This window comes from Ambystoma mexicanum, chromosome 14 (assembly GCF_040938575.1).
Source record: "Ambystoma mexicanum isolate Mex_15411 chromosome 14, UKY_AmexF1_1, whole genome shotgun sequence".
Classification (NCBI taxonomy): Eukaryota; Metazoa; Chordata; class Amphibia; order Caudata; family Ambystomatidae; genus Ambystoma; species Ambystoma mexicanum.
The window spans coordinates 394,450,202-394,594,380 of NC_090940.1; positions in this window are offsets into that span (position 1 = coordinate 394,450,202).

A 144,179-nucleotide genomic window follows, 5' to 3' on the forward strand; every position below is an offset into this window, starting at 1 on the left:
TAAGTTGTCCTTTACTGCAAAGTCCTTTCCCTGCAGATGCCAATTCTGTATGTCTGCTGGAGTTACAAGTTGCCTGGCTTTATCCTTAACTTCCTATATGGATTCTGTGGCGATTACACCCAGAATTCTTTGTTCGGGAATGATTGGTACAGGTTTAGGGTTGATCAAGTGTTCTTCCACTCCCATCCGAGAAAGGGCATCAGCTTTACCGTTCTTTGTACCAGGTCGATAGGTAATTATGAAGTCAAACTCGGCAAAGAATAATGCCCAACGGAGTTGTCTAGAGGATTGGGCTTTTGCAGTTTTCAAATATTGCAGGTTTCGGTGATCCGTAATCACAGTAACGGTGTGTCGGGCCCCCAGCAGATAATGCCGCCAAGCCTTAAAGGCAGACTTGATAGCCAGAAGTTCCTTGTCAGTAATCGTGTAATTGATTTCAGGAGGCGAGAATTTGCGGGACCAAAATGTCACGGGATGCAACTGATTGGTTACCGGGTCCTTTTGTGATAGAACTGCCCCCCATGGCAAGGCTTGAAGCATCAGTTTCCACGATGTAGGGGAGTTCGGGGCGAGGGTGTTTTAAGATTGGTGCAGAGATAAATTTAGTCTTCAAATCCTGGAAAGCTTGTTCTGCTTCGGTAGACCATTCAAAACGTTTGTTTTTCTTTAACAAGGCAGTGATGGGCTGGACTATTCGAGAGAATTCGGGGATAAACCTGTGGTAAAAGTTAGCGAAGCCTAACATGCTTTGCACACCTTTTACGGAGGATGGTGATGGCCATTTGAGAACTGCATCGACCTTCTTTGAATCCATACGCACTCCGCCAGGTGATAATATGAATCCCAAGAATTCAACTTCAGTCACGTTGAAAACACATTTTTCCAACTTAGCGAAAAGTTTGTGTTGACGCAATCTTTCGAGGACCATTTTCACGTGTTTCCGATGTTCAGATTCCGATGAAGAATAAACGAGGATGTCGTCAATGTAAACAACAACACACACATCTATGAGCTCTCTGAGGACATCGTTAATAAAATATTGAAAGGCGGCCGGGGCATTGCAAAGTCCGAAGGGCATGACCTGATATTCAAATAGCCCATACTTGGTGCAGAAGGCCGTCTTCCATTCATCGCCCTCTTTTACTCGTACCAAGTGGTAAGCTCCTCTAAGATCCAGCTTTGTATATATGCATGCTTTTCTGACTTGGTCCAGGAGTTCAGGGATCAAAGGTAACGGATATCTATTCTTAACGGTGATCTGGTTCAGGGTGCGATAATCTATACAAGTTCTAAGGTCTCCTTCCTTTTTTGGAACGAAGAACAAAGCTGAAGAAGCAGGGGACTTGGAAGGACGAATAAACCCATTTGCCAGGTATTGATCCAGGTATTGTCGAAGGTGAAGGCTCTCAGGCTCGGTGAGGGCATAAATTCTACTACAAGGAGGAATAGATCCAGGTATCAGGTCTATCTGGCAGTCATAAGACCTATGAGGAGGTAGAGAGTTAGCCTGATCCTTCCGGAAAACATCTTGGTATTCTAGGTATTCGGGAGGTAACTGGGGAGTCTCTGAAGAAATTGCTGCCAGTGCAACACCAGGTGGAGGGTGACAAGTAGAGACACATTCTGGAAACTGGACCGTTCTTGCTCGCCAATCGATCAGAGGATTGTGTTTCTCTAACCAAGGTATTCCTAGAATAATCTGAAACTGAGGGGCCTTGATCACATCGAACACGATCTTCTCATGGTGTCCATCTTGACTTACTAGCGTCACCTCTTGAGTGGTATGCGTTACTGGCCCGGAGGCTATCTCCGTACCATCCACCGTAGTAATGACGTCCTTTACAGCCTTGGGACAAAGAGTTAGATTCATCCTCAAAACCATTTCATGATCCACATAATTGCCGATGGCACCGCTGTCGACGTAAGCTTCAATTGCATGTAATCGATCCGGATTATCAGGGCTAATGAGGACCATAGGTATCACGAAATGCGAGGTCACGGAACTGGTTTTCACGCTCGGCAAGAGGACCTCTATTCTTGTCGGGCGAGGTCGTTTCCCTGCTCAGAGTTTGTAACTTTGGTAACTGCAGCTCCTACTGCCTTCTTGGCAGGTTTCACCGGACAGTCTCGAAGAAAGTGCCCTGAGTTTCCGCAATAGAGGCATAATTGCAACTGTTTTCTCCTTTCCCGCTCCTTTTGTGTTAGAGGACCTTTCAGACCCCCTATTTGCATGGGTTCCCCGGAGTCTACTCCTTTGGAAGGAGTTGGCGGTTTGGAAAATACTCGAGCATCAAACTTGGAACGATCGGCCTTCCTGTTCTGCAGTCTGTGATCTATTCGAACGACTAAGTCTATATAGTCCGAACAATCTTGTGGGGGATTCACTACTTGGGCTAACACATCTTTGAGCTCTCCACGTAGACCTCTATAAAACAGCGTAATCCTTTTGTCCTCAGGCCATTGAGTTTCCACTATCAGTCTGTTGAAAGACGCAATATAAGCCAAAAGGTCTTGATTACCTTGTCGCAACGAAAGAAGCTCATTGTCCAAGGCCTGCCCCTGTGAATGTCTTGCGAACAGTTTTTCCATACTAAGCTGAAAAGCTTGAAAATCATGGAGGACCGGATCATCTTGATTTACTAGAGGGATCGACCAGTCTGCCGCATTGCCACTAAGGTACGAAAGCACGAAAGCTACTTTAGCTTGATCAGTTGGAAAGGCTGCTGGCCGGCATAAGAAATGCAACCGGCACTGATTGATAAATACTGCAAACATCTTTGGGTCACCAGAAAATCGTTCGGGCGGAGCCAGAGGTACATTCCCAGGTAGGTTGATCTGCACTGGATTCATAGAGGATGTAGAAGGAAGATTTCCCCCAGATGCGGGTAACGGGGTCTGTCCGGCTTGTGACTGTAGCAATTGTCTAGCGAGATCATCTGTTCGCTCCTTGGAAATAATCAGTTCCCTGATTAGAGCGTTCGTTTCCTGACGGGCTGCATGCACTTCTGCCCTTAGTTCCCCAAGTAACTGGGCTAGCTGGTCGGTATCCGAGGTTTCCATAGCGCCTGGACGGGAGTTTTGTGGTAGGCTTTGCGTTCTGTAACGCTCACCTGATTCCCGTAGAGGCGCCGGTCTTGACTGGGCGTATACCGTATCTGCAAAGGTGATGTGTAACACACGGCTGGCTCTTTGGGCTGGACCTCTGTGCACTGTATGTCTGACTTGAAGGGTAAAATGTCTGCAGATAGAAAATATGGGATTAAGGAACTGGGTTATTGAATGTCTCTCTCTTCTTCCCTTTCTCTTCTCCTGTAGAACCCCAAAGGTTAACGCTCTCACCTTAGGTAAGTGAACGCCGTGCTCTCCATCTGCCTCGTGGCAGGGTGCTGTAACCAGTTTCTTCACTGGATAAGGGGAGCAGGCCTCTTGACTTCAGAGGACTGCTGTCCGTCGTTTACTCCACGAACGGTAAGTTTCGAGTAATTCTAATGTCTTTAAAGTCTTTAGTAATGATGTTTCTTGTTTTGCAGGGTTCCGGCGATGGCGGATGACGGGCTGAAGTGAGTTGAAGATGGAGCCCGTGTGATGAATAGAAGCGCCTGGAAGCACGTAAGTAAGCGCTTGTTGCCTGCTTCACGATGCGCTCTAACTGTCTTTTTATTTTGCAGGTACAAGTTCGGAGCGGCTGCAGGGTGCCGGAATACCCACTGGGTTAGATGTGGAAAGGAGTAATGGCACGTGAGTATTAAAGTTCCCCAATGTCTTTAAACGCACCTTGTTTTGTCTTTCAGATGCCGGAATGCAGTGTGAAGACCTCCGGAGCGCACGAAGAGTAGGTAAGCCTTTGTCTTTCAGATGCCGGAATGCAGCGCGAGGCGTTGGTGACAGCCGATGGACCAGGTAAGTGAAGAGCTGTCACTGAAGACCATAATGCTAACCTGTTCTTTCTTGTCTTTATAGGTGTTGCTGAAGACTGGATTCAGGATGGTAAGCCTTTTTCCTTAGGCCCAGGATCAGGTGCAGAAGACACGATGAGCGTTCTGCTGCAGAGGATGCAGAATAACGCAAAGCAAGATTCATCCATCGGGTGTGGTTTAAATAGCCTCCTGTAGTGCTTAGGTGTCTCCTTCCACAGCCACGCCTAGGTAAGAAAAGAGTTCCTGCTTTCCAGAAGAGTTCCCGTGTTCTGAATCTAGGGAGTGGCTCCTGCCCCACCCAACAGGAAAAGTAGTTCCAAACAGAAGAGGATCAGAGGCTCAACTGGCAGGCAAGTAAGCAGCATGGTCTGCTGCAGGTAAGTCCACCCAAGCATTATGAGCCCGGCGCTTCCAGCGCTGGGACTGGGCATATTTATGAGCCTGGTTCCACTGGCGCCAGGACTGGGTCCAAAAGGTCCCAATTGGGACTGGTTGGCACTCGGAACCTGGGTTATGGATCTGCTTCCAAGGGAGTTGGGAATACCCTGACCTTTTGGAAGCAGAGATCATGACAGTGGCAGGGAGAGGATCCTGTATCCATCAGGGAGAAGGGTGTCAAAAGCAATGACCTGGCTGGCACTGGACCACATGTCAGTGAGAGCGAGGACATTGAGATCAAAGGTTTCAAGAAGGAGGCAGATGTCGGAGGAATGTTTGACTGCAGATCGAGCATTCAGAGTGACTAAGTCTAGCCGGTCACTACCTTTGAAGGATTTCCAAGGAGGGGCACAAGGGGGTGGTACACCTGTTGGAGGTGGTGATGGAGGTGCAGAGAGAGAGGAAGTAGGAATAGCAGGAGAAGGTCGGAAGTTGATGAGGGCCAGCAGGCCCGGTCAAAGAGAAAGCGATTGGGTTGGAGACCCTGGCCCATGACAGTGCCATTATGATAGATGTTAATGATGAACCTAGAGCATGAGAAGTGCACCAAGAGTACTTTCCATCGAGTGCTGCCATTAATAGGTGAAGAGGAGAAAGGGAAGAGGAGAGAGATCAGAGGAGAGGTCCATATGTGTGGAGAAGGGATTGAAATAGTCTTTTACATGCTGAAAGTTTCCACGTTAGAGGGGTGATCGACGGATCACCAATTAGTGAGTTAACACAATGTAAACCGATTAATGTTCTACTTGAGAAATTCAGAGACAAGGCTTACTCGATTGAAACCTTGCAGGGGACTGTGATAAAACACACACATCAGGACAGAGATGAACTGCTAACACCTCAAACTATAAGGGCATATTCTTACATGGTTAATGTTTAATCTTTTTCATGAAAAAGTAATCATGCTTGACAAATCATTAACAAAAATTGGAAAATCTTGGAAAATGATTTAGTTGCTACTAAATTATTTCCACAACCGCCAATATTTTCTTATAGGAAACATACATATTTGAAACAAATTCTAATTGCCTATTTCTACAGAGTAAATGTGGCCAATACACCCCTCATCTGTAGGGCTGAGTCTAGTGGATGGTAGAGACCATTGCTTTCTGTCAAGGCCTGCATTGGCTAGTCCTAATTTGCTTTATGTAATGCAACATTTGTGTGTATCTAAGTAGATTTATCTTGTCCTTTCCAACTTGCTGAAAATGTTTATTCTGTCCGACCTTGTTCCCATTGTTTTTGAACTGAGACCCGAAGAGTATATTCTAAAAGGGAAAACACACTTCCAAAACCTCATTTGAGCCTAATTTTTAACACATACCTCCTATTTATAATCATTGCATGACATGAAATAACTCCAACAACATTGCACATGTGACCTATTATGCGTCTAACAATCCCCTACATAACAATGAACAGAACAAGTTATCCAAGGATGCTCTAAGTTGCCAACTTTTACTGATGCATAGCCAAAACGTGTTTCGCTTAGACTCTAATTACTCATATTATTAGAGTCTATTGAGCTTTTTCAAGGCTCAAGCACATTATGATTGTACCACATTTTTCTGGCATTGTTGTGGATGGAGGGGAGCACAGTTTCGAGACTTTAACTTTAAATAATCAATTTCTGGAAATATAATGAACGAGTGATAGTTCAGAAATGTGTTCATAATAATTGGGAACGTAGTTGCGTAGAATGTATTTGGTATATCTTGACCTACATTAACATTGGTTGAACTTGTGCATCTGAAACAGAGGAAATGTAGATATTGGTACCTATTAAAAATTGGTGCCTACACATGTAGTACGCTGCTATCTTTCCTTACAGAATACAACACAGGAATAGCTTGGTAACTCTAATATGGCATTGATATCAGATTGATGCCATGAACAGTGATCCTTGATTGTAAATAACTTTTTCGCTTTGGCCTTAAAGATCTGGCTACAACCACGTAGACCGAGAACGACGGACCTCACGCAACACTGCCCATTTTGGATCCATACCAAGTTTCCATGTTGTGAGAGTGCTATCTTGAAGGACAAGGCACCATAGACACATGATCCACTTTGGTTGCCATTAACAGTACAGCTTGGGCCGAGCTCTCAGACGTCTGTATTGCTGTTATTTGCTCCTACTGCGTGAAGCCATGCCCCCTCATTAGCCAACTCTCCATTTAACTGCTGGGCCGTGCGCATCCGCACGCGTGCATCCCGGAGTGCCCCTGAGTGCCTGATGATGCTGCCGGATGAACATACTGCTGCTTTGGACTTGTTGTGCTTAAAAGCTCCTAATAATTGCTTGTATTTGCTCCTACTATGTGAAGCCACATCCACTCATTAGCCAACTCTCCATTTAACTGCGGGGCTGCACGCATCCACACGAACACATCCCAGAGTACCCCTGAGTGCCTTTTTGCCTGAGGACACTGCCGGATCAACATACTGCTGCTTTGGACTTGTGCTTAAAAGCTCCTAATAATTGCTGTTATTTGCTCCTACTGCCTGAAGCCATGCTCCCCTCATTATCCAACTCTCCATTTAACTGCAGGGCCACGCGCATCTGTGCGTGCGCATCCTGGAGTGCCCCTGAGTGCCTGTTCACCTGAGGACGCTGCTGGATCAACATACTGCTGCTTTGGACTTGTTGTGCTTGTTGTGCTTAAAAGCTCCTAATAATTGCTTGTGTTTGCTCCTACTGCGTGAAGCCACACCCCCCTCATTAGCTAACTCTCCATATAACTGCGTGGCCGCACGCATCCACACGCACGCATCCCAGAGTACCCCCGAGTGCCTGTTCGCCTGAGGACGCTGCCGGATCAACGTACTGCTGCTTTGGAATTGTGCTTGTTGTGCTTAAAAGCTTCGAATAGTATGTGGATTCAGTACTTACTACTTGAGAAGTATCAATCTATATTGCCTTTACGTTCTCTGATATTTGTTTATCTTCTTTTACATGTAGATTGCTGTTATTTGCTCCTAATGCGTGAAGCCACACCCCACTCATTAGCCAACACGCCATTTCACTGAGGGGCCGCGCGCAACTGTGCCCGTGCATCCCGGCGTGCCCCTAAGTGCCTGTTCGCCTGTTCACTGGCTCACGGGGTGAAAGGGGTGAGGTCCTTTTTCTATAATCCTGAGTGGGGTGTCTTTTCATGCATAATTTGGTAAATAACAAAACTGAGCGTAACAGAGTTACACATCTGTTATATTTTGTGACTATGCAGCCCTATCTCTGAACTTGGAAGGAAAAATCTATGGAGACATGGATGTATGATGATATACTGTCTGCGCCCTTGGTGTTTACCCCGGTAAAGAATACCAGGAGACAGGCTCTCACACTCCCTTTCCCTCTTTCCCCACCCATGTCCACCGATTCTATGATGCCTGAGCTCGGGGGAGGCGACCAGTCGCCACTTCTTATAGGCTCTGGGAGCTCTCCTCCTGGGCCTGCCAGAGTTGAAAGTGTAAACATTGAAAGTGTGCAGCAGGCGGGGAGACTAGAGACCCGGGAGGACTTATACTTTCTGGATACTCTGCCTGCCTTTCTGACTGGGGAGGTCTCACTCTTGGTGCTGTCCCAGCACCCACTGGGATGGGGGGAGGAGCTGGACGATCCCATCCCGTCAGTGCAGGTGCCAGCTGGTGCTCCGGCTGAGGAAGTGGTGGCCGGGGGGGAGTGTGGGACCCAAGACCTCATACTGATAGAGCTTAGAGACCAGACTAAATGTTTAAGAGCTATCACCATGTGATTGATCGATTTCCAAAGTACTGAGGCGCAAAGATTGTGCATTTATTGTGTTACTGTATAAACACACACTGAGGTACTGCCTGTTGTTGACACAATGCAGGAGGGTCTTTTGGAAGCTTCCAATAAAGCAGCTGTAAAACTAGACTTTAAAAAAGCGGGGCTAGAAAAGGGTGAGGATCTTGGGGTCACTGGATCTCGGGATGATGTTGTGATGGCTGGGATGGATGTTCCTGCCTTTCCCAAAAACGCAGGAATTAAAGAAACTCACAAATTGGTTCCAGGGAAAGGGCCCAACAAGCCTGCTCTCAATTCTTGGTGGAACATGGTAAGGAAGGAGCTAGTGGATCGTCATGATTACGGATCTGGGCTGGATTTACTGGGCGAGGAAGAAGTCAGTGCTTGCCAGAAGGCTAGCATCGCCACTACAAACACCCTAACCGAAGCAATGAAACATAAATCGAAGAAAAAGAAGAAAGTCAAAATAGACTGAATGCAGGGACTGATATTCTTACCCTAAGGTGGGAAGGGGTACTTATCAAGTTTAGAAAATCAGGTAGGGGGGGGGGATTAGAGTTTCGCCAAATGATCTTAGTCAGGAACAAAGTCATAATGTTAAAAAAAAAACAACGACAGGGGAGAGATTATCATCATAAATGAAAAATATGTCCTGTCAGGAATTTCAAAACTTTCATCTGTGGCTCAACCACAGTCTCACTCATCCCTGGCATTAACCGATCTCCCAACCAGTGAAGTGAATGATAGTGTCTCCATAGCCAGGCCAGAACTGGAGTCAGGCAACCCTCTGGTTATTGAGCATTTGGATAGAGGATTACCTGTGAACAATCACTGGTTAGAATCAATGGTGAGAAATATTTTGACTCATATGTTGGGTCAACAGTCGATGTCTTCATTGCCCACTCCCTCACAGGGTCCTAGGGCAGCCTAACAGACCCACCAAGTAGAGGTGGGAAAGCACTGGAACCCATCCTGTGTTCAAACAATCCATGGTGATGCCGGAGTTCTACAGGAGTTGGGGCAAAGGGTGCAGCAGGGGCAGAAGGAATAGCCCATCTGGAAATGAGGGACTTGTTTGACCCAACCCATTTTAGTGGTATTAAGGCACTGAATAGGTCGGAGAACTCTGCTAAGATCCCTGAAGACAAGTGTAATGTTACAAACTTGCTGGCCACTGCCACGCTTAGGAGGGAAGGGAGGGCTCCCAAATCAATTTTTAACAGCAAACTAAACACAGTGCAATGGAGAGAAACCATGTTAACCAGACAATCCTAGTGTAATTCTGCACTATATGTTCGGCCATGGTGGCACAGCCTCATTAAACAGATGGAGGGTCCTAGCCCTGTTAAATGAAATCCCAAGCCTTAGACTACTTTCCACAGCATACATAAAACTGGTGTATTTCATCCATCCCGACTGATACGATCATGTCCACCTGGTTCTGTATTCCCGCTCAGTTTACGAAGCTTTGCTGTTAGAGGTAAACCAATTTAACAAACTGGGTTATGATATTCTAATTTTCAGGCCCGGGTTCTCTAATGTACATTGTAGTAGTTAATTTGAAAGATCTGAAAGGGGGAAACAGGATGCAGAGCTGATTCAGAGGAGTGGGAGGTCCCATTTTGATGAAGAACAAGATCTTAACTGGAGATGGTTGGTCATAAGTTTACGTGACTCCATCTCCCAACTGCAAGCACTAAAAACAAATCTTTAACCAGGATAAACAAGTGTTCTTTGCTGTCGTGGAATTCTAGAGGCTCTTGGCATCTACGTACATCCACTGAACTCTGCCATAGATTAACTCAGTATTCGATAATCTGCATCCAGGAAACATGGTTAACATGCCCTCTCTTTCTGGATGGCTTTGATGTCCGGAATTTATTTTTGCCTCTAAGGGTTTGAGAGGGCAGCCGTCAGGGGGTCTGTTAATCGCTATAAAGAATGGGGAGGACATAAAAATAAAAGAATCTATGCATGTATCTCAATCCGTATTTCTGTGTTGCTGGAGTTAAAATCCTGCTCTTCCGCCCCATCCGTTTTAATCACTGATATACATTGGAATCCCAAATTGAATCTCCGGGAAACAATAGCAAAATGAATTCCCTTATTACAGATTGGATGATTATCATTCCGGGGATGCAGATTGCCATAGGGGGTGATCTAAACGTCGAAATTATAAGGGAGGGGTTGAATGGGTTGGCAGCTGAGAAGGATTTGGGTCTCTTAACACCCTTAAGTAAAAAAAAAAAGAATCTTATAGTAGGGGGTCCTCTGGGGTGCAATAGAAAGAAATTGCAAGGACAGCTCTGGGCTGCCTTTTTTTAAAATTGGCATCTGTTCTTTGTTAACGCACTCTTGGGTGCCTCCAACGATCCTTCCACATGGACAGATGGTACAAAGACTTCCACGATTGATTGCAGCCTTTAATATAAGAAATACTTCACTCAGCGATTTGGAAGTAGATCTGTCTTTAAGATCGGGAAGTAAATCCAGGGGTGTATACAGTGCTTATCTTGAGGTGAATAATTCTAAATCTAGAAATGTGTGGCACAACGGAAATGTGCAAAAACTTAATGCGCTATTCATGTCCGATTTTGCTGTATCAATAATTGAAACTAAGCTGTCTTTGCATACTCATGCTCTGTTCTGTACCTATGTATATACCCTTATAAAAGAAATCAGTTAAGAGCTCTGGAACCAAAACGAAAAGCTTAAGACACAACCATGTCTTCGACAGTCTAGTCTAAGGGAGAAAAAAGTGTGCCATAAACAAGTGTAGCGTATATTGAAAACAGGTTACTCTTGGGAGGTTAAATTGGAGGGGCTTGGGTGGGAAAAACAAAAGTTAAAAAACAGACTCAAAGATCATCAGCCTGGAATGTATCAATCCGATAGCGAACATATGTTCGCCGCCTTAAAAGATGGTACCGCCAGGCAATTTTGGATCTTGGTAAATGCCATGGAATCTACTCAAATTGCGATTCAAACCACCCCTATCCCGCAGGAGGTCTGGGCAGGAAACTTTACCGCTCTCTATGTATCTAAGTTGCGGCTCACTGTAGGTCTGGATCCTTTAAAACATAATTTTTGGGAGTTTAAGTGCTTAATACCAGGCATTAAACTTAAAATTCAGAAAGCTAACTCCTCCAGAGCAGCTGGCCCCATGTTATCCTGAAAGGGAATCCCGATTTGTGGGTGAAGGCTCCCTACATATTATTTGCAGATATTATTCAAACCAGGTCCATTCCAGTTTCATGGCATATCTCATATGTGGTGCCCATTTATTAAAAAGGCGACAGGTCCTGTCCCACGAATTACCGCCCAATTGCGCTTTTAGATGCGGATTCAAAAATCTTTGCAGGGTTAGTACTAAAACATGTGGAGGATTGGTCCAAAAGGAATAACATTCTGGCGTATCAACAAATTGGGTTTAGAAAAGAAGTGGGTACGGAGGTGGGCGTTCTCCTGGTTATACTGTAAGAGTAGGCATGGAAGGCAAATGCCCCTCCCATTTACATGGCAGCTATGGATCTCTCACTGGTATTCGATTTGGTGGACAGAGTCATGCGTTGGTGGAAATTACGCAAATTAGGGATGCCAGGGGGTCTCCTTTCCATTCTAATTTACCTCCATGAGGGCTCCTCCTAAACAAAGAAGACCTATTATCCCATCTGATAGGTACGTTGAAAGGCCTCCGTCAAGGCTGTATTTTCAGACATCGCTTTTTAAACTCTACCTGTCGGACGTGGGCAAAATCTTGGATGGTGCATCTTTTGTGCTACCAAAAATCGAAGCGGTTAAATTATGCTGGTCCAGCTACACGGATGACTTCTTGCTCTTAGATCATACCCAAGAGGTAGCCAACGTTTGATTACTGCATTTTCTGAATATATTCAAATGGGCTAAAAATAAATGCAAAGAAAACGTAATAAATCAGGTATGTAGTTGCCCTTACAGCCTTGCAAAATGTCTGTCTTGGGCTGATACAGCTGTGTATAAAATAGCAGTGTCCTCACAGACAAAGACAATTTCCTGGAGAAAAAGGTTTGCATTTGAGTTAATTTGCATACCCACAATGCCTTGGCGTTGTGGCTCAGAGCTGGAGGTGAACTTCCAGCGATGGCTAGTAGGTGGCGTTGTGAAATGTGTGACTTGCCTCAAATGAACTTTCCATATATATATATATATAGCAACAAAAATTGTTGCTGGGGCTGAAATTGTCCAAGTGATGTTAAAGACACTAAAGTACATTTAGCTTGTAAAAAATACCAGGGCACTCGATGTGCGCTTTACAACACTCGTGATATCTATTTAAACACCAATGTGTTAATGAAAAAATGCAATGTTAGAAAAAGACATGGAAAAAAGAATACTAAAACCATCCAGAACACACTGATGTTAATGAGGGGTCAAACCAAGTAAACCTTAAGGCACAATTGTAAACAGTTAAGCATAATAGTCATTAAACACAGCCCAGATGTTCTCATATCTATGATGTTGATCTTTACCATGAAAAGTTGCTTTCTCTCTTTTAGAGAGCAGCGACAAACTCAGCAGCCAATCATCAACATAAAGGGCAGTATCACCAGAACTTTACGATGTGTCTTTTGGCAACCAATAATGCCCTGTATGCCCCAAAACATTTTCCACGGGAAGTAAACGCAATATACCAACAAGCGGGTCTCTTGGAAGGGATAGGCCTAAGACCACATAAATTCTCTGGAAAATGGCATCCCAAAACAATTGAATTTTGATACAATACCATAACATATGGAGGGTGGTGCCGGCATCACAACTGCAATTCCAGCAAACATCTCCACAGCATAGTTTGCACAACCGCATTTTGCACGAAGACCAGTACAAGTAGTGGTTAATCCACTGCTCCGTATATCGTAACTCACAATCATTCTTATATTTAACTGGTCCTGCACGTATGTGATTCCACTCAATGCCTGAAAACAAACAGCCCAAGTCAGAGGGCGCTAGAGAGCCAACCAAGATGGCCGCTTCCTGAGAGAGCTCCATAGGGCTCTAATGAATCCTGTAACATCGATCCTCCTGTGATGGTTGGAATGACCCATCCTACAGCTGTGCACATTCACGAAGCTTCACTGACCATTTTGAGATAAATCTCGACCCAGACGCCTGGCCACAGCCCGAGATACTCGCTCTCAGATCTGAGGCCTGCCGGCTGACGGATTGAGTGGTTGCGGCCCCTGCGTGTGTGCGGAGCGGCGGAGACGGGCACTTGGCAGGAGTCTCGGCGGCGGGACCAGGAGCAGCGCCGTGCAAGCAGGGTGGACGTGTGCGTACTGGCTACCGTGAGACGAGGTGGTCTCCGTCCCCCACGGCGGCCCGTCGCGAGGGCAGTGGAGCGACGAGTCGGTGTGCTGCCGCCCCTCGGCGCAGCTGGTATAGAAGGCCTGTGGCAAATACTGGCATACAAACTCCTCCAAAACAACTGCAGTTATAGTAGTGTGGCTGTGTAAGCAGCAGTGTGCCGTGCAGGCCCCACACTCGGTGCACAGACTCTCCACATCAAGCACCGAAGGCATCGTGCTAACATCCGGAAAGGTACGCGGTGCGGCTGCCATCTGGGTCCACCGGGCACTGCCATAAACCAAGACAGTCGCAACTTAGCCGGACTCCACGGACACTCTCCCCAAGCTACCATGGGGAAAGTAGACAAGAACCAGAAGAAACTGACTTTCCAAGCCAGTTCACAGGCCAAGCCCACGACCAGCAGCAGACACAACTCCCCGCCACCTGACACGATGTCAAACGAGGACCAGGGCCCACATTTGGTTATAAGGGAGATTCTGATGGACCTGAAGGCTGGTATCAGCGGCCTGGGATGCAAATTGGACACCCTATCGACGAAGGTAGACCAGCTTCAGCACAGGCTAGATAAACAAGCCGATCGACTCAACAATATCGAACAACGCGTGTCCGACCTGGACGATGGATCAGCGGCACTGACATCCCGTGTCTCTGCGCTCGAAACCCAGATAAAGGCGGTGTGCGCCAAGAATGAGGATTTGGAGGGCCGCTCCCGCAGGAACAACATCAGGATCATAGGGGTGAGGGAGCGACAAATCCCAGGTAAAATGGAAGACTTTGTGGAACAGATCTGCATAGCTCTCTTCGGTAGAGAAACGCTTTCTCAGCTTTTTGTGGTAGAAAGAGCGCACAGAATCCCGAACACTAGACCGGCACCCCGGCACGCACCCTAGACCAATCATTGCAAGACTTTTAAACTACAAGGATCGCAACGCCATGCTCAGGGCAGCCAGAGACAAGGGGAAACTTCAATACCGCGGCGACTCCATTCAAGTCTTCCCCGACTTCTCGCAGGCGGTGCAAACGCAGAGGAGATCCTTTACAGCAGTCAAGCGACGCCTACAGGACAATCAGATCCTTTATTCCATGCTATATCCAGCGAAACTGCATATCCAACATGAGGGGAAGGCCCAATTCTTCAATTCCCCCGAAGAAGCCAATGACTACCTGGACCGGACTGGCTGCAGACATGGCGGGAACAATCCGAGACCCCGTCGGGAAGAGCGAGCAAGAAGAGACCCTCCGTAATCTACAATCCCAGTAATTGGCGGTTGTGACCAGCACGCCTCCTTCTCCTATTCTCAATGTACATCACAGGAACGAAATCATGTCGCTATAGGAAGCCCGGTACCCTCTTGGCAGGCTACTAGTGCCCCTAGCGCGGCTATGCTTGCAACTCTGTTCTATATGGGGGGATTACTGTGGGCCAGTTGGGGTTGCCCACACAAGGGAGGGACTCGGGCCAGACGCGGCCGCTTTACTGACCCCGCTCTCATTCCGCAACGTTGATGATATATAACTTTGATAACCCGGAAGCCAAGCCCACTAGCCACTCCACTACCTCAAGGCACCATTATCACTTTCACGTCCTGACAGGCGAGAATTCACCCGGCCTTCGGAATGCCAGCCATAACATTTAGAATAGCCACCTGGAACATCCGTGGCGGCAACCAGCCGGCAAAGAACAGGAAAATCCTTCAGTGTCTCCGTAGGCATGAGGTTAACATCGCCATTCTCCAGGAAACCCATCTCCTGCCGAGACGACACTGAGCTGTACTGGGTGGAAGCAGACCTACGAGAACCTCTTAATGCCCCGATAACGACAGAAGAAATACTGGAAGCAATAAAATCCCTCCCGAGCTCCAAGGCACCGGGTCCGGACGGACTTACCGGAGAGTTTTACAAGGCCTACGCAACTTCCCTTGCCCCTCTCTTGCTACACGTATATGAAGAATCCATTGAAAGCGGATGCCTTCCCCCAACACTACGGGAAGCCAATATAATTCTTTTACATTAAGCCGGCAGACCCGCGACGAATGTGCATCCTATAGACCAATTTCTTTGATCAACCTGGACAATAAAATCCTGGCCAAAATTCTTGCTTCCAGGCTCCTCCCCCTTATGCCAGCACTAGTGATTGGAGACCAAGCCGGATTTATCCCAGGGCGCAGCACCACCTATGGCATCAGGCGTCTGTTTGGCGTCATGGAGGCCCTGAACCCATCACAACAGGCAATAGCGGTGCTTCTTGACGCCGAGAAGGCATTTGACTCTGTGGAATGGCCATTCATGCTAGCAACGCTTAGACAAATGGGTTTTGGCAACTTCTTTATTAAATTGGTGTCATTATTGTACAACAGCCCCCGATCCTATATTACACTAGGGAACACTAGATCCACATGCATTTCACTTGAACGCGGAACGAGGCAGGGATGCCCACTTTCAGCTATGATCTTTGCTCTCATTATGGAACCCCTGGCTTCCAGACTACGCGAATTCCAAATACACAGAGGCCTCAAATTAGGTCCCCACAAATTGATTGTCTCCCTCTATGCTGACGATGGTATATTATTTGTCATCAATCCCCAGGAGAACCTTAACCCAGTTATTCGGGAGCTATTAAGATTTGGGCAAATGTCGGGACTGAAAATCAATCACTCTAAATCTGTGATATTCCCCCTGACGCCTCACACGGTGCAATTCGCTGATGACCATGGCCCTCATTACGACCCTGGCGGAATTCGGAAAACGATGGCGGAAATGCAATACCGCCATCGAATAGCGCTCGGTGCGACTATGACCCGTCACCGCAAAGTACGAAGCCACTAGCGACACCGTAGTGAACGCCAACGCCAACTGCACCAAGCACGCGCGCACGCGCCATGCCAAACCGTAAACACCACCATGGCGCAAGGGTACGCCAATTCCGACCCTAGCGGACATGTACCTAACGCCATCAAGCATGGCGGAATGTACCATTCCGCCATGGTGAGAAGTACGGCATCGCGAATCAACCGTAAACGGCCCCACTGAGTGCCTGTACACCGCTCCCTGCCCACAAAGTACAACTCCCCGTAGGTGCAATGAAGCCACAATGCAACCAGTGAAATGTACAAGTCACCCATGCATGCCAACGAACAAAAAAACACAACAGGGGCCAATGGGAGCTGCAGGGCACAGATGGCACGAATACAGAAGCCATCCCAATGGACATGACCACAGTCCCCCACCAAGAAACGCACGCAAACACAGGCACCTGTGACCAGCAATATTCCGAAAATCACATCATTACACCAGTCCACCTGGCTGACCGGCATCTGTCACACAAAACCCAATCCCCCGCCCCCGAGCATGACAACATTCAAACAGTCATATTGGCAGCCCCCATCCCTGACCTCACGGGCTTCGTAGGCAAACGCGGCCAGTACAGTACCACGCAACTAAACTCCGAAGCTGGAACCCAATGCAGATCTCCTCACAATACATCGCTCCACAAATAGGCATATGCCACATCACTTGCAAAGAAGAACGCTACACGGGCCAAATCAGAATAGAAATTTAATGCACAACAAAATCACCAAGCCCATACAGCCATCAGGCCATGAACTCCAAAACACATTTCACCATTGTGGGCTGCATCCGCAAGAAATGACCAGCCACTACTTGCGTGACGCCCTGTTCCATCCTGGTACACAGAGCCACATTCACGTACGAAAAGGCAACATGGAAGCGCACAGAACCGCAGGGCCGGCCCAATGGGGAGGCACTAGTCCAGCTGAAAGGCCGAAATGTTGCTCCGAGCCACCAGTACTGCGTAAGGGCATGTGGCCCATTGGCGATCGTCCCATAAGATCGTAATGCTGCTCCACTGATTAACACGAAGCAGCAGGTGTCGGGAGTAAAACCCATCTGCAGGAGTGGCATACAGATGGCAGTGGCAAAAGGGGAGGAGATACCTGTCAACCAAAAGAAAAGAAAAAGAACAGAATGGCCATCAGAACTACATTCCAACAACTCACTTCAATGATCACACTAAATCCACAGCCAAATGCATGCTAGCCCACTCCAAAGGTCCATCACCACCCAAAAACCACTTGCGACTCATAACCATCTATATCGAGGTGTAAACACCATCACAAACAAGTGTACCTGTGCATGCGTCTGTCAAAACAGAATCCATCAGATGGGATTGGTAACGTGCATGGACACAAGTGTCTGAGGGCGCGTCGAGACAGGGAGGGCTCAACAAGGCCAGATAGACGATGGTCCCACTATGGCAGCCCTGCATCACATAGCGTAGGGGAGGCGGATAGATCCCAAGAAGCCCTGTACATGGCAAACTCTGTATCAAATCACCTGCCCATGCATCCATTCATCATTCCCTCATCCCGGGATTAAAACGCCTGAATATTTACTCACATAACATTAGAAATATCCATTGAGTCTGTGCGTTATGCAGCCTGCAAAATCCACAGTGCCCCAGCCCGTAATTCCAGTGTAGTGAAGTAACATGTATTTGGGAACGTCCGGCCTCATCGCCCACGTCGCTATTGCGCATCCCATACTATTCATATCAATCATTGCATCCTCGCCATGGCCCCTGTCCCAAGGACATTGAACAATAGTACGTTATATTAGCAGTCAGACCTGTGGGCATTTCCTCGCCGCCAGCTGAAAACCGAAAGCGCCGGCCTTCGAATTCCTCATTTGCAACATCACGTCGAAGAGGCATCTGTGGCCGTTTGAAATCACTAATTAATCCATCGAGTGCGGCTGTGTGTGAAAATGGCAACTGCCTTCACCCACAAATGGGACGCCCCGCCCGTCGTGCAACTCGGTACAGTGATGCATGAGGGCCCACCGTTACTCGAGTACTACGTTCCACTGACCCTTCAAAAGTCTGTTCGCGACTGCACAGATAGTATGTGAAACAATGGGGCCACAGCAGAATGAACATATCAACCAATGTTACACGGCCATCGGGTACAAATACATGATTGCAATAGCAAGATGCCATTCCCCGAATTGCAGCGTTGTGCGCGGGACGTGCTCGGCCAAAGGGGAGAGCAGTTTGCACAGGTGGAATGAATCTCCACAGGTGGAGGCCATACAGCCTGATAACACATAAATTGCACAGCCAGTCTCCTCCCACAACCACACCGAAATGCTACCGGCAGGACTCGCGATGTTGGCCCTGGGGGACATGATAGCACTGCAAGTACTCCAACTCCAAGAAGAAGACGAACACCAACTACAACCGGCCGCACGGAGGAGACGCAGGAGGAGGAGGAGGGCAAGGCAGGGCCAGCAAGGGCCGCCAGCACAGCCACTACCACCACGCAGACAGCCCGCAATCCCACGCCTCCGAGCACATCCGTTCAACCTCACTGATGAGCAGATCCACACCCTCTACCGTCTGGACCGGGACACCATAGCCGCCATTGTGCACATGACACAGGCTGACCTTGTCAGCATGATAGATAGCCCAACCGCCATCCCACCCCTACTGAAGGTGGTGTCTGTACTACACTTCCTGGCCACAGGCACCTACCAGCACACAGTCGGACAGTTGCATGGGATTTCTCAGCCACTGTTCTCACGGACACTATTGCAAGTGCTCGATGCCCTCCTGCAGCACGCAGACGACTACATCTCCCTACCATGCTCGGAGCAGGAAATTACCAACACAAAAGTGGGATTCCATGCACTTGGCGGCATACCGGGTTGCATTGGTGCCATCGACTGCACCCATGTGGAATTGGTCGTCCCACATGCCATGGAGGCCCAGTACCGCAACCGAAAACAATTTCATTCTCTGAATGTACAAATGGTGTGTGACTACAACAGGATCATTACACATTGTTGTGCCCGATTCCCTGGATCAACCCATGATTCTATGGTCTTGAGGAACTCTACAATACCACGCAACATGGAGCGACACGCAGGGAACAGATCCTGGCTACTCGGTGAGTCTCATTACATGCATGATAATGTGGGGTATGTGATTCGGCAATGACCTGGCAGGAAGGGGGGGGGGTGTGCGTACGTAGCAATGGCATTCCACATCATACGTTTATCGTCCACATACAGGTGATGCTGGATATCCACTGAAGAGATGGCTCCTCACACCAGTCCGGAACCCACGGGACCAGCATGAGGAGGACTACAACCATGCCCACTCACGTACCCGTGTAGTCATTGAACAGGCATTCGGCCTACTAAAGGGTCGTTTCCGCTGTCTCAGCAGGTCTGGCGGGGCACTCCTGTACCGCCATGAGAAGGTTGCAAAGATGGTGATGGCATGTGTCATGCTCCACAACATGTGCGTACGTAGAAATGTGCCCATGCCCCCTGACGCAGAACTGCAAGCACCTGATGATGGTCATGATGAGGGTGGGGATGTGGCAGCACCTCAAGGAGTCTGCGAGGCACCGGAGGGCCGTGACATTCGTCAGCATATCATTGATGTATGCTTCTAGCACTCACGCCTGGTGGCTGATACATGGACACGGGACTCGTGGCACTGTGTGTGTCTGGGACATGCACAATATGGACTGTACGCCTATGATGGCCTAGTACACAAAGATCAATGTCCACACATCTCATTGGTTGATCGTGCACTGTTTATGGCATATGTGATATCATGTAGTACACCCTATCGACCCGCCACCCAAGTGAGCCCAACACACCCCCTCCACCCTCCTACCCCCCCCGAACACCAGTGTCCAAAGATGCTCATTGTCAGTGGGCTGTCGCTATTGCAAGCCCCCTCTGCGGGTATCAGGGGCACCCCTGCCTGTGGAGCGCAGGTTCCTCCCAGATCTACCTTGGGGGCTGCCCTGGACGGAACTTGCAACGGATGATGTCTCTGCCTGCTCACGTCCATGCATGTCCCTAAGGGTTTGCGAGAGCTCAGTGAGCACACGGCGCACTGCGGCAAGTTCGGCACATACGTCTTTGGACATCGCATGCAGTTCCCCCCTCAGGCTCTCGGTGCTTCTCTCCATTTGGACTCTCAGGCTCTCGGTGCTACTCTCCATTTGTGCCCTTAGTGTCTCTGTACCTCTCTCCATTTCTGCCCTAAGTGTCTCAGTTGATGTTTCTATGTCTGCCTTAGTGCCCCCACATTCATCGGCATGGTCCTTGAGGAGCGTGGCCAGTTGCTGCTGTTGCACGATTAACTGGTCGAGGGACTGTTGCCTCTGCTGGGCCATGGCCATTTGCGGGGGTGTCACAGAGGGGCTGTTGTCCTCATGTTGCCTTGCCACAGGGCTTGTGGGGGATGGCCAGTCGTCGTCTTGTGGGTGCCCCTGCGTGGTATCCTCATGTTGTACGGGATGGGACAGACAGGGGGATTGGGACAGGTCATGGATGGATCTGACTTCGACATCCCCGTCTTCTGTGTCGGAGCATGCTGCCACCAATGGGGTGTCACCTATGGTGCTGCTGCCACCAGAGGCAGTGCCTTCTGTGGCATCCGTTGGGGGGACCTGTGGTGGTGGTGTTGTGGGCATGCTGGCTGCTGGGGTGCCTGTTGATGTTCCCTCCTCTGTGCTGCCACCTGATTTGTGCTGCTGCCGTGTCTTGATGCGTGCAGCTGAGGTGGAGGGTCTTTGGCCGTTGGTCTTGGCCCTCTTTGCAGGTGTGCTGGTAGGGGTGTCCTGATGCTCGTCGTTTGGATCGGACCCTGTGGTGGAGTAAAGGAGGCCGAGGGTTATTAATGGGTCTGTGGGTATTGGAATGGCATTGTATCACATGCATTGGGGTGGTACCTGAGGGTGATTTGGGTCGGGGCCTTGGAGGTGCTTTCATTTGTGTGTGGGGTGAGGGTGCAGTTGTTTGGCAGCCTGCAGTTAGGGTGTGCCTGCTGCACGTGTAGTGCGTGTTTTAGGGGTTTTTAATTATTTATGTATTTATTGTGGGTTTTAACGTGCGCTATCAGGCCGATGTGTGTGGACGTACTCCTGGACATGTGTTTCTGTTGCACTATGTGGACACATGGTACTTCACATGGATGGACTTTGTGGGTTTGGCATTGTTTAATTTGGCCCACCTACCTGAATCTTCGGATGTCTGCACTCCTTTCTCCATCCCTCCGACTCCCTCTATGCTCTCCATTCCGATGGTGGAGGCACAGATTTCTTCCCAGGGGGTCAACTTGATGGGTGATTCAGGACCTCCCCCGGTGGCTGTGGCAATGTTGCGGTTGGCAGAGAGTATGCTGCGGACGCGTATCCGCAGGTCGTCCCATCGCTTTCGGCATTGCTGTGGGTTGCGGGGTGCGGTCCCCACCGCACTTACCCGCTGTGCCACCAGAGCCCATATGGCCTTCTTGTTTGCAAGTGCCGTCCTGGTCATTTGCGTGGAGAAGACGACGGCAGCATTCTCCTGGAGGGTCTCTGTTAGCACGGTGAGTTCCTCACGGGAGAAGTGGACCTGCCGCTTGCGGTCGCACGCTTTCTTCGCTACTTTTCCCATTTTTCTTGGTTTCGCTAGGGTGGATGTCGGGTTGGGGTGTGTCTCAGGGTAGTGTTTTTAGTGGTTGTGTGGTTTTAGTGGTTTTATAGGTGTACGGCGGGATGTTTCCCGTTCCGGGCCCATGTTTTAACTTCCGTTTCCATATATTTCCGGTCACCGTACTTTCCGGTAGGCGCACACTGCGGTGTCCGCTGTGATGGGTGGCGGTATTGCACCTAGGGCGCCGTACGGCGGCGGTGTGGGCCGTTTTGGGGTCATTTCCGCCATCGCGGACTTTGCACTTCCGCCATGCCGTGGTGCTCGTGCCCGATGGGTCGGAATTGGCCGCACTTTGCTCCTTCGTGCAATGGCGGAAACGCTATTTACGCTGTGGCGGTCCGGTCAGTCACTTTCCGCCAGGGTCGTAATGAGGGCCCATGGCTTTAAATGGGAGAACTCAGGGTACGCTACTTATTTATATTTATGTCACGTAACCATCACGAGATATATAAAGACAACTTTGTCTCCACGCTCACCTCCATTCAGGAATGGGTGCACAGGTGGAAAACGCTCCCACTAACACTGTGGGGTAGGACCTCTCTTGCGAAGATGGTTATACTCCCCAAGCTTCTGTACTTGTTTACCAATATCCCGTTACTCCTCCCCAAATCCTTCCTCCTAAAAGTCAAGGCTGCAGTCCTGGAACTGCTATGGGCCGGTAAACCGGCACGCGTGGCTTACGACACCCTAGTTCTGCCGATGTCAAAAGGAGGCCTTGCACTCCCTGACATTGAGAAGTACTATTGTGCATCTCAGGCACAGTTTTTAAGCCACTGGTACACGATCCACTTTGTGCGTCCACATGTGCAGGTGGAACGTGCGCTGGCCTCTCCCGACCTGCTCAGTGCCGTTATCATTAGTCAAATCCCAGTTCCGTACAACACTCTAAATACAGTCCTCTCTACGTACGCAGTCTGGAAGAAAATGGCTGCCAAGTATGGGGTGACCGTGAGATACTCCCCTTTGCTACCGATCAGGTTCATCCCGGGTGTTCCGCTCACAAATGAAAAAGTATTTTTAATATGGGTCGACAAGCTTAATATTCACTCCTTCGGTGATGTCTTCCCGGGAGGCACCTTCCTAACGCCTCAGATGGCCAAAGAAAGGGGCGGAAGCACCTCACTAGATATCTTTCTTTATTCCAGACTGCGCTATACCCTGCAAAAAATACTGTCCTCTTTTCCTGCACAACCCCCTACATGGGATCTGCTGCACAAAACCATCCAGGCTGGGGGAGAGGGGAGGCTGGTCTCGACACTTTACAGGTCCCTGGTGGCAGACTCCGGGCCACCCAATGCCAGAACTCAACAAAGATGGGAATCAGACCTCCAGATGTCGATAGAGGCTGGGGACTGGTCCTACATTCTATATCAAACCCAGAAAGTCACGGTGAATACACGACATAAACTAATACACTTTAATTACGTGCACCAAACATATTACACCCCTGCCAAGAAACACCGACATCACCCTGAAGTATCGGCCCAATGTGAACGTTGTACAGCGGCGCATGCCGACTTTTTCCACCTGGCATGGGACTGCCCCGGAATCCAGCGGTTCTGGGCCTCAGTCCTGCAGATCGACGCCGATATTATTGGGGAACAAGTAGCTCCGCTACCGTTGGCGGCCCTCCTCGGCCTCACAAAATACTTACGTCCCGCATCCCGCAGACTGGCAGCTCTCCTCCTGGTGCTGGCCCGTAGGCGGATAGCTATGGCCTGGAGCCGGGGCCCCCTACCCAAAATTGAAGATTGGAAAAAAGACATTACCTATTGTCAGGATGTAGAGAGCGAATTTATAAGAACCGTACCACTGCATGCTCGACCCCCCGACATCTGGGGGCCGTATATTACATATCTGCTAAACAGTGCAGCTCCTTCCGCTACTGAGAGCTCCTGACTCCGAAATAGATCTGTGAGATTGAAAGACACTATATATTTGTGCCTTAATGGTGATTGACAATTAACCAGGAAAGTCCTGATGCTTGTTGTTGTGGTCATGAGTGGGGTGGGGCGGCTCCGCGGTCGAACCCGTGAGCGGGAAATGTTATGTTTTCTTTTCGCTTTATTCTATTCCTTTCCTTTCCCTGCCCTTTCTTCAATTCGTCCCTTTTCTCTTCTCTGTTTCGCCTTGCTACGTTAATGCACACTGATGGTGTGCTTGTGTTTTTTGTTGTTTTGAAAATTTCAAAAATAAAGTTTAAAAAAAAACAAAAAAAAACAGCCCAAGTCTACATTGCAATTATTTCGACCACAATGTGACGCCAGTGTAAATTCTTGAGTTGTAATAAGTTTGTATAATATGAAAGCTGATAGAGGCATGGTTTTAGATAAGTGCAGGATCACAGGTTTGGCATGCATGGTAGCATTCAATATTAGCAAAGAGATGCTTCAGTACATTATAATGACAAATCTCTCCTGCCTTTAGCTAATATTTAAAACTTAAGAATTCAAAATCAAGAATGTTCTGACCATCATAAACCTGCCCAATCCTCCAAAATGCTCTGGGCAGCAGGTGCAATCAACGCCACAGTCCTGCGATGTTCTCCTCTAAGCTTTCTTTAATACCTCACCAATCTTCAGGGAGGGAGATCTGATTCAGGTGTGCAAGGATGAATTCTTGTTGCAGCAAAGAATTCTGGTTCCTGTAGTTTGGAGCCAGCCAGAATCCAACTCTCCCCCATTGTTCAATGTTTTCCCTTAGTGGGGAGGGGGTAGTTACCACCAGTGTGGCAATCCAAAATCAGGCATAGGTAGCTAGGTAGCCCAAGTACAGTCCCTCTGGATCCTCAGATTACGATAACATGTGCAAAAGAGGGGTATCACGGCCGTCATTCTGGATCCCAGCTGCAATCAGCTCCACAGTCCAGCGATGTTCTCCTCCAAGCGTGCTTTCATGCCTCAGCAATCTTCAGGAGGCAGATTCAGGTGTGCAAGGTTGAATACGTCTGGTAAGTACAGTATATAAATATTGTTGAACGGACGTTACGGTTAAGTTGCAATAGCAAAAACCTATGAAATTCAATGGAAAAACGTTGTTACAGGGACGTTATGGTTACAGGTCACACCGAAAATCCCCCGAAATTCGAAAGTTATGGTAAGCTAAGCAACCATAACTCGTGCCACCAGTGTGCACTGCAAGGACTAACACCCATGACATCAAAGATGCCATCACACATCTCATTCATGACATCACTGATGTCCACTCCTTCAACCCGAAATTACCAGCAACGCCTCTTTGCGCACAACACCTGTGCAGATGTCGTACAAAGGTATCACCGACGATAAACACTGTGCGTCTCTCCATCTATACCACCCTCACAACACAGTATTGGGACGAAATGGTGCTGGCTCTTCCTGTCAACCACGCCGTAAACTCCTATTGGCCTATTTCCGACAATTCCATTTGCCTTTCCACCCTGCTCATAATGGCAGGATGTGCATGTGCGCTTTCACATCTACAATGAGGGCCACGGCCCAGTACAGCTCACACAATACTTCTTCCCATTGCACGCTCACTTTTTACAGCGGTCACATTTTCCAACACGCATGCAGCAATCACATACAAAACCTCTGCATTGCACACTGTCATTTCTATACACCACTCCATATTTACAGTTAAACAATCTCAGTACACGTTCTGTTTGATTGCAAAGCCCCTCCACCAGAAACTTCAGCTAAATAATGCATGATTGCAGGATCCACAAAGATCCTAAGACGCACCTAGGACACCTTTGGCCATGAACACACCATTGCAGCCCTTTGCGCACCCACCACAACACTATACAGCCAAGCAAGCAACCATGCGGGCACCTAACATTATGCACAAACATAACATACGCAGCGGCACTTCTACCCAACTCCCCCACGCCATAAAACACCCATTCACAAAAACATGTCCCACTTAGCAGAATCCACAAATATACCACAGCCTGCACCACCCCTACGCACTGCCATTCACGAAGTATTGTGTCACTGGCAACCTCTGCACACCAGCTTCACAAGATTGGGCCTACTTCAATAAATCTGCACACAGCAGAGTAACCAACCACATGTAAACTGCACTTCAACCATACCCACTTCTATACTCACATTACGTACACACTGCACCCTGTGGCCACACTACACAACTTCTCACTGCACCATCTCCTGCCGCACACCAAATACTGTAGCATTTTGAAACTATCACCGCAACCATGGAATGCACCTACACGCTTTGCAACTCACTTGTGGTGCTGTAGCACGCCGACAATGTGCTCCACACCCATTCTCCAAAGATCACCACATTGTGCCTCATGCACTGTCAAACCTGCATTGCTCCAGTGGGTATGCTCGTTCCACACATTCCCCACACCATAATGCAACCATGCATATCAGCATGTCACCAACTACCACTATATCCGTATGCACCACTGACACCACCACTCCTAACCAACCTCCATACCGCAATGGACATGCACAGTGTTACATGCAACAGTTACCATAATGTATAAACATTACACTGTCTCCGGCACCCCTACGCCCTTTCATTCACATATTATTGTCTTACCCACTTCCACTCAGAAAGTATTGTGTCACTGCCAACTTAACCACAAAATGTTTACAACATTGCCCATACTGCAAGCATTGTGCATACAGCACACTATCCAAGCACATATAAGCTGCCCTTCAACCATACCCTCTACCATACTGACAGTATGCAAACACTGCACCCAGTGCCCGCACTGCGTGACTTTTCATTGCAGCATCTCCAAACACAGCGCACCGCCATGGAGCTATGCAGCAACAAATTGCAACAGTTACCATAATGTACAAACAAAACACTCTCTCCTGCCTCCCTGTGCACTTTCAATCACATACTATTGTGCCACTGGCACCTACCCACATTCTGTTTGCAACACTCGCCTATAATGGCTGAAATGTGCTCCACAACCATTCCTTACATGTCACCACTCTCTAACTGTAAACAATGCATTACTGCCGTGGGTGTACTCAAAGCCTAGGCTCCTGAGTGCATGGCCTACGGCCTATTGCCTTCGGCCATGCACCCAATAGCCTATTCCTACCACAGACCCACCCCACCTTCATTCACCCATACATACCACCATGTGCCCAACCACTGCATTCCATCCGCAGTGCACAGCCACCTGCACTCCCACCTAACCTATGTCATGTGCTATTCAGTCCCCTCCTGCAATTGACCTGCCACCACTCACCACAAAAACAGGTTGCCACAAACAGCTTGCGGCAGAAGCTATGGGGCCGTTACGACAGCTGCCTCCAATCACCACACAAAGTACTCGCCTACATATGTAACATGAACTACTTCTCACTCCTCCACCCATTCCCTCCCTTATTGCAGACAACATATTCCGTACAGTACATTTTCCAGACCCTTCTGTCGCCACACTGTCCTCCGATACACCAGGTGTCTTTCCCAATATATGTTGACGCACACCATGCTTCCCTCCAGCCAACTACCGGCCCTGTCCAAACTTCTCCGACAGCACGCCTTACCGCAAGCCAATGACACTTCTGTCCGTGGAGCGAACAGGGAAATGGGTCTACGGAGCGGACCCAGATATCACTAATTTTTGGGACGTGCATTTCAGTTCGTTGCAACAAAAGTACTGGTCGGATTTCCACCAAACACACAAAAGCATGCTTTCTGACCCAAGCCCCGCTCCTGCTGCAAATTTTGTGAAAATCCATCCAGCCGTTTCGCCTGCAGCCGTGCTCAAAGTTTCCCCCCAGTTTTTGATGTCAGCGAACATTGGACGCGGACAGTGGTTGGCTGGAGGGACGCGTGCTGTGCTTCACATTGTTTTCAGAAATGCTGCCATGGTGTATCGGAGGATAGTGCGGCGCCGGAAGGGGTTGCAAAACATGGTTTGCAGGATCAGGTGGTTGACCGAGGGGAAGAAAAGTTTGGGGGAGTGAAAAGCGGAACATATGATATATTTGTTTAGGTCAAAGGGGACGGTGGTGTGCGAGTGGTGTCCGCAAGCACTGCAGCAATTTGCGGGTACCTCCTCAGGAGACTAAATTCTGTGGTGACTGCATGGACACTCCATTGGGAATGGGGACTGCATTGTAGATGATACAAAGATATTGACAATGTGTTGTGCTGTTGGCTAGGGGTTCCAGTGGTTATGTTGCCTTTGTCTGTTCCCATTGTGCTGTGTCGTTGGGTAGGGGTGCCGGTGGCTATGGTACGTTTGTCAATTATGGTACTTGGCCACATTTTCCCATGCATGCCTTCATTGCCTTGTAGTAGTTGTGGGCAAGGCCTAGGCTTTTGGTTTGGGAGCATGGGCGGAGGCCGTACGCTTCCGCATGTACCCAAGAGCCTAGGCCTTGGGCACAAGCCCCCCAACGCAATGCGTTCATTCATCAGAGCAGTGTGATACTGGTATGTGGATTGTACACATATGTATGCAGAGTGCATTCCCTTTTCCTTTGCTCATTTGGGTAAGTTATTATAACCATACGTTTCTCCATCCCACACACTTTTAAATATGGTACTCAGCTTTGCAGATTGTTTGTGGAGGCAATGTTAGACTTGTTACAGCAGCAGCAGTGAGACATGCAACCACCTGTGTTTGGAATGGTGTGGCCGTGAACACAGCCTTGCTTTAGGGAGTGCAGTAAGACACTGTGACATGAGATTTCTTGAGCATCACACTTTTGCAATATGGACCATTTACGCAGCTAATCCCATATACTTCATTGTCGGGTAGCTGCACAGGCGACTACCTTCTGTGGTGAGTGCAGGCAGACTCCATTGGGGATGGGGAGTGCATTGCAGATGATATGAGGATATTTGCATTTGACGTACCATGTTGTGTTGTGACTGCCAAGCCCCTACTGCCTTGTGTGCATGGCTAGGGCACTTGGGCATAACAGTCTGGCCACTGGTTGGAAGTAGGCTTCAAATTGTTGCCTTGTTTGGGTCTGTTTCTATACCCATATGTAACTCCAGTCCGTTGCGGTACGTGGCCACATGTTCCCATGCATGGCTCCATTGCCTTGTAGTGCTTGTGGGCAAGGCCTCGGCTCTTGGGTGCATGGGCGGGGGCTGTAGGCCTCCACATGTACCCAAGAGCCTAGGCCTTGGGCAAAACGCCCACAACCCAATGCGGCCATGCATGGGATCAGTCTGATACTGGTATGTGGATTGCACATATATGTATACAGAGTGCATTCCATTTTCCTTCACTCATTTGGGTACGTTATTATAACCATACATTGCTCCATCCCACACACTTTTAAATATGTAACTGTCCTAAGGTACTCACCTTTGCAGGTTTATTGTGGAGGACATGTTAGACTTGTTGCAGCAGCAGCAGTGAGATATGCCACTGTATGTGTTTGGAATGATGTGGCCGTGAACACAGCCTTGCTTCAGGGAGGGGAGTAAGACATAGCGACATGAAAGGTTTTTTTTACGATCACACTTTTGCGATATGGACCATTTACACAGCTACTCACATATACATTTCTTTGTCGGGTAGCTGCATAGGCTACTACTTTCTGTGGTGAGTGCAGGCAGACCCCATTGGGGATGGGGAGTGCATTGCAGATGATATGAGGATATTTGCATTCGGCGTACCATGTTGTGTTGTGACTGCCAGCCCCTACTGCCTTGTGTGCATGGCTAGGGCCCTTGGACCTATCAGTCTAGACACTGGTTGGAAGTAGGTTTCAAATTGTTGCTTTGTTTGGGTCCATTTCTATACCCAAACGTAACTGCAGTCAGTTAGGGTATGTGGCCACAGTTCCCATGCATGGCTCCATTGCCTTGTAGTGGGAGTGCCCAAGGACTAGGCTCTTGGGTGCATGGGCGGAGGCCATAGGCCTCTGCATGTAGCCAAGAGCCTAGGCTTTGGGCACAACCCCTGCAACGCAATGCGGCCATTCATGGGAGCAGTGTGATACTGGTATGTGGATTGTACACATGTATGCATATTGTATTCCCTTTTCCTTTGCTCATTTGGGTAGGTAATTATAACCATATGTTCCTCCAACCCACACAGTTTTAAATATGTTAGTGTCCTCAGATTGTTTGTGGAGGCAATGTTAGACTTGTTACAGCAGCAGCAGTAAGACATCCAGCCATTTGTGTTTGGAATGGTGTGGCCCTGAACACAGCCTTGCTTTAGGGAGTGAAGTAAGACATTGCGACATGAAAGGATTTCTTCAGCATCACACTTTTGCAATATGGACCATTTACGCAGCTACTCACATATACTTCATTGTCGGGTAGCTGCACAGACGACTACCTTCTTTGGTGAGTGCAGGCAGACTCCATTGGGGATGGGGAGTCCATTGCAGATGATATGATGATAATTGCATTTGGCGTACCATGTTGTGTTGTGACTGCCAAGCCCCTACTGCCTTATGTGCATGGCTACGGCCCTTGCACCTAACAGTCTGGGCCACTGGTTGGAAGCAGGTTTCAAATTGTTGCCTTGTTTGGATCTGTTTCTATACCCAGACGTAACTCCAGTCACTTGGGGTACGTGGCCACATGTTCCCAATCATGGCTCCATTGCCTTGTAGTGCTTGTGGGCAAGGCCTTGGCTCTTGGGTGCATAGGCGGAGGCCATAGGCCTCCGCATGTACCCAGGAGCCTAAGCCTTGGGCACAACACCCACAACGCAATGCGGCCATGCATGGGATCAGTGTGATAACTGGTATGTGGATTGCATATATATGTATACAGAGTGCATTCCTTTTTCCTTCGCTCATTTGAGTATGTTATTGTAACCATACGTTGCTCCATCCCACACACTTTTAAATATGTAACTGTCCTAAGGTACTCACCTTTGCAGATTTATTGTGGAGGACATGTTGCAGCAGCAGCAGTGAGATATGCTTCTGTTTGCGTTTGGAATGGTGTGGGCGTGAACACAGCCTTGCTTCAGGGAGTGCAGTAAGACATAGCGACATGAAAGGATTTTTTTACCATCACACTTTTGCAATATGGACCATTTACGCAGCTACTCACATATACTTCATTGTCGGGTAGCTGCACAGGGGACTACCTTCTTTGGTGAGTGCAGGCAGACTCCATTGGGGATGGGGAGTGCATTGCAGATGATATGAGGATATTTGCATTCGGCGTACCATGTTGTGTTGTGACTGAGACTCCCCTACTGCCTTGTGTGCATGGCTAGGGCCCTTGGACCTAACAGGCTGGCCACTGTTTGGAAGTAGGTTTCATATTGCTGCCTTGTTTGGGTCCTTTCCTTTACTCATATGTAAATGTAGTCCGTTACGGTATGTGGCCATATGTTCCCATGCATGGCTCCATTGCCTTGTAGTGGGTGTGCCCAAGGACTAGGCTCTTGGGTGCATGGGCGGAGGCTTGGGCACAACCCCCGCAACACAATGCGGCCATGCATGGGAGCGATGTGATACTGGTATGTGGATTGTACACATATGTATGCAGAGTGTATTCCCTTTTCCTTTGCTCATTTGGTTAAGTTATTATAACCATTTGTTCTTCCATCCCACACACCTTTACAGCTTTGCAGATTGTTTGTGGAGGCAATGTTAGACTTGTTACAGCAGCAGCGGTGAGACATGCAACCATTTGTGTTTGGAATGAAGCGGCCTTCAACACAGACTTGCTTTAGTAAGTGCAGTAAGACATTGCGATATGAAAGGAATTTTTTTACCATCACACTTTTGCGATATGGACCATTTACCCAGCTACTCACATATACTTCATTGGCGAGTAGCTGCACAGGCGACTATCTTCTCTGGTGAGTGCAGGCAGAGCCCATTGGGGATGTGGAGTGTAATGCAGCTGATATAAGGATATTTCTGTTCGGTGTACCATGTTGTGTTGTGAGTACAAAGCCTCTACTGCCTTGTGTGCATGACTAGGGCTCTTGCACCTAACAGTCTGCCCACTGTTTTGAACTAGGTTTCAGATTGTTGCCTTCTTTGTGTCCATTCCTATACTCATACATAACGCCAGCGTTTACTCTTGGAAATATGCATCTCTCCTGTAGATGGTCACTATTACAGAATGGTTGTGGATGACATTTTAGCCTTGGTACACCACCAGAGGTGGCGTGAAGTGCCTGGACTTGTATATGGTGTATATCATTGGACTTGTTGCCGGTCACGGACTGACATGCCACCATTTGTGTTTGGTATGGTATGCCCATGATCATACCCTTTGCTTTGAGAGTGAAGGAAGACATTGCAACATTACACGAGTTACTTAGCATCACACATTCGAAATATGGATAATATACAGACCGACCCACATACATATGCACCAGACAAAACCATCTATGTGGTTAAGTCTCGCCATATACAGGATGGCAGGCTATGCCACTGTTAGCTTTCTTTTGAGTCCTTTTTGAGATGGCCAATGAACGCGGTTGGCATTCATATTGTGTGCAATTGTTATGTGTGCATCGCCTGCATTACCTTACGTGTGGGCGCGACACACCATCACAACACTCACTTGCATAGCGGACATTAGTTGTGGACAGTCATTGCTCACGGTGTACACTCTGGGTACTTTGCTAACGTGCGTGCCCAGCGTAGCCCACTCTGTTATGTGAGCACCTAGGTCCGGAAACCAACAACATAAACAAAAGCAAAAGCAGAAATGCGCACATAGAGCGTACGGTTCCAGAACATTTCCATATCTTACAAATAACCCTGTGAATTGTTGCAAGTGCTTTATTTTGCTGCAGAATGTTCACAAGAATGTGTAAGGTGGCCTCAACCACCGCTCTTTTATTTTTCGAACAAATTCCAGTGTCCAATGCCGTTTGTGCACTTCTGTAATTCTTTTGTCATCTGGCAAAGTGGGAAAAGGATTACTTTATGGTCCTTGGTGGTCAGTGTGGAAAAACACATTTTCTTTGCAAGGTAGGAAAGGTACCAACTGTTGCCTCTGTGATGCCTTATAGCATAAAGGTGTGCAGGTTAGTTCTTAATGCCGGAACTGCAAATGGACATACAGGCCCATATTGGTCAGCCCAGATAACAACAACAGAAAAGACATTGCTTATGGTAATCTTGCAATGATTGGTCCACCACCCATCTGTTGGAATGTAGAAGGGGTAACATGCACAGTGAGGTGCAAGGTATCTGAGAAGAAACAGGAATAAGAAAACATGTAAGTAGCCGTTATTAGAGGCATCGTACAGCACAACAGTTTACAGGAAGGATGTCGTAAATGGGCTGTAGGTGGCTGCCTCATGGACCTACTGATCTACTGTGTGTTAATGAGTAGCGTTATATGTTCACTCACTGACTTGCTCTCTGCTTTGTATGGGTGATAATGTCTTTCTATGGCTCCACACATGCAAAATGTTTTTTAAACGTTGGCAACAGACCCTCCTTTCACGTGTTTCCTTTTTACAAAAAATGACAGTGCTAGCGAGACTCGTTAGACCCACGGCACAACCTCTCTGTGTGTGTCCAAAGAAACATAAAAAAAAAAAAAAAACTCATAGGGTTCTATTGCAGGAGAATGCTGGAGCAGTTTTGCTAAAAAATGCAACACTAAATTATCACCTGTCGATGTTTGTGTGCTGGTCCAGTGCTATGTGCACCTCTGGCTGTTATTACTTTCAATACAATGAGGGTCCGTAGAACTGGTAACTGTTTGAAAGGGCTTAGTACAGGCAATGTAGTAGACACGATTGAGTATAAGGTGTTCTGTTTCACTGCATGAGTTGCGTTCCCTTTCTGTCGTGTCCTTTATGTCTGGATTTTCAGGGGCTGGAGAAGCATGGCAACAAAGCGAACTACAATCATAGCTGCCATTTACGTAGAATGGTGGAGACATGGTACTGTAACGGCGCGTGACTACTGCCATTACAAACCCCTGTACAATGCACACAGAGAAAGTGTGTGGTAAAGTAACTTCATAATTATGCATACAGAACTACAGCCTAATACATTTTAATTCTAATACACATGTAATATAAAGTTGTACTTACATAACTTCGGCAAATTCCATTCTTGTATTGGGTGGACGACAAATTGCTGTGTATTGAATCGTTGCAGACTACCTTTAGGGCACATGGGCAGAGCAACTGCACTGTTAAGTTAACTTTCCTTTTTTTCTACAATTCCATACAATGGGCCTCATTCCGAGGTGGGCGCAAAGGGATTACCGGCACCGGTAAGGAGACCGGTGCCGGTAATCCCTTTGTGCCCTATTACGAGGTCCTTTTGTGGGTCCCGTCCTTAACGCCTGGTCTGACTAGGCGTTGAGGACGAGACCCGCAAAGGGACTTCAGAGCTAATAACGGTACTGCAAATTGCGGTACCATTATTAGCTACTTCCCCATTCCCATTGAGCCCTATGGGGGCTCAAATGGGAATGGGGAATGTTTTTTTCAATGGGGACTTACCGGTCCCGCAAAGGTCGGACTACACCGGTAAGTCTCTATTGAATGAGAACGGTGCCGGTACTGTTATTGGAGCAGTCATGGCGCAAATAGCGCCATGACTGCCTCCAATCTTGGAATGAGGCCCAATGTCTGCCCTTGAAGCTAATCATGCTTCCCACTCAAGGCTGTTTTACAATGAGCATTTGTCCTGTTGAAGGAGAGATATGTTAGGTTTCGCTTTCCGGAGACCATGACGGAAAAAGAAAGGCTCCAGGTGACAATGTGTTTTCGAATTTTACCATGTGTTTCTGAATGTTTGTAGGGTTGTTACAGTGAAGTTAGTATGATGTTTAAGGAGAGATGATGGTGCCAAACACACATGCTGCACTGATTGCACAGATGGCAACATACATTAAATGTGCATTTAAAGGCCCTAAGGAACATGTATATGTGCACTGTGTTACGAGGCAACGATGTAGGATGGTAGACTGTGTGTAGGATGGGTCAGCATACGTGGGTGGCTGGTCCATTGTATGCAATTTGGTGTCTTGCAGCATGAAGATGGTTGGGAGCTTTCGTTGATCAAAGAAAAGAAATTACTTCATCCCTCCTTCGAACACTCTAAGGTGGGTATGGTTTTCAAATGGTGTTTCTATTACACTTTAAGAAAGGGAATCAGAAGTTTGAAAGTTTAAGGAGTAACGCAGAGTGTCAAATATGACTGCCGAGCTATGTACCATGTGCTCCAGTTAAATCAGTGTTGTATACCTCCTTCTTTTGAAATGGTGTACATAACAATACAGATGACCTAATGCCCTAAACGGTGCCAGTGGCATGCGAGGAGGCAAATTTTGCAGCACATAGGACAGTCACGTAAGCCATATGGATGCATTGTTCAGTTTACATTGTTGTGATTGTGCAGATTATCGGGTAGGTTACTGTAGTGTAGTGCATTCAATGTGTCCACTTATTATAGGCTTAGGTGAACAGTGTATGTAGGAAAGAGGTTATCCATTGTGTGGAAGAAATGTCATGCAATGTGAACTGCACTGGCTAAGTGGTAGGTGGCTCTGTTATGTGTGGGTTTTGTGGTATGTGGCTAGATGTTTGTATGCATGGTTGTACTGTGCTGCAGTAGTTGTTGGCAGGGTCTACAATATTGAGTGCATGGCTGGAGCCCCTAAACTGTATGTGGTTTAGTGAAGCGTGTAGGGCATAGGCACAAGCCACGTAGTGTAATATAGGTGTACATTGTAAATTGTGGAATTGCTATGTGGATTGCAGAAATATATGTGCACACATTGCACTGTGGACATTACAGAGAAGTATGATACCAATAATTTCATATTTACTGTTTGGATTGTGGAGGGAATGTGCTGTTTTTTGTGTATGGGATGTGAAATGTTGTAGTAATGGTTGCTACATTATCTGTGGGAAAAGAGAACATAACATGTTAGAGCAGGTATTTCGTTACTTTGCAGTCCACTACATTGCATATATTTATTTACTTTGTGGACCCTCATAACTAGTACTTCATAAGTACTATGCTTTGAACAGGTGTACTGTGCAATATGTGCAGTTCCTGTGTTTATTTGCAAAATCATTGGGTCTGTGGGAAAACAAATCCATGCTGGATTAAAAAAAACCTTCCGAATTTCTTTGCTGCTATGGTGCACAATGAATTACAGGAACGTTTGCAGTGGTTATAGCAATTTTTAAGGTGTGCTCTTGAAGAAGGAGGAAATGCAATGGTTTACGATTTCTGGTCTATGCATGTTGGTAGTATGGGTGGCATTGTATAGCAGTTGGTGTTTTATAAATGTTTAACTACTTCCGTTTTGTAGCACTGTTTCTGTATGTGTTTGGTTGCTGCTGGTGTTTTGCAAGTATTGTGCCGTTGTACTGTGCTACTGCAGAATTGTGAGGGTAGTTTCGTACCTGTTGGCGTACTGTAAGTTTTCATACTTTGGAAGTGTTTGAGGATATGTTTGTCGCACAGTGGTTGTTGAAGGTTGAGTTGGATTATTTTAATGCTGCAAGTAGCACTGCATTATTCTGGTTGCAGTTAGATACCAGGCGGCGTATTCTAATTGTTTACAGTGTCCCATTCCTATAGGGTATGTTCACAAGCTACTGCATTCCTGTTGCTACTTTCACATCTGTGTACATTCTGAAGTGGTGGTATACCATTATGGGTTTACATAGTGATAGTTGCATATGTATTGCATTTGTATGAGTATTCTTAGATAGGTGGTGACTCATTTGCATACTTGCTGGTTTTAGAGGTTACTGAGAATATTGTTGAACCCTCATACTTAGTACTTTCACTTTTACATATCATGTGCCCCAAAAGGTATCCGGTCATTGCATCGACAACCAAAGCATCGACAGCCATTCCATCTAAAAAAAGCATCTAAATTAGATGCTTTTTTAGATGCTTTTTTTAGATGGTATGGCATTAGATGCTTTGGCTGTCAATGGAATGACTATAAACCAAAACAAGTGCCTTTTCAAACAAACCACGTGCCCTTCCATCAAAGTACTCATACACAGAAGTACCTGGTCCATTCACATTTTCGAATACAACAAGTGATAATTACTATGCAAATGTAACAATGAATGTTCTATTCCAAATACCAGCAATTGTTGAAAACATTTATTTAAATAGCGCAGACCAGTTGTGTTTACAAATGCTCGTCCTTCACAGAAATGCAGTAAGTAATCCTGACAACATTTACAGTGTCTCCGGAGTAAGGGAAGAATTGGACTACTGTGCTGGAATGGTGAAATTCACGTAAAACAGACAAAATGGGGGGCGCTGTTGAGCAGCCATCAAAATGGCTGCTTTGTTGCGGAGCTCCGTGCCCAGCAATCCTTCATCAAACTACATCGGCGGCTAATTATCGATTCCTGCAGTGGAAACGCCTGTCAGGTGCAGCACAGGTTTTGCACTACATCCACGTTCATTTTCAAACGCAATTGCCCTCCCGGAGCCAAGTTTCGGCGCCCTGACGTTTGGGCCTGGGGGGCTGCTCGGAGCCTGCCCCGAGCCACGCTCTATCCTGCTGTGTGGCCGCCAGCGGGGTGATGCACCGCCCCCTCTGCTACGGGCCCAGCTGCGGAGTCTCCTATATATCCATCCCTCTTCCCTCCTCCCACTGCCTGTGAGAACTCTGCAGCCCGCCGGGCTGCACCCCTGCTGTGCCGGAGGGCTTATCATACGTGCCCTGCCTGGCTGAACGGAGCGGAAGACATCTGCCTGGCGCCGGCACCCCCACCGCCGCCCGCGGACATCTGGCCTGTCCTGGCGCTGCGAGGGGCTGGCGGCTGGGGGCCGTGATCGGTCCGGGCCTCGTCTTGCCGGAGGCGCTGCGGCCGCTCCGCCTGCCCGGAAGCCCATCCTACGCCCCATCTGGACTGCTGGAGCTCGAGGTGAGGAGCTGGGGGGCCGCCATAATACAGCAACGCATATTCATCGTATACATAGCCCCCAGCTCCTGCGCCTGACGGCTGTTGCTTCATCTGGGCCTTTCATCCCCACCATACGCCGTGGGCCCCCTGGCTGGCTCTCCTGGGTTATCCTGCCACACAGCGCGGTCTGCGTCCTCTGCGAGGCCCCCCCAATACATACTAGGTGGATGGGTTCACTAGCGGACAGCAACCTTATTCCGGGAGAGGGGCTCCCCCCTGGCGCCGCTACAACCAAGGCTTGAGCTTTTGCCACCATTCATACTACAACACCATCGGCTGTAGGGGGGCTCTGATCCACACCTTACGCCCTGGCCCCCTGATGCGAAGTACCATTAGTGCTAATTGAGCGGTCCCCCCACCCTCACTGCTGGACCCTGGTGCCTGGGTCCGGCCCTACCCTCCTCTGGAGATCATCCTGTCCTGTACCCTCCTGCTGCTACACTTGGGGACAGGGGGACCTTGTGGTCTCCTTTCGATCCGGGGTGCTGAGCCCCCCCCTGGCCTTGTGGCCCGCCTGGCCCTCTGAATTAACTCCCACCTGAGGTTGTGCTGACACTTGTGATCGCCTGCATTGGGTCCAGTCCCTGCGCCATCTCATTCTGCTGGCCCCTGGACCCACCAGTCACTATTCCGAACTGCGCAAGCAGCGCCTTCCTGTACCTACACATAATACCATCCAACCCTGGGATGCCCAACAAGGTCTGCGGCGCAACCAAGGCGGGGACCATAGACAAGTTTACCAAGCCAGCACCTAGGGTGGAGCAGGGTGCCAGCTCTTCGAAAGACGCCGACATGGAGGCCCCACTCGACCCCCACAGCCAGACCTAACGGCAATGATGGAATCCATGGCAAAGAACTTCGCCTCCTTCCATGAGAAGTTGGACGATATAAAGGCAAATGTGGCCTCACTTAGATCTAAGTTGGACCAACATAGCACCAAGATTACTGAGGCTGAAACCAGAATCGGGGCAAACGAGGATAATGTGCTCACCCTCCAAAATACTGTGTCAATCTAGGTGCAGGACATGAAAAGTGTCAAGGCCAAGTGTGATGATCTCGAATCGTGATCACACAGAAACAATATCCGCATTGTGGGGGTTCCGGAGTCCACACTTAAGGGTCGCATGGAACTGGTGGTCGAAACCCTCCTCAAGGATCTCCTTGGCGACCCTCCGCTTTTACCATTCTTCACGATCGAGCGGGCGCATCGCTCTCTCGCTCCCCGCCCCAAGCCAGGGGACTTCCTCAGGCCCATAATAGCGAAAGTTCTCAGCTCTAGAGACAGAGACCATATACTGCGCCTTGCATGCGAGAAGAGCGAACTGAGAATGGACTCACAAATCATTCGAATTTTCCCGGATTTTTCCATGGGGGTCCAGGCTGAGCGCAGACAGTTCAACGGGATGAAGAAAATGCTTCGAGAAAGGAAGATCGAATATGCAATGTTATTTCCGTCACGTCTGAAATTCACCTTCCATAACAAGCTATACTTTTTCACGGACCCGGATGAAGCTGTTAAGTTCATTGAATCACAGATCCCACTGAACCCACCTGTAAATGACTTGATGGACAATGACTGAGGTCTTCTACATTTCCAATGTATTGATCAAGAGTACATCCCTCCTCACCTGCTACCATCTGTCACTATTTTTCCACTGGAATACAGTACATTGTAATACTGATGCCGCCATTAGAGGCAGCCTTGTGCCACACTACTTGCTAAATTGGGTACACGGCAGTGGCGACCCTTGATGCAATTGCAACACCAGTTTTTTTGTTTGGTTCTCAGGGTGGCCCCTGTTGGGCAAACGGGTTGGAGTGGCCAGGGCGGTCAGGGCGCTCTGACAACCCTGTCACAAGTGATGTACACCGAACATCGCCAAGTTAGGGCCGGCACGCAGTTGGTTGCTCCATGGGTGGGTACTATCACACTGCTAGTTTGTACAGGGCGGTGAGGGTGGGGGGGAGGCATTGTTGGGGAATGTTTTATTAAAATCAGCCGGAAGGAGACGACTGGTTTGGAAGAGGGGCGTGTTTACGCCGCTGTAGCACAGATGATGATAACTGGGGACAGATCCCTCTACTGGGATGTACATTAAATTAACAGCATGTCTATTAAGATGATGACTTGGAATGTCAGGGGGCTGGCCAGTTTCACAAAGTCCTGCAGAGTCACAGCATATGCACAAAGACATGGAGTCAAGGTACTCCTACTACAGGAGACACATGGGGCCTCATTACGAGGTGGGCGGTAAGGGATTACCGGCACCGGTAAGCGCACCGGTGCCGGTAATCCCTTACCGCCCTACTACGAGTTCCCTTTGCGGGTCCTCCCTTAACGCCTGGTTTTACCAGGCTTTAAGGACGGGACCCGCAAAGGGACTTTGGAGCTAATAACGGTACCTATGGGGGCTCAAATGGGAATGGGGAAGGGCCCTGGTGAATGGGGAATTACCGCCCACACCAACCTTGGAATGGGGCGGAAATAGCTCCATTCACCAGGACGGAGTCGGTAAGGATTTGGAGGCAGCCATGGCACTAATAGCGCCATGGTTACCTCCAACCTTGTAATGAGGCCCATGCTCTGAAACTCCTGTCATCAAACCTAGCACAATCCTGGGGCCCCAACAGATTCTATACCCAATACTCCACTCAAGCCAGAGGACTCAATCTGATCCACAAATCGGTAAAATTCACACTCCACACATCCCACATTGACACGGAGGGCAGATACATAATTCTCCACTGCACTCTGGCCAATGAGGAATGCTTGCTTGTAAATTCATAGGGCCCCAACACTGATTCTCCGGGTTTCATAGATGCAGTAACTGCCATCCTCACGAGATACGTCGAAGTCCCCATTATATGGGGGGGACATGAATCTTATACTTGACAATGTCCTTGACAGAACGACCACTACTCGCACAGTCATGTCTCGAGCCGCTAAACGGCTCCACACACACATGAAATCCCTAAATCTACATGATGTGATGGAGAACGCTTCACCCCCGAGGGAGGGATTACACTTTTTACTCAACAGTACATGATAGCTCTTCGAGAATAGATATGTTCCTGCTGTCGGGGTCCCAGGTGGGTAAAGTTACGGATGTCAAGATTCTTGCACGCATGCTCTCTGACTACTCCCCGGTGCTAATGCAGATCCAACTGGGAAATGCCCCGACCATCCATCCAGCCTGGCGCTTTAAATCGGATGCCCTATCTGACGTTGTCTTTAAGGCCGAGATCCTATCGGATATAAACACCTTTTTGAGAAGAACAATACATAAGACACACCCGAGGGGACCCGCTGGGAGGCATTTAAAATATACATTAGAGGGATGTGCATTTCAAGGGAGGAGGGGGTTCTCAAAGCTATAAGGCAGGCCTTAAACAACTCTGAAACTAAGCTTAAAACCCTAGAACAAGAATACACCTCCGAGCCTGCTCCGGCAACCCTGGCTAAGGGTTCTACGTTATTTCGTCGACCACTTTTTCATCGTGGGACTTTTCATCGGCGACCCTTTCATCGCCAACATTTTCTTAAACATTTTATTTATTTATGGGGGGGCTGCACCCCCCCTAACACCCTCCTTACTTAAATAATCATACCCCAACCCGCACAAATACCCCCCCTAAAAAAACATTTTTTTAAAAAATGTTGGCGATGAAAGGGTCGGCGATGAAATGTCCCACGTTGAAAAATACTTCGACGAAATGCGTGTATACCCTGGCTAAGATCAGAACAGAACTAGAATTATACGAATCTCATGCCCTTAGCGAGGTGCGGTACTATGCTCGGCCCACTGCCGCGCGGAAGTACGGTGAGGGAGACAGACCTGGAAGAACCCCGGCTAAGCTGGTGCGTGTGGAGGGAGGGAGGACCTGAATGGATAGCATTACAGATGGGCAAGGCGCAAGACACTGGTCAGACCAAGCCATCATTGACACTTTCGCAAACTTCTTCGCCACTCTTTATGGCGCCCAACGGGAACACACAGCTCATGACTTGGACGACCTATTAGAAAGCATCCCTATGACCCTCATCTCCCAAAGCACTAGCGAACAACTTGATGCCCCGTTCACCCTGGATGAGATAGTCCAGGTGATTTCAGATCTCCCAAAACACAAGGACCCGGGACCCGATGGGCTCACTTCTGAGTTCTATCAAGAGCACATTGCCATTCTAGCTCCCGTATTATACGGGGTCTGGACCGAATCACTCTGTTTAGCCATTCTCCCTCCCTCCTTAAGGGAATCCCTAATAACCGTCCTCCCTAAGCCAGGGAAGCCCCCAGAAGAATGTGGTTCTAATATGTTCACGGACATGAAAATATTTGCTAAAATAATAGCGAATAGGTTCCTCCCACTCATGCCTCATCTGGTCCACGAAGACCAAAGCGGATTTGTCCTGGGCTGCTCTACTGCACTTAATATCCACCGGCTTTTCAATGTAATGTCCAGAATTGACCCTAAGGCTGACGCAGTGGCGGTCACATTAGACGGCCAGAAGGCATTTGACATGGTCTTGTGGCAATACTTATAGGCCATGCTGGGGAAAATGGGGGTGGGACCAAATATGATCTCCTGCATAAAATTGCTATATACAGGATGAACAGCTAGGGTGCTAGTTAACTCCATTATGTCCTCTCCCTTCGCCCTACACAGGGGCACCCGGCAGGGATGCCCGTACTCCCCCATCCTCTTTGCCCTCGCCATTGAGCCCATCGCAGACCACGTCAGAGACTGACACACCCACAGGGGCATTCGTTTACAGGACACATCAGAAATCATCTTGTTGTACGCTGATGATGTATTAGTTTATGTTAGAAACCCTTCCATAAACCTAGACCTGATCTGCGACATCACCAAGATAGGCACCTACTCTGGCTTCACCATCAATTACTCCAAATCAGTAATATTTCGCTCACTGCGACAACCCAACAGCCGGCATGCGAATTCCCTCTACGCTGGTCCCCCCCCGAGTCCAAAATGCTTAGATGGCGTAACCTCCCACTGTCTCTTGCGGGCAGGTTGTCCCTGATACAAATTATTGCGGTCCCCAAGCTCCTTTATATCTCTACTAACGTACCAGTTTGGCCCGGGAGGCAATATTTCAAGAGGCTCCACGCGGCGTGTGCCCAATTCCTCTGGCATTCAGGGGCGGTCCGCAAGAAGTGGCAACACATGACCCTACCCTACGAAAAAGGGGGTTTCACAGCCCCAGACCTAACTTTGTACTGGATCGCGGCACAGGCCCAACATGCTACACACTGGTATGCACACTTAAATCCACCCCCACACGTCAAACTTGAGAAATTGGCGGGAGATGGGACGAACATCATGACCCTATTACTGCACTGCACATACCGAACGAACGCTCCGGCAGATATGGTAGCTACCACAATCAGGGCGCGGAACAGTATGTTGGACCCGCAACAGGAGCATCGCCCATACTACAAATGGCTCCCCATATGGCACTTTCTTGGACTCTCCCCCACACACGACCAGCACATCCTGCGACACTGGGAGGACCTTGGCTACCGGGCACTTACAGATCTATACCCGGATGGTAAATTCATCACCCCTCAGACGTGGCGGCCCGAACACTCTAACTCAGTGCTAGAGCTATTGCAATACTTCAGGCTGAGAGCGGCGGTCCGTGAAATGTGGCCCTCCTACCCAGACGAGCCCCTAGACTCACCAGAACTTCAATACATAGCAAATTCTGCTGGCAGTAGAGGCATAATATCCGATTTGTATAAAATGCAGCTGGGGAAATTGGCAGGTGTACCCCCCAAACCACGTGAAATATGGGCTAGTGAGCTAGAACTGGAAATTACTGTGTCACTTAACGCTAGAGTCCGGTGCATACAATATAAACTCCTCAATAGACTTTATTATACACCGCACAGAATAGCGAAATTCACACTCATCTCGACAAACATATGTCCAAAGTGTAAATCTGAAGAGGCAGATCACATACATATGTTTTCGTCCTGTTCCGCCCTGAGTGTGTTTTGGGTAGAAGTGACAAATGCTCTCAGAAATAATTGAGTCCCCAGTGGACCTCGACACTAGCTCTGTTGTTCGGAATATGGGCTGGTGAAAATACAAAAAAAATGTCCACATTTTTAAATGTGAGTGCCATTGTCGCTAAGAAATGTATATTACAATGCTGGAAACGCTGATCCCCCCCTACCCTCGAGATGTGTATGAAGTCCCTCACTTGGGTACAGATGTGTGAAGAGGAGTACATTGGCTCCCTCCCCGCGACATCCCGCCCCAAGAATGTGTGGACTGAGTTCTGCAGCTATCTAAATAACAAGGACGAAGTTGAGTGGAGTTCCACCCCCCCGCCGGGTTTGCCCGACGCACTATAAGCACTGTGCCCTGTACGCTCCTTCGCAATGTTGGTTATCTTCCCTCTCCCCAGTTTGTACTGCTTGAAAAGTGTATGACTTAATGCCTAAGTGTGATATTATAATTCTCGAATTATTCTGTGAAATGTGTGCTGTACCTGTCTTAACTTCCTGCCAATAAACAAAAGTTTAAAAAAAAACAGACAAAATGATCCACAGGAATTTCTAATGTACACACTACAAATACTGGAAAGTAAAAACATACTCATAAAGGAAATCTTTCAGATTTCCTACATGTGGAAACATACATGCAGTCTCTGCAACCATGTCATTCAGGAACAGGTCCCTAATGAATGCTTTGTGTATGTATCAATACCTAACTGTGACACCATTCCATTTCAGCAACTGGTGCAAAATGCCAACCAAAGCATATTGTGTACGTCGTGCAATTCTGATAATCGTTCGATGCTACATATACACTCACATAGTCAATATGTAATTGTAATGCTCTTAAGATACAATGCAGATGGAACCAAAAACAACTGCAAACGGACTGCCTTCACACATGGGCAGGTATCACTTGGCAAGGAAACCTTCACAACAGTAGCCATAATCTACCACACAGGTGACACAACCAGTGCAGGCCACTATACGGCATACATTAGAAAGCAATGGTCATGGTGGCAATGTAATGATACTTGCATCATTCCAAAGCAGAGATCACCTGCAAATCTTTCAAATGCCTACTTAATATTCTTGAAGCCAAAATGTAGTCATTGATGTACAAACCTGCTATACCCTACTCCCCAGTACCCATCAGTACCTTGGTAATTGTGCAACAAAAGAATAACCTTCCACACTGTGGACCTAAAGCAACTTAGCATACAGCAAGTATTCAAGAAATGCATTAAAGTGTGTGTTGGACAATTTTATCCCCAATTAACCCAATGAGTACACTCAGACAAACAATAAATCTACAGAAATGACACTAGCAGTATTTTGCACAGGTTTATAGTCATTCCATCGATAGACAAAACATCTAATGCCATACCATCTAAAAAAAAGCATCTAAAAAAAGCATCTAATGCATTTTTTTTCTTTTTTTTATGACGGGGTTCCTGGGGGGTCCAATCCCAACCCCCCTTTTTTAACCTTTAAACCCCATTTTTGTTAAACTAAACCCTTTACCATCTAAAAGAAATGCATTAGATGCTTTTTTTTAGATGCTTTTTTTTAGACGGTATGGCTGTCGATGCTTTCGTTGTCGATGCAATGACCGGATACTGTACTTACACCTCTGTATTCATTATTCTTTAGATCCCTAAGTCTATGACTTGGGTATAATTTGAAAGTTGAGGTGTGGTTCGGCAATGTATGCTAAGTGTATTAAGACTCCATAGCTGTTCTGTGTTGTCATTATTTTTTTTAATGAATTGGGTCAGGATTTTAATTGTGTTTACCCGAGTGACTTTTATGGCCTTTCATGCCTTAATAATCCTGACCCTAACTGATGTATACTGTTTTCAATCACCTTCTATCTTAGTGTCTCTATTATGAATGTATACTGTGATGTATCTAATGCTACTTTTATGGAAATGTTTTCTATGTCGCTAAAAAGTCAAATAATTTTTTTTACAACGATTTAAGGGGACAGGAGAGGGTGGTGGGTAGATACACCAATACATGTTTTTTTTAACAGCACACTGTGTTACAATTGGATAACTCAGTGAGTCAAAAGCTGAACTCTGACATGTGCAAGCCTATACACTCCTAGTCATTTTTTAGCAGGGCTGAATTAGTCCTTCAACCTTCAGAGATTGATACATTAAGTACTGTTAGATTTTGTACTAAAAACACATATTTCTACAGGGCTTAGAAGCAGGAGTCATCAGGAGTCACACAGATCCTATGCTCCGACAACATTTCTAAGAGAATGTTGGAAAGGGCTAATGAAAAAAACCAAGAAAGATGTCTCAAGTTCTAGTAGCTCATCGCTGTTGCTAAATGCGGACATTAAAGTAGGAGGGAAAACAATACTATGGCCTAATTGCCTTTTGAGTGGAATCCAATGGTTGGGAGATCTCTTTGAAGATGAAACATCTACCAGTTTAAAAAAATTAACCAAGGAAAAGGACCTTAAAGACTGAACACTAGGGGGATACAGAAAACTGAAGAGAGCAGTGGGGGAAAGGATTCCTGAGAAAGGCAAAGATTGGCCTGAGTGGTTGAATGAGTATAATGTGGCTGGTCACATTGCCTCAAAGGTATTCACACATTTGGCACAATGCAAGGTAACTAATAAAGAGCTACTAGACAAATGGTCAGAAGTGATAGGATGTGAGATGAGTGAAAGCAGGTGGCCAATCTTTGCAAGAATGTGGCCTTAACATCATTGAATCTAGGGGAAAGAGTTAGACCAATCAAAATCCTGAACAGAGTGTATTGGACTCCACAAAAACTATATGCAAGAGGTTTGGTGCATTCAGAGGCCTGTTGGCGATGTAAACATAGTGTGGGTACATTTGAACACATGATTTGGGAATGCAACAGCTCAAGAAACATTTGGAAAGAGGTTACAGAAACAATGAACAAGGTACTGATGCTGGATTTAGATTATGATTACACAAGTGTTATTCTTGGAGAAGAAGATCTGGTAGAGGATCTGTCTTTCCCACAACATTGCTGGTTTTTCAGGGTTTCATGTTCTGCAAAAAAGACTATTCTTCGGAAATGGAAAGATGAGCAAATGCCAGCAGTGTCAGATTGGTTGTTAGAATTATAACAAGTGTCGAGAATGGAGAGACTGATTCTATACAGAGATAAGAAAAGACGTCTCAGAAAACATAAAATAATCAAGTTGGCTCTGAAGGTTTATAATCAAAATATAGAAAACAAAAATATCGAAAGTCAAAATATCAACAAAAAAAATGTCGAAAAAAAAAAGTCGAATTGCTTTTTCAATACGTTTTTTTTTCGAAATGGGGGGGTTCCCCCCCCACCCTTTTTTTCTTTCTATTTTTTTTTATTTTACCCCTTTTTTTTACTTACGGATCCCAAAAAATACATATAAATAAAAAAATAATACATTCAACTTTTTTTCAATATTTTTTTTCAATAGTTTTGTCATTCGACTTTTTTTTCCGACTATTTGATTGACCACCGGCTCTAAATATGAAGCTCTGGGTCTGGGGCATCCTGTATGCCTGGCCTATAATGAAAAACACTACTCTGAGAATATATCACATTAGAAAAAGCCAAAATGCATGCAAAATAAGGAAGGCTTCTCGCAGGCGGTATAGTGATGGAAGACTCCATTTGACTATGGTATACAAGGAAGGCTCATGGTTCATGACCCTAGATATTGGTGGACGATGACATATGTTGGGCGACCATGACATGATCTTAACAAGATTTCCAGTGTGTTCATTCTGTAGATTTACCCTACAAATATTTTTGATAGGTTCAATGGACCAACATCAAGATCTTTGCTTAGCCCAGCTGCCTCTAGTGTCCTCCTCAACATATATATGCCCTCCAAACATACATTCAAAGGGTGAGGTTTTGCATCTACTATTTGCAGTGCAGCTAGCACAGTGCAAAATATAGCAAAAGGGCCTCATTAACAAGTTTCTTTGCCCTGGGCCTCACCAAACCCTGTGACAGCCCTGCTGAGATCTATGGTCTCGAGTACTGCTTTTTGTTCCTTAGTGTGACACAGGGATTACTCCACAGGGACGCTTCCAGATGAAGTTACAATTTAGTAGAGACAACCATCCTTTGAGTTCTTAAACGTAAACTGAACAGTTGCAGTGGATCTCCCAAGATCCCAAAGACGATCCATGGTCAGTAACGCCTCTGTCTCGTACTGTGTCAACACCTCCTCCTCCCGCTTCAGCCACTCTGGGTTATCAAACTCCATCCCTCCCTTGAAGCTATACCTTGGCGCATGGCGTGTGAATGCTCTATGATACTTTATAAGGACTGGAAACCCCCAAACCCCTTTGGGGATACTGTTCTGTAAATGCAGCCATTCAAACTTAAGCCACTTCCCTCTTTCCTAGAGAAACTCATCTAATGTCTTGTAGACCCCCTTAATGTTATTCCTCTTGCAGCAGCAAGGGAAGGGCGCAAACGATATAGGCTAACCCTGCCACTGCAACATTCTTTTTCCACAATATCAAGTTGAGATGTTGCAAGTCCATCATAAAACTGTCCATCATGGTCTTAGTACTGTTTGTCGACATTTTCATGATAGAGCTAAACAAACCACCCGTCCCCCACTAAGTAAAGAACGCCTTCCTCTGCACATTTCAACCCACAACCCTGAAGTGAACCCTAAAGCAAGTCTTTGAGATTGGCAGCCCTTCACTTTTTACCTGGGGAACCTCATACATGATCTCTCATTATAAGTCAACAGTAGCTGTAGCCCAAAGAACCTTCCAGATCAGGCATTGAAACAGTGATGTCATCTGCAAAGGCTAGAACCTTAGTTTCAGAGCATTCGCTTTCACATATCTAATAGACTGATATTGCCTAACTTCCATCAGTAGGGGCCCGATGCAACATAACGGAGGGAAGAGTCGACAGCTTGCCGAATAACCCTCTCCAGATTACCCTATCAGACTGGACCCCATTTGGAGCAATGTCCACCCCCACATTGAATACTGTGCACTGAACAGTCCAAAGAACCTGTTCCCAAATCCAAATCTTCTCAGGCTGTAACTCCGAAGTCCCCGGCCGACTCAACCAAACGCATTCCCGGCGTTCATGAATGGACCAGAAGCCACTCCCACACTATTGTCAAATGCATGCAAAATGTCTAGAAATGTCCTGATGTTATAATTCCCATATCTCCCTTTCATTACCCCATAGTGCAAGGGTTGGGTGAATTTACAAAGCACTGTTTTCATACACAGCAATACAACCCTCGCAAACACCTTTATGCCTCCATTCAGCAATGGCATTGGACTATCGCTGGCGCTTACTCTACAATTCCTGCCCACCTTGGTAATGAGAGTGTGCATCGATTCTGGCCATTTCTTTTTCGTTATCAGTTCATTATACAATTCTCATTGCAATGAGGAGAGGGCACTGGAGAAGCACTGATAAAACTAAGCCGGGAACCCATCCAACCTACATCTTTCGAAATTCAACCTGAGCCATCCTTTTTCAGGAAGATGACATTGCTTCCATTTTGTTCTCTGCAGGGCACTTCACAAGGCGGTTACCTGGAGTGACTCTGCGTTACTCCTGGAGAGAGACTTTTGTTTCACATAGAAGTTACCAGTAGTAAATCTAACGTAGTCCTCCCGAATTACTATTCTCCTTCCAAAAGTAATTCATTAGCAAGTCAATGTTACTACTGGTCACTGCATCATGAATGGAATAGTCTCTGTCCAGAATTAAGGCAAGAGTAAGTCGGAGTTATTACCAGTGACTCGGACACCATACCACCCTCTACAGAATGCTTAGTGCAGCAAATGTGCAAGGTACTTGTGAAGTGCGGCCCTGCCTAAGAAAAACAATAGAGTGTTGTCCATAGTACAAAGTGCACATCCAAAAGAGTGGGCGCAATGGCTTTACTGAGGTCTGCTTCTGCCAGTGACAGAGCTTTGACCTCCTGTGACCTCCTAAAGCTAGCAGATTTCACCGTCCAGTAATCTATAGCCTTGCTGCCACATCTTCAAAAATAGATTCAAGTTCTTTGAGCTCAAACACACAAGGTATTGGTGGGGCTGGGTTGAAAAATGATGCAATTTGTTTAAAATAAATCATGCACTGATATACAAGTGTTTACAATTAGGTTAATTGTAAGTCCAGAAAACTGTGTCTGCCCCATCACTACATATATTAATTACTGATGTTTCAAGTTTGTCAAGAAAGTCACTGATAGCGAAGACACGTTCTCAGAACAGTTTTGCCCAGGATCACAAGGTGCACCAGTGCAATCTCAATCACTCCTAATTACCTATTAAAGGGCAACTCAAAAGTACAATGCAGCGCACAATTTAGCTGAGTGATGCAAATAAGATAAAATGCTTGACTTTCAAACTAATCACAAATCACAACTAGTTGTCTCCTCTATTGGGTCAAAAACACTTACCTATGCTATTAAACACTATTACAAAAATATAAATAAAAGGGATCTGTGCTTGTTTCCAATGCTAATGGAATTGGTCCAAATGTTGAGGTTTCACAGCGTATTTTGACATTTTAGTGAGGTGGGCCGAGCTATACAAATTATGCCATTCTTTGTAGTGCGAGTAACGCATAACTGACTCTTGAGCACACTGTGAAAAGTTGGCATCTCTGCCTATCATGTACTTTTTATATGATTACTAGAGGATTTCAGTGAGAGCAGCTCATTTTGAATGTATGGCTAATAGAAAAGAAAATTGTAGAGGATGGCAAGCATGGTTGGGTGCAAGGAAACAGGGAAACAAGCCTTTGTGCAGATCATCAAAACGTGTGACTGTGGTTTGCATAGGTGACCGGCTTCCTATCAAAACTTTTTGTAATCTTAGAGTTTTAGCTGCCGATAGTTGGGGGTGTAAAATGGAAGTGGGAGAGTGTTACGAGCCCCTGTGTCTTTAGGGCATGAACGAGGCACCAGGCGGGAAGCAGGAGAAACAGGAGGAAGGGGAGGAGTCAGGGATGAGGAGCGTCAGTTCCTGATTGTATGTGGTGCATGAAGGAGGCAATAAAGTGAGGGTCCTCGTAAACCCGGTGTTGCGTACTTGTTGAGGCTGATGCCCAATAACTGGCGACAAAGGTATTTCCTGTGCACCGGTCTCCACACCTCCTCAGACTCCAGGCCGGTTATCCAACTGCGCCCGCTCCAGCGTAAGGTGATCCCATCTCCGCTCCCACATCCAACCTTCCAGGGCGATCCCACCCCAATTCAAGTCCTTGATGCACCCAGCGATCCCACTTTGCACCTGCTCAACGTCAATCCGCCACCCACATCCACAGCGCAGCTGAAGCTGCTCCACACTGTGATCCTGCCGCCTACACAAACCGTGCATCTGGAGCTGCTCAATACAGTGATCCCGCCACCCACAAAACTGCTCAACACACCGATCCCGCTGCCCACACAAACCGCCCAGCAGGGGCTTCTCAACACGGCGATCCAGCCGCTCACAAAATCCCCGCAGCAGGAGCTGCTCAAGCACGTGTTCAGCTCATAAGGGCACCCTAGGAAGGGAGACTGAGCACACAGCCTGCTCCAGGTTGGACTACCCACACTGTGCGGACCTGAAAATAAATAAATAAATAAATACAAAGGACAGACCCAAGCAGTGCCACCATGCAACAGACAGTCCCGGAGGTACAGAGTACACACCTCACCCGGCCTAACAGATTGCTGATTTAGGCCACCAGAACCCTAGATCACAACATAGTCACTATGAGTGGTCCAGGCTCCCCAGTCCACCCCAGGGCACAGGCCCTTGCCAGGCCACCCGCCTCCAAAGCAGCCCTGCTTCGGAAACCACTTCCCTTCACGCTGATGCCACAGAGTGACAAGGGGCCAAGATGGATTGAGTGGGTGGAGGACTTTAACCACTTTGTCAAAGCGGCCGGTGAAGATAAATCCCCTGCACTGAGTGACATGTTCATCAACCTGGTGGAGGGGGGAAATTAAAACCATTGTGAAGACAATACCCCTAAAAGAGAAAAATGACTATGCATCCCTAATCAAAGCTCTTAACAAAAAGCTCCTCAGTGAACCTAACCGCGACTAAGAGCGTTATGTGTTTAACCAATGCACACAAAAACCAAAAGAGACCATCAACGAGTTCATCACACCCCTCTGCGTGAGGAGCACTCATTGCCAATTTCACCTGTTTTCCACTGATGAGGCGATAAAACTACATGTTATAGAAGGATGCACATCAACCGCTTTTCAGAAACAACTACTCAAAAAGCCGTTGACTATTGATGAAGTGAGCGAATTGGGCAGAATATTTGAGAGGGTTGATGTGCAGGCTGCCTCATCAAAGGCAACCCAGGACCCAAACACAAAAAACATGAAACCATTGCGGCAATTCACCCACAATCACAGAGGCCTGGAGACTAAGGGATGCCCATGGAAATACTAAGCAGCCAAATAACTTGCAGGACACACAGACAATGCTACCAGTGTGGTATGAGCTTCCTGCACTCTGTGACCTGCCCGGCCCTCACCCAAAATTGTTCCAACTGCAGGAGAGAAGGACATTTTCAATCCGTCTTCAGAGAAGGGAGACCATTTCCCACACCCTGAACGAACATTCAACCACAGGGGAGACCCCACAACCGCCAGCCCCCACTGCCAACCTACCCATCAAGGTTCAACCCAGCCTACTACCAGGGCCAAAGAAGATATGTAAGAGTGCCGGAAGAGATGCCACTCCAACACCGGACCTAGGGGTATGACCCACATGACCTGTATGCTAACTACAATGATGAATACGATGAGCCCCCACACCTGTATCAGTCATATGGAGAACAACACAGCTACCAATATGACTATGGCACTGAATTTGACCAGACACAATCTGATGAATACGTCAGCCTCATCCGAGGTAAAGGATGCACTGAGGATCGCCATCAACTTGGGGAACAGACTCTACTGCTTCCTGATCAATTCGGGCAGGACAGTGAAAATTATGGGGGAACAAGAATTCCTACAGATGCCAGAGAGACCAGTACTCTCGAAGAAAAACACAAGCATATACCAGTGGGGCGCTGCACTGCCCCTACACTCAATCAGACAGTTCCGGCGAAGAATGATGCACAATGGGCTAACCCTTGACACCACCATCCATGTCATAAGAAGCCCAAAGAAAGGCTGCTGCCTACTTAGTTACCACATGGTAAGCTGTCTTGGCCTCAATGACATCTGATTCCAGGAGGGTGAGGTAATCCAGTCGACCTCAACACCAACAGACAACGGAGAAGCCGTATGTACAATCAGCAGAAATCCAGAGGGAGATGGCGCTATCACGAAAGAGGTAATCTAAATGTGTTGACCTATGCAAGGGGCTCTGGAAGCTCAAAGGAGTGCTTGTCAAGTTATATGTCAATGAAAATATCCGTCCAGTGCCTCAACACCCAAGGAGAGTGAGCTTCCACCTTCAGAATGCTGTCTCACAGGAGCTGGACCAGCTACTCCAAAAAAAGATCATATAGGCTGCCACAGGACCCACTCAGTGGGTCTGACTGCTAGTGTTCATCCCAAAGGGAGAGGGCCGCATTAGACTCTGTGACAACAAGAGAATGGCCAACACTGCCATCCAGGGAGAACGACACCGAGGCCTGTGTATCGAGGACATGATAGTCCAGCTAAACAGAGTAACCACATTCTCTAAACTATACCTTGTGCAGGAATACCACTATCTTGAACTACACCCGAACTTTGAGAATATCACCACTTTTGCCACACAAGAAGGACTTTTTATCGCTACTGCCGACTGAACTTCGGCATCTACTCCCCAGCAGAAATTTTCCAGGAGGCCATGAGGCAAGTCATCCGCCCGATCAAATCGGTGCTAAATTACAGCAACCACATCCTAGTCTTCGGCATGTCACAAGAAAAGCATGACACGGCCCGACTAGAGATCTGCACCACTCTGCACAATGCTGGCCTGACACTGAACCTGGACAAATGCAGGTTCAGCAAGAATAAACTCAGGTTTTTCGGGGACATGTTTTCGGACAAGGGGATGACTTCAGATCCAGATAAGGTTAACACCATCACTGACCTTTAAAGTTCCTACCAAGGTGGCAGAAGTGAGATCATTCCTTGACATGGCCGGCTACTGTGCCGGATACATCCCACACTACATGACCCACACCAAGCTCCTAAGAAGATTACTACAAAAAGATTCTTATTTCCATTGGTCTTAAGAGTGCCAAGCTGCGTTTGAAACTATCAAAAAGGCACTAGTAGAAGCTCGACGACTTGCTTATTTTGATTCTACGTGGCACACGGAGATCATCATAGATGCCAGCCCAGTAGAACTAGGCACCATCCTCGCCCAAACCAGTGGAGAAGACACACACCCCAGGCACATAGTTGCCTACGTGAGCAGGGCCGCCCTCTTGCAGATGGAGTCAACTTACTCCAGGCAGAAAAAGAAAGCCTTGCTGTGGTCTGGAAATGTGAGCATTTCCACAACTTCATCATTGCCAAGTGGATTACCCTGGTAACCAACCATCAGGCATTACTCTCTCTATTTGGGAACCCTTGCATGAAAATGTCACCCAGGATTGAAAGATAGAGCATTCACCTGCAAGAATATGACTGCACAATCATCCACAGACCAGGGGGTGACCAAATCCCTGCAGTCTACATCACGCACCACCCGACAGGCACCCCAACGACAAGAAAAGTGGACAAAGAATATATCAACTACGTCGCAGCCAATGCTTTGTCACGCGCACTTTCTCTGGAGTCCATTGCAACCATGTCAGCAGCTGACACATCCATGGCCCTAGCCATTGCCCTCACGAACAACAAGTGGATAGACTACCGCCTCGCGCCATCAAGAGTCACCTGGGGGTGAGCAAAGAAGAAATAGAGAGTTTGGCAAAGGTACACAATGAACTAGCGGTCAAGGATCACTCTATACTGCTGAGAGGCTACAAGCTAGTCATCCCCGCCACACTAAGAGCTGAAGTCATAAGAACAGCACACAAGGGACATCGGGGGCGATAACACAACAAAAGCAGTTATGATGCAATAATGTCTGGTTCCCATTCATGGACTCGCTAGTGGACAGCTGGGTGAAGAGCTGCTTACCATGCCAATGTACCACGAGGGTGGAAGCCCCTACACCACTGTAAACTAAACACATACCGGACCGACCGTGGGACCGGGTGGCCGTCGATTTCTATGAACCGATGGAGTCAGGAGACTACCTAATAGTATTCATCGATGAGTACTTGCGATTTCACATCGTAAATAAAGTGGCGACAGCAGCATACCCCCAGGCAGCCACCATCTTCGATGAGGTACTCATTGAATGGGGCATACTCCATACAATCAAGTCAGACAATGGGCCCCCATTCAACAGACACGATTTTACAGCATTTGCAAAGCACATGGGTTTCACCCATCAATAACCATGCAGATGTGGCCCCAAGCCAATGGGATGCCAGAGCGCTTCATGGCCTCGATCAAGGACATTGAAGCAACAAACCCACATCAAGCTTTGTGCAGGATGCTCAGGGACTATCGAAATACACCCCATGAAGCCACCAACAAGTCACTGGGGAAATAATGATGCGCTACAAGGTCCACACCAGGCTTGTGAGAAACACTGACAATCAAGAGAGAGATGATGAAGTCATACTGAGAGACACCATTGGGATAGAACAGGACAAGCATGACACAGACATGAGAAGGACAGCAATTCCCAAATAGTTCGTAATAGGAGACAAAGTCCTTGTGAGACAGACAATAAACAGGAAGACGGATGCAAGGTATTCGGCAAGCCCCTTCAAGGTAGTAGCCCTCAAACGATCCATGGTGACTGTGCAAAACGCAACACAGGAAATAACTACAAATAGCTCACAGTTCAAGCACCTCATCAAAAATGAAGAGCCTGACACACCCCTGGTGGGCCGCGAGCCGGAGACGAATGAACCCTGTGATGACCCGTGGATCCTCCCGAAGGGAGCAACACAAGCACCACCAGACTTGCCCAGAGAACCAGAGGGCGCGAGGCCAAGTGAAACATGGGCACGCCCGCAACATGCCATAAGAAAGCCCACGCGCCTAGTGGAGGAATGTTAAACCCGACCTCAGAACATTTTTCCGGGGGTGATGTTACGAGCCCCTGTGTCTTTAAAGCACAAACTGGGCACCAGGCGGGAAGCAGGAGGAATAGGAGGAAGGGGAGGAGTCAGGGACGAGGAACTGAAGTTCCTAGATTTGTATGCGTTGTATGAAGGAGGCGATAAAGTGAGGGTCCTCGTAAACCCTGCATCACGTCATTATTGAGGCTGATGCCTGACGGAGAGTTTGAAAGTTCCAGGTTCTACTGTTTCCACCACTCCACTGTCCAACCCTCCCTTCCCACCTCCATAAACTCATCCCTCCACATTGAGCCAAGTCATCTACTTTCCTGCAAATACCTAATAATTAACAGATCAGTTTGTGTGAAGCTATGTCTTAAAAGAAGAACCTTTTAGTTTAACAAATGGAATATGCCCGCTTTGGACAAGCGCGTTATGTGATAGGGGCAGCACGGGTATGCACATGCATTACAGGCCTGACGTCCTTGGCTACGCGACGCGAGTCAGCAAAAGTAGCAAAAAAACAACAACATGCAAATTAAACTGTATGCAGGCCCGTTTGTTGGCCCGGGCGAAGCAGGCAGCTGCCCGGGGCGCAATAACCTTGGGGGGCGCAATCCTTGGAGCCTCTGGAGGGGATCAAATTCCCCAGTTTGTGGGGCGGCGCATTTCTGTGGGAAAAGTTCTGCACGTCAGGTGCTGGCGCTGCCCTGACATTACATGAGTCAGAGGCTCACTCTGACCACTTTAGTGCGGAGGGGGCGTGGTGGCGGCATAAGCACAACAATGAAAACACTTGAGGTCCCCCTGCAGGTAAGGACAGCCCCTCCCATCACAATACCGACAGGAAACTGCTAATAGTGGGCCATTAATCACTGTATGGTTTCTTGATGGCATCATGATGGGAGGGGAGGTGCAGCGAGCTGTGGGGAGTGGGCGTGCCTTGCAGGGACGCACTGTGGGCCTCGACACGGTACAAACGGAGACCCGTTTCGGCGCATGGTGGTCCCTGCAAGCCCAGAAAGTGACCAAAATAATAGTTTAAAGCGGCACTATTTCTTTCATGCTGCTTCTTTGTCAAACTCTATATCAATTACACTTTAAACCACTTCCATGGCACTGGTGATGAGTTACTTCATTATGCTGATAATAGATTTGACCAGTGTTGCTCAGTAAATATTCTTTAAGCCACTATCCAGTTTATTTATTTATTTATGCAATGTTTGTCAGATACCTGCATCCGACAAACATTGCATAAATAAATATACAGGTACCCGACAAACATTGCATGAATAAATAAATCCGGGTCCACAACAAGTCAGACTTTACTGTATCAAATTATACACTTGATTCACATTCAAAGAATTATAAAGTGATTGTTTATTGGGTGTCTCCTTGTCATTGCCCTTTTTGGCTTTGGTTGCCCTTAAACACCCTTCAGCATCTTGTGTTCTTTGTTGGTTGTATATATTGCAGCCTGTGCCATATTCATGGTCTCTTGGTGTGCCCAGTCCTCATTATCTGCAGCCTAAGTGGGACTGGGGCATACAATTATCTTGGGAACCAATGAAAAAGTGGGCCACAGTTGCAACTTGCAATTCATTCTTTGTGTGACGGAATGTTTGACTTTGGGTAGGAGTTGCTGACCGGTGTAGTGTGGGAGTGGCGCGAGGGGTGCGGTGGGTGTGGCGCACGGGGTGCAGTGGAAGTGGCGCACGGGATGAGGTGCGGGGGGGGGGCGCATTCCTAGTGTTTCGCCCTGGGCACCAAATGGATTAGAAACTGCCCTGACCGTATGTTCCAAAAAGGTAAAATCGCCATGCATTTAGGAGACACGGGAAGTTACCATTAAGCTTGTCAAACACGTAGCTCATTGATTTGGGTGCTTTCTGTTAAACCAGTATATATCACCGCCCCAGTTATTAACTTAATTATAGTTTATTTCAAGAGGAACCGCCTTTGGTATTCGTTGTACGACTTTAAAAACAATTCTCCATCTTGCCTTCAGCGTTTGGCAGCAGAGAGAAACACGTTGTCCTTTATACTTGTCTGAGGTTCTCCAGTTTCATGTTCATGTCACCAATCTCTAGTAAACAAAGTCGAAAGGCTTTCAGCAGCCCATTTTTCTTTTCTTTTTGGACCTTGACCCCTCACCTGCTATTAACGTAATCTCCTCACAGCTGAGCGGCTCGCGCAGCTAAGAGCTGGCTGTTCCCATTGTTGATTAGTTTTTGCTGACTAAGCGAGATGTCAAACTGTAACCAGAGCGGAAAGATTTCCAAGAAAGGCTGTTTCATTTTGCTTTTGACAGCTATTGCAGAAATGGCTTCTCTCGTTACAGTGAGGCAGGGGTGGTTTCGGAGAGGCACCCTTAAAGAGACAGTGTTCTCAGGTCTCAAGCAAGCATAGTTTAGAACACGGGCCGATTTCCCAATGGGCAATGCGAGCACGTGCCACGTGCCCTGGGACAGGCTTGGACTAGTCTATAGAGCAATATGACAACGCCAGAACGGTCGGGTCAAGATGCTACTGAGTGCAAATGTTTGAGGGCTTAGTGCACTGAGCAGCTGGTAGTTTTGAGTTTTATTTCTAGCTAACATGCTTCAAAGTGCCCCATTTGCTATGATGGTGCCCGAAAATGTGCCCCAAGTATTATTTCAGCAATTTGTCATGAAAAGTCATGAACTGAGACTCTCAATTCTCTGTCAAGATACTGGGGTTTCTTAATATGCATCATTTCAACACGCAGCAAACAAAACAAACATTGAAAAACAATGATTTTCTTTCAAATTTGAAACAACCTTTGCAAAATCTAACCTAGAGACTGTTGTGTCCACGCACAGCCACCGTCCTGGTGATGAGCGGGTTCAAGTGAACCTGAAAGGAAAGAAGGGGAGGCAGAAGAAAAATGAAAATGAGGGAACTAGAAGGAAGTGCAGATAGGAGAAAAGAAGAGGGGACAGTCGCACTCTTGCAACACTTTGGAAAAGTTAATAAAAGTTACTGGGCGCTTAAAAGTGGCCATGGTTTCTTTAGAGCGGCTGGAGACTGCCCCTGGGTGGTAGCGGTGCACGGTATAAATCAACATAACATAACATCCAAATCTCCTATGCTGGAGGGCTAGCGCAACCTGGTGATGAGGTAGAGCCATCAGCCAGGCACTCCTACACAGCCTGCAATCCTCTGAAGCAGTATTTCTGTGCTATATGAACACCACTGCGTGGTTTCCAGCAACAACGCCGGCTGATCCAGACTACGCGATGCCCACATTCTTTTACTCAGCCTGACGTGGGCCGCTTTCCTACCCGGCCCGCACTCCTGTTATAAGTGGATCTACCCTCCACTCACTGAGCAACATCACGTATGGTGACCAGATTCCTGCCAGATCAACATTATCATACAAAGTAGTATTTGGTCCTCCTTGGTGCTTCGTGCTTCCTTCCCAGCATTTCGGCAAATGAGTCCCATCTGATCCACCCAACGCCAAACACAGTGGCAGCGCAGAGCATAATAGGCTACCAGCCCACTGCTACTCCCACTAACAGGGTATGTGCCATGCAGGGTTACCTACAGCACCACATTTTCTATCAAAGCACCTCCTTCCCGGGACATGTGCCTCCTCACTCCCACAGAGAATCTTTCTTGCACAAATCCCCCAACTCCCTTCACTCTCTGGAACTGACCCCTACGTTTGATCGAGGCCCCTGATGGTTGAACGGGTTGATGATTTCCAGGATTTCATGAAGGCCATGGTTGATGATGACACCACTGCCAAGGGTGACATTTATACCAAGCTCATTGACCCTTTCTCACACTGATAAGCAGTCCTAATAACTGTGCTTAATGTCAAGTGTGTCACTCCACCCAATAGGGACAATGAATGCCACATATTTACACTACGCTCCAAAGGGGCTGTTGTTATACAAGCAACGTTTTTGCCATATAATATTTTATGGCCTGGGAGCCCTGACCTTGAAGAACCTGAGTTGGCTAAAAATTATTAAGGGAAGGTTCTGGAAGAAAATCTTGAACCTCCCTCAGGCAGCGCCAATGGAAGTTGGGGCTAGTATCCCTGGGAGGAATGGCTTTAAAAAGAATAGGTTACTTGTATCTAAAGGCAAAGTGTTCCCGTAAATGCCCGCTATTGTCGAGGCTGGGGGAAAAGGTTTGCTACTGAGGCAAATAATAAATCTGGTAATTTCGAGCACTAAAATAAACGGTTGTTCACACAAATTGTTTGGTTCGTAGGTTTGAAGCAGATGATGACTACTATCGATTGAAAAAGAGCCTTGATGAGAGAGTAGACTTATGCGACTGGAACTTAAATTACACCCATTTGTCTAAGTTGAAAGGCTATCCGGCTGTCCCACAGGTGATCCATAAGTATACATCAGTGCAGGCCCATGGACGTCTTTTCACCAAAATGCCGGGAAGTGACATCACATGAACAGGAAGTGATGTCATTTGACCCCATCCCAAATGATATCACAGGAAGCCATAGAACATGACCTTTCAACCCTTGACAAAACAGGAAGTGGCATAACATAACATTGTTCCTAAGTACACTACGAAAAATATGGTTATGATATCACTATAATGTGATGTACATTTCACACAAGAATGGATCGCCATATGTATCGTTAAGATCAGTGTGTATAGACCCATATTACCAATTGCTGTGAATGCAAGCAGACGTCCATGGCCAAATGATAATGATGTGTTATCATATAGCACTTACACTTAAACGCGTTATATAGAACAAATATACATACAATATCAATCAACCTGTGTTGTACTCATTTATCGACCTCAAAAGGATGAAAGGCTGAGTTGAGGTGTGTAAGAACAGACTAAATCTGTGACTCACCCCCCTGAAGTGTGCCTGAAATAAACCTTTAATGAGTCTAGCAATTATTGCATAGATTTCCAGAAAGTCAAATTATTTGGCATTCCTATTCTTTCTTATTTAGGGTCACTTTTGAAAGTGTTAGGCTTGTGGAACTCGTGTTCTTTTTTTTAAGAGGCCTGGTCAAGAAAGCCATGCACTCCAGAAGCAAAAAGCCAAATGGTGCTGACCACAGCCCAGGACCTTGCATTAAAAAGAAATACAAAAATACAACTTGTTTTTAAATAGGATGGACAATATTTGTTTTATTATTTATGTGTGTTTGGTATTGATTATCAGTCAGTCAAACAAGTTTATTCGGATTTAAAAGTCCATCAAACCACATCAAAAATATATACAAATAGACTAAGAGTTAAACAGTTCATAAGAATTTCTAAAATCTTATACAACAACAATTGGAAAAAAAATCATACTAAGAACGGGCGCAGTAAAATAAAAAAACAATAGTTAATTCATAGTCACTGATCCATGGAGTCCTATTTTTACACACTCACAATAAATCATTATACAGAATAATTCCTCCAATGTTATGCTTTTCATATTTGGCTTCCGTCTCCCTGGAACCTCATCAAACTTTTTCTAAAGTACATTGCTCTTTTTGAAAATGTGAGCACAACCCAAGCCGTAAAGACAGTGTCTGCACTCAAAAGAAAAGCGAGTGCCGCTTTATACTGGCGTATCTCAGACTTCTTTGAGGCTGGTAACAGAGTTGCTCTGCGAATACCTACAAAACCTGGACAAAAAAACAATAAATGAGCGAAATCTTCCCTTTGATGGCTGCATACCGGGCAACCAGCCACATCTGGGAATCCTTTCCAATTTGCTGTGTTGGCTTGTAAAAGGAGAGAGTTGAACTGTGCCCTTGTAATTAACCACCTATCCCTTTTGTAGGGACTCCATGTTAAATATGGTTGGATCCCAGAGGGCCTACTAATCATTGAGTGGAATTTATCACATTTATTACCATATTCTAGGAGTATTCTTTTCCTCACTATAGCATCACTTGCCGCTATTTTGTGGCTAGACCCCTCCTTCTTAATAATAAGTAGGGCTGGCGGAAAAAGAGCACTAAGATTAATCTCCCCAAGGGCTTTAGAGATGTAGGCAAGCCAAGGAATTTTTTACCACCCCTCTCTGCCCAACACAGACCGGATAATAAAATGGCACAAAGATGCAAACTCGTTGGCCTACAGCCAGATCCAAAATAAAATCGGGGCCAACGCCCACTGGTCCTCCCAGAACTCCATTCCTAGTTCTTTGTGTATTGATATACAGGTTGCTGAGTTCGGAAGCCCCAACAATTGTCTAAAAAATGTGTTTTCTTGTACTTGGATTTCCGCAGCCTTTTGAAAACCCCATATAGGGGCACCATACAGAGTGACGGCCGAGGTTTGGGCACCATAAATCTTGGTAATCACTTCTAGTGGCTGGCCCTTACACCTGGACATAAAACGAAAGATACCCCCAATTTGCTGGCTCATTTTGGCCGATTGTTTAGCCGCATGAGCCCTACCAGTCAGTGCTTCTGAAAAACTGATACTCAGGTAATCAAAAGCCTTGACTCGCGGTATAATTTCTCCGTCACAGAGCATCGGTTTCATAGCCGCTGCCAGTTTTCTGCCCACACAAGCCATCACTGCCGATTGATTATAATACATAAATAAATAAATAAATAAATAAATAAATAAATAATATTTAACCAATGCTGTCAATTGACAAATGAAAATATGGATGCATTTTTTCTCTTTCTGCAGAAAAAAGGTGACCCTCTGTCAGACCCTCTGTCAGTCAAATGCTTTCTCTGATGAAGAAGCCATCTGTCTGAGCATTACTGAAGGATGTGCATCCTCCACTTTCCGTAAACACCCTTTGAAGAAGCCACTGCCACTATCTGAAATAAATGACCTCACAAGAATATATGAGCGAGTTGACTCACAAGCTGCCGCCATTGAGACACCAACAAAAAAAAAAACAGACGGCACTGCTGTGATGTCTACCAGATCCGGCCCTTTCTGGTCACAAGACAGGTTGCCACAAAAAAATCTGATGACTTGCTTCCACTGCTGTGCTACAGATGCAGATTCACATTCCCACGCAAGGCCATGAGAAAGCAGATTGTTCAAACAAGTAGATAAATAAATGCATATCCAAACGAAGAATAACGGCTGGGAGTTTCTTTTGCAGGTGACTCCTAAAAGTATGGACTGAAGGGAAATTGCCCAAACCCTACGACAACACAGCACCTATATACCACATACTTTTCTTTTTAGCCCCCATTTCTCCTTTGCCATTTTAAATTTGTGTGTGGACTATGGACTAATTCATGAATGCAGATCAAGAACGAAGAATGGAATGCAGGTCTCAGACGAGCCTGATTTACTGATGCAAGGTTGTCGACCTGGGCACAACAGTAAGGACCGGAATCAACTGGATAAGACAATGAATCGCTCATCGAAATCAAATGTTGTCATGGGGTGAAGGTACAGCACCCCTCGGGTGAAGAAGAGAAAACCGAAAGACATCACAGAGGGTGGGATTTATACCTCTCATCCGAGCTCTGCTTGATCGGAGAGGCACCATCGCACACCACTTCTGAAAATGGACTATAATGACAGACTGTTGTGTTTTATCAATAGGGTTATTGTTTTGGCGTGAGGAGGGATATGTGTGTTAGAAGGCTGAAATGTAGTATTGTCAAACATTCACTAGTCAGGTGACCAATTACCTATAAAGTTAACAGGCCTGGAAGGCAGGTCAGGTCCACTAGCTGGCGACTGGTTTGACTCAGAATGCTGTTTGTTTGCCATCACCTGAAAATTGATACGCGGGCCTGGTTTCTCCGACAGGCCCACACCACCCCACCAGAGGCCCGAAATGCAGCAAATATGGTTGCCAAAACTATTTTCAAACAGTTTGTAGGACAAGCAAAACATTCCCTTCTCAGAAACTTGCTAGCTTCGATCTGCCATGATAAGCATTGTGCTACATGACCCTACAGTCACCAGAAGGAATGCCTTCAGCCAAGCAGGCCCACCACTTAAGGAACGAGTGCACATTTGTACGTAAAGCAAGTTTATTGTAAAATAATCTCGGGAAAAGCTAGATGATGCTGTGGAGCCAAAATAGCTCAAGCCTCGGCAAACCACATAAGTTGATAGAATAAATACATTTTTGCAACAGTTAAAAAACTCCCATATATTATATTACAATACACCCCCCACATGTGATTGGACAAAACCTATACAAAGAAACATCATCTTCTCCAATTCTTCCATTCTCATTGGCCACTTATACACGTAACTGCCAGGTCGTGACATCATTGCACAATAAAGCATTAATATACAAACATAATTCATTACTAGTAACAACTGGCCTGAGCCCTTTAAACTTAATCGTAATTGCACATGGTTCACATTGATACTCCAACAACATGAGGAAAGCAGAAAAAACAAGTTCCTTTTGAACTGGCGATAACCATCTCATCCACCTCAACATTTACTGGCATCCCTGACATTCTAATCTAAATGACTACCACTTCAACATGCAAAGCACATCTGAGAATACAATTGAAACTCCTAGGTATCGATCACTTTAGCCTCGGGTGTTACTTCACCCAATATTTATTGCTGGTCAAAACAAATAGTTGGGTCCCTCTGTAAAACTTCAATGCACTTAAAGAGCTTACATCTGCCTCCTGCAGAAACTACCAAGCCATAGACATTGTGTCCTGTTCAACAGCTGACCATCTACTTGGTTAATCATTGTTCCTTCCCCTGCCCTCAACCCTGCAGAACCAGACTGTCGCAGCCACTCGAAATCCACTGCACAAACTGCTGGCTGCAGAGACTAAATGAATTTGTAAAGGCCCACTGCATACAGATTTATAAATTCCCTTTGCATTATAAATTCCCTTTGTATGTCCCTTAGTGTGTATGCAAGTTTAATAAATATCTCTCCTTATAGTGGGTTCTTCAGGACAGGCCCCCCTTCCTTGCATGTGAACTATAAAGCTCCCTATTACTTGCTTCTGGGCACTCTGTGGCACATCATGTGTGAATCTCATTTATATTTCATTTAGCGTTTTATCTCTCTTTGTGCATGCAAATCTACTATGTATCAATTAAACAAAATGTAACACTAATGTAACATATTCCATTCGCATTTAACTACACTGGATACATATGAAATTGCCATATCCCTCCCATTTCGCTGCACCCGGCACAAATATGGCGCACGCAATATGATCCCCTCTTCATCATGAGTACGTTTCCTGACCACCCAATATCCCCTCTACAGTTAATACTTTAACTAACAAATCATAATCATCTTCTTGGAGATCAACCCTACAGTCATCTTTTATACCGTTCCCAATATGGGCATCCTCGCAAATGGTTTTGGTGTTATTCTTATGCAGATGACACTCAAATTATTGTGCGGTTAGATTTAACTCATTCTGAAACTGCTGGCCGGTTGAGGAGTTGCTTAAGGGCAGTGGGTGACTGGATGGCCTTAAACTGGCTTAAAATGAACAGTGAGAAAACTGAGGTGTTGGTGGTGGGTACAACTTCACCCTTCCTGTCCTGGACCCCCAACTTCTGGCCTGAGAGCCTTTGCCACTTTCCCCTCCCTGTCTCTGTGGTGAAGGATCTGGGCGTTAAAATCTCTGCCTCATTATCTATGGCCGACCAGGTTTCCCTTGTCTGCCAGAAGGCTCACTTTAAATTGTAGACCCAGCGGAAAGAACTTCCTTGTATTCCCTTGAAATGCCATGCTCCGATGGTGTCCTCCTGGGTCATCAGCAACCTTGATTACTGCAATGCCCTTTATTCAGCCTTCCGTGGCATCTGCTGCAATGTCTTCAGCGACTGCAGAACATGGCAGCTAGAGGCGTACTCAACCCCCCGTTGGGTGCCCACATGACACTGTTCTTGTGCCAACTCCATTGGCTCCCTGTTGAGCAGCACTTTAAATTTAAGTCTTTGTATTTATGTTTGGTCCATAAAGCCTTTTATACAATTGGAGCGGAATTCCTTCAAGCAAAGTTCTGACTCTGCATACCCGGCAGGTCACTTCGCTCCCAAACCTTGAAAATCATTCAACTTCCTAGGGCTAGACCTGCCCAGGTTGGTGGCCATTCCTTTTCGGTGGCAACAGCTAAGGCTTGGCATCTTCTTTGCCTTTCTCTACACATCATTGAGGATCATCTGAATTTTCTTCAGGCTCTGAAAACCTTTCTTTTTTAGTTCCTGGTACACTGGGTGGCCTTATCTCTGCCGCTTCAGGGCCATGCTGCCTTCGGGCGTACACTGCGCTTTATAAGTTCTGATAAGATACGATAAGAAGATAAGATCTTTCATGCCGTTCCCAATATGGACATACTCCTCAGCTGAACAAACCCAACTTGTCCCCCCACAGTCTACGAAATCTACCTGTTAGTCCACACTGTCATCCCAACTTGGTGGAGGATACAAAACAGCTACTCTCTGAGTACCCATGTGAGATGAAATGGTAGTGACTCTAGCTTTGGACAGGGCCACAGTCATCATAGCAGCTGCTTTCATCACCTCTGTAGAACAACATCGTAAGAGCTGCTGGCAGGAACAAAAGATAATAAGAAAAAAGACAAACATAGGTAGACATTTTTTTACAGTAAGGCTCATCCAAGATGGCACCCAAGAGAAAAGATAATCTAACCACAAATCATTTGTAATTCCTGCCTCATTTTCCCCATCACTCTGAGCTTATGCAATGGGTTAGAGACCCATTTTCTGAGTCATTCGGAGGCACAAAGGTGCAGCATGTGCTCCCTATTTTCTGACACACCACTCCATCCATGGTTGTTAGGAGTCAGAGGATGTACCGGTTTTGTAAAGTCATGAGCCTCAGGGCCCGCAGCTCTTCTTTGTTGGCACTGAACGCTGACTCAGATTAATTAATAAACAACAGAAGTTCATATCTGTTCAACTGGAATGACTTGGAATTTGCTGCGGTTTGGACGCCAGGTGCCAGGAGAGAGGAGAAATGTTTTTCTGTATGACTAAACAGTCGGTACTGCTCAGGATGTCCATTAAAAAAGCCTTTGATGATGCCGGCGAAAGGTAGTCAGAGCTCTTAATCTATTAGAACAGTTTCTGCTTCTAGTAATTGAATCAAGTCATTGATTTGTCCATATGTGATGATGAATGGGACAGAAAGGGCACAGGGGACAAAGGGGGTACAGATGTCACTTTATACATTGGGCGGGCCAGGACCAAATGTTCCTCGGGGATAACAAGGATTGGGACATGGAGTGTAGTGAGACTGCACACCCCTCTCCAGGCTGGAGGCAACTACCTATAGGCATATAATCCACATGTCCAAAAGAGCAGCTGTACCCTCCGCCAGATCGGTGATGCGAAGCGTGCGGCTGCAGTTCCCATTTGTGGCAATGGACACCATGCCATCACCCTTAAAACACAGAGAAACATGGATAAGAGTCTGTATCCTAACAGGTTTTTCTGGCTTCTTGAGCTACATCAGATGCTACAGATAATTTTGCAAACCATTTCCAAATTCTTGATTTACCAATGCCCCCCCTTCCTCTGAGAATCCCCTCATTCCTCCAGCTCTGCAACTCTTCACCCCTTGCTCCTGAAGAGCGGGTCGCCGGAATGGCCCTCATGTCCCTTATGTGCATGTCAGCCCGAAGGATAAGAAACTAGAGATGCCACTCGCTCTTTAGCCAATCACCGGGAGAACTAGTGTATCCCACGTATCGGAATAGATATTCACTTAGACAATCATTCAAACCCTATTCAGCTGATGTCTTCGTGGAGACAGGTGCCTCATCACTGGATCAGGTTGACTAATAATACAACTTGCTGTGCTGACATCACTAGTGACAACACGACATAGCAACGCTAGTCACGAAATAAACTCGCACGCTAGCTGTGACCCCTACTAACATAACCCCAATTCCAGCAGGTTTGGCTACCATGTCAGGTTCGGAGGTAAGCACTGCCAGACCAGTAAGGAGAGATAGACGCAGTGTTGATGAAGATGTAGAAGAGGTTGATTCCAATCTTACTGATACTGCTTGAGTATCCAATAACATGTGCTACAAGCACATGACTAAAGTAGGTAGATAGACCACTGGAGAGAGATGCTATGTCTGCTCGCTCGTCCCCTATGGCATGAGTGCCTCCAGAACGTTTGTGGCAACTGAAATACCAGCAGCAAGAGCACAGTGCCTTATGTGCCTATCAATGTGTACCACCCAAGGAAGGTTCCAAGGAAGAGCAGAAAACTTGAAGTGGATGTCCAAGACAACCTTTCCCTATGAGACAACTATATAAAAACACTAGACATGGACAGTTACTGAAAAAAGAGCCAAGCTATACAATATATCACTGAAGGCCCACATAAAGGCGAGCCAAACACAATAACATTAAAAGAATTACCTTGCCCCAAGAAAGGACCAGCAGAAAGAGGAGGAGAACCAGGATGCTGAAAAAGAAAACACTTGCTTGTATATGGCCAAGTAGAACCATCCCTGCCACCATCACTTAGGAATGAACCCTCTCACATTGCCTTCCGCAAAGCCCTTAAAATTAGGTTATTTGTTTAAATCCCACATGCACACATTAGCACCACTTGCTAGCTCTTACCTGAGGGTGCAATATGATACTTATGTGTAGTAGCTGGTTCACCTGCAACCCTGCAACCACAGCAAACAGTAATTCATGTACAGTTATTTGTCAATACAGGTTTGCCCATAACCCTTACGAACCTCAGACTGGCCTTTTGTCATTTCTTTCTCGATTTTTTGTCATTTTTATAATTTCTCAGCAATTAAAACCACCCTGTAACAGTGCCACGATGCCCAAGGGCTGCTTTGTGTGTTTTATAAATGTAAAAAAATAAAAAATAAAGTATACACAGCCGAAGGATGGAACGAGGGAGTAGTGGGGAGCAAGGTGCATACGCTGCTAACCGTTCCAGTTTGCACAGTGCAAGAAGAGAATGACAAATGCCTAAAAGAATGGGAAGCAAGTGCAAAGCTAATAACATGGGTAGATAATGAGGCTGGATCCATGCCTATAGTAGCACTGAAAGGAGCAGCATTATGTTTGCAGAATTACGGAGCAGTAAAAACTAGAGAGAACAAGGAATGTAAGCATACAGTGAAAGCTCCCGGCAATAAAGTTGGAATGGTAGTACTAATGGATCACCCTTGGGCTTGCAGATCCAAGACATATGAGAAACTACCCCTCAACTGGGGAGGAGTATGCTCACTGGTACAAATTAACACACCAGCTTTAATAGTGCCATAGAAAGCCATCAAGATAGATGAATTCCCTGAAATGGACTCCACTACAAGAAAGAAGAGGGCTGTTGGTTTAACTAGAGTGAAAAGAGGAAACTACATAACATCACCAATGGAGGACTCCCTAGACGACATACCACCTGAGCATCGATTGTTCAGCAGGAAAGAAATGTTCTTCACCTCCATTGTTCCAGCAGTACAGGCATACACAAATGCAAAAGGACTCCAGATCACGAGATGGGAGCTTATGCAGACAATAAACTCGACCGGCAATGGCTTCAACACCATAAAAGAAGAGCTCTGAGCAGTGACGTTAATGGCCCTCCAGAATATATATGTTCTGTATCTCCTCACAGCAATAAAAGGAGGAGTTTGCTCCAAGATCGGATCTTCTTGCTGTACATTTGTTCCAGCAAATGACAAAGCCAAGGGGTCCTTCACTGAGGCAGTTACCAAGCTATCACAAATACATGCCAAAATGGAGGAAGAAGCAAAAGGTGCTGAGAAAGATGAAGAGTGGCTATCATACCTCTTCTCACGGATGCCTACATGGATGGCCAACGGACTGAAAGTGTTGCTTGCAGCATTAGTTCTAGTGCTACTGACACTCTGTGTGATCAGAATATGCATCACACTATGCCGAAAGATGACAGAGAAGACTGTAGGAATGAAAATGCTAGTAGAAACAATGTCCGAAGAAGAAAAAATAATAGCAGCTTGAGATACCCTAAGAACACAAATAAGAGAGTGTCCACTGTTCCCGACCGGAGTAGTGTTCTAGGACCCCAACAACTACAAAGAATATTGGGTAAAATGGGTGTGGTGTAACACTGAAGGAGATTGCTGTTACGTGATGTGGAGTTTGGATGACCATGCAATGTTTTATGGACACTTAGGATGAGTAACAAAGATTTCGCTCCCGAAGGTGAAGGTGAATAGATTTGGAGGAGTGGTCGATAAGTCGACCAGGGGGGGACTGAAGAGAGGGTCCCTGGAATGGCCCTCATGTCCCCTTCACGTATGTCAGGCTGAAGGATAAGAAACAACAGATGCAACTTGCTCTTTGGCCAAACACTGGATGAACCAGTGTATCCCACGTATGGGAACAGATATTCACTTAGACAACCATTCAAACCCTATCCAGCTGATGTCGTCGCGGAGACAGGTGCCTCATCACTGGAACAGGTTAACTGATAATAACAACACGCTGTGCTGAAGTCACTAGTGACAACACAACATAGCAACGTTAGTCACAAAGTAAACTTGCAAGTCTGCATGAAGTTACGTAGACACACATACACACACAAAGAACATGCTTACACTGTTTTATAGATAGAAGACAGACACATATACATACTGTCAAAGCTTTTCCTTTTTATTAGCCTGATCATTACTATTATATAAAGAAAATACTAGAACATATAGAAGAACTGTAGTGATTTTACATGAAACCATAGGCCTCAAAATATGGGAGAAGAGATGCAGACTCTACAGCACGAAGCACAGAGCCAGTGTTAGCAGCCAAGGACAAGGGCAGGTGGACAATTCCTGATTTCCAAGGCAGTGAGCCACCTGCGAAATATAGAATACAATCCTCAGTATTTGCTGACCAAAAGGCTCAGTTTCGTGGTCTTCGGCCACATGACCCAGCCAAGCCGAACAATGGCTTAATGCTCATGGTGGGAAGAGTAGCTGTTCCCAGCATAACAGACAAGACGGAAACATGCGTTGTCCGCAGAACATTGCAACCTGCAGGCACTCTCCCATGCTAGGTTGATATATCAGTGGCAACAATGGGTACACATCGTCTTTCCCAATACCTTTAAAAGGTACACCGAGCACTGTGAACAGAACAGGGTCCCAAGTCTGGGGAGACCCGCTCCAGAAAGGGAGACAAATGGTCTTGAACAGAGAGATCTCTTCATATAAACTGTCTAAAACCTTTAGCAGGTGTATTTGCTCCGAAGAGACTGGTAAAGATTCAAAACATTTTCTGTGTCTATCTGAGAATGGCAATATTTTGGCAGTCAAATGACCTAGAAGATCTAGTAAATAATTTCTAGTACTTTTGTCTGGAAGGGGGAATAAGCAAGCAAGCAGAGCATCATCCAGGGCTGACCGACATGGTTGCAGATTATAATTGCAGATACTTGCAGGACAGGTGAGATTTGGATGAGATATGGATGGTCGACCGCAGTCTATTTGATGGTCTTCATGCCCTCTGGAGTTCTAGGGACACAGATCTGTTTGCCCTTGCCTCAAATGTCAGGTTGCATGGATCTTCAGCTGCCAACTGGATCTGAATGCTCTGGCAGTGGATGCATTCCTCTAGTACTGGCACCATGCTATTCCCCATTTCTTCATAATATTGAGGGTACTGGTTTAAGTCGCTAGATACCATCAATGCCTGCTCCTGCTCACCCCATTTTGGCCATCTAAATTGTGGTTCTCTTCCCTGCTGGAGCTGGTTATCAATCTCCCCAGGCTCATCCAGTTGCATACACATCTGATGGTGGATCTAGTCCTTTGGAGCCACATCTCCCTCATGACAAGGAAGATGTTTGCTCTTCCTGGTTTTTCCCAGGCCTCTAGGTGGATGCTTTCCTAATCATGAGTTGTCTTGGGCCAAGACGACTCATTCTTTCTACTCGTCAGCATAGCCACAGTGTGCGGGTTGGTTCGTGGCTGGATGTCTCATTCTGGTTAAGGATGAACCTATGAGGAGGCATTTACTGGTCAAGAAGGCATTGCATTCCATTTGTATTAAAGAGCCTTCTAGGTATTCAATGTTTTGCAACGTCAATGTTGTCTTCTGTTCATTTCAATCTTGGCCTGACAATGATTCTTTGTCTTTGCAAGTTATTTGTCAAGTTAATAATGTTATTGTGTCGTATCTCTATTAAATGTGTCCTTCTTTTACAGAGGATTAGAAACTCTGTGTGTGGTGAATTGCCTAAAGTGTTATGAATTTAAGACTAAGACTCTTAGCCATTGCTGGGAGTCTTGCCCCTTTAGCTCAGACTTCTTCTTCTGACAATCTCCTTGTCCTTGATGCTGTTGGTCACCCTTGTCCCACTTGGTCCCTTTTTCCTGTCCTGTCTTCTCGGAGGAGATGGAGTCTAAGGCGCTGCAAAAGATCAAGTCTTGCGCACCCCCCGATCCACTGCCTCTGGGAGTTATGAAAGAGCTATCGGCCAATATTTTGGGTGAGATTCCGATCGCCGTGTACACTTCTTGCCAGTCTGGCTTTATCCCCCCCGAGCTCAAGGCTGCTCTTTTTATTCCCCTTCTGAAGAAGCCTTCTTTGGATCCTTCTCTCCCTTCTAATTTCCACCCATCTCTCTTCTTCCCTGTCTCATGAAACAACTTGAATCACTGGTGTATCCTCTACTGTCCTTTTTTGTGGAATCGTCCAGGATTCTTGACTCAGCCCAGTCTGGCTTTCGTCCTGGCAGTGGCACTGAGATTGTCCTTGTCTCTGTGCAGGACGATATGGCCAGGTTAGTCGATTGAGGAGGTGTTGGCGCCCTGATTCTTTTAGATCTTTCAGCGGTGTTCAACACAGTCGATCATGCCATCTTACTCTCCCGCCTAGGCCAGACTGGTGTCTCGGGTCAGGCACTAGCATGGTTTGGCTCCTTCTTAGCTGACAGATCCCAAACTCTTTCTCTCTCTCTGTTTCTTTCTAAACCCTTTCACCTCATCAGTGGTGTTCCTCAGGGTTCTGCTTTGTCCCCTATTCTTTTTAACATCTATATTTTTCTGCTGTTCAGTCTGATACACTCCTTTCGGCATCAGGTGCTATTCGTACGCTGATGATACCCAGTTACTGATTCGTTCAGATCTTGAGCAGGCTGAAGTGTCGGCGTGCCCATATAAGTGCCTGAATGCCATAGGTGAGTGGATGAGACGCAACTGGCTGAAATTGAATGGGGATAAAACGGAGTGGTATGTTCCCCTCCCAAACGTTCACTGTAGATTTCCTCTTTCTGGTCTTCTTCTCTGGGTCCTCTTCCGGTTCCTGCTCTGACGGTAAAAATCCTTGGAGTCATTATGTTGACCAATCTATCTATGTCAGCCCAAGTATCTGTGCTATGCCAGATGGGGCACTTTCAGTTGAAAATCTTAAGGAAGGTGCTCCATCTGATTCCAGCTATGCTACGTCCTTCAGTGGTAGCAGCCATGATTCTGAGTAGGCTGGACTACTGTAATTCCCTATACCTATCGCAGCCCTTGGGGTTGATAGACTGGCTACAGCGCCTTCAGAACATGGCAGCAAGTGTGGCAACGGGTACCCCGTATGGGTCCCATATATCCCCTGTACTGCGCTCTCTTCATTGGCTCCCAGTGGCACAGCACATCCAGTTCAAGGCACTCTGCATTGTGCACCGCGCTCTTCATGATCAGGGTGCAGAGTACCTGCGTGTTAAATTTGAACGCTATGTCCCTAACCGCTCACTGTGGTCAGCCTATGCAGGGTTGCTGCGTGCCCCCGCCTTCCGCCGATCACGGCTTGGAGGTTGTGCTTTTTCAATCACAGCAGTTCAACTGTCATTGAAGACTTACCTCTTCTGAGTTGTCTTTTTTATTTAGTTTGTTGTGTCCTCTGTTTTAGTGGCCTTTGTCTCCCAGAACCAAGATGCCTTTGGGCAATCACACGCTATATAGGCTGACATAACATAACATAGCCATCATCCTACATCTTCATATGCTCATTTTGAAAAACCCCCAATTCAATTTCATTGGCTACCATAGAAAGGTGTGTAGGCTGTTTGATAAAAGAGGCAGCGATTTACCTTATTTTGTTTGGTGCTCATTCTGCCAGAGGTGCAACTATCTCCAAGCCAGTTTTAGTGGGAGAGGGTGTCAGAAATTCTCCAAATAGCAGATTGGTCCAGGGCCTTTACGTTCAAAACATTTTATCATAAGCATGTTCCGCATACGGCTAATGCTGTTTTGCAAGAACTTTAAACTTGCAGTCAGAAGCCTTTGGCCTCAACAGAATGGCTACCTAAAGTTATATAAAGTGTTCTTGGAGCTCCAGAAGATGTTTGACTGACCCTTGACTGTTTCATATTGTGCGGTTGATTCGGAATGGCTAATTTGGTGCCATGACCCTGGGCCCTATGTTGGATTGGGGAAACTTTGTTTGTTTAACAAAGTTTGTTTTCTTTGGGCTTGTTTTGAGTGGAGGGGCATTTCGTTTACCCACTGAAAACCATCTGTGAGGTAACTTGCTCTCGGTCTCCATGCTCATCGCTCCTCCACCTGCCTGCACCTAATCCAACCAACCCTCAAAACGTATGAAGTGATGCCAAAAGGCCACAGACGCCTGCCACATCTCACTTTCTACCGAACAACCTCCTCAATGAACTGGGTTGGAATTTGTATAGCTTACTTGGCATGCACTGATCTAGTACATGTTTCCACTCAAGGAATATTCATGACTTTGGTAAAAAGAGAATAAAACATACGGAGATATGTTCATTCCCTTAATTACCACACACATTAAATTAAAATGCACGTTTCACAAATGCGTGTTTTTATTACATCCTTTGTGTTCCCTGGTTAACCTTGAATCCCCCTTAAATACTGAGGTCTACACAGAACTAGAATATCACGTGCATGTGGTGCAGTTTAAGAAGATTTCACTCTTCTTAGTCATTTGTATTTATTTGTATTTCGATTTATTGAGAGCACGGGGTGTTGCACTCAGAATCACTTGAGAGAAATCAACAGTTAACAGTGTAATCCTGAAGTAAGGGACGTACCTTAACAGGAGAGTTAGGGATCAAGAGACTGATGGGTGTGGGGGAATACATGATACAGAGACTGACAACACGACTGCAGATCTATGGGGACTGACCAACACAAGGAAGTATGCACAATTGTCACTGATGGCACAGAAAACACTCTCATTCTAAAGGGCGGTTCTAGGTTCTTTATTCAATTCGTTGTGGGGCCTATGAGCGTCCCTCTCTCTCTCTCTTGATGTCCCACACACCTCCTCTCTAACCCAGGAGTTCTTGACCATGGTTAGTGCTATTGATTGTTAAGCCATACTGTGTAATAGCTGCCTTGGATCTGTGATGTTCCCCTTAAAGCAAACTTACTAACTCCCTCAGGGACTTCCTAACTTTGCTCACTCTCACCGCAGGTTGATGTTCTAATGTGGACATAGGATTGTGAATCACCGTTATTCAGTAAGATTCTCCTGGGTCCACTTGCACCCACCTGTAGCTCACCCTTCTACAGTGCCTGCTGCGCCTCCTCTGTCTCCCTCCGACCGATTGATTTGTTCCCCTGATGTTTCACTTCTCCCCTCTCCTGCATCCACCCTTTGAGGTTCACTCTTTTCCCACTCCTCCTAGATGTGCTGGAGGCAGCATTTGGTGCCAGGATGGCGCAGATAGCGCCTGAAGCGGCACTAAAATAGCAAAAGATTCATGGGTGAGCCCTCACAGGGTGGTGAGTGTCTTCAATGGAGTGTGTTACATTTATCCTCAAATTAGGGCGAATCGAGGTGATTTTCCACCGAGAACGTTTTAAAAAATAAGGTGCTGAAATTATGCATTTTGCAGCACAATTTCTAAGAAAAATGGGATGACAAGCCAAATAATTTATAATTATTTCTCAATGGAAACATGACAAATTTCCAGTGAATTTCATGACTCATGGGCCTTCATGCCTTGCAAATATTTTGGATAGAGGTGCCTAAATATTTCCACGAGCATAGCGAATAAGCCAAAAAATAATTAAGGGGAGTTCCTGGATACCCCCAATGAGACTTTTTTTTCATGTGCTGAAATGATTCATTTTGGAGCACAATTTTTGTGGAAAATGGGATGTAAAGGCAAACAATTTAGTTATTTCTCTTGGAAAACATGAAACATGTCCCGTAAATTCCATGATTCATGGTCAGTCATGCCTGGTGAATAGTTTAAGTAGAGACACCTACATTTTTCCTCAAATTAGCATGAACAACCGAGAGTAGCAAGGGAGCTCAGAATAATTAAGTAGGGAACATTTTTTTAAATAGTGTGATGAAATGATGTATTTTTCAGCACAATGTGTGACACAAAAGAGGTAAATAGCCATGCAGTTTACAGTTGGTTCATGCAAAAATCCAGTAAATGCCATTTCACCAATAGCACACTACATAGGAGCACTTTATACCATTTTCTTAGGACTACAGCCACTACTTATCTATTCCAGTAATGGTCACTGTAAAGCATGTGCATGAGGCTGCTGCTACTATCTTTCATGCTAGTAATAGTCATTTTAAACCACAGGCATGAAGCACTTCATGCAAATGATTTCAAGTGATTGGAAGAGATAGGGTGTGGCAGCAGCTTCATGCATGTAATTTAAAGTGACCATTAGTGGCATATATATGATAACCTATCTATGCCAGTAATGGTCCCTTTAAATGCATGCATGAAGGCTGAAGCTCTTCATGAATATTATTCAAAGTGACCATTACTAGCATAGATAGATTGTGGCAGCAGCTTCATGCATGTTATTTAAAGTGACCATTAGTGGCATATATATGATAACCTATCTATGCCAGTAATGGTCCCTTTAAATGCATGCATGAAGGCTGAAGCTCTTCATGAATATTATTCAAAGTGACCATTACTAGCATAGATAGATTGTGGCAGCAGCTTCATGCATGTTATTTAAAGTGACCATTAGTGGCATATATATGATAACCTATCTATGCCAGTAATGGTCCCTTTAAATGCATGCATGAAGGCTGAAGCTCTTCATGAATATTATTCAAAGTGACCATTACTAGCATAGATAGATTGTGGCAGCAGCTTCATGCATGTGATTTAAAGTGACCATTAGTGGCATATATATGATAACCTATCTATGCCAGTAATGGTCCCTTTAAATGCATGCATGAAGGCTGAAGCTCTTCATGAATATTATTCAAAGTGACCATTACTAGCATAGATAGATTGTGGCAGCAGCTTCATACATGTGATTTAAAGTGACCATTAGTGGCATATATATGATAACCTATCTATGCCAGTAATGGTCCCTTTAAATACATGCATGAAGGCTGAAGCTCTTCATGAATATTATTCAAAGTGACCATTACTAGCATAGATAGATTGTGGCAGCAGCTTCATACATGTGATTTAAAGGGACCATTACTGGCATAGATGGGTTGCGCGCCACAGCCAACTATGCTAGTAATGGCCATTGCATGAAGTTGCTGATACACAACCTATCTTTGCAGCAGTCTCTGCAAGGGGTTTACAGTGAAATCCCTTGCATAGATGATACACACACATGCACGCTCACTCATGGCTGGCACACATATACACACATACATTCATATATATGTGAACAAGCGCTCAGGGAAGCGCGAAACGTGTCGTTCAGGACACTGCCCTGGCGTCCTGTTTTGTTTTGCTGTGTGTTTTGCCTACTTTTTTTTTTACCATTTATTAAACTCGTTTTCGCACATTTGATTCGAGTTTGTCACTTTTTTACTGGGACTTTCAGACCTCATGCTTGGAGTGCGGTTTTTCTCCTCCATGTCTCAACGATATATATATATATTATATATATATATATTTATATATATATATACACAGCTACAAACTCATTCAACTGGTCTTACACACACACACACACACACAATGCATTACATTCAAACATTCAAACACATATGCAAGTATTTTCGTGTGCATGGCACCAGCGCACCATGGAAGGACTTGAATCCCTGAGGAGTGCCAGTGCCACACATGCAACAATTCCAATGTGTTTGCCACCAGAGGCGTTGCTAGGGGGGGGCTAAGGGGGCTATAGCCCCTGGTCTTTTGGCTGTAGCCCCGGATAGAATCTCAGGAGCTACACCCAAAAGGCACATCAGCGTAGCCCCGGGTCTTTTCCAGACCTAGCAACACCCCTGTTTGCCACGCAAAGCTGTGAGGAGCATGCCTATATTTTTTATTAAACCCTGTAATTGGCGCGCTGGCATGTGCAGCGCAGTACGCCACTCACAGTTTTTTTTTATATCAAGGCTACCGGTCAGCCAGTGCCATGTCTAAGTGGCAGCCCTGATGATATTAAAAAAGAATGTGAGTGGCAAGCTGCTCGGCACACGTCGGCGTGTCACATTTTATTTTTAAATATCAGGTTTGATGCACTGTCAGTGCCATCCCTGACTGAGCGTCGGCCCTGGGGGAGGACTGGAGTGGTGCACCAGGCACCTGGGAGGAATCGGTGGGGGGGCACCAAACACCCTGCCCCCTATTGGCTCCACCACTACCTCCTACTTTACCACGAATGCTACACTCCACCTCCCACAGTACTACTTCTCCTCCTCCCACACTACAACTCCTCCTCCTCCCGCACTACTACTCATCAATACTACTACTTCTCCTCCTCCCACACTTCTCCTCCCACACAACTACCACTCCAACACTACCACTTCGCCTCCCATACTACTGTTCAGCCACCCTCCTTACACCGTGATCCAGTCTTCTCACATTCACACCATACACTGTTCGCTCTACAAACACTTTTCACAAACACACATACTCACACTGCAGAACCACTATCACTCATAATCCAGTGCCTAACCTGACCAAAACTCTTCTCCATAATCCACTGCTGCCTCCTTCGTCTTTTAACCTTACCCGATACACTCACACTTCCTGTTTCCTGTCCCCTACTTATATATCCCTCCCCTGGGGGGGGGGGGTTGGCCAGTGGTCCTTATCCAATCTTCTTTCTTCCTTTCCCTCACTAGCAGTATATGTGTGTATGTGTGCAAAACCACTTAAAAGTGAGTGTTAGTCCCACACATTTTCTCCACACCTTGCTGCTCAGGAGATCTGGCAATGATGGGGAAACAATTTTGAAGTTATTTTTCGGGACCTTATTAGCGGGCCCATTAGGTATGTCTGAGGAACCTTCTCCTTTCAAGACTATAGTGTCTAGTGGATTGTCCTTCATTGCAAGACTGCCAGTAGGCTTTTCTGCTCCCGTTTGCTATGCTGCTGCTCTGCACTGCTGAGCCGCTGCAGTCTGCATCTCTATCTCACTGACCGCTCCTTAGCAGTGATCGGGTCCCTGTGGCACAAGAGCTTTGTTCATACAGTTAGCTGTTTCTGTGTTTTGCAGCTTCTCTTTCTCTTGCTGCTCAGGATTGCTGGGTTTACTTCTTTCTCTTTAGGGCCAACATCTGAAATGGCAAAAGAACACTGGTGTGTATATGCATACAGAGGCAACACTAGAGATATGGTTCTGCACAGACACAGATTGGCACAAACGTGAGAGAAAAGGAATTGGTGCTCTCTCTGTTGCTCAAGCAGGGAGAAGGAGTAAAGAGAGGATGCAGAGGAATATTCTGTCACAGTAGTTGAGGTGGCTTAGTACCAAGGTCAGTCTGAAGATTTGGTAGTGTTTTATCTAAGGTGGAGCAGAATCCCCTAGTGTTAATTGGTGATGGTTAAGAAGAAGTGGGTATTATCTGCAAGGAAGTGGTAGGAGAAACCAAATGTCATCAGTTGACCAAGGGAGGATGTGGAGAGGGGGCTCAGAAAGGGATTCTTGGTATACACCAACCAGGAGGGAGGCTGGAACAGAAGTGCCCGTCTTCTACGAGATGGTGAAGGACCAACCGGAGAGGTAAGAGGCTGCCCAGTCCGGAGCGGTTTTCCTTATTCCATATTCCTCTAGGACAAGAAGGGCGAGGGCCCAATTTCTATGCCTCTTACTGTAGTAGCGTAGCCTTTCTGCTTTGAGGATATGAGGAGTGATCCAGGACTGGGGGTGAGGTGTAGAAGAGGTGATGGCAGAAGAGAGATAGTGGTTGTCAAAGGGGGAGCAGAGACATAGTCAGAAGTCAGAAAAAGCCTGTTCAATATAGGAGGCCTGGGGGAGAGCAAGTGAGAGAACAGAGGACTTAACGTTGGCAAGGTACGGGTTGAAGGAGTCCGGTTTGAATTTAGGTTTAGAGATCGTGGGGTGAGGAGGGGAAGAGATTGGGGGTATTGATACTAGAATGGAGGATGGAGTGTTCAGGGGGGAACATTACAGCAATTATATGAAGTGAGCAAGACCATGTAACGAGAAACCATGGCACTGAGTTAGTAGATAGTGAAGTGAGAAAATGGAGTCGTGAAAGCAAGGGAGTTAAGTTCATACTGGAGGGAGGGAGAGATTTTGGGGAGGTTAACGTCATCCCTGAAGTGCTCCTGGGCTTCATGACAATTGAGTCAAAGCAGAGGCCCAGATCAGAGAAGAGGGTGTTGAGCGAGCCCAGAGGCTGATCGATTAGAAGGATGATGAAAATGGTTGGTGTGAGGAGTTGGGTAGCAGTGAATTCAAGGGAAAGTGGTTGAAAATGGAATCAAGGAAGGAGGGCAGAGGGATAGGCCTTGGTGATCCTTACGCTAACCACACCCCATTTTGGAAGATCGGGAGGATTTTAGAAAGGTAGCAGAATCAGTATGTATGGCAGGAGTAGTAGCAGAGTCAAGGGAGGTGGTGGGATTATACAAGCCTCGTTGAACGTAAAGGCTGCCAGAGAGGGTCATTTTAATCAAAGTGATCAGTGATAAAGGAGGGTTTCCTTTTGATAGATTGGGAATTCCATAAACCAAGTGTAAGAGTAGCAGGACTCAAATATAAGGCTGGCAAGCAGCTCTTTGCAAGATGGAAATCTTTTTTTGAACCTTTGAAAAAATTAATAAGTAGCAAGGATTACAAAGCTCTCTATCAATGGAAGCGCTTACGTTGTCCACACTTCACAAGCTTGAAATTAACCACATATATCAGGTGTACACTCCAATAAAGGACTTCAAAACAATGTATTGGCCCTTATGCGTATATGTACAGAAAGTGTCCGGTCCAAGAGGAAGGCTCACTTGAGGCTTCTTTTGCGAGGACTTGCTTGATGATGATCCTTGACGAGACCTCTGTTTTGATCTTGTATCATGCAGGTAGGGGCGTGACTCTCCGGACGTCACCCTGCCTGAAAGGTATCTACCCAGGCGGGGTGACCTCCGGAGTGGAAAGCCGATACAACAGAGAAAAACAACCTCCCCAAAGGGGTGGAACAAAAAACCCTGTTTAACACAGTCTTTTGCCAGGAGCAGGAGCACAGTACTTCCCGGTAGTCAAAAGGAATGAGTGGAACAGACTCCTCAATAGTTCTTCAGAGAGGAGTACACAGGAAACTCCAAAAATGAATACAAGAAGGGTTTCAAGGAACAACCCAAGAAGGCTGACACGAGGAAACTAGGAGATCCAAAACAGGAAGAAAAAATAAGGCTGGGAGGGATAGGACAAGGAAAAAATAACGAGAAGCCAGGAGATACATTAGGAACAAGGGCGATTGAGTATTTACTCACTGAGCGCTGAGCTGGGTAACTAGATTACCGAGCATTAAGACGCAAGGTGCAGAGCCTGTCTGCATTGTTTATGCTGTGATTACTGGAAGCAGGAGCAGCTAAAAAAGACTAGAGCACACCCAACGCTTCCTTATGGACCTAAGCAGAACCATGTTGGAAGAAAAAATGACACTGGTCAGACGTGGCGTCATTCTCCATGAAACCAAAGCGACCATGGCATAAAGCGCATGGCAAAAAGTTGATTTAGCCTACTATTTCAATCACTTTCATGGGGAAAGAAAGAGATGTGCCAAAGGATAAGGTGCTGGGCCTAAGCAATGACTTTCTTCTGCCAGAGAGCCTACCAGACATCCGGTAAGATAACTCTGTGGGTTGAGCACTTCCTACTGCGATCTGTGTATGATCTGCAAGTCGTAGATTTGAATCTTGCCAAAGGTCAACTCAGCCTTTCATCCTTCCAAGGTGGATAAATGAGTACCAAGTTTGATTGGGTGATAATTGTATATGCATTTGTCTATGTACAGCGATTTTGGCGAAAGCGCTATATAAATGACAAATCATTATCACTAGTATGAGGAAAAGACAAGTAATAGAGGCAGTGGGAATAGAATGAAATGACTTTTTCCTTAAGTACATTACACATCATCATGCAGCAATATTCATGTTTCAACTCCTTTAAATAAAATCGTGTCTACATCAGGACACTGTCTCCCTATTGAATGTCTTCATATTGAAATCATTTCATTGGGCCCTCATTACAACTCTGGCGGTAGCCGTACCAGTAAAAATGGAGGCTGCTGCCGCAGTGGTGTATTTTTTTTCCGGCATCGGTAAAAGGTACACCCCATTCCCATTTGAGTCCCATAGGACTCAATGGGAATGGGGAAGACAGTAGCCCCGTTCATAATGGTGCTGGTGTTACCGTCAAAGTCTGTGAGCGGGTGCCTTTCCAACCGCCAGGTCAGGCCTGGCGGGCAGAAAGGCACCCAGCCCGCAAACTTGTACTTTGACGGTCCGGTAACAACGGTACCGGTAAGGCTACCGGGACCGTTGTTACCCGACCAGCAGGGTTGTAATGAGGCCCATGACTTTCCACAAGATGCCATAAATATGAAATGTTCAAGATAATTTGCGATTCTTGCAGGTTTTCACATTCATTTTTAACATCTTCTGTACTGAGTTTTTCCTGTCAGGTATGTTGATAAAATACTGGTACCAACTTGTTTACATAGAGCAGCAGTTTCTAAATAGATCTTATGTGGTGACATTCGGTGCATTTAAGATGCGTGCATGATTTCAAATTGATAAATTCAATAGCAATTCGGAGCAATAGCATTTTAAAGGTGTTTCAGATTTTGGTTCCTTGTAAACAATGAATGTGCTCTTCAGTTTGGGACGTTGGAACTCTCTCTCCCTGCCTGATGGCATGAAGTTCAGGAAAGCACTTTAAACGTTATTGTTCAGGGAGTGCTCGGGCTTCCATTGTTCCTGCCAAAATGCACTTCATTTATTTTCAAACAAAATGCTCATGTAAATCCAGACTGGAATACGGTGTACAGTTTAGCTTTTTCACCGTTGGGATGCTATGTCCCTCTTTGCATCTCTGGCAAAGCAAAAGAGGTGACGGCCGAAAGGTTTAGAATTAATCTTAACTTCTGGCATGGCTCTGGGTAACCTTCCAGACCATCATTCTTCGGCCAGTCAAGCCATTACAGAAATGGGAAAGACCATATGTTATGTTATGTTGATTTATACCATGCACCACTACCACCTAGGGCCAGTCTCCAGGCACTTGCGTGGCTCTGCAAGAGAGGGGGCTGGGGGGGGTTAGTGGGTATAGGGGAAGAGGATAGATTCAGAACCGGGAGGAACTGGCGTCTGTGAGTGTTGTTTAGCATGTGGTAATTTGTGCGAAAGGCTTCATGCATTGTAACCGTATGAGTAAGATTCAGTGCCTCAGGTGTGTGGTAGTGTTTAGTGTTGGTGTTAGTGTGTTGTGTGGGTTATGGTGGGCTAGGTGGTGCGCACTGGTTAGATAGTATACATAGGGGACCCAGAGTCACAGGTGGTCATGGCTGTAAGTTACTTTGGTATCTTGGTGTGTAGTTGCGTTTTCATGGTTTGCGGGTGTTTCACTCTAGGTGTGCTTCAGCATCTGTAGATGCTGGGTGTGGGCATAGTATTGATTCTCTGTTTGTTTATGTGGAGTGTGGCTAGTCTAAGGCCTGGGGTAGTGGCATCAGTTTTGTTGAAGCCTCTGGCGTGGCACTTTGGTTGCTACTTGACGGTATCTAGCCAGGTTCTGGTTTGTGGTTTTTGGCCCATCTCGTCTCCTCTCTAGTTATTTGTATGCGGTGTTGTTGTTGCCGGTGCCCCTTCGAGGTTGTCATTGTCTGCTGAATAGCCAGGTTTTGAGCAGTTGCCTGAAGGTGATGTTATCTTCTGTGGTTCTACTTTCTTTGAGAATGTTGTTCCAGATGTTAGCAATTAGAAGTGAGAACACTGTTCCGCCGAATTTCCTTTTTTCGTAGTGTTTTGCCTCTATTTGTAGGTTGTTGATGGATCTTAGTTCCCTTTTTGGGCAATACCGGCTAATCTTGTCTTCGAGGGATTCCGCTCCTTGTCTGTGCAATGCTTTGTGGGCGAAGCAGAGTGCTTTGAATTTGATCCGCTTTTTTACTGGTAACCAGTGTAGGCTTTTCAGTGCTGGAGTGATGTGGTCTCTTCTGTTTAGCCTGAATAGGCTCATGGATGCTGTATTATGCACCCTTTGGAGTTTCTTGGTAAGTCTTTCTGGCATTCCTAGGTAGAGGCAGTTTGCGTAGTCAGTTCTTGTGAGTATCAGGGATCTGATTGTGAGGGTTCTGTTGGGGAAGGAGAGGTAGGGGAGTAATCCTCTGAGCAGTTGTGGGAGGAAGCAGCATTTTTGGGCGATTGCATTGACTTGCGGTTCCAGTGCTAGTCCGTTATCCATGAGTATTCCTAGGTTATTTACTGCATCAGTAGTCTCTGGTTGCGTTCCCATTTTGATCGGCCTGTCCAGTTGTGGGTTCCCTCCATCAAATCCTGCGGGGGAATGCATTATTTCTGTTTTTGCCAGGTTCAGTTTAAGGTTGTTTGTTGTCATCGAATTGTAGATATCTGTCAGGCAGTTGTTGAGGATGTTATTTTGTTCCTGGGTTCTGCTTCTTTTCACAATCAGTTGTTTGTGGTCTGTGTAGTTGTAGGCGGTAAGTATGTGGGTTCCAATGATTTTCATCAGTGGGCACATGCAGATGTTGAAAAGTAGAGGGGAGACGCTGGAGCCCTGTGGGACACTGCAGGATATATTTTGGGTGTTTGAGGTGAACGGTGGTATGTAGGCTCTTTCGATTTGATTTGTTAGGAATAAGGTAATCCACTTTATTGCAGATTCCTGTATGCCACCTTCCATCAATTTTGTGTTAGTGTTGCATGGCTGATTATGTCAAAAGCTGCTGATATTTCCAATAGTATGAGGGCTGATTGGGCATCGTCGTCTGCATTTATTTTCAGGTAGTGCCATATCGATAGAAGTGCTGATTCTGTTCCTCTCATTGGTCTGAAGCCAACTTGTGACCGGTTGAGTATTCTGTTTGTTTCAATGTATTTCAGAAGGATTTTGTACAAATGGTTCTCCAGGATCCTTGCTGGGTAGGGCAGGTTGGATATCAGTCTGTAGTTGCTCGGGTCTTCTGCACTTTCTGATTCCTTTTTTATCAGTGGTTTAATGTATGCTGATTTGAAGGAGGGAGGTACTATTCCTCTTTTGAGTGATAGATTCATTAGGTCCGGAAGTGTGTCGCTGGGGTTCTGTGGTTGAGGATTTCTTTGAAGATTTTTGGGGATTCTGCAAGGTTAGTGTCCTTGATCAGTGTGGCAAAGGTTTCTTCTGTGATTGGTTCTAGGCAGGTGAGTGGGGCACAACAGTCAATGAAATAACGCTTTGATCTGGGATACCTGGGTGGAGGGTCACAACAGTAAATGCAGCAAACCTAGACCTGACACAGCTGGATAATGGGAGAAAGCCCTGAAGGGGGCACAACAGTCAATGCAATAACTCTTTGATTTGGGACATCTGAGTACAGGGCCACAACAGTAAATGCGGCAACCTTAGACCTGGGGCATCTGGAGAGAGGGAGAGAAGCCTAGTGAGTGGCCACAACAGTCAATGCGATAACACTTTTGAAATGTGTTACCAAAACCGTCTAAATGCGAGATAAGACTGGCTAACACCGTCAGGTTAAATGTGAGACATGGCTAACTTACACAATCACATTAAATGCGAGATTTGGCTAACTTACACAATCGGGCTAAATGTGAGACATGGCTAACTTACACAATCACATTAAATGCGAGATTTGGATAACTTACACAGTCAGACTAAATGTGAGACATGGCTACCTTACACAATCAGGCTAAATGTGAGACATGGCTAACTTCCAAAATCAGACTAGATGTGAGATATGACTAACTTACACAATCAGGCTAAATGTGAGATATGGTTAATTTACACAATCAGGCTAAATGTGAGATATGGCTAATTTACAGAATCAGGCTAGGTGTGAGATATGGCTAACTTACACAATCAGGCTAACTTACACAAACAGGCTAATTGTGAGATATGGCTAGCTTACACAATCATGCTAAATATGAGATATGGCTTACCTGCACAATCAGGCTAACTTACACAATCAGGTTAAATGTGAGATGTTCCCTCTAGCTCTCTGGTCGCCCACTATGGGCCCTCTTCCTGCTCCTTCCTGTGAGGGTAAGAACCTTGGTGTCATCATCGACTCCACCCTCTCCTTCTCTCCTCACATCTCTGACGTCTCTAAGAAGTCAAACTATCAGTTGCACCTCCTCAAAGGTATTCTTTCTTTTCTCACTTTCCCCCAGAAGCTCACTGTCTCCAGAGCTCTGGTCCTCTCTAGGCTGGACTGTTGCAACAGCCTCTTTCTAAATCTTCCTGCCTCTACTCTTCGATCTTTACAACTTATCCCGAACAGGACTGCGAGACTTGTCCTTGGCATCAAGCCCAGAGATTGTATCTCTCCAGCTCTGAAATCTCTTCACTGGCTCCCCGTGGCTGCACGGATCAACTTCAAGACCCTCGGCATTGTCCACAAGAATTTCTGGCGACTGGGACTGACCTATCTCTAACTTTCTCTTCCAAAACATCTTTCTTCTCGAGCTTGCCGCTCAACCACCTCCAACTCTCTGAGGGTCAGACACTTCTCCAAGCAGAGAGTTGGGGGCAGATCTATCTCCTTGGCTGGGGTTTCCCTCTCGAGCAGCCTCCCTGCCTCTCTCAAACTTAAGCAGGACAACCTCCGGTTCCGGAAGCATCTCCAGACCTTCCTTTTTGCTTCCACTCTTCCTCTCCCCTGCTGATGCACCTGACTGCTCCGCGCACTGGTCACCTGGTCACCCTCTGAAGTCAGGCCCAGGCTCCTGCATGTCCAGTTTCCCTAGCACTGCCTCCGGGCTCCTCAGCACTTAAGGGTCTGTATCTGCAACCCTACAGTCCCTTCTCTCTGCACTTATGAGCCATCCGCTGGCTGCACTTGTGAGTTAACTGCACTTCCCCCGTCCCCTCTCTCCCTCGGTACTTCCCCGCTTACCTCTTCCCCACACTTGCATGATCTGAATGACACAAGGCCTAGTAAGATCGTTTTTTTGTCCTCCCTTGTTTCCCCCTCCTTGTCTTATCACGCCTAGAACACTTGTGTACAGGCGCGTTACACCTGCCATATCATATCATATCATACATGGCTAGCTTACACAATCAGGCTAAATGTGAGATATGGATAACTTACACAATCAGGCTAGATGCAAGATATGGGTAAATTACACAAACAGGCGAAATTTGAGATATGGCTAGCTTACACAGTCAGGCTAAATGTGAGCTATGGCTAGCTTCCACAATCTGGCTAGATGTGAGATATGGATAATTTACACAAACAGGCTAAATTTGAGATATGGCTAGCCTACACAAACAGGCTAACTGATATGATATGATAGTTTATTTATATAGTGCCCATGCACAATGTGTTTCAAAGCACTTCACGGCAAGGGAGGGAACAAGGGAAGATAAAATGACATTCGTACAGGCCATGAAGAACAAGAAAGTGAAATTAACTATCGTACTCAGCCTGACGACACTTCAGATACTGCAAGTGCTAAAACACAGATAGGATGGAAATGGGAAACAGACAGGCAACTACCGTACTAGGCCTGATGACATTTCTGGTGGAGCCTGAGATTAACAAGAGGTGAAGGAGGGGGGAGGAGAAAGGAGGGAGAGGAAAAAAACAAGTGACTATCGTACTAGGCCTGACAACATTTCAGATAGTGCTGCACAGGGTTGGAAGGGGGACAAGTAAAGGGAGGAGCGGGGAAGAGATAAACATGCATTGCTATCATACTAGGTCCAGATAGTGTAAGTGCATAGAAAAAGTAATGGAGGGCGGGAAGAGAGAGGGAGAAGGGAGAAGGGAGAGGAGGAGAAAACAGAGAATAAAACAGTAAGAAATATTACACAGCCACAGTAGTGGCTGTGTAGTTATGGTTAAGTTGCTGTTTCCATAGGAAGAGCACTTTTTGGGCGGTTTATAACTTCGCTCCCCCTGGACGAATGCTCACCAAACTTTGCAAAAAAAAGTATATGGCCCACTCTGAATTTTTGTGCAAAGTTTGGTGAGCTTTGGTCCAGGAGGGGGCAAAGTTATAGGGGGGGGTCCCAACATTTATTTTTTTCCCATAGACATAATGGGAAAAAACTTTGCTCACGCCTACAGCCCAAACCGCTGGACGGATTTCCACCAAATTTGCGGCAGGGGCGGCGGCTTGGTCCTGAAAGCGTGCCTTTTTTTATTTATTATAAATCTGTCTAGTAGTTTCTTTTTAAATTACCAAAAAGTAAAGCAAAAAAATTAGTGATATCTATGTCCGTTCCGCGGACTCACTTCCCTGTTCGGTCCGCGGACTGGCCTCTGATTGGCCGCACTGTCCGCAGACTGGCCTCTGATTGGCCAGAAAAATTCACTGACTAGTGTGTGGCCCGCGGACCCCGGGACGCGCCCGCTGATTGGATGGTGAGAAAACATGAAATGCGTCTGATTCCCTGAAACGCCTGACATCTTGGATTTGCAGACTTTTTTGGGGTCCGCAAACAGCCCAGTGACAACTTTTTTTTAAAAAACAGCATTTCACTTGTCAAACTCGACAAACAATCTCTGGGGTTGTGGGGGGGTGAGGATTGGATAGGATATGGCCATTAGAAGCCAAAAAACGGGTTGTTTCACCCCGGAAAGTCCGCGAACACTCTGCATGTTCTGGGGCAGTCCTGTGGTGTTCGCGGACACATCAGATGTCCTAGGACATCTGTACCTATTCCTGCATTACAGGGTTGAGGAAAAGCAGTTTTTGGATGGCTTATAACTTTTGCGCCACTCAATGAAACTGCATGTAATTTTGCAATTTAATTCTAGAACTAATCCTGAATCGTTTTGCACATCAATTATAGTCCTAACAGGTACGCTTGACCTGTGAGCTCTGTTTGCCGTTTTGGGCTTCTACTGTGTGGTGTTGTTTCTACCACCCTTGACGTCCATCGGCCTCCTCCCTCCTACATTGGACTTATGCCCAGAGGTAACATTTTGTTTGTTTTTTAGCACCTTGCAATGGCACCAAGTAACTGCACTAGCCTGGGTTTTTCCCAATAGGGGCCCATAGGTTGTTTGACCACCATGGCACCTCGTCCATCCTTAGTGTATATGGTGCACTCACCCCTAAATTTCACACCAGTCCTTTCCCTTCTATCGCCCCCACGTTCTCAGCCCCCCGGCGGTGAGACCCACCACAGGTGCCCAGGCACCCTCAATCTCTCCTGTAATAAATTACCCTCACAGTTCCCGCTTCTTGTGCTCACCCAAACACAGTAAGAGCTTCATCTCTGCAATTACCAGTGCCACCCCTTTTTGCCCTGATCGTGCTTTCCCCCTGTTCCCCCCCCCCTTCTTTTGTCTCCCTACAGGAGACACCAGAATTTTTCTCGATCTTGTTCAGCTGCATTCTGAACCTTGGCAACCCAGCCTGCATCTAAAATCAACAGTCCTGACGAAGATGGCACAATTCCCTATCGCCATTGAAACCGGTCGACCCTTTTCGGTCATGAGGGCTCTCATGACCCATTTCTGATCTCTTGCACACCGACAGAGAGTTTTCTCTTGAATAACCTGTTACAGCACGCTCGTCACCACCGAGTGAGCTCAACACTTTTACAAGAGCCAGTTTTTAGCCTTCCAGCCTTTCCCCGGCAGTGTTTTACCTCTCCATCCACCAGTGGTTTCTCCAGACGAATTGTTTTCCATCCCAACCTTAGTGACCCACGGGCACCAGTAAAGTTATACACTTTGGAAAGGAAAAAACAGTTGACCTGCCCTGCTGGTTGTACCTACCCTCTAGATCAAGCAGCCCCAAGATCTAATCCATACCTTGTTGAACATTGCTCAACCGTCTGGAGAATACCATTTTTTATTTTCTGTTTTCTCTCCTTTTTTGGACAATATGTGTCTGTCACTGGACACAGCCACCAGTATAGAAGGTTGAGGGACAGCTCTCTCCTCTATATCTATTTAGTAGGCGATACACCACGCGCTACCCAGGGAGAGACACCCCCGCCAGGGCTAGGGTGTTCTTCCTTAGGGACAGGTACGCCGAGTTGGGTGGCCCCCCTATTTCTCTGAGTTTGAATGTGAGCACCCCATTTGACCAATATGTTAGCATACTTATGATGCACCTAAAAAATCTACCTTCCGAGTTACTGGATCCCACAAGAGGATCAGGCTAGGAGATGGACAGGACCCCTGAACATAGTTGGTCCTTGTGAAAGGATTGGTCTGGGAGCAGGAATGACCCTTCATTGGGAGGAGGACAACGGGGTTTTAAAGAGAAGGCTGAGTTGAGAGCAAATAATACATTTTACAATGTCACTATTCGTCTTATGCTTGTGCACTTCCTTAGGGTTCACGTTATTAATTTGTATTATCTTTCTGACCTGTGCTGCTACTAATGCAGAATTATCACACAGTCACTGCCAAACAGAGAAGCTCTAATGGTCACAGGCTTGATCCTCCCATGCATCTGTCTATAATCACGTGCATACAACATTAATGCATGCATGCATTATATAATATCCTAGTGTTGGGGCCAGCATCTTGTTGCGTTTTATCATCTTCATCCAGTGCTTAATTAATGGGGGTGTTAGCAGACCTCAGCCCTGACACTTATTTCTGAGCCCCGGTTCTTATTTCCTCAGACACAGTTTGATTATGATGTGGTGTTTTGGCAACTTTATTATTTTAACTGCCAGTCACATAATAAACATCTATAGAATCAGTGCAAAATGTAAATGATTGTGTCAAGACACAAGTATGTTATTTTATGTGTATATTGATTGGTATTTGTAAATCACACATCTGCCGTAGTGACTGAGTACATCCGTCAACCATAATAAGCCTGTGGGAGTTGCAGCTTTAACCCCATATTTGTTGACAGCATGGAGAGCAGCCATGGGTCATGGCAACAGTGGGCGGGGAGCTGCCCATCCTGACATGTCATGGGCGTGATATTATATGACCAATATTTGAGCACCAGCACTTTTATTTTTTACAAATTAAAGGATAGTTCCGGGACTTTTTTTTATTGTCCCTACGGTTCGGCCATGTGTTTTTAAGCATAAATCGGTAGATAGTAGAAAACTTTCCTATGGACCTTACCCGACTTTTCGTCCATTAATGCACTCGAAATCAGCCGCTATTTTCTGATAATCCTATCATTTCCCCCCATCGCCCTGGCTCACCTGCTTTTGCGGCACTAAATGAAATCCCCCGCCCCTGAAACAGACTTTATCAAAACATTCATATTCCCCGCCTCTATCCGTGACGTGACTGTGCTGCGTAGGCAAACGCGCCCAGGCGTCTTCTACGCGACTACACACAGAACCCGGAAACCAACACAGATCAGCTCACAACACAGTGCGCCACAATTGGGAATATGAAACTGTACTTTTAAATCAAACCGCAAGATTGTAAATTTGGTAAAGTACATTTATTTGACATCAAATGTTTAGAGAATATTCAGCGATTTGCATTTTTATTTGCTCACGTTCCAAAAAGTTCGTTTTGAGGCACGCGATGTTCCTTTGCTGTACACAGGGTCTTAGATCATCTCACAATACAGCGCCACAATTCGGAATATGAAACTGTGGTTTAAAAGCAAACGGCAAGATTGTCCATTTGGCAAAGTACATTTATTGGACATCAAATGTTTAGAGAATATTCTGCGATTTGCATTTTTCTTTGCTCTCGATCCAAAATAGTTCGTATTGAGGCAAGCGATGTTCGTGTGCAGTACACAGGGTGTTGGTTTACGATAAAATAAGCTCTTCGGTCGCACTGATAATCGCATGGCTGTTCCAACAACGAGGCACTAGGCCACCACAACGGTCTGTATGTTGCATCTAGCCGTTAGTACCGCGTAAGGGCATACTTGTACTTGGCGATCGTCCCATAAAATGGTCAGGGTGCTAACGTTGTTCACGCGGAGAAGCAACTGGCGGTTATAAAAGCCGTCCGGCGGTGTCTGGTACTCGTGACACATACAATAATGAAGGATGTACCTGTTTTAAAAACATAAAAAATGAAATTAGTCTCACCATCAGATCTTTATTAAAATTATTCATTTTATATATTAGGTCGGGAAATTATTTCATAGCTAGGACAGTGCAACTGGGTATTATACGTCAAGGGGGGGCTGTAGGATACTGAGACAGTCCCCCAGTGCAGGGGTTGACAGGGAGGCAGTGCAGGTGAAGAGTGGAAGGGCCCAGGACCGAGGTCGCAGACAGTGGACCAGTTGTAGCAGAGGAGAGGGAGAGAGAAAGCAGAAGCAAAGAGGAAGGTTTTGAGGTGCTTCCGTAAAAGGAGATGGTTCTCCTCAAGATAGTGCGCGGTACAAAACAATATGCCACATAGAACGAACAAGTACAACTTAACCCGTCTTTAAAGCTACTGTATAGTAATTAAATTGCGGTATAAACTCATCTAAAGAGTTACTTACATTATATTTGCATTTTCCATTTTGTCTGTGCGTAGGGCAGCCCCGAAATACCACTCCTTCTATGCCGACGTTATTTCTTCTAATGAACGAACATTAAATGGCTTTCGTTTCTGAAATTATATTCATTATCGTTTCTTACGTTATTGCCCCACACCCCCAAAAAGAAGTCTTTCGGGATGGTCCCGGCCTGTCAAGGTCAAATAACAATAGAACCTTATACTGAGTCGTGGGCCATTCCAGCACCCGAGAAAATAATCAAAGCAGCTGACCTTCACTTTGAACGAGCACACATTCCTAGTTAGCTACATTCAGTGCAAGGCCATCTCACAGGACTCACAGAGCAATCACTTTTATTTACACAATACATAGCTACACATATTCAATGGGCCTGCGACATGAGGAGACTCGAGAGAACAGACAATCAAATTACAATCATTTAAACCGTGATGTGTATTTCTCAATGAGCTCTTCTTTAGGTGGACATGGAACAGAGGCAATGTTGGGTGGCAATGCAGTTGTCCCCTGCACAGGTTCGTTCACAACTCCATGTATGTGCCTATCTAGGACATCAACAATAAGTCTCTCAATAAAGTCATATTACATATCCTCAAACACTGGTTTGATAACCCATTGTTTACTTCTTTTTGTGAAGGCCTTATTGTAGCGAAGCGTCCCTAAAGTTCCGGTCGTCCTACTTTGTTGACAGCCAACATTATGGTTATGTGCCAAGACCGCTAGAAGAGTCCGATTTATCATGCCCTCCATGCCAAAATGCAATTGTTTTGGCCTGTACTTTAGGCACATATTGTGGAACACCTCCAAATCTCCTGTGTGGCAGAACTCCGTGAGTCCCCTCAAATCTCTTGTTATAGTTTTATCAAATACAATCTTTTCAATGGCTTTGTGAGTGGGTGATGAAGGAATCAACCACTTCTTCTTCCGTGCCTCCTCTGTGGACAAATGGCCATGTTCACAATTGTGGAAATGTTGGTTCGTGTTCCAGCGGTGAACGTTGCTACAGTGTAACATTACTGACCGCCATTTTTCCAGTAGAATTTCCAACGACCTTCCACATGTTTTTGAGCTCCACCAAAGATGGTTGCTGATTGACTTGGACCACTGTGAAATACCTTGCATATCTTTTTTTTTACCTGCAGCTGACATTTTTTTATTGATTGTTTTTGCAAGATGCCAAACGTCAAATTGGTGATTTATATTTTTGTACTCTTCTCTCATTGTCTTGGCAATTGAAACGTGTCTATCCATGGCTATCAGGTCGATCACCATTCCCCGCGATTGTAGTTCTTGCAATGATGCTACAAAGCCAACTTTCTCCATGGCCACTGAGGATGTACTTTGTGACACCTGCACGACCACCGAACTCACAATTTTCTTACTTTCCATGTCCTGAAAGTGGTAGGTGCAGTACTTGGCTGAAAATCCTGGGCTGTCGCACTGTCCATCACCGGCTAGCCTGAACCGTTTGCCCGCGAATGTACTATCAATAGACATTTTTTCCATTCTCCAAGCTTCGCTAATGGCTGGAAATAGATAATCGGTTTGGTATTTGTAGAACTGAGTTTTCGCAATGAAATGGATTCCCACAAACTGAAAGAAAGACTCTAACTTTTTAAAACTTGAACCACTGAAAAGTGCAGCCGCTGCACAAAGTAGATTGCCTGCTGGCAGTTGCCCCAGCATGGGTTGTGCAGACCATGAGAAAGGATGATATTTTGTACAGGTGGCATGTATTTTAAGGTTAGTGCCTCGAATTGCACGAGTCACATTAATCAATGGCTCCCCACATACTTCCCCACCAACCGAATGCCCACATTTCATCCGAATAATAATATCAATCAAAAAACTATCGAATACAATGCATTTGGCCTCTTTCCTTATACTGTCACTCTGCATCCCAGCTGGTTCGGCCTGTAACGTTGAGGACATGTCACTCACATGAAAGGTAGAATCTCTGATATCGTCTTCCGCTATGTTCAGTGATATTGATGGTGTTTCATTGTCGTCCACTTCATTCTCTTCCATTGCAACATCTGTTCCTTCTCCGGCGATGGGTGAATAAAACAATTTCTTCAACTTTCTCGCGGTCTTAGTTTTTGCGGGTGTGGATTCTGTGAATTGATCTCCGACTGCATCCGAACTACCAGGAGGACATTCACTATCCATGGCTGGTGGTGGTATAGCTCCGTTGTCAATCACTTCATATTCTTCCCATTGGCACGATGCATCTCCAGTCTCAAGTCCCTGCCAAAAGGTTTGACAAGCAACATCTCTCGTTCGCTTCACTGTCTGTGTAGATCTAGTTCGTACACCCACTCGCAACTAGAGGACAGATTGGAAAAGGGATGTTCAGTTTAAACACAACTTAACAGTATTGAACTATTAACAGTGAAAAACAACATAATATAGTGACCAGGACACTAACCTTCTTTTGCTTTCTTTTCTTTGAAACTTTCTTGCCTCGAACTTCAACATCAGGACACTGTTGCTCCGACTCGTGTGTGCATGTCTCCACTTCCTCTTGCGCTGCAACGACTATATTTTCATGATAAGCACATCCATCACGCACTGACGCTCCATCGACTCCCTGAAACATAGAACTTCCATTAGTATGTATAATAATATTGAAAACACAAAATGTACTTGGGGACCAATACCCACGTACATCTCAATAGCAAAACACGAATGAACGCTTTCTGTAGAACATTCAAACGACAATTATTCACGCATTGTTGATCTAGTTAGATGGAACTGTCAAGATCCATACCTCGGGCTCCTCATAGACTTCCATTGATGATATTATTGAAGATGATGCTTCAGTAACTCCCTGAAACACAGTAATTGCATTAGTATGGTTTTCTATTTTGTTAAAAAGAACATAAACTTTGTGCAGGCATCAACGGCTCATCTAAATAGACCTGCACAAATGATCAGTTGTCTAAAATAAATAATGGATATGTAAATATGATTCGATTTGCTCGATCGTTGGAAGTGTCACCACCCAGAGATCTGCATCAACTACTAGGGGTGATGTTCTTGTAGAAGAAGCTCCGTCATCTCCCTGAAACATAGTACTTGCGTTAATAAAGAAGGAAGTATAGCGGATGTAATCACGTCATATGATTTCGCTTGATCGAACTGTCAGTATCCATGCCTCGAAATGCATAAGAACATCAAGGGACGATGTAACTGCGGTGCACACTTCTGCAAGCTGTTGCGCCGACCCGTAACTGCATGCTCCCCCTTCTTCTTGGACTAATGCTCCCTCGACTCACTGAAACATAGGACTTTCATTAGTAATGAACACAATATTGAAAAAAGAAGACACATAGGAGGGCGACGACAGAAGGACATATCAATGGCTAAAAACGAAAGAAACATTGTGTGTAACAATCACGCTACAAGAATGCAAGATCTGATGATCTCCATCGATGGAACTGTCCGGAAACGTACCTCGAGCATCTGAGTGACATCAACGGTTGTCGTCAATACGTTGGACTCCTCAGCATCTCCCTGAAAGACAGTACTTGCATTATTTTGGATAACAATAATTATAACTGAAAACAAAGAGTAGAGGACGAGTACAAGGGTGTACCATTAGGTAAAATAATCACACGATAAATTAAAACTATTGATTTACATGCCTAAAACAAGTCAGTGGCAGAATAGCTAAGTAAGATTACCCGATAGGCGCTTGAAGTGGCTGATGACTGCAATAACGACACGGATGGAGAATCTTCCGCCTTCATATTGAGTGGATACATAAATGGGGAAATTATTGTTAGCTAATGCTACACACTACCGCAAGGCCGAGAGATATATACGTAAACTTGACTCACCAGTGGAGGGATGTGGACGAATAGAGTTGGAATAGCGGCTGAGAGCAATTTTCGCCTCGCTCGCGGTGTGTTCTTCTTTATTAGCAATGATGTGGAGTACATGTCTGAGCTAAAGTGCCTGCTGCAGATGCGGTATCGATCACCCCTCTTGTCCGCAAAGACTTCTAGGACTCTACTTTCAAGCTCAGACGGTGGATATCCGCAATATCGGACCCATTCTCTTATCTGATCTATTGTCTTAGGGAAAACATGCATTATAGTACCTTCAGATTTATTATGGGTCTTCGAAGGGCAACCGCCAATGGAACAGGCAGGCATTGTGGAAAGTTCTGAAAAGTAAAGATCAACAATTCTCTATGAATACCAATGTGTTAAAAAATGAAATGACACATTAAAGGTTCAATGCAAGGTTCGTTTTGGTTCTTGGAACTATACATGTTATTCACATGCGGATAAGTATTTGAATAACTTTAAAAAAATAGAAAGATAATTTGACTAAACTCAGAACATGTGACTAGTTCCTTGCATGTACTGTCTTGAACGAAAAGAAATTGGACGCAAAATGATTATGGTACATGGCCTTACCTTGACGAACAAACAGTTAGATGCAGGGATCAGAGTAGTTTCTTGTCGTAGAACAGGGAGCAGTTCACAGGTTGCAAACTGACGAGTTTCCTCGAAGTGGTCACGGAAGTTCACAGAGACGAAGAGCAGATAACCAGCACCTTCGCGGGTTGACTAGCAAAGCGCAAAGAAGTTCTCATTAGAATATGAAGTGGGTTATAAAGAATTCGAAACAGGGGTGTGTTTGTGAATGAATGACGTGTATATGTCGTGGCATTATGCGGTTTGCAGGGGGCCGTCCAGCGTGAGGGGGGATGCTTGGCAGGAGACACGGGGTCTGGAGGTAGACATGGGAACAACAACCCATGCTCAATAGACCACTTTGAAGTGTACATGGTCTTTGGCACCTCTTGGCCTTTATCTCTCCCTGACAGCTCCACTTGCCAGCACAAGTACCCCGGTGCGAACTGCCTTTGATAGGGCGGGGGGGCGGGGTGGATTGGGGCGGTGGTCGTGCAGACAAGACACAGGAAGACTCGTGAATGGAGACACACTTATGTGGATTGCAGGGGGGCGTCCAGCGTGAGGGGGGATGCTTGGCAGGAGACACGGGGTCTGGAGGTAGACATGGGAACAACAACCCATGCTCTATAGACCACTTTGAAGTGTACATGGTCTTTGGCACCTCTTGGCCTTTATCGCTCCCTGACAGCTCCACTTGCCAGCGCAAGTACCCCGGTGCGAACTGCCTTTGATAGGGCGGGGGGTGGATTGGGGCGGTGGTCGTGCAGACAAGACACAGGAAGACTCGTGAATGGAGACACACTTATGTGGATTGCAGGGGGGCGTCCAGCGTGAGGGGGGATGCTTGGCAGGAGACACGGGGTCTGGAGGTAGACATGGGAACAACAACCCATGCTCTATAGACCACTTTGAAGTGTACATGGTCTTTGGCACCTCTTGGCCTTTATCGCTCCCTGACAGCTCCACTTGCCAGCGCAAGTACCCCGGTGCGAACTGCCTTTGATAGGGCGGGGGTCGTGCAGTCAAGACTCGTTTGCCGCAGGGCCTCACCAAGGAGAGGCCATCTAACTGCATGTAAGAGGCAGGCTGCAGGATCTAGTACATGGAAGGCAGGGGGGTGAGTTTATAAATACCTCACCCTCCCAGGAGAATATATGGGTGCAGTTCACCCTGGAGACCCTGGATGCCTAGGCAGTTAGTCAGCAGCAGGCTGGCCTGTGGTGGCAAGGCGGCACGGGCCAGAGGGGGTCATCTCTGTACCCGGTGCCCAAAAGGATGATTTATTATGATCAACCATATGGATTATTTACCTATAACCATGTTTTGTATCAATAAAATCCAACGGCCTTCCTTTTATTGCCAACGCTTGAACAAAGTGGTGTGGTAAGTATTTTTGGGGGAGGAGGCAAGGCCGGGAGGCTTGATGCCAACCCGCAAAATAACATATGTATGTCTGCTGCATATGGGTTCAACGGTTATGTGGATTGAAGGTGGGCGGCCAGCGTGAGGGAGGATGCTGGCCGGAGACATGTGGTGTGACAAGACAAGGCACAGGAAGACTATTCAATGGAGACACACTAGATTCATTTAAAAAATAAAAACAACCATTGTTAAAATATATGTTGGGTTTTATTTTAGATCTTAATTTCAATTGAACATAAATAATAAACATTACACATTGTAAAGTTCCGGTTGCAGCACATCCAGGGAAAATCCGCGGTATTGTCCACTGTCGCTGGGGAAATGTTGTCTAATGGCAAGTACCGCACAGGCAGGTATTACTCTCCGAACGCGGTGTCCGAGCCTCCCGTGAAGCCACCAAGTGAAGCAACGATAGGCCACCAGCCTGTACCACCTGTGAAAATGAAAGATGCAAACTGTATTAAAATGACAAAACTTTCTTATCACTGTCGATTCAGGTAAAAAATGTCATTCTGCTTTGAAAAAAATTCTATCTAGAAAATGCACAATATGGAACCAATTTACATGCATTCGAATGATATGTAGAGGTAATTTTATATGTGGGAGACGACCATGAAATAGTAGTGGCATCACTGACATCACAACCAGAGTATACTTACTCGTTACTCGGATTACGCGGACGAACAGTGCCGCGAAGTTCGTGCATAAGCACCATCATCATCCTCAACACGGTCCGTGAGAGGCAGGCTTCCCTGAACTCTGGCAGCTCGGTGATGCATTGCGGACTTGGCTCGCCTTCCGAAATGTAGGCCAAGCACCCGGAATTTTCACGGCAGCAGCAGTTCTCCTCCTCAGTTGGCATTAGCTCGCACCGATTGCACGTGCACCAGGTGGAGACGCCGTCCATGCGACATGGTCCAGGCTCTTCATCCGTTGACTGGTCCTCCCAACTGCCGTCCGAATCCCCATCGTTTTCGCGTGCTTGCCTTTCCAGTAGTTCTTCCTCGGTGTACTCGGGCTCGTACATATACGGCATCATTGTAGCCATTGTGTGGTAAAGAAAGTAAAATAATTTACAGAGATGGTACAGGTGTTCACAAGGCCTAGAAGCGGCGAAGGTAGCTGACCAGAGCACAGAAACGAGTCACAGAATACTCAAAGTAACACAGAGAGAGTAATGGAATCGAAAATCTGCTGCTATGTGTTGTGAAACGGTGTGTTTATACTTATTGAGGAAAGAGGCGTCCTGCCATTTCCATGGCGACACTTCATTAGCTGAGGCGCAGCGATTGTTGACACGAAACGTGCTTTGGCGTTGGGAAATGGGCGGTACGTGTCTGCTGATGTCAGGCTCAGGGGCGGGGGATTTGATTTAGTGCCACAAAAGCAGGTGAGCCAGGGCGATGGGGGGAAATTATAGGATTATCAGAAAATGGCGGCTGATTTCGAGTGCGTTAATGGACGAAAAGTCGGGTAAGGTCCATAGGAAAGTTTTCTACGATCTACCGATTTATGCTTAAAAACACATGGCCGAACCGTAGGGACAATAAAAAAAAAGTCCCGGAACTATCCTTTAAGCTCTGTCCACATCCCTTCAAAGCTTAAAGTCTCCAGTATTAGCTACAAGGTTAGGAATTATGGCACTGTAAATGTATTCTCATAACAAACATAATCCTCCTCAGTGTTCTCCAATGAAGCAAACACAATAAACTAGCATGGTTTCATGGTCACATTAGCACCCGGGGTGGGGGGCGCAGCCAATCAGGTTCTGCGGATTGTGGGCTGAAACCTCTGATCTCTACCTGCATTTCACAGAACCCCCCATCTGCCTCCCCATCCCCGCAGCATCACCTTCCCCCCCACCCTTCCATTTATTTTATTTTTTAACTATTCCCCCAACCCCCCTGCTCAACTTACCTGATTGTTTCAACGGTGGCGCCCACCGCCGCCGCAGCAGCTTCACTGCCTCATGCCATGGCAATTGAAGAGGTGCTCCGTATGGAGCCCTGTCTTCTACAACCATGGCGGCCATCTTAGCAAAGGATTTTCATTCATTGAGCGGAACGCACATGCCGTCCTGTTCAATGAATGAAATTCCTTTTTTTAGCACCCCTGGTTATTGCTTTGGTAACCCAGGGTGCTAATTTTGTCATGCACCCATCCATGGGCAGCACTGGGGGGTGGGGTAACGGCACAGTGGGCTCAGGGCCTATCTGTGGCCGCCAGGATGTTACCTCCTGGTGCCGCTCATGCACCGTGTGCATAAGGCCACATTAGCCGTTTTATCTGTGATGATTTAGTTTCCTATAGTAAAGAATTACATCTATTTTCTTAATCAGTGATATTGTCTGCTAGACCTCCAACGCACACATGTTGAAAAAATACAGTCCGCTAGGGAAAGACACCCAGAACATCTAGACCTCGATTTCAAAATGGCTGTTGTTTTCTAAGATGATGTTTCACTCCCAGCGCAATACCCAAACATTTAATAACCTGCCCATAATGCAACTTCTATCGACACCTCCCTACCCCCTATAACCACCCCAAGCACCTATGACAGACTCTTATGACTCCACCTTATCCGGAACCTCTTGAGGGCCTGGGACGTTCATCCCTGTGCCCCAACATTCCCCCATTCATTAAACCGACATTAACGTACTCCCATGTAAGCCTTTCTCTGTCCTCCTTCTCCATTTCCCCCTCTCCAACCTCTCAACTTCCTGATATGGCCACATTCCCATCTTGTGCAACCATGCTTTGCACACAGATCGTAAACATTCGCCGGCTTGCGCATATTGCTCTGGCGTACATGTGAGGTATATACGCCGCCTGTCTTCTACTAGGTCAATCCAGTGTTCATCATAGTTCTCCAGGTATGGCCAGGGGATGGTGACCGTGCCTGGGGGGTGGCGCTGCTCTATCTTAACCATGTGGGACATGCTTGTGTCATCTGTTTGTACCTGGCTGTCTTTTGTACAGTGCACCATATACCCCAATTGAAACCATCATCATTGCACTGCTCTGCATTGCTCTGGCACAGCATCAAAGTCCCATCTGGCACATGCAGAATATCACCACCACGAACACCATCAATGGTACCAGTATTTTAACTATAGCCCCCATCCACGATGGTGCTCAGGAAAAAAGGTAATCAAACCAGTTCCTTTTTTGCATGCCGGCCTCTGTTTGCATGTGGCTGCTGAGAGTGCACAGGGCTCTATTATTTGTGCAAGAGACCTGTTGGTGGCGTAATTTGGGGGGATTGTACGTGCAACATGAATCCCCAATTCGTTTACAGACGCCTCTATCCATTGCAGTAAGCAAATCCAGCACATAGCAATTCGGCGGGGTCATCAACCTGATCGCTCGCATTTCAGCCTTTATTGCATTCAGCACTTGTTCAGTGTCATTTGCCAATTGTAACACTACCCGGCAGACTGTCTGAAGCCACTTGTCATTGGTGGCTGGCTGCTTGTATCCATGGCACTAATAACAATGCAAAGAATGTCTCTTCCTTATTAAACAGTCTGTATTGATCTCGTATTTCTTTCAGCAGCTGTGATGAGTCTTGAGACAGATAATGGGATCTCCGCTTCCTGCGCAATGTTTCCTTCTTTTTCTTCTCTGGCAGGATACGGAATATGGGGGTGGCAGCAGAATTTTCGTGGAAACATCTGACACTGGTGATGTCGTTGGGGTAAGCAATCCCCTGGTTTTCACTACTAAGTGTTCTTCAGGAACAACAAGGAGAGCATGGTGCAGTGTGGCCAGCAAGCAGGTGACCCTCCACAATGGCAGGAGGTGCAGACATTCTTGCTGACTGCAGACTCAGCAATTGTCCATTACTGCAGCTGTCCCTTTCTAGAGGTCTGGAATGTATAATGGTTTGTTGCATTTGTTGTTGGTCCCCAAAAAGATGCTTCCCTCATTGTAGAAACACAATTCATATTCTTCTTGTTTCTGTACCTCCAGTGGCTTCTCCAGCGCTTCAATTCATGTTAATTCTGATATTCTTGGCACACATCGTTCACCCTTTGGATAACTTCTTCGCCAAATCCCACAAGGCTTTCTGCCATGTAGCTCATTGTAGTCTCTTGCCACCTGTTTGCCACAAAATGTACACCTTCCCACTCACCACTGCATTTGCCCCAGCACTGAGCCCTGCTTACATCTCCATGAGGCTTTGAAGAAGTCTGGCAGTACCGGCAAGCAAGGTGAGCACAGATGCTTTTCATGGGCCCGCACACGGCGCGTTACATCGAGCGCTGATAAAAACATTTCACTGTCCCATTTTGTCAGCATTGTGGGATTCCGCCTTCTACTCCCACCACTTGTGCTGAATTCATTGCCTTGTGCTCTTATTCACCTGAGCATTGTGTTTCTTCCAACTTGGCCTCCTTACATCATGGCCGCCTTCGAAGCCTCAGGCACTGGAGTGCCTGTCCCTCATCTGCAGGCCGTGGTGTGATTGGCCCATCCCGGCTACCTAGGCCCAATCAGGAACCGGCAGCGAAAGCCGGCCCCCGACACAAAGGGCCACCATCTGAGGCCCCTGTCTGAGCCTGTCTGGACCTGGAGGGCCTTGACCCTCTCGAACTATGCTCCATCCTCCTGATAAACTACTTCTCCCAGGTCTGCCAACTGTGCCTTTCACTTCTTCTTTCCATGAAGCAATCAACTCTCATCTCCCATCAGTGCACTTATGACTAATAGGTACGTCAGATTTAGGTGTGTTTAATTCCATCTGTGAACCTCCTGCATTTCCGTGTTGTGCATCTATATTTTAAAATCAAACCTATCTATCTATCTATCTATCTATCTATCTATCTATGGGCGTAGGACGTGGAGGGAACAGGGGGGACAAATCCCTGCCACAATTTTAAGTGGGGGGATGTAATGTCATTTATCCCCCCCCCCAGAATATGTGTTTGGTGTGTCGTGCAGGGATCTGTTTTTGAAGTGGGGGGAGGGGCTGCTTACTATGTAAGCAGCCCCTCTCCCCCTGGCCCCCAAAGCATGGGGGCAATACCCTGGGGGCAGATGGGTGATCCTCTGCCCCAGGGAAGGGGGGCAAACAAAACAAAAAAGATTTTTTTAAAAAAACGTAGTTTTGGGTGGGGTGGGTGCGGGTGGGACCACTAGCCACCAGGGATTTTTGCAAGGGGGGTGGCCCTCTCCCCCCACCCTAAGTGGATGGGGGCACCTTATATAGCCCTCCCATGGGGGTAGATTTCTGCCCCTAGGAAGGGGTAGATGAGATGCCCTCCATCCATTTGGGGTGGGGGGGAGAGGCCACTGCAAATATTGGCAGAGCCACCCCTCCCAAGCCTTGGGCAGTACATTTTGACCCCCCCCGGGAGCAGATGGCCACACACATGTGCCCATCTGCCCCTAGGGAAGGACAAAACAAAAATATATATATTATAACTTGGGTCGGGAGGGGGGCCCACTAGACCACCAGGATTTTTTGTGTTTGAAAGGGGGACGGCCCTCCCCCCCACCCTAACTGGATGAGGGGGCACCTTATGTAGCCCTCCCTGGCGGCAGATTTCTGCCCCTAGGAAGGGGTACATGAGATGCCCCCATCCATTTGGGGTGAGGCCACTGCAAATATTGTCAGAGATACCCCGCCCCCCAAGCCTGGGGTAGTACATTTTGGCACCCCCCTGGGGGCAGATGGTCACACACATGTGCCATCTGCCCCTAGGGAAGGGCAAAACAAAAATATATATATTATAACTTGTGGGGGTGGGGGGCCCACTAGGCCACCAGGATTTGTTGTGCTTGAAAGGGGGGTGGCCCTCTCCCCTCACCCTAAGTGGATGGGGGCACCTTATGTAGCCTTCCCTGGGGGCAGATTTCTGCCCCTAGGAAGGGGTACATGAGATGCCCCCATCCATTTGGGGTGGGGGGAGGCCACTGCAAATATTGGCACAGCCACTCCCCAAGCCTGGGGCAGTACGTTTTGACTCCCCCCCGGGGGGCAGATGGCCACACACATGTGCCCATCTGCCCCTAGGAAAGGGGCAAAACAAATTATAACTTGTTTTGGGTGGGTGTGGAGGGCCATTGAACCACCATGGATGTTTTTAGTGGAAAGGGGGGTGGCCCTCTCCTCCCCACCCCAAATGGATGGGGGACATCTCATGTAGCCCTCCCTGGGGGCAGATTGCTAGCACAAGCTGTCCCTAGGAAAGAGGCAAAACAAAAACAAAAACAAAAAAAATGATAACTTGTTTTGGGTGGGTGTGGGGGTCACTAAACCACCATGGATGTTTTTAGTGGAAAGGGGGGTGCCCACGGGTATCTTCTTTTCGGAAATGCATGGGGTTCTCTGTTTTCCTTGGTGGCTTCGACACCCTAGGCCCAAATCTGTAGGTTGTCCACATTGGCAAAATCAGCTTTGCCGAAAGGCTTGGGGTTTTCAGTGGGTTAGCCTTTTCCCTTTTCACCGAGGTCGGTGGAACCACACATGTGAGGTACCGTTTTCGTTGGGACACCTGTGGGAATACGGGAAGGTAGGACATCTGTTGTTGGCGGCGTGTTTCGGTGGGTGGGCAGAGGGAAATGTCTCTGAAATTTGGTAGAAAAAAAACTCAATTTTCAGACATTTCACTCTGGCCACCCACTGAAACACGCCGCCAACAACACATGTCCTACCATCCTGCGTTCCCACAGGTGTCCCGACAAAAACGGTATCTCACATGTGTAGGTGCACCTACCTTGGCGCAAAGGGAAAAGGCTAACCCACTGGTAACCCCAAGGCTTTCGGCAGAGCAGATTTTGCTCATGTGGAAAACATACAGATTTGGGCCTAGGGTGTCGAAGCCACCAAGGAAAACAGGTAACCCCATGCATTTCCAAAAAGAGGACACCCATGGGAATCCACAGAGGTCTGACTTGCGCAAATCGCCCCAGAATTTATTACCCACAATCCCTGGCAAATTCTGAAATTTGGTGAAAAAACTACAATTTTCAGATATTTCCCTCTTGCCACCCACGGAAAACACGCTGCCAACACCACATGTCCTAGCTTCCCACGTTCCCACAGGTTTCCCGATGTAAACGGTACCTCACATGTGTGGGTGCACTTACCTGGGCACAAAGGGAAAAGGCTAAACCACTGGTAACCCCCAAAGGGCTTGGGGAGACAACCTACAGATTTGGGCCTAGGGTGTCAAAGCCACGAAGGAAAACAGGGTACCCCATGCATTTCCGAAAAGAAGACACCCGTGGGAATCCACAGAGGTCTGACTTGATTGAATCGCCCCAGAATGTATTACCCACAATCCCAGACAAAGTAAGAATTGTTTTTTTTCCACCAAATTTCAGACTTTGTCAGGGATTGTGGGACATAAATTATGGGGCGATTCGCGCAAGTCAGACCTCTGTGGATTCCCACGGGTGTCTTCTTTTTGGAAATGCATGGGGTTCCCTGTCTTCCTTCGTGGCTTCGACACCCTAGGCCCAAATCTGTAGGTTGTCCACATGAGCAAAATTCCTGAAAATCTGCTGTGTGAAAAGACTTGGGGTTACCAGTGTTTTAGGCTTTTCTTTTTGCACCCAGGTAGGTGCCCCCACACATGTGAGGTACCGTTTTCATCGGAAAACCTGTGGGAACGCGGGAAGGTAGGCCATGTGTTGTTGGCTGCTTGTTTAGGTGGGTGACCAGAATGAAATGTGCGGAAATTGTGTTTTTTTTCCTGTCATTTTCCTGATTTCCCTCCAAACTATGGAATCTTTCCCTACATAATTGTTGCCTGACCTGTGCAAATCACACCTTCCTAAACCTGGAATATTGTCTACTTTTCAGAAATGTATGCCTTTCTGGCTCCCCATTCAGCTTTCCTACCCTTTTCTTCCATTCTGTCCACGCATGTCCTATTGGACAAAAAAACGCCAAAATCGCCTACCTCTCACAAAACGGCTGATTAGCATATCAAAATATGTTATTTTAGTTTCCACTCAATCTGTTCTTGAAAGCCTGGAAAATGGCAAATCCGGCAGAGCAAACCATTTGTTCCTAGCTTTTACATGGAAAACACCACAGGCTCTTTGTACAACATTTTATTGGCATTTTCTGAAAAAAACCCAAATGTTCTCCTTTTTGGTTATTTTCTCTCACCGCCTACAGAAAACTAAGATTCCTGGGTGGCTTTACGACCGCCTACATGTGGGAAAAAAGGGGCCAACTTTGGCCGAGTTATCTCATGTAACAAAGAAGTTACAAGGGATTGAATGCCGACATACCGAAATCACCAAAAAAGGCCTTGGTACTGGGGGGAAATACCCATGTCAGTTAACGGGTTAAGACAGTAAAGCCCCGGAGGAGATATCATTTGTAAGGTAGCTCAGTTAGTTAATTATCCAAATGCAGATTGTGCACAGGAATATGTAACACCTGTGTTCAGCACCTGGCTTAATCTTCCGGTGGGATAATAGGCAGAGTGAATGCATTCAGCTTCCGATGCAACACAGCATTTTCCAGGTCAATTGGTTGAGAAAAAGTGGTGGAAAACACTATTACTGTCGCTTTTTCTAATTGGCCAGATTTTCGTGCATTTTCTGGATGGAGTTCGGGAGCCGAGTGGACACACCATGACCCCCTGTATTTCTCGCTCCACCAGACAAATGCGGCCTTACTGCCAGCATGGATTCTCATGCTGGAAATAAGGAAAGGGATTCCTCTGGGATCTGTTTGGAAATTAAACCTGGTAAAAGCGGGTGGAGTCCAGAGGAAGCCGTTGTCAATTCCGCCAGCAATCGCTAATTGCGTGAGGTATTTACACTCTTCCAAAGTGGAAAAGCAATGTCATTTCACCTGCCCTTTACGCTAAAATCTTCCATTTTGTGGCGGAAAAGTAAAAATGTGCGCCAATGGAAGTGGTCCACTCCATGCAGTTTAATTTGCTTCTTGATGCTTGGGGGTTTTGTGTGATGCTACACATGTAATAAATAAATAAATACATTTAACATGACCCCAGATAAATGCCAATTCATGATCAGAAGGAGTGAGCATGGCATGTCGCTGGTATGAGGGTGTCCTGTGCTTCTTGAGCGCGTTGGCAAATGCCCTTACTTGCCATCTCGTGTTAAGCAGGTGCTGAAACCCATCAGTGTGGATTGCGCAATAATAAGCCGACAGAGGTATTTCTAATGGCCAATTTTGCTCTTTGGGTGATATTGTCAAAGTGGGAGAATGTTGCCCAGCATGTGCCACTTTCTCTGCAGAGTGAATTGTGCCCACCCTGAGGAAGAAGTGTGAAAAACCCACAAGGGCACTGTGCCCTTCTCTTTCTGTGTGTGTCTTCCCCACAGGGCGACAGATGCCGACTCAGACATGGGTAAGTCTCAGGTGGCAAGCCCGTACCCTAGTTGATGTGGCAAAGGATTCCAGACTTCTGGGGCTGACAACATTAGTAGCATTGAGTTACATGCCACCTGACAGGTATGTGTGATAAAGTTGCAAAGCAGAGCTGTTAGTGGGCTAAAGCAGGAGGCAATGTCTGCCCATCCTCAAAGGGTACGTACAACCAAAAGTAATAGGCCCCTCCCCCCATCATGGCTGTAGGGGCCAGGCTCCAAAACAGGGCAAGAATGCCCTCCAACCATCCATGCCCACGAGTAGGGTACCCCTCATGCTCCAGGAACCCTGTTGAGCAATATCTGTGCTTTCCAGGTGATACTAACGTTAATTAAAGCCAGAAGTCTAAAAGTTAATCGCTTATTTGCAGCTGGAAATTAGCTCCTGGCGTGATCAAAATGTCTTAACCAAGTGTGACATCATCCCCTTCCTTTATAAGCAATATGTGTGCTCTCGCATTTCTTCATCCACTGAATTACTGTTAGAAACAAAGGCAAGAGTTGTGTCTCTTGTGTAGGCATTAGGAAGGCAGTTGCCAGCCTCTAGCATAATATGCCCATGTTCTTCCAATATTGGCTAGCTGTTGCCCTCTTATGGCCAAGTAGAACCATCATGGCAGTGACTGGCAAATGCCTTTCCCCTGCAGACAGAAAAGCAGAAATAAGAGACCAATTCAAGACACGGAACAAATAGAAGTTAAGACAGACTGCAGCTGCCTTTGCTGTGTTAGGGAGAATATGTTGATTGTTCAAGCATGGAGGTATGTATTAAGCAAGCAAGCAGTGAGACAAGGGAGAGGCAAATAAAGGCCAGAGGGGCTCTTTGAATAATGTGACAGGGCAGAGGACCCATGCTCTGCCGTCCTAGTAACATATGAGAGAATCAAATAGATCAGGGTTTGCAATAAATGTTAAACGAGAAAAGAACAGAGTCTAGCTCTGCATTCAGAATAACAAAGGCAAAGAAAGGCTAGGCTCTGAAGCCAGCATGAGATGGAATAAGAGGGACCAGACTCATCGTGAGAGGCTGGCCCGGCCCTCGCAGGGGCGCAAGAGGGGCAGCCCACATAGCGGCCTTCCCCTCTGGCCACCCCCTGGGTCCACATACACCCCACCTACAAGGCATCGCCAGGGTCCGACACATCCGGCCACGGACCTGGGGAGTGCTTATAAGGGGGTGGGTTTGCAATCGCTCATCCTCCTTGTTTTCTGTACCCCCCCCCCCTCCAGAGGACAATCAAAGCAGCAACATCACACACCTGGTCCCTCTACTCCCACAACAGGTCTTACTCAGAGGTACAAACAATATTTCCTCTTTCTTTGAAACCCCCATCTTTCCATTCCAAGAGACACACACGTCTCCTTGCCCCACACAAAAAAGTAGCAACTTGCAGTTGGTAGAAAAGGCTTCCACTCCTTTATTTGGCAGGAGTCCACTTACAGGTGATCTGCCTCTTAACGAGCTGGTGTCCTAGCTGTGGCCCACTGGAAGTAATTGTTATTTCCTCTCTTACCATGAGCTCATAGTCAGATGAAAAATCCAGAAATGCAACATACAAAGACATGTTCTTTGCTGCTGCATCCTTTAATTTTCTTCTGTTTTCTTTTCTTCTTTTCTCTTGTTTTATACAGTGATATTTGTAATTTAATACGTACTGCTATTTTAATTCTAATTTTGTGAAAAGTCGAGTTCTTTGACTAAAACACAATAAATAAATAAATAAATAAAGCAAAGTCCCCAAGATGTCCCCTGTCCCCCCAGATTTTATGTGTCTCCTACGCCCCTGTATCTAACTATCTATCTATCTGTCTGTCTGTCTATCTATCTATCTATCTATCTATCTATCTATCTATCTATCTATCTATCTATCTATCTATCTATCTATCCCTATCTATTTCTTTTATTTTGCCACTTGCCGATGGGCCTCAGGGTGCTCACAAGACAAACATCCAAAGAACAGCGAAAGTGAGATCAGCAGGTTGTTCTACCAGAAAAAGTGGAAACTGGACTTACTAGGGTTTACCCCTTTCCTATATCAAATAAAAAGGTTTTACATCAGATATTTCTTACATTGTGCTGTCGATATGCATCCTTTTAAGTTCTAGGGGTAAAGTGTTCCAGAGGGCAGGTGCCCACGCATTTAGGTTTGTCTAATTCCATCTGTGCTTCCTTTTTCAAATCGGATTAGGCATATTTAATTCCATCTGTGAACCTCCTGCATTTCACTGTGTTGTGCCTCCATATTTTACAATCGGGTTAGGTGTGTTTAATTCCATCTGTGAATCTCCTGCATTTCACTGTGTTGTGCCTCCATATTTTACAATTGGATTTAGGTGTGTTTAATTCCACCTGTGCTTCCTTTTTAAAATCAGATTTGGTGTGTTTAATTCCATCTGTGCTTCCTTCTTAAAATTGGATTAGGCGTGTCTAATTAGATCTGTGAATCTCCTGCAATTCACTGTGTGGTGCCTCCATTTTTAAAATCGGATTATGTGTGTTTAATTCCATCTTTGAACCTCCTGCATTTCACTGTGTTGTGCATCCATTTTTAAAATCGGCTTAGGTGTGTTTAATTCCATCTGTGCTTCCTTTTTAAAATTGGATTAGGTGTGTTTAATTCCATATGTGAACCTCCTGCATTTCACTGTGTTGTGCCTGCGTCTTTAAAATCCGATTTATGTGTGTTTGATTTCCATCTGTGAACCTGCTGTATCTCTCTGTGTTGAACCCATTTTTCCATCTCCTACTAGGTTTCCTGGTGAGTTTAGCTAGAACTGTATTGTGCAGCCACTCCTCTCTCTTTCCTGTCCAAACCTCTGCCGACCTACGGCCCTCTCCATCTCTCCTATATTCTCCAACTGCTACACTGTCACCTATCGCCCTCTCTCACAAATTCTGGTAGAAAAAAATCAAAAAAGACATCTTGAGTGCAAACCCTGGACTTCCCATTGCAGACACCTATGTCAGTGCTTCCTCTAGAGAAGTTTTCACTGATATCCTCTTCTCTGTCCCCTCTCCAGATCTTTGGAACCCCCCATCTCATCTCTTTCTACCTCCACATGCTCTTCCATTAACGGTGGCACCAAGTGGGAATTCCTCTTGGCCAGCTTCTCATCCTCTCGCTGCTTCGTTAATGTCTATCACACTGGCACTATCCTGGTTCAGGGTCCACAACCCAACCTCCTCCTCTTTGACCGGATCCTGCCTTCTCTCATTAACTTCCTTCCTTTTCCTGCATCTCCACCATCTATTCTCTCTCCCCCTCCTCTGACTGATGTATCACGCCCCTGTACACCACCTCAGAAAATCTTCAAAGGCACAGACCTCATCCACTTGGCAACTCTTAACTCCCACTCAGCTAACAAACACTGCGCTGACATTTGTCTCCTTCTTAAAGACACAGACCTCAAAGTTCTCGCTCTTACTGAGACATGGCTCAATGCCAGCTCAGTCACTGCTTTTGACTCTCTCCTCCCCGATGGCTTCAAGATTATCTCCAAACCTCGTCCTCACCACACTGGCAGGGGGTTTACCCTAATCTTCCCTGAGTGGGTTCCTGCTTCCATCCTATCTACCCAGCTCTACTCTTCCTTCAAAAGCCTGGTTTGCAAGTTGGTCATCTCTCCCATCTCCACCCTGACCATTGCCACCATTTACCGGCCTCCAGGCACCACCTCCCTGTTCTTCTCTGAATGGGCTGACTCCTGCTCTTCCTTACTTTTATCAACTTCCAACCTCCTTCTACTGGGTGACTTCAACATCCAACTGGACTCCCCAGGCTCTGCATCCATGCTCTTCATTGACCTCTGCACCTTGCTTTCCCTCTCTATTCTCCCCTCTTGGCCAACCCACTCTGCTGGACACACTTTATATGCCCATATACACTGTGACCTCTCCCCCCCCACTAGTTACCCCTCTCTCCTCGTCTGACCATTCTCTCCTCTCCTCCCATTTGAGTGCCCTTGGCCCCCTGACCGCCCCGCTAGCCCAAAAGACCCACCAACCTAACTCACCAACATCCACACAATGAAACAAGTGTCTATGGCTGCCTTTGCTTCCACCTTCATCCCCTCTCTCCCCCACCTCTGACTCTACTGCTGACTCTGCCCTCAGCAACCTCCATGTTTCCATCACCAATGCTCTTGACATTCTTTCCCCAGTCATGAGGATCTGCCCGAAACCTTCCTCTAAGCATAACACCTGGTACAACACCAAACTTGCGGCCCTGAAACGTAAGTGCAGGGCAGCAGAACAGAAGTGGTAAACCTCTAGATCATCCCCTGACAAACAGGCCTGTCGCCTAATCCAAAGGCAATACAGACACTCCATCCGTGCCAAGAAAAGATACCACATTCAGGCACGGGTTTCCGGTGCATCCAATAACACGGCATAACTTTCAAAGATCTGCAGAGAACTAGCCAACCCCACCTCAATCTCCTCCCCCCCCTCTCCCTCCCAAGCCCTCTGAAGTGCACTGGCCTCACACTTTGCCTTGAAACCCAGGACATCCTACTCTCCCTCACAACCTGTCTCACACCCCTTCACCCCCACCCCCTCCCTCCTCCATCCTCCTTCTCCTGCTTCACCCCTGTCACACCTGAAGAAGTTACCAGAATTGTCCGCTCCATGAAGGACTCTTCTAAGCAGGTTTCCCCCTGCTCATCCAGGACCATCAAGGATAACATTGGCTCTTTTGCCCTGGCTCTCGCTGATTTCTGCAAGCACTCTTTCTTCACAGGATCTTTCCCCTCCTCCCTTAAGCACTCCCTTGTGCGCCAACCCCTGAAAAAAACCTTCATCAGATCCTTCCTGCCCTGCCAACTGCCGCCCTGTTTCCATCACCCCCTTCCTGGGGAAACTGCTGGAGGAGTTGGTTTTGCCCCAACTCAACTCACACACTGAACATGTTGGGGGTCTCCATGGCCATCAATCTGGATTCTGAGCATCGGAAACTGCTCTTCTGAACACCCGTGAAGAACTGATCGCATCTCTGGACTCAACTCCCCAGCTATCCTTATCCTTCTCAATCTCTCCTCTTCCTTTGACACAGTCAACCAATCCATCCTCATAGAAAGGCTCCACGATAACCTTGGTATCTCAGAATGGGCACTGGACTGGTTGATGTATTTCCTTAATGACCGCTCTTCCCAACTCATCCTCTGCACTTTCTCCTCTCCTACTTCCCTCTCCACCTGTGGTGTCGCCCAGGGTCCTATCCTCTCCCCCTGGTTCTTCTCCTCCTTCTCTTCAAACCCCCAGTGTTACGCAGACAACACACAGCTCTTTTTTAAAACTCCCTGCTGACCCTCTTTCGCCCTCCATCATCCTTGACTGCCTACCTGCCATCCAGTCCTGGTGCACCGACAATCATCTCTACCTCAACGCATGTAAAACTGAGATCCTTCCCATCGGGACCCCTGCTCCCTCCTTCTTCCCTTCACTCTGGCCTTCCTCTTTGAGCTCTCCCCCTATGCCCTCTTCTGAAGCCAGAAACCTTGGAGCCATCTTCGACTCCTCGCTCTCATTCCTCCCTCACACTCAGGACATTGACAAGAAGTCCCACTTTCAGCTCTTCCTTCTTAAAGGAATTCTCCCTTTTCTCACTTTCCCCCAGAGGCTCAATGTGACCCAAGCGCTGGTTCTCTCTAGGCTTGACTATTGTAATAGCCTCCTCCTGAATCTACCATTTTCCACTCCTCCAGCTAATCCAGAATAGGGCAGCAAGTCTTATTGTTGGCCTTAAGCCCAGGGAACGCACCTCTTCAGCTAAAACGTCTTCACTGGCTCCCGGTTGCTGCACAGATTAAATTAAAATCCCTCTGCCTCATCCACAAGGCGATCTGGGACCGGAGACCACACTATCATCAACCTGACCTTACTAAATATCCCCCCTCTAGACCACTACGCTCCTCTGGCTCTAACTCTCCATATGTAAAGTGTTTTGCTAAACAGAAGGGAGGTGGTCGTTTACTTTCCTCAGCTGGCACCCTCATATGGGACAGCCTCTCCCTACCCCTGTGTCTTATGCAGGATCTTCTTAAATTCCAGAAGCTCCTTAAGACCCTCTTCTTTACCTCAGTTCCCTTCTTCTCTCCCCTGCTAATTCCACAGTCTCTGTGATTGGTGTCCTGGGCCCTTATGCATGCTCGGGACCCTGACCTCTGCCACCCAACTGGTCCAGCTCCTGTCTATCTGCACTTGCACTTACACCCTCAGCCCTGGTGGCTCGCACTTACACCCCCTGCGGCTCCTGGACATGTAGCACTCAACATTCCTAGCACTTCATCTGTGGCTCACCCGTGAGCTCAGACTCCACAGCACAGACACCTGCCTTATTCCTTCCTGCACTTGCACGTTCTGAATTCTCACAAGGCACAGTAGGTTTGTCCTGTTTTCCTCTCCCCCATGCTCTTATATTTTGTGTTTTTAATGTATTTCCCACTCCTGCTCCGTCCTTGCCCTGTGGGTGCTTTGAAACAGTATTTCTTATTGTATAAGTGCCTGACAAGCAAACAAGGAAATAAAAATAAATAAAATAAAAATCCTTTGGGAGCACTTACCATCGGGCTTCCTTTCCCGGACTAACCCACTTAGTCCACACTGCCCACTGCACTCTTCCTCCCTTCCCCCTTTCTACCCATTGCACTTGCCTTCTTGCCTCCCCCAGCACTTTCCTGCCCCCCTCCTTGGGGGCACCCCAGTCCTGCACTTCACCTTCTCCCCCTTCGCCCCCTGCACTTACCACCTTCTCAAGTACTTGCATGGTAGGATTGTCACAAGGCCAATATAACTGTTTTTTGTTTTGTTGTTATCCTCCCCCAACTCCCCCATTTTGTCTTGTGGCCCCTGGAAACACTTGCGTATAGGCGCCATACAAATGTCCGATAAATAAATAAATAACTAAAACCTCAGTTATGGCCTTTGTAAACACTCTATGCTTTTGGGATTCTGGGCGCACTGCAGTTCGTCGGGGTCCATCATCACGAGTTGTATGCTGTGTGCCTGAAAAGTGCTTCACAATCTGCATAATGTCAGATGGACCAAACATTGAGCCTTTAAAAGCAGATTTTCTTGCAGCATCAACACCTCGGGGTCCCCCGACTTGTGAGGTATCAAGGAACAAATGTAACCCTCTTTTCCCCCACCAAGCTCATGTCTGCATACCAGCTATTAGTCAATTCTGGGTGGTGCAGATCTTCTATCACATCTAGGCCTAGTCCTCTGTACTCATCTTATTTGGCTCTTTTCACTTGTCTTTTGAAAAGTTTTAGTGCACTAACGTGTGAAGTAGTAGAAGGAAAACTCAAATTCGCATCCATGTCAGAAAACACACTAGGAAATAATAATGACATAGCCAGTTTAGTAAACCTCCCCGTTTCTTCCTGAGTGACATCCATATTAATGACAGTGGTGTTGGTTTCATGTTAATAACAGTGATTAGAACACCCTAGTGGTGTTTCTGGAAAACTGATTGGTCAATCTCCGGGCTATATGTACTGATATAGCACGCAGATTGATTACAGCCCGCAAATCGGGTGTTTGCAAAGCAAGCAGCTTCAACGTTGTATTCTACAACGTTGAAGCTGCTTGCTTTGGTGTATATGAAAGCGTTCATATACTGTGGCGTATTTGAACACCTTCAAATACACCAAAGCAAGCAGCTTCCACGTTGCAGAATACAACGTGCAAGCTGCTTGCTTTGGTGTATATGAAAGTGTTCATATACTGTGGCGTATATGAACACCTTCAGATACACCAAAGCAAGCATCTTCCACGTTGCAGAATACAACGTGGAAGCTGCTTGCTTTGGTGTATATGAAGGTGTTCATATACACCACATGAACACTTTCACATACATCAAAGCAAGCAGCTTCCACGTTGTATTCTGCAACGTGGAAGCTGCTTCCTTTGGTGTATATGAAGGTGTTCATATACACGCATGTTTTCAGCAGCATTTTTGTAAAATAACGAATATGTTGTTATTTTACAAAAATGCTGCTGAGATTTCAGGATTGCGCCGTTGTAACAAACAGGTGCTATCCTGAAGGTGCACTGTCGTGCACTACGAGGGCTCCCAGGCCCACTTGAAAATACTGGTGGAGCCTGGGCGTACTGATTTGGCACAGTGAATCCTGCTTTTTAGCACATTCACTGCGCCAAGTTCAGAATCGGGCCATGAGGGTGTTCTAATAGCTTTATAGACCTGCAGCGAGGGCCGTACCGGGCGTTATGGTCCCTCATACCTCGTTAAAGGCCCTCGCTTCGCTTGGGCCATTAACTCTGTCTTCAGGGCCCAGAAGGCCCGGTACGGCCCTCGCTGCAGCACTATAAAGCTATATTATGTCTTTCTCAGTGCCCCATTCAATGAAGAGATATTGGCAGCATTGGCATCCGCCTGTCCCTGCCCCCCTTTTACATGCTCTCCCCATAAAAAATAATTTCCTAAATATATACCCAATCCGAACATGGAAAGAGCAAACAGTTCAGCTACACAATGCATAACACAGGTATAGGTAGAAGAAAACATCTTTACTATAGAATGTTCAAGAGAATGAGGGTATGAATGCCCTCTGAATGTATTGTTATATATTTCTATTTTCATCATAGAAGAAGAGAGAAGAAAATTGCAGAAGTAAAGGAGGAGGTAAAAAGAAAGTGTAAATCATGCATAGTAGCGTTAATATTTTGTAGAGGTAGACAGGTTGCAGAAACACATTAAAAGTTAAACCACAATGTTTTGTCGCAGGTTATAGTCGTATACACATGCTCAGAAATATCAATCAAATCAATAGATCAGTTTGTGTCACAGTTCTTATACCTATAACATTTGCTCAACCTGTGCGGGGATGCGGCATGGGGGCCCTCAGGACATCTGAAAGATGTATCCAAAACCGTAGCTCCCGAACGTTTACCACAAGGGGAGTGGCATAGATGACTGTGAAAGGGCCGTTGTACCTATGCTCACTCCACCTGCGGACAAAGATTTTAACAAAAATGTTATTTCCTGGGAAGAGCTGGAAAGGAAGTGATGTCAGTGAATCAGATGCAGCGCTGGTTATATCTACAGACCGTGGTGGCACTATCTGTTGAGAGATAAACTGTATTGCTTTTGTTAAGGAGGAAAGATAATCTCTGAACTCATCCCCTAGAATGGACGCAGCCCTGTGAGTATCTGAAGCTTTTCTGATGTGAGATGGGGGCGTGTACATTCTCTGCCCTATTACCACTTCATGAGGTTATAACATAGCTTTATAGACCTGCAGCGAGGGCCGTACCAGGCGTTATGGGCCTTGAAGACCTAGTTAATGGCCCGAGCGAAGCAAGGGCCTTTAACAAGGTATGGGGGACCATAACGCCCGGTACGGCCCTCGCTGCAGGTCTATAAAGCTATTAGAACACCCTCAGGGCCCGATTCTGAACTTGGCGCAGTGAATGTGCTCAAAAGCAGGATTCACTGCGCCAAATCAGTATGCCAAGCCTACACCAGTATTTTCAAGTGCGCCTGGGCGTCCTCGTAGTGCACAACAGTGCACCTTCAGGATTGCGCCTGTTTGTCATAACGGGCGCAATTCTGATATATCAGCAGCATTTTTGTAAAATAACGACATATTTGTTATTTTACAAAAATGCTGCTGAGAACATGGGTGTATATGAACATATTCATATAAACCAAAGTAAGCAGTTTCAACGTTACAGAATACAATATTGAAGCTGCTTGCTTTGATGTATGTGAAAGTGTTCATATACACCCATTTGGTGTATATGAACACCTTCATATACACCAAAGGAAGCAACTTCCATGTTGTATTCTGCAGCGTTGAAGCTGCTTACTTTGGTGTGTATGAAAGTGTTCATATGTATCACGGGTGTATATGAACACTTTCATATACACCAAAGCAAGCAGCTTCAATGTTGCAGAATACAACGTTGAAGCTGCTTGCTTTGTTGTATTTGAAAGTGTTCATATACAGTGGTGTATATGAACACCTTCATATACACCAAAGCAAGCAGCTTCCACGTTGTATTCTGCCACGTTGAAGCTGCTTACTTTGGTGTGTATGAAAGTGTTTATATGCACCACGGGTGAATATGAACACTTTCATATACACCAAAGCAAGCAGCTTCAACGTGGCAGAATACAACGTTGAAGCTGCTTGCTTTGCAAACACCCGATTTGCAGGCTGTAACCAATCTGCGGGCTATATCAGTGCATCTAGCCCGCAGATTGACCAATCAGCTTCCCAGAAACACCACTAGGGTGTTCTAATTATAATTATAATTTTGATTATAATTATAATTGGTTATTTATCATCATCATCAACAGCTTTATTTCGACAAGAAAGCCATAAAAGCAGTACCCAATAAAAGGCACATCAACATCATAATCACTTGGCAAATACGAACTTACAATTAAGAACAAATTCTTAATTTTACCTAATGAGCAGTTTAAAACCAAGTTGCTTCCTCTTCATCTGAACCTAAAGCTAATATCCTGGCCTTTCTCATATGGATTTTTCCAGCCCAGCTTAGGTAGTTGCTAATAGCAGAGACGGCCAATACATCTGCAGTATCCAAACACTTAGCCATTGCTACGCTTAGTGACCTGCAGCCACAATCTGAAAACAAGGGCTTCAAAAATCGCTTCCTCAAGGGCTTAGTCACCGGGCAGAGCAATAGGTAATATTGGACTGTGTCCTCCACCTCACATCATAGAATACATGTTGTGGGAACAGCATCATTCCATCAGTGCCGCAGAGCAGCCGTGGGCAGGACTCCAATGCAGAGCTTTAAATACACAGTCCTTTCCTACCTGGAGATGATGTAATCCAGGTACTCTTCACAACTAACCCGTTTCTTAATAGCAAGGTATCGGCCAGTTGCTCTGAGACCCTGGATTTTGCCAAGATATCACGCTGGGCTTTAGCCCCCGTTGCACTGTTAAGAGCTTCCTTAGACGCGGATGTTATTACAGAGGTGTTATACCAGTACTCCCCGAAGCCCAGCTGACCCAAATAACTTTTCGCAAGGACCACCCACTTCAAAGAGCTGCTCCCTTGCTGGGACAAAACATCCATGACTGCCTCTTTATATAGATTATTTATAATGCGCTTAATAACCAGAGGTTTCTAAGCGTGGACCCTGGAATTGAACCTGTGTTGCTCCATGTCGTCTTGCTTCCAAGGTGGGCGTGTTGCCCCTGTGCTGATAAATGATGATCCTTACAGGGCTGCTTGCGCATGCTAACCAATGGCAGGGGCAAGCAGTGCACCCAGTGTTTCTTTAACGTGGTGCACAACTTTGATAGTTTACTTTTTAATAGACCATTGATCCGTTCTACAAACCCGTTGGCCTGGGGGTGGTAAACTGTACACATCTGATTCTTGAAGCCCAGTAATGCTGTTATTTCCTTGAACAGCTCATTAAAGAAGTGGGTGCCATTGTCGGACCTTAATGCATCACACACTCCCCAGCGAGGTAAAACCTCTCTGACCAAAAGCCTGGCAGCACACTCAGCGTCTGGATGTGCACAAAGACCTGCCTCCACCCATCGGGAGAAGGCACTGTGAGAAACTTGAGGGTGTTCTCACTTCTAGACCTCAGTGATCCTTTGTTCAGATGGCCAAGGAAGGGCCATCGCTCCTGGATCCCAACCTTGGGGGTGGACGAGCGAGGGAAGATCACCTGGGCACTGGATCCTTGGGGACTGCGGAAGGGGCACCCTTGGGCGAGAAGGCGTATCCCCATTTTTCCAACGCACCCCTACCCGACATCCCCTCTGTCTTTGTAGAATATTGTCAGCAGAGTCCTGTGACAACCCAACTCTTTACCCTAGAATAGGGAAAGAGAAAATAAAATGGGAAACCAAACCATCTTTTAACCCTTAAAAGTAACCTAGTCCCCCCTCTTTAAAACCCAGAGGACATTTAATACATCCACCTTTTTCTCCCTAGAATTCTTATTTTCCAAGATATCCTTCCTTTTCTGACATATTCGCACACAAGTTATCTACAGTCACAAAAGGAAGCCACAACACCCAACATTCCCTTTAACCATTAAGTTACCCATGAACTGAGACGAGGAAGAAACATCCAAGAAGAATGAAGATTACCCATAGCAATCAATGCTCCAGGGATTCCTATAGGCAGTCACCATTTTGTCCCGATAGTGAGGCTAGGCAGAGTCAGGCAGGGCTGGGCAACTGCTCACACCTGACTCCAATTAACGCTCCCTGTCAGTATAAATGGTGGAACACACATGCACACTCCGAGCGAGCTAGGGATGCTGGATGGGGCACAGAGGCTAAGAGGAGAGAATTCAAGCTGGAGAGGACCTGGAAGGCCTGGAAGAAGGAGGAATGCCTGCTTGCTCGGCCTGTGAATACAGGAAAGGCTGCAGTATGGAGAGGAAACTATGACTCCAGACAGCCAAACCATGGGCAGCTGGAGATTACCTGGCAGCACCCAAGCCAGCACTCCTCCCCTGGGCACAGAACTAAAGCCCAGGCCTTTGAGTGGCAAGTGGTGAGACCCTGACATCATGGACATCTCATTAAGGCCCACAACAACTCCCAAAATCACCAGAGTGCCCGGAAAAGGGGAGCTAGAAAAGTGGGAATGAAACAGACTGTTGCATTCTGGGACTTGAAGTCCATTGACATTGCTTTTTAATAAAAACACAACAAGGCGGTGCATGAGAAGGAGCGGCTCTTCCAGAGCAGTGGCAAGCCAGGCAGAATAGAGCTACCAGTCAGAGGGCTAGGGCCAAGAATCTACAGGCCAGAGATCCCTTTTGCGAGAAACCATTGTGTCTCAGAAACTGCAAGGGCTACACACGCCCACCCAGCTCAAGAGCGAACGACAGAGTTCAGGAGGCGTAGATGCAATGAGACTGATTTCCACATCAAAAGCCACAAAGCCAATGATCGTCCTGACACGACCGGCGAGTCAAGAGAGCACAATGAAAGTCCGGTCTGTGTGTTGGAGTGCTTGCAACAGCTAACAAGAAGTGAAGGTTACGCGCAAGATAATAAGACACGAGAAAAAGAAAGCCCATTGTTGTGAACTGAAAATCACGAATGCTAAGTATCAGAGTGGTCCGACAGAAGACGTATGCCCAATCGCAAGTCTCTGTGAAAGGCTGTGGAGCTGCAAGGCAGTGGGAAAGCTTGAGAGGTCCTAGCCCGACAATGGAAATCTGAGAATTAATGTGATTTGAAGCTTGGGGAAGGGAACCCCTACAAGTCCTGCGATTGCGGGCTTCAAGCCCGGTTGAGGGAGACCTACATTGAATCAGGTACTTTTGTTGAAATGTTGAAAGAGGTACGAGCCAGACAGAGGGAGACCTATGTGAACTTTTAATACTTTGAGAAGTCTGAGTCCAACTCAGGGAGATCTGCGTGAACTTTTGATACCTTGAGAGGTCTGATCCCGATTGATGGAGACCTATGTGAACTTGTGATACGCGGAGAGGTCCGAGCCCGAAAGAGGGAGACATACGTTGTGTTGGACTGTGAAAAGGGAAAGACTAAAACTCATTGCATGGAAATCGAGTGACTTTATTGTGAGAGGCCAAGTGGGCCCTAGTCCCGTTTTGAACTGTATCCGTATCTTTGGAGCCAGAGTGTGCCATCTCACCCCGGGCTGCCAAGCATAGAGAGGATACTTTGCTCAGACATAGTAACATTTTATTTAACACTGATTTTTCCTTTGAAACACATTCCCCTTTTCACCTGTATTGTAATAGAAGGAGGGCAGGAAATAGGTTTTTCTAGTTTAACTATTATAATTTTGGACTAAGACTGACTAGGACGGTTTATATTATTATTTGATGGTAGAGTGTGATCCCATTTTAGTAATAGGACTAGATAGGAGTGTTTCAACCCCTTTGAAGTTGAATAAAAATTGTAATCTTTTCATCTCTTATGTCAGTGTTGTCCTTGTGATGCCCTGCCTCCCTTACAGGACACACGATGATGATTATGTAATGACACCCATTACACCTCTCCCTATGTCTGCATAATCAATGGCATCTTATGGGAAGGCCCAATTGGGCAGGGTAGAGTACCTCGGAGAGTTCTTAGGGTGTGGCCAGTACTGTAAGTTTGACATGTAGTACAATTGATCACCATTTTGGTCAGTGCCTCTTGCAGATTGGGGACAAACCAGTCCTCCTGTAAACCTGCAGCAATATGTTGTTTCGACACGTAAGATGGATGGTGCTGCTGGTTGAAAGCGACCAGCAGCAGCTCACGCAGCATAACTGCTTTGCCTGTCGTTTACTGCCACCATAATAAGTCTTAGAGAGTGCATCAATTAACTTGTCTAGTAATGCTGCATGTTGATCAGGGCTGCCATCGGCTCTCCTAAACCTCCTTCAATTAGCTCTGCTACTTGGGCAGAGTAATGCATGGGTAACCTTTTCTGCACCACTGTTTTGTACTCGCCATCCACTAGGCGGACAACTGCCACACCTGTATGTCTGTGGCCCACCCCTGGTCGATAGTTGCTAAACCATCAATGAGAAGTACTTCTCACCCTCCAGTGGGCTATCCTTTGCTTTAGGTATGTCATCCTCCTCCCCCTCAAAAGTCACACAGTCATGTTTAATAAGATCTTCTGCTGTACACATTTCAGTAAAAAACATAGCTGGGTTCACTGTCCTGCATCACACTATATGAATATTTGGGCTGGATAAAATTATCTCATATGCAGAGGCCCACTGTATAGTCAATGTAGATTTAAACCGCTCTAGTATGGCAAATACTGCATGCTCAGAACAACAGAAAAAGATTGTCCAGAGAAACAAATCAATTTGAAAAAATGTGTATCAAAATTTATTGAAAGTGATACCAACAATTTAAACAATGGTGAGTCAATCACAAATAATGAAACACTGATCACTTTAATACAGCAAAACAGCAGCAACCGTATGCCTAAAGTCGGCTAAAACATTATCACACATACTTGCCATTCATAGTGCACTCATTCAAACCCAACTCAACATACCGTGACATACATCCAAAAGCTTAAAAGACAAAAGAATCATGCTAAAAACCTGAGGGGAGAAGGAATTCATGACTGGTCCCCATCAAACAGACATCATTTTTATATTCATAATCAATAGAATTAATTAATAAATAATCTATTGTCAGGGTGGATCGGAAGGAAAAGTACAAAAGATCACATCCCTGTAGGGTTTATCTCTCGACCGGTTTCGACGTGTAGTGGTAAAGACAACGTCTTCCTCAGGAGGTGGATGTTACCATTCTGTAAAACACAAAAACATGGCTATAGACTACTGCATAGAACATATGAGTCATAGCTGACTGTCTGCTGAATACAATTAAAAAGAGGGGGCAACTACAAAAGAGCAGCCCAATTTTCTTTGTGAAACAACTCAAGGATCATATATGCCGTATAACAACTAAGCAAAATAGGAATCCCAATCTAACAGCTATATATGTTAGAGCGAAAGGGTTAGTGGCTCCCAAAAGAAGACCGTGCAGAATGGTGGGGAGCCTTCAGGACCATGGTTAATCTGCAACAAGTATATAAGTGCACAATGCAGATTATATATGAACATATGATTGTTAGTCAGGTCCGGGATGAAACCGTGCCCCCGAAGAAGACCAATACTGGACCAACCTGATGAATGCCAAATTGCTATGGTGGCCGTAACGAAGTGATATGGTCAGTCACGCTGGGGGAAGCCAGGACCAAATCCTAACCTAAAGCAAGACCGACATGCACAAAATGAAATAAAACAGGACAAGACAAAAGGTGCTATATCAAGTGCTTGAAAATGGAGCAAAAAATGGTGGCTCACCTGAAAAGGCACCCTATTGAATTAGGGAAAGCCAAAATTACAGATGTTGGAAGTTGGGAAAGCAGCACAGCTTAACACGAAACACCAGTATCGTCTTTAGATCACTACAACAAACCAGTAGAGAAGCCCATTATAACGATGAAATAGCAGAAAATGGCAAAAAATGCCTAGACAGAATGCAGGCGCTGCTTTGGTAAAATTACAAACAGAGCTGTGCTGTAAGGGTCCTCAGCGGACGTGCCCATCCCTCAAGGAGGCCAAGAGTATTATGCCAGTACAGAATAACATGTGCAGCATTAACATGGATGTTCAAAAAATGAATTAGCAGAAAATGGCAAAAAATGCCAAAGCAGAAAGCAGACACTGCTTTGGAATGTCAAGCTGTGAAAGTCCACAGCAGACTTGCCTATCCCTCAAGGGGGCCAAGAGTGTTGTTATACACGTTTAAAATTACATGCACTGCATTCACGTGAATGCTCGAATGACTGCCCTGTAAAAGAATGTGCATGGCAGCACTGAACTGCCATCCAAAATGTAGCCCCTCTTAAAAGTGCTCAGAATTCCCACAACTAAGGTGTATAAAGCGGAAAAACTAGCCGCTCGCTTACCTCCATCAAACAATTATCCATCTCTGTCAAGTGGATAATAGAGGTAAAAAAGGTTGACTCTGCGAACCGAAATAGATTTCCTCACTCGAAATGCCACGCATGCGTGTAGGCAGTCTGCACAAAAGAGGCTGGCTGACGGGAACCGCAAGTAAGCTCTATTTAAGCTAACTGCGCATGCCTATGTTGATAAGAATCAAGAATCCAGAACCCAGGTGCGTATACTTGCTCGTATACTGCCGCCCGAAATGTAATTAACACAAGCAATGATTACTTCCTCAGCTGGAAAGAGAATGTTGCCTAGAATTAAATGCTGATGCCTGAAGGCCGCCTAAGAAAATTGAAAGCTGCTAGTTGATGCCCAGAGGGATTCTGGGAGTGCTAGTGCAGCTAAGTGAATTATAAAGAAAAATGAAATAAAAATAAAATTAAAAATAAATTTACTGACAATTCGAACTTTAAATTACGAATATGTCAACTAAGCGCCAATTAGATGCTGGGAATAATAGTGACACAAAATAAGTAAAGCCTCGTAGAATAGGTGAATACTACCATTATTGCCTAGAAAAAATAGTTATTGCCTAGAAGAAATAGGCAGGAAAATTAAGAAACTTCTGACCAGACGCCAGATGAACACTTGGAGATGACATCCAACTAAAGTGCGATATACGATCTACCAGTATCTAAATGGGTCAAAACTGAGCTAAAGGTGTAAACGTCACCAAATCTCTAGAAAATGCACCCATGCTGCCACAAGATGGTCCGGAATGGGCTGGTGCGTTGTGGACAGTGTCTGTAAATGTGAGAAGAATGACAAGAAGAAATGAATAACATACGTGCATAGGGCGGTCCTAGAATCAGGGAAAGCTCAAAAAAACAGCGGCCAATTAACAGCAACTAGTAAACAAAGGAATAAAGAATGGGGCGATTCATTGCCCACTAGTGATGGCATAGGCTCGTAGGGACTTGCGGTAAGAAACTCATTAACGGATATTAAAGTCCCATGACTCTAGCATGTTAAGGCCTTTGTGGAGTGTTTTTAAATTACAAATCCACATTTGCTCCTTATAGGACAATTTTTTGGCCAATTGTACTGTGTTATTGGCAAAAAGTTTTTCTAAGCAGAAAAATACTGCATGCTCTACATACAATGTTATGGAACACCTCATGGTGATTGTGGAAGTTTTCTATATTGCAAATGTAGCGGCCGCAAGCACCTGCTCACAAAGGAATAGGTCCAGCATCACTGAATCCAGAACTCCACTGTAATAGGCCAATGGCTTATGCCCCATTGTTCTTTTCTGAGTGAGTACGGCTGTCATCAGCTGCCCATTGGAATGAGAAAATAGATAAAACTCTTGAGTGTAATCTGGGGTCGCTGGCACTGGGGCAGTAGCAATTACCTCTTTCAGGTCGTTAAAGCTTGTACGCATGCTTTCAGTCCATGTTATTTTATTGTCTATATTTTGTGCCTCTTTAAGGCCTTACAATAGGGCCCTAGTGTACGCAGCATAGTCAAGGATCCATGCTCTGCAATAATTGCATAATCCGAGAAATGTCTGCATGTCTTTGACTGCCTTTGGCTGGGTAGTGCTGCGTACAGATGCAGAGCACTCTGGGATTATTTTTTTACTGTACACAGATATTAATTGTCCTAGGTAAATTGCTTCTTGAAGGCAATACTGTAATTTAGCCTCGTCCACTTTGGACCCCTTCTGCGCTAGCCACTGAAGGAGCGTGATTGAGTGCCTCCTGCATTGTTGTTCGTCATCACTGCCCACTAGCAAGTCTTCTACATATTGGATGATGGTGCTGGGTACCTGTATGTTCCCTAGGTTACATGTAAGATCCTGTTCAAGATACTGGGGGACTCACAGTACCCTTGACGCAGTCTTGTGTGTTGGTACTGCATTCCCCCATGCGTCAACGCAGTGAGGTACTGAGAGTCTGGATGTAAGGGTATGGAATAGAAGGCATTTTTCATGTCGATGACAGTGAAATGTGTTGCTTGCTTTGGGATGCTGCACAAAGTTGTCGTAGGGTTAGGAACAACTGGAAATTCTCATTGTACAACATCGTTTAGGGGCAGAGATCCTGGATCATCCTCCAACGGAGCCTTTTGCCTTTTTGATCAGGTAAATCGCTGTATTGCAGGGTGAATTAGAGGGTACAATATGCCTTGGTGTAAAAGTGCAGCACTGGTGTCTCTTATTCCTTCCTCTGCTTCTCTGGACCACGGGTACTGCCTCACTCGGGGTAGCACTGTGTCCGGTTTGTGTGTTATTCATATGGTGATCACTCACTGCAAAAGGCCTACATCGTGGGCATTAGTTGTCCATAACTTCTCAGGGACCTGTGCTAAATCAGTTTCCAGAAAAGAAAGGGCTGCAATGGAGACCATCATGGAAAATTGTACTGTGCAGTAGCGCACCACTATATCAAAGGGTATGCAAATAGCCAACATTATTTCACCCTCATCATCCCTTTCTTCAAAGAGCTCATCATCTGTCACTTCCTTTAAGGCGATGGTCGGCACTATGCACAATGCAGTGCACTAGTGATGTCCATCTGAATCCATCCTAATGACCACAATCCTGTTTTCTGACACCAATAACCACTCCAAGTCCAGTGAAATCACTGTTCCTGCAACAAGCTATGGGGACACAGCTGGTCTAAAGATGAAATCAGATGGCACCCGCAAACACACGTTTCCAATTTAGGGCACTGCGTCAAGTTGCACGGTAATGCCATACACAAACATATCAGGGTCAATAGGAATTCCACGGACCACCACCTCCCTTCCAATGGCCTGTATTATCATCATTACTCTAACGGCACAAATCCCCAGGGTGGCACACAATATTGCATGATCTGTAAAGGAGATGGTCATATTCAATTTACTCAAGAGATCCCGAAGTAACAAATTTACTGGGGAGGTCTCTGAATAGAGCAACAGAGCGTGCTCTGTCCCCTATTTTGATGAGCAATTCTTCTGTATAAGGAAGCTTTTCCACAGCCCCAGAGAACCCCTGCATGTCGAGTGTTTTGCCTGATAATGAGAATTTGCCTTCACTGATGCATGATTAAGTAGCACCATTGTCATCCATGAAAAGGAATTGTTTATTTCCTATCTCAGCACCCACCAAGGGTTCCTAGTCTGGGGGGTAGTCATGGACAGGACTGTGTATGCAAGAGCTTTCAATGGGCTGTCCTAATCAGGATATGTATTTGTGCCTGGGAACGTGAAGGGATTCCCCCCTATGACAGTCGCTCCTCGATAATGAATCATTGTCCCATTTGGAACAAAGTTACTGTTGGGCACTTGGGCAACATGTGATTGGGCTGACAGCGCTGGTTGTGGTAAATGTGTGGGCAGGGTGTGAATCTGCGCGTAAGGGGCTGTGGCGGTAACTGTGTGTAAGCTTGGTGTATTTCATATGGTATTGAGGTGGGTATGGGAGTCACTTGGAGGCATTGCTGCTGCAGGGCTGTGACCATAGGGGCATATGGGTATGGGTTATATCTCGGCCCAACCCTACTTCTGCACTCCCTTACGAAATTAACCAGTTTACCTCATACCCATCACTGAACTGGGCCTACTCATCCCCTCTTTCCCATTGCCACCAAAGCCAACTCTGCCTCCCCGTCCTTCTTGGAACACCCTCTTCCTCGTTGTTGACCCCCCTGATAGCACTCTGGGTACTGTGGTTGTGACCCACTATTCCATTGCCTTCCGTTCTGCCAAACCACCACCATTCTTGCGTCAGCTCGCTTTGCTGCCTGCTCTGCTGAATCCATTTGAGCCACTGCCATGACCGCTCCTTCAACTGACATTTTTGCAAATTTTTTCGGCACCTGTTTACTTTCCTCAGCCTGCATCCTCTGGGCCATTTCCCTCTATCACTCTTTTATCCATTTACAATGGTGCACAATTATGGTCTGTATTTCGGCCTACCTCTTTGCTTATATACCTACTATCTTGTCGAGAGCTTTCTGTACTTCCTTGGGAAATCCCCTCTTGATAAGGAAGTAGAAAAGTGGAACCGACCGGTCCCACTGCTCACCCGTCTCCACATCTCTTGTACTTTTAAAATTTATTGGGCGGGGTCCTCATCATCCCCCATGCTATATCACATTATAGACTGCAAATCCGGAGTGTCAGGGTATGCTTACCGTAGTGCGGCCCCCATCTGTGCTCTAATATCGTTGGAGTGGGTCCTGTCATGAGCGTCATCGTCTATTTATACTCCCGGGTACCTGGCCTTAACCCAGACATCCTCTGCCTTTTCTCCTATAATTGCAATGAGCAAGCTTTTTATATCTCCCACTGCCAAAGGGATGCTAGCTGTGTGTTTTTCAAATGCATATATCCACTTCACAGCCCCTGCAGTGAGGGGAGGGAGCTCTTTAATCAGATTGTTTTGCCCTTTTGGGCCCATGGAACATACTGCGCTTGTCCGGGACCTTTATGCATATTACTGGGCAGCTGGGCAACTAAACCTCATTTCCCTGTCCTGTTGTCACACACTCTTTTCCATACTACCACTGTCTGGCCAAATCAGTTCCTCAATTTCAGGCCCCACAAGCTTGCTACCCTCAGAGTAATTGCCGGCACTTCCCCTTCATCCTCTAGCTCATCCATCGTATCCCACTCTTCCTCCTGCAATTCCCTATTTGTATTTCCATCTGACCTCACCGTCCTGTAATCTACACTTCTGGCTCCTCGCTCCTCACAATTCCCCTTCTCCTTCTCAATGTGCACATCCTTAATCATGGTTCTATGCAATCTAAATGAAATGTGTCCTGCCCTCCACTCAGCTAGTCCTCACCCGTGCTTATTCCCTTCCTCCCTAAGGGTCCTCAACCGTGTCAACTCTGCTTTTGCCGCCTGCAATGCCTCTTCCAACTCTTTCTGTGATTTTCGATCCCCCTTATTCTCTGCCTTTACCAGTATTGCAGCATTAGTATTAGTGTGGTATGGGGGTGGTGCTGTGGCTGGTGGGAACACATATGTGCGGTTAGTGTGTCCAGTGGTGGGAAGGGTGGGATAGCATCCCACTGGGAGTGGAGGTAACAGCCTCTCCTTCGGTGATGCTACCATATTTGGAATTGGGCCATCACCCTGCTGGGATTTACACTCATCACTGTCCTCTAAATCCTCTGCCATTTTCCATAATTCCAAAATCTCTTTCCTCCTCTGAAGATGTTTATCCTTGTATTTAGCAGCTAAGAATTTATACATGTGTACCAATATACAAAAAAAGCAAGCGCCCCTCTCTAGACAGAACATGGCATGATAACCTGTTCTGTGTTTTTTTCCCACTTTAAGAGTCTGCAGCCATTGCTTTTTGCTCACTGTACCGTTCACAAAGGAGGAACATCCAATTGCATATCAGTCTTTGTCCCACCCACAAGGGCAGTCCAGCACCGAAATGCCAGGCAAACCTCCTTTAAACTAGAATACCAACTGCAACCCCAAACACGTGTTTCAGCCTTGTTGGGTCTCATCAGTGAGGTGGAGCTGTGCCTCTCTGAGCACAGTGAGCAAGGGGGTCACATCTGGGTTCCCTCAGGTAACTTAGGGTGACCAGCCCCAAGTTCCTTGCAAAAATACAAAAAAGATAGCAGTTGCCCCTCTAGAAAGAACATGGCATGATAACCTGTTCTGTAGTTTTTTCCCACTGTGATAGTCTGCAGCCATCGCTTTCTGCTTACTGTACCTTTCACAAAGGAGGAATATCTCCTTTGAGGCCAAGGACTTGTCCTTCTCCAGGACTGAAATCGCTACACTGGCTCCCAGTGGCTGCGAGGATTAAGTTCAAAACCCTCTGCATTGTCCACAAGGCCTTCTGGGGCCTTGGGCCAAAATACCTGCAACTCTCTCTTCCTAAATATCTTCCTTCTGGAGCTCTTCGCTCATCCACCTCCAACTCCCTCAGGGTCAGCCGATTCTCCAAGCAATGAGTTGGGGGTAGATCTCTCTCCGCAGCAGGGGCCTCCCTCTGGAACAGCCTTCCTGCCTCCCTGAAACTTGAGGAGAACCATCTCCGGTTCCGGAAGCCCCTCAAAACCTTCCTCTTTGCCTCCGCTTTCTCTCCCTCGCTCTCCTGCTAAAATCACTGAACCTGCACTGAATCTGCAACTGGGCCACTCACTGACCTCGGTCCTTGGCCCAGCCACTCTTCCCTGCACTGCCTCCCTGCACTACGGGACTGTCTCTGTATCCTACAGCCCCTCCTCCCGGCACTTACCTTGCACTTGCCACCAGCTGGCCTTATTATTTTTTCGTGTATTCTACTAACCCTGTACTGCACTTTCCCCTCTCCCTTTCCCCTTGCACTTTCCCTTCCCCTCTACCCTTGCACTTGCGTGATCTGAATGATACCTAGCCTAGTAGGATCGTTGTCTGTCTCCCCTTGTTCCCCCCTGCCTCGTCGCGCCTTGAAACACTTGTGTATAGGCGCGTTACAAATGCCATATCATATCATATCTATTTGCACATCAATCTTTGTTTTGTCCACAAGGGCAGTCCAGCACCAAAATGCATGGGAAACCTCCTTTAAATAAGAGTACCAGCAGCAACCCCAGACACGTGTTTCAGTCTTGTTGGGTCTCATCGGTGAGGTGGAGCTGTGCCTCTCTGAGCAAAGTGAGCAAGGGGTCACGTCTGGGTTCCCCCAAGTACCTTAGGGTGACCAACCCCAAGTTAAACACAAAAAAGATAGCAGTTGCCCCTCTAGAAAGAACATGGCATGATAACCTGTTCTGTAATTTGTTCCCACTCTGAGAGTCTGCAGCCATTGCTTTTTGCTCACTGTACCTTTCACAAAGGAGGAATATCTATTTGCATATCAGTCTTTGTTTCCAGAAAGAAAGTTAGTGCTATTGTTAACTTCCGATCTGTTTCGTCAAACAAAACCTGCCAACAGTCTTCTAGTGATAGAGTCGATCCTGCTTGAATAAAGTGTCCAAAGTGCTTCGTACGTTCACTAGTCAGACTTGGACACAGCATTACCAGATGTTTAAGGGTTTCTTCACCGGCATTACACAGTCTACAGAGTGCCATGGGAGCAGCAGTATTTGTCCATAGATTTAGACGCTCTCGTGTCTGAAAGAGGTTCAAATGAAATTTCCTGTAAAGTTTCCTTCGGTGTTGATCCTGGAACTTTACCAGATAATTTTGAGTTTCATTGAGAGCTCTTTTCTGCATCGGGGTGTTTTTCATTAAGCAATGTTTACGACTCTGTTCGCCAGTTAGAATCCAGTCCTGCTTCCAAAGTTTGTTCTTGACAATGTTTGGATTTGTCTGTAAGGTAACTAGATCTGTGCCAAGTTCTATTAAGATTTTTTCAGAACGCTCGACCCACATTGAGAGGACTGAACAAGAACTTGCTTTGTTTGCTTGATTTAGTATCTCGTATTGTGGAGATAGTGAAGCCATTGAGACCTTACGATAGATAGTAAAAGTTTGCCACCAGACTATTGCATTAAGAGAGGTCAAGCTGAGTTCAAAGCGAATGCAGGCCGTTGGAGTTCCCTTCGGTAAACAGAGAACACGAGACCAAAACATGTTTTCTAGACTGTCCCAAGTTTCATACGAGCACCCCAAGGCACATTCTGTGCCGTACATAAGTGCAGGTACGGCTTTTTGTTTGTAGAAGTGAAGTACCGGCAGGAATGAAAATTTGCCGTATTTTTTGTTAAGCCACGTAGCTTGGATTGCGAGTTTTTTTGCACTTCATTTTGAAGTTCTTCACCCACGGAGCATAATTTATATTGGAGTTGAAAATAGTCCCCAGGTATTTAATTTCAGATGTACATGCCAACATTTTCTCTCCCAAACACCACTTACATTTTTGTCTATTTAGACTATTTGAACCTCGCAGATTTTGTATTACAATGATCTCAGACTTGGTGGTGTTCACAACCAGGGCATTTTGTTTCACATAGGTTCCAAGTGCATTCAGGCTACGCTGCAGGCCGATCGAAGTCGAGTCCATCAAAATAAGATCATCGGCATAAATCATATGGCCGATATGAAGGCCATTGATTTTAGGAGGGAATGACATCACTTTCTTCAGGCTTAGGTCAACAACTGATATAAAAAAGTTGAAGACTATTGCAGCCAAGGGGCAACCCTGCTTAACCCCACAGAACGTTTGAATGGCAGATAAAAAGTCTTCCCTTTTTATCAAGTCTAATACGGATGTTGGTATTTTTGTGAAGATCCTTGATAGCCAAAAATAAACTTATCGGGCAGTTTCATTTCAGCAACTTAGTCCATAGAATTTGACGATCAATGCTATCAAAAGCATGTGATAGATCAATTGAGGCGATGTAGATTTTATCACTGCGCCGCAAAGTGTCCATTTTCAGCTGGTTGATTAACAAGAGATTCAAGCTGCACCCCACTCCCTTTGTAAAGCCAGTCTGTCTTGGGTCAATATGCTTACTGGCCAAAATCCACCTCTGCAGATCGCGTTGCAAGAGTGTCGCTTACATGTCCCCCAAGACATATAGTAAAGCGATTGGCCGGTATTGACTTGGATCGGCTCGGTTACCTTTTTTAAAAAATGGGCACAATAATCGCACTTTTCCACGAAATTGGTGTTGAGGCAGTGGACGCAATCTTTGTGAAGAGTTGGTAACAGAATTCTGCCCATTCAGCAGGATTTTGTTTCAGATTGAAGTTCGTCAACCCGTCTGGGCCAGGGACTCGGGATGAGCTTAAGTTGGTGATGATTTCAAGGATGTCAGTTTTATCAAAACTTAAATGCCACTGCTTTAGGTCATCAAAAGGCGGGATTTCAAATTCACCCTTTTTACCATAGAGCTGAGTAAAGTGGTCTATCCACCTTTCCTCAGAGACAATATTTTCCAACAACCCCAAGAGAACTCGAGTTATTTATGAGGCTCCAAAAGTCAACATCTTGTTGAAGAAGATATGCTCGATGGGCCTTTAACCAGTTTTTATATGACTGTTTGATTTTTTTCCTTTGCCCAAGGTAGACGGGGATCGAAGATCTAGAACAGTGCCTTATCTCCATTCTCATTTGACGTTTACGTTTTAAGCTTTCCAAATCAAAAGAATGAGTTCTCTGAAAATGTTGCTGCTGAGAACCGTTGTTAATTTCTTTATATTGTTTTAACAGATGTTGAAATTCAATCTGGACAGTTTCAGCTGAGAGGGCTAGGGTAAGAGCCCTACCCACTGAGTCTTCAAGGTGCAAGCAAATTCTATTGTATTGTATTGAGATTTTATGGTTCCAATGTACACATGGTTTAGCATCTGCAATAATTGTTAGTTTTATGAGGTTATGATCACTTTCAACCTTATCGATGACTCTGAGGGATTGAACCCGAACATGTAAGTTGTTCGACACATATAAGTAATCGAGGTTAGATTTCTGGCTGAGCCTTTTCCAGGTGATCTTTGCAGGAATGTCACCATCTGTGCATCCATTCAACATAGTCATTCCTCTTGCAGACATTTCAGCGATCCAGGCTTGGGTATCAGGTAGATTAGGTGATTTGCTAATCGGCAACTTAGGTTGAGATTTTATACAGTCAATGTTTAAGTCGCCGCATAACAATATATTTGGTGAAAGTTCCTTTTCATTAATGGCATCGATGATCGAAGACACATGATCAATGAATTCAGCTGATCAGAAAGCTTTGTGTTGGCAGTACAAATTGATGATATAAATTGTATCCATAGGTTGTCTGACCGTAGACTCTGATTTAACTGTAACCAGTTGAATATAAGGAGTGAAACTTTTATCTTCGACAATTTTGTAACCTGAACTTTTTCTAATCATAGTCAGGAGACCCGCCACAGGTCTACTAGATTTTGTTCAGGGTGGCAGCATTAATAGAGATATCAAATTCATTACAAATAGGAGGTTGGGCAAGCCAAGTCTCCTGCAGACATACGAAATCTAATCCATCGAGCCAAGAGTATTGGAACAGATGATTGAATCCTCGAGAGTTCCAAGACGCTATCCCCAGCAGGATTTCAGAGTGAAAAGTTGAACATTAGCTTTGAGGTGACTTAACCAGAGATCTAGCAACCCAATCCCACTCATTAGGGTTGAGTGTATCCGTGATATTGTTGTTTAAGGGGTTACTGAGTTCTTCACAGGAAAAGGTAATTTGGATTTGATCACTCATTGTTTTTATTTTTGAAGAAAGCGGCTGCAGCTTTGGGTACATTTTTCTTTCCTTCATAGGGTCCATAATTACTTTCAGAGTTTCTGAAGCACAGGGCTCCACACGTGCACGGTTTAGCTGCTGGAAAACTGGTGACAGGGTTATTTTCGGAGCCAAAAAAGCATCAGATACAGATGCCGTTTTTCTGTTATACGTGGCATCTTCATGCAAAACGAAGCCCATCGACAGCAGCACTGAAGCGGATTCCAAAAGAATATTGCGTACCATTCCAGAGTCAATGTGCAGACGCACACCGTTATTTTGAGGCTCTTTGTAAAATTCGATGGTCCTTATGTTGGTCGTTTCAATTGTACATAGAGTTGGCACATAGTGGAAAAGACGCAACACATTAGTCCGGTTAAGTGTAAAGCCGTCGTTTGCAGATGATATTCGTTCCAAAATGAGCTGATATTTAGAAGTAAAGTATTGAAGATATCGGCTTACTTTTTTAAAAATGCACGTATTGAAGATATCGGCTTACTTTTTGAAAAATGCACGTGTTTGTCAGTGCGTTCCTGATTGTGAAGATTTGGAACCAAAATTGATCGATCTCCATTTCCCTGAAAGCCACGCAAGGCAGTGTTCATCGACGCTTTAAGAGTTTTGTTAATGGGCACGGCGCTTTGGTCAGACAATGTGTCAATGTCAAGAATCTTCAAATTTTTCCACCTTTCCCCGAGAGAAAGTATTTTCGGGCTTTCCTGTGTTAGATTTATTTTCTCACAAGTAGTTTTCGCGGGAACAATAACACACTGACGGGCACTCTGGATCGACTCTTTATGTGGCACGTCTAAAGACGGACTTTTACATGGAACATTCGGGATCTCAACTACTGGACGGTTGACAGAAGTGTCGACAGGTGAATCCACTTCCTCTTCATAATCGTGAGTTGACAGATCTAAAAGGTCATCTAAAGGCTCATGCAGTTCTGTAGCTACTTTTCCAGCCGCAGGGCAAGGAACCTTATTAGCATCCTCAGTCAAGTCTACGATTTGCTCATTATGCAGTGCATCCGCATTTATGGTAAAACTTATCGTTTTCAAATTTCTTAAAAATTTGCGTGAACCAAGTGTGGCTCGAGACTTCCTCTTGGTAATATTCTTTGATTTTTTTGGTTAATTATGTTTTCCAGTCAATTGGTTTGATTTACTTTTATTGTTATAAATAGGAAACAGTTCTTCCTGATGACCCGAAGAATCCACAGCTTCAGGAATAATTCCAGAGGTTTCTGGTTCTTGGTCGACAACAATCTTGGAAGTTAAATTTGAAGAGGAAGGTTCCTGAAGATTCAACTTTGCTCCATTATCTTTTTGCTTCAAACTAAGAACTGCTTCAGAAAAGGAACAGATGTTTGTATCTAACACAGGTCATCAGCATCACCGGTTTTATCGGCAGAGGAACGTGGTACAGCAACAGGACTAAGCGTCTCACCAGACGTAGTTAAGTCCTTGGTTAATTCAATGCTGCAACTCGGTATCTCCAATGGAACCCTACTAGGGCTGCCAGGCCTAGAGGCAAACAATCTGTCAGCAATTTTGCACCAGATTTCAGGGTTTGCTGTTGAAGAATGCCTAACGCTTGTTTGGCCACGTCGATGAACAATCTTTGGTCCTCCAAGTCTCTTAACCGGTGGTCGTTAAACATGCCGGTACAAGAATCTGCTTTTTCCATCAATCTTACCAAAGACTGCTTCGACGTGTTGTTTGCACTCTCTAAGGCACTTAATTTTGTATTTAAAATGGCTACTAGTGTTGTCAAATCTTTCATGCCATCATGAATTTGCTCATATAATTTCAGAAAAGGTGAAATTGTCATTGACATGGAGGACATCAGGACAGGTAACAGTTCTTGAGAGGTTTTCCTCATAATATTTCCAAAGTCCCATTCAGCACCTGGATTAGGTTCTGTTTTTGGATAGATTTGTCGGATTTTAGGAAATTCACGTTCCATAATAGAACATTCAGATGAATCATCATCAGATGAACAGTCAGATTCATGTGGGCGATCATTGTGTGCGGTCCTCTCTGAGGATGGAACAGCTCGATTCCTATGGCTCTGGTCAGCTGTTTGTTGCTGAGAATGCGAGGAAAAGGCAAAGCAGGATGGATTCCCCATAGGAGCCTGGTTGTTACACAGTTTGTATTTAGATTGTGAACAGAGAAGTTCCAGGGAACCACCGTCATCAAGACGTCTTCTTTTAAAAGGCCCTGATAAAAAGTTTTTTGCAGGCACATGATCCAATCTTTCTTGGGCATTCTCTTTGAACAAGTGGCAAGCTGATGCCAATAAAAGAGCCGCATTTTCTTTTGAGGTCAAACGAGCAGTATTAAATTTCTCCAAGTCCAGCAGGAATTTATTAGTGAGCTCATTTCCAACCGATTGTTGCCTAGATGGAAGGAGCGACATATGTTTAAGAAGCAGTTCTTTGTCATTTGAGGACATTGGAGTTGTACAAAAAGCTGCATGGGACAAGGGGAGAGCTGGCGGGAAAGCAGCAGAAGAGGAGGGGAGGGACCTTTCAACGTCCATAACTAAATTCTCAGCAGCAGGGAGTGTGTACTGTGGTAGAGTCAATAATGCAGGGCTGGATAGCGGCAGACAAGAGGCAGGGTTCACCCCACTACTGAGATTAAATAAGTCACACATAGGCTGTGGCAAGGCAGCAGATGAGACAACCGCTGGCTGCGTTCAACACGCTTAGCAATAGCGGCGCGGGCAAGGCTATCCAGACGTTGATCTGGATACACGTCGGACACACTGATAGGAGTCTCTGCAAGTGGAAGATGAGAATTCTCAGGCCGTGCGAGAGTCCGTTCCACCAGTAACACTTCACAGGAGCATGGGACAGAAGATTCAAGGGAAAACACAGGTGAGGAAAGGGGACTCACATTGGGCTTATCCGTGTGTAGGTTACAAAGGGAATTTTGGTGCTTGGGAGTTTCAGAGGGAAAGGCAATGGGCATACTAACGGCAGTTTCAGTGTGCACACAGATAGAGCCGACTTCGGCTAAACATACATGTGAGGTGCACGCACCGGCATGTTTCAATGGGAGGAGGTCTTTCCCTTTAATCTCTCGGCGCAGTTGCAAGCGTGTCGAGGGATATGAATCAGTTCTTTCCTTACGTCGAACACTCTCCAAAGCAACCCGAGCCACAGGCGAGTCTCCAGGAGGGGGCATTGTTCCTTTTGAGGGAAGGCTCCAAAGATCACCACAGAACTCCACAGACACCAAGACTCTACGTGACTCTGCGTCCGATCGGCGGAGAGTCTGGAGTTTTGTGAAGGCAGCAGTAGGAGGCTCCGCCCCCAACAATAAAGGCAGAGAAAAGACTGAACAGGCAGCAGGGTCCGCAATCCGCAGTACTCCAAGACTCTACGTGACTCCGACTTTCTTAATGTTAACTTTATACAACGGCAATGCACTGCACATGTACTCTAACGTGTGACTATCCCCATGTTAAACCAGCTCTATGCACAGAAAATAAAAATGTATACCCAATACAAAAGATGAAAATGTATACACAATACAATTTTCTCTCGCACAATCCTACCAGTTGGTCACACCCTCCCCCTGTCGTCCCCTATTTGCGTCCCCTTCCTCTTTCTTTCTTCCTCACTCCACACCCATAGAGATTGTCTGCAAACAAAACACCCACCCTCTCCTCTCACAGGCCCTCCCTTGGCCTCCTCCTAATGCAAAAAATACATTCAAAAACACTAAAACAACAAACTAAAATAATAAGCTAAAACAACAACCACTACTTCATCTTGTTCCCCCGCCCGTAGTATATTGGGCACAGGAATTCGAGCCCTCTTCTTATATCGAGTCTCTATATATGTATTATTCTCTCTTTACACAAAATATGGCGCCCTCTTCTTCCCTAACTCAGGAAAGGATCCCACTTCTCTGTTACTCTTCTCATATATAATAATAATAAAAAAACATATAACGGCCACATGGTCTGTCACTCAACACACTGCTCAACAATGCCCTCTTGCCTTCCCTTTCTCAATTCGCTCTCACACCCACACACTTTATCCCCGTTTCCCTATCCCCTCTTAAAGTCTTCCCCCGTTGTTCTCACCCGCAGAAGGTGTACTCACATGTGGGTGTTCATCCGTGCTCCTCCGTCACTGGGTTCCATTAATGGCCTGCACCATCCTAGGAGCTGCGCCCCGCTTGAAAGAGCAGACAAATTCTATGAAAACGGCTCATGTACACCACTACGGGTTGCACGCTTGGGACTGGTCGCTGCAGGTGGGTGCAGCCCCTCCAGATGTGCGGCCAGGAATCCTCTGTCTCTCGCGGAAAAATCGGGGTATCACTTTGGGGTCACCAATTTGTATGGCAGACCTCCAATGCACACACGTAGAAAAAATACAAGCCGCTAGGGAAAGACACCCAGGACACCTTTTGCAAGGACAACAAGGTTTAATCACACCCAAAAAAAGTGCATGCCAGCGAAGAACTCTGCTAACACGGAGTGCACTGATGAAAACAGCATATGGAACAAGTTATAAAGGCACAGAGTGTCATAAGTGACATCGATATCATAGGTTACAGATCCATGTGGCTGGTTGGTGTGACCCTTTACATATACTGCATGCTCCATAAGGGATACCAGGCCATTGGTCCCAGCTTTTCCTGCTTGTTTTCTTCCACGTGGGGTTCTTCTTTGTACGTCAACAGGTGCGAAGCTCCTAATTAGCAATTACCAACGCAAATCATTGCATTCCCTATTTGTGGCCTAATGTGCACCTGGTACTGCAGGCATGGGCGCATAAGGTACTTTCGAGGTTACGATAACTTGCGAACCCCAGCTCGATCCCAGGTTTGTTACTTTTCCCCCTAGTACCTTGCAGCACAAATCACAGGGATACAGGATGTGGTGAAGCCGCCTTTCTGCTGTGATCTTCCTGATAAATTGGCAATCTAACAGTTTTATGGTTGTGGGACTCAGGCTGGCTGAAACATTGGAATGCTGGGGTTTTTCGATGGGGGTATCTGGGCACTATAACTTAGGGGTTGGACTGGTGGAGGTGAGAGGCTCGTGCCCTTCTTCTCGTTGGATAACTTTTCACAGGGAACTCTAGGCGCCCTCATGGCCTTGCAGGGCGCATTCCTTCTGGAATACAAGTGCTATTAGTATAAAACAATTAGAGGTTTTTGAATCTCTGTGTTTTTGGTCTTTCTCACTGCTGCTATTGCTGCAACCTGACCCTGCATGAACATACTTAACTCTGTGTTCTGGGCCCGGCGTAGTGACCTGAGTGCAATGCAGCGATAGGGCTCGATTTCAAAATGGCTGCTGTTTTCTAAGATGGCGTTTCACTCCCAGCGCCATTTGTTCCCAAACATACAATAATAACCTGCCCATAATGCAGCTTGTATTGACACCCTCTGCCCCCTATATCCTCCACAAGGACCTACGACACACTCATGCCTCTGCCTCATTCGGAACCTCTTTGGCCTGTGACGATTGTCCCTGCTCCCCAACAATATTCAGTGGTGTAAAGTTTACCTTCATGATGCAGGAATAACACATAGTGCAGCACAGGATGGGGGAGGGGTGTCTACATGGAACTTGTAGAACAGCTGGTCCTCCTCTCACAGCCTCCCCCACCTCTTTCTCCTTTTCTCCCTTCCTGCCAGGCCTTCCTCCCACCTCTCTCTTGGTCTAAGAAGCGTTGACAGGTGCTTCTGTCAGAAAGTGAGCAAGAGCTGCCGAAGACGATAAAAACAAGTCAAGTGAGAAAGCCACTTGGACAGGTTCAAACGTATGACCATGAACATAAATAACAGGGCACACGTTTGTGTGACTTTTCTTTACCACATCATGGGCGGATTCTGAATAAATAGAAAAAAATGGACTTGTTCTTATCGTGAAACCAAATATTTATCAAAACACGTTTTCTGCTCGAAGGATCTAATTGCAAAAGAACCGTTTGAGGCATAGTAAACTTTAAACATGTTTTGCACTGAATCGTAAAAAATGAGTTTAATGCGGCAGCACTTCGATCTTGGAAACTGATTTAAAAAGATAAGGTATTATGTTTACAATGTATGACTAAATGCAGATTTAATAAGGAGTGCCATGGTGTTCACTGAAGAAAGTATGCTCTGTACTCACATTTGTATCCCTCGATGTGCAGACATTACAAATGGATAATGTTGCACGAATGTACATTTGAACTTATTTTACATGTTCGCATTCCTTAAATGTTATAATTTCTAGTAATATGCTTACTAGTGTAGCCATGCAGAGAATCTTTGCAGAATTACTACACCATTTACTTTCAAGGTGTTCCAATGAGCTCGACAGCATTCGCACCCCTCCCCAACTCCTCGAAACAGGTAGTGGAGGAAGAGAGCATGGGGGTAGGGAGGGTGGGTGTAGAGAGAGTGGGGGCGGTGTGGGTGGGATTGGATGGAGAGTGTTTTGGTGGGTTGGGTGGGGGCAGAGAGGGTTCAGTAGGGTTAGTGGGGGTAAGAAGAGTGGGGGTAGGGTGGGTGAGCGGGGGAAGAGAAGGTGGGGGTGGGTGGGGATAGACAGAGTAATGTGGGTGGGGTTAGAGAGAGTAGGGGAGGGTGGGTGGTTGGGGGCAAAGAATGTGGGGGGAGCATGGGGCAGGGTGGGTCGGTTAGAGAGCATGGGAGTAGGGTGGGTACATGGGGTAGAGAGTGTGGGGATAGGGTGGGTGGGTGGGTGGCGGGGGTAGGGAGAGTGGAGGTAGGGTGGGTGGTTAGTAGAGAGCGTGGGGTTACAGTGGGTGGGGTAGAGAGCAAGGGAGTAGGGTGGGTGGGCATAGAGGGCATGGGAGGGTGGGTGGGTGTGGGTAGAGAGAGGGGATAATGTGGGTGGGTAGGGGTAGAGAGAGTTGGGTTGGGTGGAGGTATAGATGGTGGGAATAGAGAGAGTGGGGGTAGAGAAAGTGGGGGTAGGATCAGTGGATATGGCTAGAGAGAGTAGGGTAGGTGGGGATAAAGAGAGCAGGATAGTGGGGATAATGTGGGTGGGTAGGGGTAGAGAGAGTTGGGTTGGGTGGAGGTATAGATGGTGGGAATAGAGAGAGTGGGGGTAGAGAAAGTGGGGGTAGGATCAGTGGATAAGGCTAGAGAGAGTAGGGTAGGTGGGGATAAAGAGAGCAGGATAGTGTGGCGGGTGCGGGTAAGAGCATGGGGGTAGTTTGGGTGGGGTTAGAGAACATGGGGCTAGGGTGGACAGATGTCGAGAGAGTGGGTAGGGTGAGTGGGTGGGGGTAGAGAGCATGGGGTAGTGAGTATGTGTATTGGTAGAGTATGGGGATAGAGGGGTCGGTAGGGGTAGAGAGTGATGGTGGGGTGGGTGGGATCGGGTAGAGAGTGGTGGGGTAAAGAGTGTGGGTGAGTGGTGTAGGAAGAGTGGGGGTAGGGTAGGTGGGGTTAGGAAGAGTGGGATTATTGTTAGGAAGAGTGGGGTTAGGATATGTGTGTCAGGGTAGGAAGAGTGTGATATGATATGATATGATATGGCATTTATAACGCGCCTATACACAAGTGTTTCAAGGCGCGACGAGGCAAGGGGGAAACAAGGGGAGGACAGACAACGATCCTACTAGGCCAAGTGTCATTCAGATCGCGCAAGTGCATTGAAAGGGGGAAAAGGAAAAGTGCGCGGGGGAAGGGAGAGGGGAAAGTGCAGTACATGGAAAAAAGTGGAATAAATAAGAAAATAAATAAACGGCCAGCTGGTGGCAAGTGCAAGGAAGTGCAGACAAAAAGTGCTGGTAGGGGGACTGTAGGGATACAGAACGGTCCCCAGGTGCACGGGTTGCCAGGGAGGCAGTCCAAGTGGGCAAATTGACGGGGCCTGGGCCAGAGATCAGAAAGGGTGGCCAGGTAACCCGAGCAGTTACAGTCAGAAAATCAGCAGGGGAGAGGGGGAGAGAAAGCAGAGGCAAAGAGGAAGGTTTTGAGGTGCTTCCGGGACCGGAGATGCTTCTCCTCGAGTTTCAGGGAGGCAGGAAGGCTGCTCCAGAGAGAGGTCCCAGCCGAAGAGAGTAATCTTCCACCAACTCGTTGCTTGGAGAAGCGACTGACACTGAAGGAGTTGGAGGCGGATGAGCGAAGAGCTCGAGAAGGAAGATATTTAGGAAGAGAGAGTTGAAGGTATTGCGGCCCCAGACCCCAGAAGGCCTTATGTACAATGCAGAGGGTTTTGGACTTAATCCTCGCAGCCACTGGGAGCCAGTGCAGAGATTTCAGTCCTGGAGAGATACGATCCCTGGGCTTGAGGCCAAGGACAAATCTTGCAGTCCTGTTCTGGATAAGTTGCAGAGGGCGGCGGGTAGAGGCATGTAGATTTAGATAGAGGCTGTTACAATACTCCAGCTTAGAGAGAACAAGGGCTCTGGAGACAGTGAGCTTGTGGGGGAAGGAGAGGAAAGGAAGAATACCTCTAAGGAGGTGCAGCTGGTAGTGTGACTTCTTAGAGACGTCAGAGATGTGAGGGGAGAAGGAGAGAGCAGAGTCGAAGATGACCCCGAGGTTTTTAGCCTTGCAGGTGGGAATGGGAAGAGGGCCAAGAGAGGCCAGCCAGAGAGCTGCAGGGAAGGAGGGAGTGGGTGTGCCGATGAGTAGAATCTCAGTCTTACTGGCATTAAGGCAGAGGTCGTTGGCGGCACATCACTCCTGTATGGCAGACAGACAGTCAGAGATGACAGTCAGAGATGAGGGAAGGAGAGGAGGAGGCCGAGGGTAGCCTAAAAATGAGCTGGGTATCATCCGCATAGCACTGAAAGTTGGGACAGAGAGCGGCGATGCAGTGGGTAAGAAGTGCCAGATATTGGTTGAACAGTCAGAGAGAGAGGTTAGATCCCTGGGGGACACCACAGGTAGAGAAAAAGATGTTGGAGAGGAAGGACCCCAGTTGGACCTGGGAGGGTCGGATGGAGTGGAAAGAAGTCAGCCATGCCAGAGCCTGACCAGTGATACTCAGGTTAGCATGGTTGACAGTGTGAAAGGCAGAAGAGAGGTCAAGCAAGATCAGAACGCACGGGGTATTAGAGTCAAGGTTGGTGAGCAGGTCTTCACGGATGTTCAGGAGAGCAGTTTCCGTGCTTCTGGCAGCTCTGAAGCCAGACTGATGGTCATGAAGACAACCAATAGATCCAGTGTGGAGATTGAGCTGGGAGATGGCCAGTTTCTCCAGGAGCTTGCCCAGGATGGGAGTGATGGAGATTGGGCGATAGTTAGCCGGGCAGGAGGGGTCTGCAGAGGGTTTCTTTAGAAGAGGGTGCACAAGGGAGTGCTTCAGGTGGGAAGGGAAGACTCCAGTGGCGAAGGAGTGGTTGCAGAAATCAGCCAGGGCAGGAGCCAGGGAGTCAATGTGGTCCTTGATAGTTTTGGAGGAACAGGGGTGAACCTGTTTCGACGAGACTTTCATAGATCGGACTTGTCTAGAAACCTCGTCTGCAGAGAAAAGGGGAAACACTGAGAAGGAGGGAGGAGGAGTGGCTGAGGAAGGGCCAGAGAAAGAGCAGGGAGTAGAGGGGGGAGGCGAAAGGAGGAGAGTGAGGACAGGATGTCCTGAGTTTTAGAAATAAAGTGAGAAGCCAGTGCCGTGCAGAGGGCCTG